The following is a 144,179-nucleotide window of genomic DNA, read 5'->3' as shown; positions in this document are numbered from 1 at the left end:
TCTTGGAGTTCTTGAATAGCTAGGATGTTGCTTGCTGGGGCTGGGTCTAGTTCTGTGTGGGGTAGGGGCAACCTGCTGAGGCCGTCAGCGTGAAACATTTGGTGTCCTGGCTTGTATATTAGCTTGTATGAATATGCTGCAAGGAATGTTGTCCAGCGCAACATCCTGGGCGACAAGATTTGGGGGGTTTGACGGTCCCAGGTGAATAGTCCTAACAGAGGCTTGTGATCTGTGTAGATCACAAAGGGGCGGCCATAAAGGTAATCCTGAAATTTTTTATTCCTGCTACAATTGCCAGGGCTTCCTTATCTATCTGGGCATAATTTCTTTCCGTTTTGGAAAGAGTTCTGGAATAATATGCCACCGGGGCTTGGGTGCCGTTGCTGTCTAAATGGCTTAAAACTGCTCCAATCCCATATGGGGATGCGTCGCAGGCTAGGCAGAGGGGTTTGTCTTCTTTGTAGTGGGAAATAGTGGCGTTGCTGGAAAGCATTTGTTTGAGTGTTCTAAAACTGTTTTCATGGGCTGTTGTCCACTGCCAGGCTGCCCCTTTGTCGAGCAGCCTGTGGAGGGGTTCTGCGATCGTTGCTTTCCCTGGCAGGAAGGCATGGTAAAAATTTAAAAGTCCGAGGAAAGCTTGGAGCTCGGTTTTATTCTTTGGGGTAGGGGCGGCTTTGATAGCAAGGACTTTTGAGTTCGTGGGGTGGATTCCCTGCGAGTCAATTTTGTAGCCTAAGAAATCTGCAGATGGGACGCCTATAGAACATTTTTCCCGTTTAAGTTTTAGCCCCGCTTTCCTAAATCTTAATAATACTTCTTGTAGCCTGTCTGCTAAGTTGTTTTCTGATTCCCCTGCGATGAGTATGTCATCGAAATAGGGGCATACACCTGGGATTCCTTTTAATGTTTTCTCCATGACTTCCTGGAAGATGCCAGGAGCCACTGAGATGCCGAATTGGAGGCGGTTCACCTTGAAAGCGCCTCGGTGTGTGACAATGGTTTGTGCCTCAGCTGTCTCCCGGGTGACAGGTAGTTGGAGGAAGGCATGCGCTAGGTCGAGTTTGGCGAATATTGAGCCGGACCCAATTTCTGACAGCACGTCCCTGACGGCTGGCACTGGGTATGCATGGGGATTTAATGCGCGGTTTAGAGTCGCCTTATAGTCTGCGCATATTCTCACGTCACCATTTGGTTTAACTGGTGTGACTATGGGAGTTTCCCAGGTTCCCCCGTCTGTTGGTTCCAGGACCCCAAGGCTGACTAAACGGTCTAATTCGGCCTCAATTTTTTGTTTCAGCGCAAAGGGGACCCTTCTTGCCTTGATGCGGATGGGACCTACCTCAGGTTTTAATTTGAGGTCTATAGGGGTGCCTGTGTATTTGCCAAGCGTTCCGTCGAAAACATCCGCGAACGCCTGGCAAACCTGTTCTAATGTTTGGGATTGTATACGGTTGGTGCCCTCTAGGTGGATGCCCAGAGCCTCAAACCAGTCTAACCCAAGGAGGGTAGACCTGGGTGCCTCAGTGATCTGGATCGTTAAGTGTCCCAGGAATTTTTTGTATTCTACTTTTACTTGTGCCTGCCCCTTTAATTGAGTAGCGGCTCCCTGGAAATCTGCGAGGAGTATTTTGGAGGGCTGCAGGGGAATACGGCATCTATTTTTAACCCCAATTTTTCTGAGAGTGTCCCAAGACATTATTGAAACTGAGGAACCGGAGTCGACCTCCATTTCGCAGGGCACCCCTTGAATTTTAACCCAAATTTTAATTTTGGGTTGTAACTGATGGATGGGCGAGATTTTTGTTTTGGCTCGTATGGACAAGACTGAGGGCTGGGGAATTCCTTTGGCTGGGGAAGGGACCTGGGTCCTACCTGCCGGAATTTCCTCAAGCTCGTGGAGGGTTTCCCGGTTCAAACTGCGGCATGCTGAGCGAATGTGCCCGGTCTTCCCGCATCCGTGGCATTTGGCGTTTCTGAAACGGCATGTGGCTCTGGCGTGAGCCCCGCCGCAGCTGGCACACTTTGGTTTCGGCCCTGTGGCGGTGGGTCTTGAACCCAGACCGGCTGGTCTGGATGGCCTGCGGTTCTTCCCGTGGTCGGCGCTCATTTTGCTGAAGCGGGACATGATGTCGTCGACGCCGGTGTAGGTCTCTGGTTGCTCGTCGTCCGGCTCCCTGGCGTGGTGGACTGAACCGGCCGGGCTGCTTCTGTACACCGGAGAGCCCTCACGGTGGCTGTCTTCGTAGGCCATGATCTCTAACGTGAGTTGAGCGAGGTCCATCGTGGGCCTGGCTACCAGCTTCCGCTGGAGCCGCTCGTTAGAGAGACCGACGATAACCTGGTCTCTGATACGGTCTTCCAGGTCGGGAAATTGGCACCTGCGGGCGGCGTGACGTACCCCCGCGATGAAGGCTGTGGTGGTTTCGCCCGGTTGCTGGCGGCGGCGGGCGAAATGGAGGCGCCAGAATAACATGCTCAGGTTAGTGCAATAAGTGGTGATATTGCTGATTGTACATTACTGTATGGTTAGAAATAATGTGTAGATTCAGGATTCTATTTTTAGATAAACTCACTGAAGTTATCATGTAATTGTACATACTGAGCCCTTGGTCCTCTTTAATTATAAAAGAGAATGAAGGACTACAACATTAAACTCTGCAGATAGCAAGCAGTGTGAAAATCTGGATTAGTCAGGCATGCTATACTACATATTCTGGAGCCTAGCTCTTTTAGTCCTTGCTAGTCCTACAGGGCAATTTCCCCTTCTGCACTACAAGCTTTAGCAGCTATATTTTTAAAAGAAATTCTGAGTTAGGAAACTTACTTTTTACATCTAGATTCCACCTGATCAGTTTATTCCATTCCCTGCAAGCCTGACCTGGAAAAAAAATTCCTTTGATAAACTAAATTCCAACTTTATGTTAAATCATTATTTTCTTAAGCAGGGTTAAAGGATCCACATTCAATTTGACATACAATACACTAAGCTATAAATCATAATTTGCAAACCGCAATGCTTGAATTTATACAAGCTACAGCAAAGCAAAGAAACCACATTATGCTGTAGCACCATGTGTGACCAGGCCAATAATAGGAATTCTTAAATTTAACCAACATTAAATATTCCATAATTATTCCAAATCATAAATAGGTTGCCAACTAATAGGATTCACTATGAATAATATTAGAATTAAAGTTAGAATATTTTTGCCAAATTGATGGAGTATTGAATGATTTTATCTTCATTATAATTTGTGAGGTTTTAATGAAGTATTATATGACTATAATTTCACTGAATATATTAATTGCTTTAATTTAATAATGTAAAGTGCTAGCATTTATCATATATGCAGGGGAAGCTGTAAATTTAGCTACTGCTGTTCATAACATTTGTTAACAAGTTTGCAAAAAGCTTATGGGTGCATGAAACGTATTACAAACATACAAAATGTATACCTTTGTGAGGCCTGTGACAAATATACTCATGATTTATCATGATTATCACAGTTATATAAATATGTTTCTCATATTAATTAGGAAATTACTAAGACTTTTGTTAATAACTTCTGCTAATAATTATGGCAAAGTAAAATAGGTTGTTGCATATATTTTACCTGCATATTGTAGGAAATTAGATTACCAGTTTTATAGGTTGCAATGAGCTGATTTTTTTCCCCATGAGCTCATGCAAATTATCAATTTTCTAGTGCTGGGCAATCAGTATCATGGGGATTTTTGAAATGTATCATCATACATGGCCAAATGTTGTCCATACCAGCATCGGCAGGCATTTGGGGAGGATGGTGAAAAAAATCCATACACAATTCATGCATGCTTGATTGTAGGAGTGTCAGTTTCAAATGGAATTTTATTTCTTCATTTTGAGGATGAATAATTACAATGTCAGGCCTTTACAGGATTTACTGATTTATGCTATAATTGAAGTGAAGGTGTGAAAGTTAACTTTCACAAAGAGAAAAACAATCTGTTATCTGACTTTTTCCAAAACAAGAGATAGTTGGAAATTAGGTTTCCTGCCTCTACTCTCCCCATTATTGAATATTATGTAAGAATGACCTTGGGAGACAGGTTCCAGAGACACTGCCTGGGGAATGGTCAGATAAGAGACAGCATAGTCCGCAGTTGGATAGAGACTGGAGTAAGAGACTCAAAAGAGATCTTCCCTAATTTCTCAAGGTGTAGAGGGGGGGAAGGGCAGAAAAACTGCACTTTCAGACTTGAAATATTCTGTTAATGTAACCTTATAATAAGGTACAGCCTCCACGAACACATATAAATAATGGAAGAAACACTTCTTTTCTGAGCTTCCTATAAGATAAGGAAGAATGAAGGAATAAGTGATTCCCAGATTCCTCTAAGAATGAGGGAAGGGGTGATCTGTGAGACTTATTTTTTGTACAGAGGAAAATAATTTGATTCAAAATCTGCCCATTACCAATGTGAAACGAGAGAAAGTTGGCCTGTCTAGGTCATTGCATAGCTTGGCCAAGAGAAAGAGATGAAGAAAATATGAACTTTGATTTTACTATAAATAGGACAGGGTTTTGATGCACATTTTCCATACGTAGGGATTGTTTTTATAATGGCTTTGTTGCTTTTCTATAATCTTTACTTATCAGAAATTGTTGGACTGTAGCATGCCTGTTTAATTGGTTCGAGCCTGGTCTTGCCAAGGAGAAGCCTGAGAAGAGTTTGTTGTTATCCTTCATGATGTTGTACATACAAAGCAATAAGTTTTCACAAATGATGAGATGTGAAGAAGTAGATGTAACAGAGGTGAATTAAAAGATGTTGGAAAAGCCTGTTCTCAAAAAACATACTTTTCATGGGTTTTATTCTCTGGATTCATAAAGAAAGGGGTTGTGGCTCTGTAGTATTCAGATACATACAGAATTCCAACTAAACGTAAATAACCCTAACTTTGCTAATTCATTTTTAACTACTTAAAAGTTCAAAGTAGTTAACTTTTAGAGAATATGCAGAGAGACATAGCGAATTTTTGGTGATCAGTCTACTAACAATATACTAGCTAGCCAACAACATATAGAAGGGTCCATTTTCCTAATGGTTATAAATGTTTATCTCAAAAGAACTAGCCCTAGATATAACATTGCAAAAGAACTTAACATACAAATAATCATTGAGGAGTTAAGAACAAGATCTCACCCAGCTTTTGACCACTTTTTCAAATTATCATGTGATCTACACTGAATGGAATGGAATAGAATAGAATAGAATAGAATAGAATAGAATAGAATAGAACAGAACAGAACAGAACAGAACAGAACAGAACAGAACAGAATAGAACAGAACAGAACAGAACAGAACAGAACAGAATAGAATAGAATAGAACAGAACAGAACAGAACAGAACAGAACAGAACAGAACAGAACAGAACAGAATAGAATAGAATAGAATAGAATAGAATAGAGCTGGAAGGGACCTTGGAGGTCTTCAAGTTCTGTCCCAGCTCAAGCAGGAAAACCTATACCATCTCAGACAAGTGACTGTCCAGTCTCTTCTTAAAAACCTCCAGTGATGGAGCACCCACTATTTCTGAAGGCAAGCTGTTCCACTAGTTAAATGTCCTCACTGCTAGGAACTTTCTCCTTAATTCCAGGTTGCATCTCTCTTTGATCAGTTTTCAACCATTATTTCTTGTCCTGCCCTCTGGTGCTTTGGAGAATAATTTGACCACCTCTTCTTTGTGGCAGACTGTCAAATAGTGGAATACTGCTATCATGTCACTCCTATTTCTTCTTTTCTTTACACTAGCCAAACCCAAGTCCTGCAGCCGTTCTTCATATGTTTTAATCCCCTGGCCTTTGATCATCTTAGTTGCTCTTCTCTGAACTTTTTCCAAGGTCTCAACACATTTTTTGTAGTATGGTGACCAAAACTGGATGCAGTATTCCAAGTGTGGTCTCACTAGGGTTTTATAAAGCAGTACTAATACTTTGCGCAATCTTGATTCTATGCCTTTGTTTATACATTATTAAAATTAAAGTTAAACACTATTAAAGTTAAACACTATTAGATTATAGGGATCATCCCAGAATGGTTTTCACATTTCACCCAGCCACATCTGGCTTCCACTTGATGGGATTATGCCTTCTGGATTTGAATCATCCAGCAAAGCTACATAACACTATTAGGGGTGGTTAACTTTAAATCTCTGCATGGAAAAGGGCATTTGCCTTCATAGACTATATTGGACCTTCTCACCATATGATCTTATGATCTAAAAGTGGGGGCAATGGCTTCCCACCTAATCCTCCTCCTCCCTCCCTCCCTCCCTCCCTCAAATTGGGATCCAGAACAGAAAATATGACATTCAGCCTTTTTCATTTTCCATATGACTGGTGGAATCAGTCAACAGGGGAAGGTACCTGGAGCTAGTAGAAATGGTACCACCTGCCCCATCCATGGAATTACAATTGTGTACAATGGGTTGCCCAAACATTCTACTTTAGTCAATTTTGTTCTCTTTTCTATTTTTCTAGGAAATCTTTAATACCCAAGGACACTTGGCAAGATCCCTGACAGAAATCTGTTCTGGTGAAATCTGTTCTGACATTGCCTTCATCTGATCCCAGACAAGAGTTTTCTTTATATCATCCTCAGATATACTAGTGTTAATATGGTTTTTTTCCCTTATTCCAACACTGCAAGGCAACCTTAATTTATAAGCAATCTATAAAGTTTTTCACCTTATGTCTAACAGCAACTGGGAACAGAGACATTAGAGCAGGACATGAATTGACAATGAGAACAGCAAATTGTATGCCAGTATAGTTTCCCAATACCCAAAAGGCAGGTGAAAAACAGTGGGATAGTCCCTAATGCAGATTTGGCTAAGACTCTGTTTCTCTGTAAACCATGCATGTTCCCAAATCTTATTAATACTGAAAATATTGGGCTGGGAAGGAAGAGAGGTAACATTTAGGTGGAGAAAGTAGATCAATGGGCATCTAGTTTGGGCTTGATAGAAAATTATGCCCTCATCTCATTGATTAAATATAAGTTCATATAAAGTACTAGCTTCTAATAGCAAAGTCACCTTGTATGAATCAACTGTGAGCATGTGTAAGGGAAATCACTCAAAAACATAAATCAGTAATTCTATCTATCTTTCTCTGTAAGGAGAATGCAACTCAAAATCACTGAGGATGTCTTAACAGATCATGTAGGATTTGCTTTATTCCTTGTGGAGTTATAAAATGTGAATCACTACAGCATTTAGCCCTTTACGGCTTGTGTACTGATTCTTTTCTCTTGATACTTTCTTTGCTGTACACCTTAGCCCTCTTGATATCTATTATTCAGAAGTTTAAGATGTGCGTAACTCTCTGCTAAGAGAATTCACTGTCATTGTGTGTTAAATACTTTATCCAAGCATTCTGTATGCAGTAAGAGATATCTGTGCTATTGGTCCCAGGTAATAGCCCTTTAAAAGTAATTTCCTCTAGATGACTCCAAATGAGATGGCAGTCTAAGCTAATCTTTAAATCACATCAACACAGACTTAGTTCTTCACTACATCACACTTAATCAATGGGGAAATGCACAGGAGGGACACAGATAGACAAGTAAATGATCAAATGCTTGGATTTCATTAGGCAAAGAAATTGCATGAAGATGTATTTACAGGTTAACATTTTCAAGGACAATAAAAAACAATTTGCCAACTTACTTTTAAAAGCGGTGGATCTAGGAAGTATGCAGCTACCGTTGGGCTAGATATCATTGTTTTTATTAGTTAGCATGACATCTAAAAACAACTTGACAATTAAAGGGAGAAGATCTATACATCTATCATAATTTGCATGATCTGCTGAAATGTCTGAAAAAGAAAATATTAAAAAAGAGCAATTTCTTACCAAAAGCTTAAATTATTTACTTTTTAAAAGTGATTGATTTTTCTTGATTATGTGCCATCAAGACAGCATTATTTTAGCAACTATCCAGATATCTTTTCCAAGATGGTCTGTCCACTTGCTGATCTTTATTCTAACAGTATATCCAATTACCACTATTGTTATGTATTGTTGTAAAATACTTGGAAACCGTTATTGTTAGTTAACTACTGTGTCTGTTCAAACTCCAGACTGTTTGTCTCCAGAGTTGTTACTTGTGTTTTAAGCGGGAAGACTGCTTTAATTCTATTGGCCGCCCCCTAGCTAGGTTGGCAGAAGCTGGGACGAGTAACAGGCGCTTACTCTGTTATGCGGCACTCAGGATTCGACCTGCCAAACTGCCGACCTTCTGATCGACAAGCTCAGCGTCCTAACCCACTGAGCCACCGCGTCCCTCTCATCTAAAGACTAATTCTTGTTTATTTTACATTATGTCTGTGCTTCTTTGATTTTATATTGTAAGATTTTATATTGTAAGTTTCAAGGAGAGTGTAAGTCTAATGTGCAGTAAATAAATATTTCATTACAATTTTGCATCAAAGTATTTTCTTTCTGATAAATACAAAGAACAGCATGCTTGTTATGATTATTCACATAACTGATTTTGAAGCTCCTTTATTAAAAAAAGATGATGTGGAATTCATTGGAAGTCTCATATTTGTATTAATATAGGTTTTTTCCCATCAGTAAAAAATCTATTGAATCTTATTTGATCCCTGGTATTTTACATCATAATAGAGCCTTGGTGGAGCAGTGGGCTAATGCCTCCTTCAGTAACACCAGCTGCCTGCAATTAGTGCAGGTTCGCATCCCACCAGGCTCAAGGTTGACTCAGCCTTCCATCCTTCCGAGGTAGGTTAAAAATGAGGACCCAGATGGTTGGGGGCAATTAAGCTGACTTTGTAATAATGCCGCTTGGGGTGTGTGTGAAAGCCCTAATAAGCAGGCATATACATAGAATGAAGGCTACTGCTAAGCTTGTAAGCCGCCCTGAGTCTTCGGAGAAGGGCGGGATATAAATGGAATTAAAATAAATAAATAAATAAATAATCACATTTCAGAAATTAACCAATGTGACTTGACTTTTTAAATGAGGAATAATGACCAGATTTATATGTATTGGGGCAATTAATAATATTGGCTGCATTTCTAAACTTATATTCATGAGAAGCTCTTTTCAAGTCAGGGTCAGCAAAAGCAATCAGAAATAACATTGGAGATATATATATATATATATATATATATATATATATATATATATATATATATATATATATATATATATATATATATAGATAGATAGATAGATCTTTGGTCATTTGGGTTTTTTCGCCACGTAGAATTGAAGGTATAAGAGCAATGTTTCGACAGAATCCCATCCGTCATCCTCAGGCTGGTGGCTTCAGCTTCCTTCTTCTGGGAGAAGCATGTGGTAGTGGCTGTTTGTTCCTCTTTTTTAAACTGCCAGAGGGGGTGTGTTCTGTGGGTGGAGGTGTGCTCTGATTGGGTGGGGGATTAGGTGTGTTCTGATTGGGTGGGGGTGTGTTTTGAGTGGAAGGGCTGGTCTCAGCTGCCAGCCTTAGACCTGAGCTGGTGAGTTGTGCTGCTTTTGTTCAGCTTCGTGTTTGTGGTGGTGCCATGTTTTTATAGTGGGTGTCAGTTTGCTTATTGTGTGGTTTGGAGGGGTTTAAAGTGGCTGATGTTGCAGCTGTAGTTAGGTTTCTGTTTTGTGGTTGTGCGTCGTTATCATTGTGGGTTCGGATTTGCTTTTTGAATGGTTGTGTGGTGGTGATGTCATGTGATGTTATCATGAGTTTGGGTCTGGTATCATTCTTGGTGGTTGGGACTCGTCTGTCAATCAAGGCAGGTTTCCAAATGGCTGGTAGGCGAGAGGTATCATCTCGTTTGTTCATGCTGTGGGGGCGTTTTTCTATCTCAATGGCTTCTCTGATTATTCTGTTGTTAAAATGTTCAATTTTGGCGATAGTTTTGGTTTTTTTAAAATCAATTTCATATATACACACACATACACATACTTATATGAATATGAACATGAACATGTTTTATCATTCTGAAAAAGAAGTAATTATATAATATGAATCCAGGTATGCCCAATCAAAAATTTAAAAACACACTGAATGCAGTTGGACTTACTAATAGAATTTAGGATTGTAATCTTGGGATGTGGTAAAGAAAAATAAACATATATTCTGTATCTAGATACATTCTAGAATCACTGTTATGATTCCTATACATGTGATCATTGATCTTGCAATACAATAGCAGGATGCAGGGACTGTTATCTTCTTGTGTTCTTTTTTCCATTTTCCTTCTCACTCTTTCTTTTATTTTGCTTTGATTTTACAAAACTGGGCAATTGTTCAAAAGTCCTTGTGCTTCATAAAGAATCATAGTTGTGTTTCTTCATTAATTTTATCAGTTTGAAGGGCAAGATTCTTACTGCTTACAAATAGATATTAAGTTTGGTGGTCTCTGATATTTGGCTCAAGAAACTTTTTAAAAAGGCATTATACTGAAGCAGTCTATAGAGAGAATCTTGAAATATTTTAGAGCAACAGTAGAGTGTAATAATAACAAAACAGAATGTTTATTTGCCAAGGCCCATTTCCTTTAAACTCCATCAGTCAAACACATCAGAGAACATGGATTATATTCAAAAGAATTCACTAGAAAACCTAGGAAGAAAGGAAGAAAAGAAGTTATACAAACCAACTGAGATTGATTTTTTCCAAGTCACAAGGGATAGAAATGCCACTCTTCTTTGAAGATAATTGCAAGATCCACAGCTAACAAGATGGTTGGCTAGAAGCTAAGATTTCCTCTGAGAACTGGCAGGAGTTTTACAACAGGCTATACAATTCCTTCTCCATTAGTTCTTGCGGCTTCTCACCCTTTAAGTAGTGTTTTCTTCATCCCAGCTGCAGCATTTATCAATTAAAAATGAAAGAACAAAGCCCTCAGTAATCATTTAATACTTCCTACACTATTGCAAAATAATGCCATTGGTGGGCTTTCCCACTTGCTTCCCAGTTCTTTATGCATTCAATATATAACATATATTAACGACCCATTCCAAATGCCTTAAAGATTGGACTTTTCTATTATTGTCCACTATTTAAGAAAGGCCACAGCATTACCAACTGAGTTTCTTAAATGTTCCCAGCAAACTGTAGGCATGCTTTGTGTTCTATATTTCAGATTTTTTTTTCTACTTGCTGCCATTGTAGGGTGGAATAACTAAGCCTCAAGTGACTAGTTCAGAGAAGCGATGACCTTGGAGATGAGCAGGGGAAGCAAAGCACCCCAAATATCCTGGAAACACTGTGTAAATTATAGATACCTGACTGGAAGAATTGAGGCATGGAAAGAATGGAAAGGGGGGGGGAAAGAACCTACTGCTTCCTGCCTTCCCCCATACTAGTTCTCTCAGCATCCAGCATGGGAGAACCTATGCAAATTGGAGCAGCCAGTATATCCCTGACAACAGGAGAGAAACAGGAAGAGATCAAGGGCTGTGCTTTTAATGTAGGGCCCATGGACATATAGCTAGATCATGCCCAATAAAAGCATGAGTGATGGTCATAACAATAAGATGTAAAGTGATGGAGCAGAAAGCCAAAAAATGCCCAGCTTTTGTCCCAAACAGCATCTCAGGGAACCTTTACCAGCTTCCCTCCCCAGAGCTCTAAAAGGCATCCATTCTCCATTTGAGGATACCTCAGGCAGCTGACAAAAGGCAAGCGTACTTAATTGCTCCTGTTATTGTTACTTTACATACCAGGCAGAAGGTGGAGCTGTCTGCTCTCTGGGGCAACTACTATTCTTTCCCTTTGTTTTCCCTTCCCCCAGCAAAGTGGCAAGCAGTTCCTTGGGGCAACAGAGGAGCAGGAGCAGGAACAGCAGTGGACTTCACTGAGGCTCCGCTGAGGGTCATGAAGAGAGGCGAAACTTCCCTAATGTATATTACATGTGGAAAGAAGGATGACCCAACAGATTTGTCTAATATTTCCCTAAATATGAATGGCAAGAAAACTCTTCTACTACTTTCCACTAGATGCCTTCCAGATGTTCAACTGAATGCAATCCTATCTATTGTGACTGGTAGCATTTAGCTTGGCCCAGACTTTCTTATTACCTGCTACCTGACTCTTTCATTTGAGATATCAGAGACTCAAACAGAGGCATTTGGTAGGCAAAGCATGTACTTCCCCACCGAGCTATCAATGGAGATTCCACAGACTGCACTTTGGCTTCTATAAAGAGACAATTGTCCTCCCTGGTGTGTCTCTTGGCAGCATCAGGCTCTCATTTATTAATGAAGAGTCAGATGGATTTTTCATGGGGATGGGGAAGAAACCCAGCAGGTGTGTTCATATCTTACTGACCCAGTGATAAAAGTGATAAAAAGGATTTCTACCATGCATTCAGATATTTGGCACTCATGTCGTAGAACAGCTTCACTTATAGCAAAATCACAAACCTTGATAGGAAAAAGGAGCAACCAGCGAAATAACTTAATGCACAGAAATTGCCAATTAAACAGTATTTCAAGAATAATGAGAAATTCAACATGTGCTCTATCTACAGAGACTATAGTATTTATAACAGTATTAAATGTATAATATATAAATGTCTAACACAATTTAATATGTAATTGTTGCCTTTATCGTCATGTGCTATTATGTTTATCCCAGGATATCTCTAATATGCAGATTTTCCTAACCTGTTCTAGTCAAAGTAAAACTAGTAGTCCAATATATCTAGAAAGTAAAAGATTGACAAAGATTCCAATTTTTCCCCTTTTCTATCTTACTTTACCTATCTTACCTTTCCCTACCTTCAATTACCCTTTCCTCACCTTCTCCTTCCCCTTTTCTTTCTTCATTTCAAAGACCAACACATTAATAATAAAATTCAGAATTGCCTGAACGCTAAGACACCATGAAACAGTTTCCCATTTCACACCCTGCAACTGCTGAAATCTATTTTGAATTAGGAATTGTTTTGGAGTTTTAATTGATTCTGTTAAACCTTTTTGCCTCAAATAAGACTGTTTATGGAAGAGAACTAATGTAATATACACACCAGTATATAATAGTGGGAGATATGCTAGAAAAAAAGATGCCCTTATAATATATCTCTATAAAAATAACTATATAGAATAGTCCTGTTTTCATCTTTGTAATATTGGAAGACAACAAGCAATAGTGAATTTATATGATTTGCACTCTGCTGTGATTCTACTTGCAGCCTACAAGAAATGATGTATAAAGAGTGAGAAAAATTGAGCAAAAAGGTTATTTTATTTTATTTATTTAATTTAATTTGTATACCGCCCTTCTCTCAAAGGACTCAGGGCGGTGAACAGGGCAATAAATACCAAAATACAAAAATTAAAAACAGATTAAACCATAGTGCCCAAATACAATAAACAATTTACTTAAAAACAATAATTAAAACCCAAACCCATCAGACCAGGCCGGCTTGTTCAAACAAATAGGTTTTTAGATCCACATTATCAATGTGGAATGATAATCACAGTGCACCAATGTAATATAATGGTTAAAATGTTGGACAAGTAATGGGAAGATCTAGGTTCTATTCTATCTTCAGCCATGGATGCTCACTGGATGACTTTGGAGCCGTCATTCTCTCTCAGCCCAATCTACCTCTCAAGATTGTTGTAGGGAAATATAAGATTTTTTACAGCACTTAGCTTTAAATGCATATAAAAAATTAGTAATAGAACACTAATTTGATAATCTCTTGTTCAACTTTACTATTGTGAAAAAAAAGCTAAAGTAATATTTTAAATAAACAAATTTAGTACGAAAATAAATCTAAAGTTGTGTTTGTTCCTTTAAATTCCATATCTAATACAAAACTGATTAATAAATTAAATTTTTATTTTAAAACATCAAAGGTAATAAAACAGTTCAAAATGCTTAAATTAAAAAGGAATATGTATTGCTTTTTCCTTTGTAATTCAAGCATTTTGAACTGTTTTACTAGCTTTGATGATTTAAAATAAAATGACCGTTGTCAGGACACTGTGACAATCATAAATTCCTTTCAGCTGCAGAATACCTTAATCTCTATTACATGACAGCACAGATGCTGCAACAGTCATAAGTGTGAGGACTGGTAATAAAGTAAACTCCAATACACACTGATATACATGCTTGGCAATGGGCATTTAGGATTTCTACTAAGGATCTTTTTGAAATCAACTTGGGATACCAAAATTTAAACCAGATACCTTTTGAATGTTCTGCAACTGAGTAATAATCTTTCTTTGCTTATCTTACAGCCTATTATCATGTCCAATGCTATTATGATAAATAGATAAATTGAGAAAAGAAAAAAGGTAGTAAGCTGATTTAGAGGCAGATGTATTTGTTCTATATACAGGTGGTCAATTGCCTAAGAATAGCAGATGGTCATTCTAAATTAAACAATTTATATGTTAAATGACTTTTGAGTCTCTGCTGGGAGATACCATAAAATGTTTGCTCTTTCTGCTAAAGACTAAATCTTTTTTTAAATTTAAACTTGTATTTATTTTTAAAAATTTAATAGTTTCAATATGGAAACTGCAAAGAAAGTATTATAGGCAGAAATTAATCTGAAAATAAAATCAGTTCTCAGAACCATTTTGCTGGAATATACAGAGTTGGACTAGATAGGAGTGATGGGTTGACTGATTAAGAAGGATATAGTCACTCATAAATTCTGTTCTGAGATCATCTATTGCAGATTTTTTTAAAATACTTATTTTCTTTTAAAATTGCTATTCTTGATGTCTTTTTGCTTGGTCACAAATATTGGTGGCTTCTTCATTCTCCATAAAGCTTCAGTAAATGATCTAGCTGAAAATAAGGAATTAGTGCAATCAATCATGGTGAAATGTCCATTTTAGGGAGTATACCATAGTGTTAAGGATGCCAAAGTGTGACTACTTTTCCTCAGATATTGCATCTGTAGGTTCACTTACACTTGTCTTTTAAAGGTTACCTAAGCCTTATGGATAATGATAATAAAAATAATCTCTCTTCAGGCCACTGTGACATGCCTGCAAATTTCCTTGAGACAAAACTGCTCACATTCATTCTGCATTAAATGTCTTTTGCACAAAACCTTGCAAGGTAATTTGGACAATGTTGTGTGGTATTCTTCTGGGCTTGTAGACTGATGTATGAATATGGTTCTGTGGCATCAGTTCTACAGTTTGTGAGCTGGAGCTCACCATGTTCTCATTTGTTTAGGAAGCTAGACATGTTGTATGCAGAGATTCAGGAGATTTTCAGTCTGTGTAAGTGGGAAGTCAATATCATCTGCTCTGAAGAAGGCAGGAATATGCACTTCTTGAAGACACCATCTCTTGATCTAAACATTAGATGATTTCCACACAAACATTCCCCTTTGGCTAAGATTTTGGAGAACCTATTTGCATGATCTCAGAAAAAAATTGATTATCTGGATCTATTTTGTGCTCTATTCACTGGGCGTGAGAGGAAAATTTCTTGCTGCTGGATTTGCTGCAATGTGTTTTTTCTGATCCTATTACACATCTTGGCAATATTTGATATAATTGATTAGGTATTTATTTTGCAGGCTATCTGCAGAGATTGTTTTGGAAATGACATTTTATGGTAATTCACCTTCCTTAACAAGTGGTTTCCATTATTGAAAGGAGTGGTCAAGTCCTTGGGGACTCTAACACGTAGCTTTCCAGGACTTTGTCCTTTTCCATATGCTGTTGGATAACAACTGGGAATGTCATCAATGTCGTGATGATATTTTTGTTGTGCATTACCATTCCAGACTGGCCAGAGATGCTATGGAGATCCTGACCTGGTATTTGGAGTCAGTGAAGAACTTAGGGGGACAAAATAAACTCTCATTAAATCCTAGCAAGTCTACGTTCCTTCTGATATAGTGGATTACTTTGCAGCTTCTGATTTTCTGTAGCAATATTACTGGGTTTATTAGATTTAACAATGTCAAATAGGGTTTCTAATTACTAAGGTATTATTAGGATGTTGAATACAAAGTGGCTTAGTATTAACAGGAGTAGTATAAGATTCCTCCTAAGCTACAAGGGACTGTCCCTGTTTCTCAGATCCAGATCTACTTTGAGTATGTTTTTCAAATATGTAATATCATATATTACTATCTTCTCAATTTTTATTAACTGATGTCAAGGCCCCTATATCAATGGACAATTTAGAAAGCTGATCTATTATGTTAAAACTTTATAGTGCACGGTGCTAATGTTAGTGTTAAAACAAAAATGTTTCAAACCTGAAGGAAAAATAGTACAAACTTGGTTTCAGTATGGCCAGATACAAGCTAGATGGAAAGCTCAGAAAATTGGCATTTCGACAACAGATGAAAATTTGGTAAAACAAATCAGAGATCAAAGTCAAGCGCATATAAGAAGGATATATCATGCATTGATAGAAATAGATTCAGAAACGGAACTTGTTAAAGATTGTATGATAAAATGGGCCCAGAATATTCAGGAGCCAATAACGATGGATACCTGGGGAAAAATTGGGTCAGAAATGTAAAATTTACTCAGGCACAAAATTTAAGAGAGAATTTTTATAAAATGTTTTATAGATGGCATTTAGATCCTAAAAAATTAGCATGTATGTATCCAAATTGTCAGCCTAAATGTTGGAGGTGTGGTTGTGAGGACGCAACGTACTACATATATAGTGGACTTGTAAAAAAGTTAAAGCTTTTTGGATTAAAATTTGGTGGAATATGCAGAAGATATTTAAGAAAAAGATAAGGTTTTCTCCACAGTTATTTCTGTTGGGTATCATTACAGATTGTACTGTTATAGAAACTAAATTGATGTTGAATTTAATAACAGCAGCAAGACTTTTAGTTTAACAATACTGGAAGAAGGAGGAACTGCCTACTATAGAAGAGTGGACTCTAAAAGTTTCAAACTTGGCAGAAATGGCAAAAATTTCAGCATATTTGAAAGAACAATCTCAACAGAGATATATTTCGGAATGGAGAAGATGGATCGATTATATTCAGAATAAATATGGGACTAAAAAATTTCATTTAGCATATGAATGAGTATTAGAATTATAAGATGTATTATTATTTAGTTATGTTTAAGTGGAGTTAAAGTGTGATAGGATTTAAAGTGTATTTATAGATGGTTAGCATATTTTAACTCAAGTTTGTTAGAGGCAATATCCTGTATTCAGCTCTGGGAAGTGGGGGGGGGAGGGGGAGGGAGGGGAAGTTTGGGGGGGAGGGGGAGGGAGGGGAAGTTGGGGGGAGGGGGAGGGAAGGAGTTTATGCTTAAAATGTATTGTAAAACTTTTCAATTAAAAAAAAGTTTCAAACCTCTTTAATTTACACAGTACAATGTGCATTGAACTACAACAAGAAGGTTTAATAATTAATAAAAATAAATGTTATAGTGCTGTAAGATTTTGAGGATTAGTTCTCATGAAGTAGACTTAAGTCCTTCAGGGTTTATGCTGGCTTTCTCTAAACTAGTGTCCTTCCAATATGTCAATTATTTCAGTTATATTTCAATTCCCATTGAGACGCTTAAAGGCATTTACTGTAACTACATAATTTCATATTATCCTTTGTCATAGAAAATGGATCAGTTACTCAGCTCAACCTATCTTGCAGGGGTGTTGTTATGAACAAATATTGCAGAAAAGTATCCTATAAATGACACCTACAACAAAGGTACAATATAAATTATGAATGGATGCCTTTTCTTGCAGTCAACATGAACATTTATATGTTGTTATGGAACTGAAATCCATCACTTCTGGAAGGCACCAGGTAGAGCAGGGCTATCAAACTGCCAGCCTGTGGGCCAGTTTCATCATACTGGAGCCACCTACCCCATTGCCGAAAATGCAAACAGAGTTGTGATATGTCACGACACATCACATGACATGGTGAGTTTGACACCCGTGAGATAGAGGAAGGCTTGTTGATATAGATGTATGTGTGCCGATGGTGGCAAGGTGGATGCCTGGCATGGGTTGGGGCTCACCTGTTTTGAGAGTTACAGATATGGTATGTTGTAGAGAGAGTGTGGAGATCCTTTCTGGAGCAGTGAAAGGGCAGCAACAAATCTTTGAATCGCTTGGAGAGTTGGGAGAGATAGCTTGGAGTTCTGGTAGTGGCAACAATGGGACAATAACTGAAATGGAAGTGGACTGTGTGGCTGCCAGATAACAACATAGCTTTGCTGAGGCCTCCAGGGATGGTGAAGGAGGAACACCTGGCAAGAGTGTCTTTCCTGAACAGAATTGAAAGCAAAATATTGGTAGAGGAGGCAGTTCCACACAATCAAGTGGCTTTTGTTCAGGTGACAAACAATGGTAAGAGCAGTAACAGCTTTGTCTGCAGAACAGCTTTGTCCTCTGTTTTGAAACTGCTTGGGAGTGGTGATGGGAGAAATGAAGTCTTATTGGACTGCAGGTCTGCAAGCTTGTGGCTAAAGAGAGAGCACCTGAGAGCAGGACAAGAAGCAATGGGTGGCAACTAGTCAAGGAGAGAAGCATCCTAGAACTAAGGAGAAACTTCCTGGAACACTGGAAGTTTTTAAGAAGAGACTGGACAGCCATTTGTCTGAAATGGTATAGGGTTTCCTGCCTTAGCAGGGGGTTGGACTAGATGACCTCCAAGGTCCCTTCCAAATTATTATTATTATTATTATTATTATTATTATTATTATTATTATTATTATTATTATTACTATTATTATTATTATTATTATTATTATTATTATTATTATTATTATTATTATTATTATTATTATATGTCCTTTGCCTGCTGCTTGACTTGTCACATGAGAAGGTGGCCATTTTGGAATCTCTCTCTCTCTTTGAGGCCTTATACTGTGATTACCTGGAATCTGAAGTTGAGTGGGTTGAAGAGGAAAGGGGGACAGGAGAAGTATGGTTAGAGACTAGAAGCCAGCTGTTTCTAGAAAAGGTGATCTCAGTGTTTAAGACTGATACTGCACTCTGGCACCCTGTGCTCAGTAGCAGGACCTGTGTTTTGGAGTTTTGTTGGCTGGCTGCTGCTGCTGCTGCATGCCATGCTTTGTTCCAGCAATAACTCAGACTGAAAATGGTCCAGACAATCCACTTCATCCAGGATATGGACTCTCTTTGGCAAAATATCTATGGGGCTTATTTAATCATTCCCCAGCAAATGTAAATACCTAACAGTATCCTTGATTTCTACTATTACCATTAAAAAGTTTCCTCTTAAAAGAAATGATTGGAAAAATGTGGTTGATTTGTAGAGCTTGAAAAGATTGTATACTAATCATTGAACCCCCCCACACACACATTCTTAGTAATTGTTCAAACTAAGTAATAAACTATGCATGCCTCTAGTGAGAACACAAAATGAATGTCTAAGTATGAGCCAGCAGTGTGCTGCAGCTGCCAAAAAAGTCAATGTAATTCTAGGCTACATCAACAGAGGGATAGCATCAAGATCACAAGAAGCAACAGCGCTGCTCTACACTACACTTGTGAGGTCACAGTTGGAATTCTGCATCCAGAATTGCCATGTTAAAAAAAAGAGAGGCTGAGATCCTAGAAAGACTACAGAGAAGAGCAACAAAGATGGTAAGGGGTCTGGAGGCTAAACCATATGATGAATGGTTAAGGAACATAGGTATATCTACCCCAACATACAGAAGGATTAGGATGACATGATAGCTCTTTTCCACTACTTGAGGGTCTGTCAGAGAGAAGAGGGGGTTGACATATTCTCCAAAGTATCTGTGGGCAGAACAAGAAGCAACTTGTTAAAGAGAGATCCAGCCTGGAACTAAGGAGATATTTCCTGGCAGTGAAAACAATTAAGCCATTTAATAGCTAGAGTTGTGGATGCTCTATTGCTGCAGGTTTTCAAGAAAAGATTGCATAGCCATTTTCCCAGGATGAAATAAAGGCTCCTGCCTTGGGCAGGGGTTGGACTAGAAGACCTCCAGGGTCCCTTTCAGGCCTATGATTCTCTAAAGATGCTAAGTAATTGTGAACAGATAATAATAATTTCTGTAGATCATATACTCAGGTTATGCAAGAAGATTGCACAAGTTGATTATAATCAACAGCATAACACAGTTGCCAAAATGATTCACTACAACATCTGTAAAAATTATCATGTGCCAGTAATGAAAAATTGATGGAAACATAGAGTTTAAAAAGTAGTCAGAAATGAGGTTAAAATACTGTGGAATTTCCAAATACAAACTGATAAAGCCTTGGTTCATAGTTTACCAAATTTAATTATGGTTAAAAAGAAGAAAGTTTGGAAATTGATGTGGCAAGACCAGGAAGATACTGGAACAGAAGACAAAGAAAGTACCAACAACTGAAAATCAAAACTGAAAAATTATGGCATAAGCTGCCCACGGTGGTTCCAGTAGTTATTGGCTCACTGGGTGCCACACCAAACCTCTTGAAGGGCAACTAAGAAAATCTGCACATTAACAACATTTCCATCTCAATTACAAAAGACCACACTGCTTGAATCCACACACAAATACTGCACCAATACATTATGACATCCTAGGTTCTTGGGGAAAACTCAGTGCACGTGAAGGGAAACACCAGCTAAAGAACTGACAGCTGTGATTCAACATTGTTGTGTATATAATAATTTACTAAATTTAAAATGAACCTGAAAGAAAGTGACTCAATGTCAGAATCCATTTATATCACATTTCATAAATGTATAGGTAGAACAATGTGCTTATTCTGGGGATTCTGCCATCTCTCCGAAGGGGGGTGGAGAGGATAGACTTTAGGCTATCTTCAAACAACAGGGAACATTTGAACTGGGGGAGGGAGGGGGAGAGACAGATCTGGATTGCATCTTCATTTACAACTAAAAAGAAAAGCAATAACCATAAAACCAAGGAGAGTTCCCTTTCCCATGGAAGGACCTGACACCTAATCAAATGATGAGAGCCTGACCAAATGGATGAGGGGAGGGGCTGAAATGGGAATGCTTTATATAGGATTGAAATGTAACTTTGTTAGATTCTGTCTTGTATTGCCACAATCGATTCCATCCTAGTAAACATTTTCCTTTTGGACTAAACTTGCATCCAAGAGTTCTTATTTCCTAAGATGTGGATTGAGGTGGGTCCTGACACTCTGAGCAGATTACATGTTAAAACATTTTAAAACATAGAACAATACAAAGAATAGAACAGCACAAGAGAAAAGAACAACAATGGCACAAGAGAGAGAGAGAGAACAGAAAGGAAGAAAAGGGCATCAGTCAAACTCTCTTAAGGCCCTTTGAAATACCAGTAAGGTGGGAAGCAGTGAAATTTCAGGGGAAACCTCATTCCAGAGGATGAACATGAACATGAAAAAAAACAAGCAATTTGAACTTGCAAAGCAGTCATTTATTAAAGGGATTTTCTATTACACAGGTTTCCCACATGCAAAATGAAGGGGGGGGAGGCGTAGGGTTGGTGAATAGGAAATTGCCTTCTCATCTAGCTATGGCACCTTCTGCTCCAAGAGGCTCACCTGGCATCTTTACAGCTTTTCAGTAAACTTTGCTTTACATAAGCCTTGGACTGTAGCACTTTTATTTTAGTTCGTTTGTAAAAAACAATCTTAGCTGCTGATCATTTTGTTCTGCCTTCCCTAGAAGGCAAATATCACATTCTGTTTGGAAATCTTTTCTGGTAATTCTGGAAAATACAGTCCAACCACTTCAGCACTGGTGGAAGCTGGATTGGGGATGGCTACGTTCCAGCGACTGACTGCAAATTCACTTGTTCTTGCTCCTGCCGCCAGCAAAGTTAGGCAATTATTGACAAAACAGGAGTCAATGTAGGATAAAAGTAAAAATCTGCAATAAGAATATCTGCCTCTACACTAACACAGCACTGTGGATCAAGCTTTCTAATTTGAGAATCACAGAAATGTCAGATTCTTACTTTACCCTATGTGCTGTAACATTGGCCATGGTATGTGTAGATAAATAGAAATTGTACAGGATAACATGAGTCTTATTTAGGCATGGAAAGTTTAGAAGTTAGCAAATTGTTGTCCTTGATTCTCACTTCTATTTGGCACAATTGACAGCAGCCGGGGCCTTTCCCATTTATGGAAGTTTTGTGTAGCTTGAACTACAGAAAGTTAGTGTTTTAAACTATGCAGAGATCTATAAATTGTCTTCTGCAAGCAGAAAGCAAACAGCAAGCCGGCGCATCCCCATTTTCTCTTGTGAATGGAACAAGTATGGCAGCCCAACAAAAACACCTTTCAAATAGGCATCCCAGTCTTATGCCCATTCTTAAAACCTGATTTAAGACACCCCCAAAATGCCCTTTTTTCTGGGGTAGGAAAAGTAGTGGTTAGGTTCTAAAATGGCTTGAATTTTCACTTTCATTTCTTAACTTCTCTCAAAAACCAAAAGGAGGGGAAAGGCTTAAAAAATCCTTTTCCAAGCCTTGCTGGACAGACTTCTGGGCATGCCAGAAGAGATAGATCCCGAATTTTGATACTTCATTGTCCAAAGACTAAGGTGATAAGGTCCTTTGATCAAAGAAGCACACTAAGAATCCTAAGAGAATAAAGTGACCAGTCTCACAAAATAGTTCTGAGGGAAGTGTGATGGCCAGTCATACAACAGCCATTTAACAGCCATCTTGACTTATGACCACAGATAGGCCTAGAATTTGGATCGTAAGTCATTGTCGCATCAGCTGGGCATGTCTGTCAGGGAGAAAGCTCACCATCCACTTACCTTTCCCTTTTCCTGAAACTACTGATAGGTGCATCCAGCCAATGCAATGACTTGCAACCAAATCTAGGAAATTAGACAGTGAAACTTCTGGCCTTTGTTAACTTTCTAGCTGCACCTTGCATTGGCTGGGCATGCCTTTCAGGAGCTGCAGAGAAAGGTACATTGACCTGGCATAGAAGGGCTGGGAAAAGGCCCAGGCCTCTCTGGAATGGGGGAGGGGGGAAAGGAGGAGGCTCACGCGCCTTCTGGCTTGCAACCGATTTCTGCATGCCAGTGAGCCTAGCTAGCTGAGGCCTTCCGGATCATGGTGGTGGGTGGCCAGTTGCAACATTCACACAATCATAAGGATGGGCACACTGCCAATCACCTGACTATTTATGAAGTAAGTGCAGAGGCACTACAATAGTCAGAACTTTGAGCAGGAGTCATAAATCCTTTCATTCAGTACTACTGTAATTTCAAATAGCCACTGAACAAATATAAGTTGATGGCTACCTGTATCTAAAGGCATATAATCAGAATCAGAAATTATATGGGCCATAAACTAAAGCTTTATTTGCATACTCACATCTTGTAATTGAGATGTGATATTAATCTCTTCCTTCTTGTGCTTGTTTGCATAATTACAACTCCCAATTCTGAGAAGAAATTATTGTACTTTTCATGCTGTTAACTCATAAAGTTGCTTAGCAACTGAATGGACTCTTTTCAGTTCAGGCTAATATATTTCTATATACTATGGTCTTTGCTGTGTTGAAAGAAAAATCTTCATCAGGGTCCATTCCAAGCTGGGAATATACAAAATGGGACTGCTTTAGAAAGAAGGTTGTGGTTTATTGAAGAGGAGAGCCAGAACAGAAAGATAGCTCTGGGAAAGCTGATCACATGTAGCAGGGAGTGGTGGGTTTTTATACCTCCTTGAGCTTTTGTTTGGAGTTGTTCCTGTGGCATGAACTTTGACCTGAGTCTGAGTGTGCCTTTCTGGTATTCTGATGGTGGTGGGTTAATCCTATTGTGTCCCAAGGGTCATATCCTGCTTCCCTGGGGCTGGGGCTGATGACGTTTGGATTTTTTTGGTGTGATGGATTGTTGATTCTAGGGATCTTTTGTCTTTCTAATCCAAGCTTCCTAGCTCCAATCTTTCTGACAAGACTGTCACATTTGCATTTCTGCAGACCTGGTTTCTGTTTGGGGCAGAGAGACTTAGAGGGGGGTGTTGGTTTCTGCCTTTAAGATCCTTTGGGGAAATAAATATAATATTCTGTCTTTTAATATTCCCCAAAATATTTCTTTCTTGGGTGGGGTGTGTTTGTATGATGTCCCACAATCCCCCCTTTATGCCATAAGAGTGTGAGTGACACACTTTTACTGGCACAAGATTAAAAATTGATCTGGTTAGGGAGGCTTGATAAACAAGCTTTTAAATTTTTAATGCAAAAAGGGAAGGGACTAATAGAGGCAGCAGAAAAAGATCCCTGTAGAGCTTCCAACCTATGTTGATCTAAAAGTCAGGGCAAAAGTTCTATCAGGTGGAAATGTATAATGTCCAATATTCTGTTCCAATTATTTTAGATGTTTGATGCCACTTTGGGCTTCCAGTCAGGTCTGCACATTCCTCAAAACTACTCACAGCCATGTTTTGTTTCAGCACGTAACCACTGGCTGCCCATTTTCAAGGGTTGCTTCTTTCCAGAACCTGCCTTAGCTCTTAGTTTAGTGCACCCAGATTTTGTGATGTCCAATTGAGGTTAGCCAGTGTGCAAGCCAGGCTATTAAATTGCACACAGTGAGCCCTAGGATTCCCACTCTAAATCCACCAGTGCAACATATTCAGGACTTGGGTTTGGATATCTCTTTCCTGCTACCTCGTCAGTGAGAGCACATGAATTGCAAATCGCCTGAGGGGGCCTGGCTCCTTCCCCCTTGGAATTTGCAGGAAGCTATGCATGCAAAGCTTTAGTGCCACACAGCAAGAATCAGCCTGGGGAGCTTTACTGAAGGTAGGTGAAGGGGATAGTGTGATTCTGAATGGTGTGTATGTGTGTGTGCGTGTAGCTACTCATAAAAAAAAAAGCAATACAAGCATCCTGGACAAATTTTCCTCCCACCAGACAAGTTGTTCAATATTTGCTGTGCCAACTATTCCCAAATGCCATCTCTCCATAAATACATTCAAATGGCTTATTACAATACAAATGAGGCAAGAAAGAAAACCTTACAATGAGTTTATACCCTCCCCCCATAGTCTTTCCAGTTGTCTTCTGAGGCTTCATGTGGGGGCCAATGGCTCCAGGATGGCTTCCTTCCTCTGCAGCTTTCACAGGCATCTGGGGAGATGATATGGCTGGGAAGATCTGTTCCACTCTGGTTGCATGGTAACTTTCTAGTGGATGGCTGGATTCAAACCCACGTCTCAAATGAATGGAGGCAGCATCTGGGTCAGTGTGCTCTCCTTCCAAAGGTTGTGTGTGTGGGGTCACCTGCACTGGGCTAAAAGATATGAAAACAAGTTCCTCTCCCCCCTTTCTGGGTGGACTCTCCCAGAAGAGGCTTTGCTGATCAGACAAAGGCACGGAGAACAGAAGATAAAAAAATGGAGAAATAGATGTTGGGAGGGGGGTAGCTTGCAGGCAGAGTTTGAAAAGGCATTAAGGTTAACATTGCAGATGTTAAATAGACAAATAAAACCCACTTAAACACATACAGTAAATGGAAGAGTGAAACTTTTCCAGCAGATGAACTTAAAACATTCCCTCCTGTTAACTTTTGGCTGTTCTTAAAAGTACATAGAGAGAAAGAAAAAAAAAGACCACATTTCTTTTCATCCTGTTTGCTGGCCAAACAAACAAGGTGAGAGTATTTTCCTTTGGTGGCTTATTTTAAGCAGAATTTCTAGCAGAATTTTAAAATTCTTTTCTCTTTGGATTAGAGTAACCCAACAGTTTACATTTACTTCACACACAAAGATTTTGACACACATACACACACAAAGACAAGGAAAAGAGAACAGATAAGGAAATAGAAGTCTTAGTTTTATGCATCCTCGTCATTCCCACCATAAATCTCAGTTAACTCAAATCTCCCATGTTCCCCTTCAGATGGGATTCAAATGGCTTGGACAGGTCTTCCCTTGCAGCCAAAACCTCCTGCTTCTGCCTGTCAGTTTTCAGAATAATAATAATAATAATAATAATAATAATAATAATAATAATAATAATAAAAATAAAAATAATAATAAAAATAATAATAATAATAATAATAATAATAATAATAATAATAATAATAATAATAATAATGGTCTGGGAGCACTCTGGTTCTCTAGCAGAGTATGGGTACCTCCTTAAAGGGAACTCCACCAACGGTTTTCAAACCAAAAAGGGGTTTGGGAGGACCTACTGCCCCTTCACAGCGAGTATGGACACCTCTTTCCAACAGCCTGTTGTGATTCAGGGTCAGCCTGTGGGTTCGGCAGTTGGGTCGGACGACTCAGAGGAGGAGGAGGGGGGTGTTGAAGAGCTTGCTGAGGGGATTGGACAGCTTGATGAGAGCCCCCAGCAAGGCCCCTCTCATCTGGTCACGATGCAGACCCAGCTGTGTGAGCCTGACAGCGTGGATGAAGATGACCCACAGCTGGCCCTGTTCAAGGACGCCCGACGCAGGAGGCAGTCAGTCAGGAGTAAACAGAGGGAGGCAATGGGGCACCTCGGAAGGAGGCACAGAGAGGCCACGCCCTGAACTGTATTTAAGGGGAATGTGTGGGAGGGCTGGTTTGCTGAAGGCAACCGCTTGGATTGTTCCTGCTTCTTAGCTCGTGTTTTATGGTTGGTGTCTTGTCTTGCTCTGTTTTATGTGAATAAATTTGGCAGGCATAATTCCAGCCTCTTGCCGTTTGTAGAGGGGTTGTCCCTGCCTTTTCTGCAGGGCCGGTAGCAGGCTTGTACAGAACACAGCCTTTTCCACGGTTTTTGGATCAAAAACAGTCTGGGAGGACCTACTTCTCTACTCTAGCAGTGAGCATGTGTACCTCCTGTCCGGGTTTTGCTTACAGGGCCTTACCAGTTGGTTGCCCAAATCCGATTCTCTCATTCGCTTTTCCGTTCCATTTACACACAGCCTCTCCCTTTCCCTAACAAAAGGTCCTGTGCTCTGGCCAAACCCCCATGCTTTCCAGAGTCTTACTTGAACAGATCCTTTCTGAAGTTAGGAAAGGCCAAAGGGAGCAAAATCCAGCTGTGATTGGGAAAAGCCATTGTAAGAGGAAAGGGTTGGTCAGGGAAAATTCACTGAATGAGAAAACAGGAAAGAACCTATTTTTCTAAGAAGTCATAAAAAGGGGGCCCAGAACTCAAACTGAGCATGTGCAATTAGTTGATTAATATTAACTGATACACCTTGCATGAATTATCTCCTAATTTTAATGTACATGTGATGTATGATTTAGTCTGTAGCAGGAAATATACAGGAGGCAGTCGGAAAGAGTGTAACCTCATAATACCTCAGCCAATGGAGAAAGAGGAGGGATGTGGCAGCCAGGACAGGGTTGTACAAAGAAGGGAATATTTTGGGTTGAAACTTTGGAGAGAAGCAAGCTTTGAAAGCTTCTCTCCCTGCTTAGTGCAATAAACAAAACAAAAGGCCTTCACTGGTTATTGGTCAGGCGAGCTTGCCTCTGGTCATGAAGGAAAGTAGCCAGGAGCACAGAACATGTCCCAAAGGTCCTGCTTCCCTGGAGCTGTGGCTCATGACTCTTTGATTTTTTGGGTGTGAGGGATTGTTGATTCTAGGGATCTTTGTCTTTCTAATCCAAGCTTCCTGGCTCCAATCTTTCTGACAAGATTATCACATCTGCATTTTTGCAGACCTGGTTTCTGTTTGGGGCAGAGAGACCTCTCTCTCTCTCTCTCTCTCTCTGTGTGTGTGTGTGTGTGTGTGTGTGTGTTGGTTTCTGCCTTTAAGATCCTTTGGGGAAATATAATCTGACTTTTAATATTCTCAAAAATATTTCTTTCTGAAGGGGGGGGCTGAATTCCCACAGCTGAATCTTCAGTATTCAGACTATATTATATCACTTCTAATTGAAAGAAAGAATATTAGTGCATTAAAAAGGTAACATATATTTAGGCATAATTTGGAAATAGTTAGATAAAATACATGTGCAGGAATAAGATCTGACCTAAGAACTGTGAACAACAGATAAATGAAATTTTCTGCAGTTTCTGCAAAACAAATCAGTCAACAAATGAAAATAAGTAGCAGAGAACTGAGAAGCTATGAAGATATTTTCTATGTGGAACACAGAAAAAGAGAAAGTAAACATCAATATTGAATGCTTCCATCTACATTTCCACTATTTGACAGGAATTTTATTATGGAGAATTGGCATGTTATCTAAGAGATTCATGATAGAATCTCATATTTTTGCTATAATTCAAATCTTTTGAGAAATAGCTAATTTGAATTTAGGGAGTCGGGGGGAAAAACAGTGGGAAAGACAGAGACAGTATTTACTTTTCCCTCAGGACTTTTATTAAATAGAAATCCTGCCCCTTTAATGCCATTAGCTCTTATCACATTTAACCTTGATACTGGTTAAACAATAATGTAGCTGATTTGATCTATTTTTTAAATTTGAGATGTATTCTAGAGTTCTGTGCAAATGGTACACATGGCAGTTAACCAAAGTTTATGTCTTATTATATAAGGACAATCATGCTTTACTCAATGAAGCCTAATTAAAAATTAGCTTAATACCCTATTTGTACCCCTATTTCAGGGGTCTTCAAACTTGGCCCTTTTATGACTTGTGTACTAGCTGAAGAATTCTGGGAGTTGAAGTCCACAAGTCATAAAAGGGCCAAGTTTGAAGACCCCTGCCCTATTTGAATGCCAAAAGAAGGTATTAATTCTTTATACAGGTTGTATTCATTTAACAATGGTATTGGGTCTGCAACTCCATTGTGCTATGTGATGTGGTTGTAAAGCATGAATGTACTGACTTATGGCAGCAGTTGCAACAATTCCAGTTGCTCTCATTAGGCAAATTCTATGCAGTCACAGAGTCCAATGGTTGTGTGATTGCCATTTTCACCCTCCTGCTGCCTTTCCCATTGACTATGCTTGTCATAAGCTGGCAGTGAAGGCTGCAAAGAGAGACTACACAATCACAGGACACTGCAACCGTCATAATTGCAAGCTGGCTGCCAAGTGCCTGAATTGCATCATGTGGCCATCGGGATGCTGCGGTGACTGCAACTATGAGGACTATCATACGTTCCTCATGTTTAGCACCATTGTAACTTAAAACAGTTGCTGAATGAGAAGTTGTTCAATGAGAACTACTGGCATCATATTTATTTAAAATCTATTCAACAGTCCCAAAGTAGGATAGAAAAACAAAGAAAATGGGTACTAGGGGGGCCTTGCTTTATCCTTTCATCATATTATTTGACAATTAGCTATTTGTAATTAAAATATCAGGGGTACAGTGAAATATTAGTGGTATTCAAGGAATAAAAGATTTTCCTAAAAGTCTGTCTTACGCTGTACTATCTTCTATAGTTTTTATTTCCACTTCATTGCAAAAGCATCCTGACAGTAGTAAAATATATTTTAACATCACTTTGAATTTTAGTAAGGATTAAATAAAAACCAACACAAATTATGCAAAATGTATTGTTGTGCTGCCAAAATTATCCCAGTGTGGTATGTTATGGCTAATTATTTTGTATACCCTACATTAAAATATCTGACATAAAGTCAAGAACATTTAAAATTTAAAAGTGATTTTATTTTGCCTTTTTTATAAAAAAAAGTAAAAATTCAAACAAATCAAAACAAGAAGAATAAACTATTATGTGCGGATGATACTTGCAATCCTAATTCTCAGAGGGAAAAAGAAACTTCCCAAGTCATTCTAATTGGTAATTTAGTTTCAAGACATTTATGCTGCCAGCACAAGTATTTCTTTTAGCTTGATGTTAATGTTGCCTGTAGATATAGTTGCAAGCTGGCTTTACATGCAGTAACTAAGATATTGGCTTGCTAAATACACTATAAATACCTAATAATGATTTTGTGATTTATAGCATAAATCACAATGAATTATTGAAAAATTATAATCAAACTAATTGCTAACATCCCTGAAAGCTACTGGTTCAAGAACAGAGTATCTTTTCAGCAGCATTCAAATTGTGAGAGCTAGAAAAAACTGCCTATATTTTATTTATTTCCTGATTTTATTATTTATACAAATAACTTCAAACACTGAACATGTCCAACACACCTTCTTCTTCTTATTTTCCCCACAGCAACAAACCTATGAGGTGGGTTGAGCTGAGAGAGATTGACCGGCCCAAAGTTATCCAGCTGGCCTTCATGGCCAAGGTGGGACTTGAACTCATGGTCTCCTACTTTCTAGCCTGGAGCCTTAACCACTATTGCCTTGCAGCATTATGTGTACAAACCACAGTCATAATCATGGATTAGAACTTCATGTTTGTATTCAGACAACTGTGGTTAATTCAATGATCCATGGCTTAGTGCAAAGTGTTAGATTATCCCTTTATACTATATGATGTAAGTACAAACCTTTGTAGCCAAGAAAAAACTTTAAATTGTTGACTGCAATAATACCGTAAGCAAACCTTAATTAGCAAAAAAGTTGCTCAAATTTTAGAATGCAAGGCTGCATTTTTAGCAAGAGTAGTAGAAACAGAAGTGGCCTTATTAGAAGAAAAGCAGGTTTCCAAGTGAAGGATCGAGAAATAAACAAATTCTGGGAATGCCAAATTATCAAACCATGTATCTTGGGCTTTCATTCTAAAAAGTTAGAAAATCTACAGTTTTAAGAATCTAGCCTGTTAGTTCTTTGCTGTTGTGCTCCCTTTTCAGATCTTCCATCAATCTATTTACCTTGACAAGAAACATTATGCAATGTTGACATTTCAATGTTGAAATTTCACACTGCAGAAATGGCACATATGCAAGGCACATATGCAAGGAAGACAGCCTTGTATTTTCTGATGCAAAAAATTCAGGGGAAAGGATTGTACAATAGTAACATGTTTATTCCAGCAGTTTCAAGCCACTTGATATCTACCTGTAAACTATGTGGAGTTCTGTACAATATTGGTTAATTCAATTGCTATCCAGTTTCTGAAGCAACTAAGTCTATATTTGGAATGTGGTTGTACCTGACTAGTCTCCATGTGCAATTTCCTGGATTTAGTAAGCAATAAAGTCCTCAGCATGTTTATGCAATCTTAGCCTTTCTAACAGTAAGTGTGCTTAACATTCCACTGATTTGGAACTTAGCTAGTGACATTAATTGCTTTATCTATCTAAGTCAAAATGATCTGTAAGGAATTTCCTATCTCTGAGTGATGGAAAAGTAACAAAAAACTATAATAAAGCATTACATTAATGGAAGCATGATTTGTATAGAGTTGCTTGTTAAAAGGTGGTTGGGAAGCACGCAAATGAAAATCACATGGCTGTGGGAGGCTACAATGGTCATAAATGTGTGTCATTTGTGAAGCTGTTTTTTTATATCATTGTAATTTTGAACTGTCAGTAAATGAGGCAGTCTGTGAGGACTAGTTATAATCTCTAGGAAATCTCTAGGAAATCCTTGCTTGCCTCAAACCCAGAAATTATCTTAGACAAATTTTCCTATTTAAATTTTTAGAAAACAGAGGAGAAGGTACCTATTAATGATAGAATGGTAACTGGGGTGGTTGAGAAGTTCAAAGCAAGGGGTTGTACAACTACCGTATACAATGCTGAGTTTGAGTTTAGATGGTAGATACAACAATTCTACCCTGGAGTTCAGTCAAACTATCTACAAAAAGGCTTCAGTGTATCTATAATGGAGTTAATTTTACTGCAAACGTTACAAGTAAGAATGTACGTATATCACACTTCACCATTAGACTTTCAAGAGAGAATCTGAAAACATCAATAACAAGTAGTCCTCACTTACTGACCCACTTATTTATTTATTTATTTATTTGGATTTATATACCGCCCCTCTCCGAAGGGACTTGGGGCGGTGTACAGGGCAATTAAAACTCTATAAATAACACATAATGTATAAAAATTAAAATGAAATTAAATCAAATAGCCCTAAACCATAAACACATGCTAAAATTTAAAATTTTTAAAATTTAAGATCTAAAATCCCAGTCCCTCAGTCCAGGCTGGCAAGTTCAAATAGCCAAGTCTTCAGGTCGCAGCAAAACGAGCGAAGGTCGGGAGCCATCTGGAGCTCAACCGGAAGCTGATTCCAGAGGGCAGGTACGCCCACAGAGAATGCTCTCCCCCTGGGGGCTGCCAGTCGACATTCCCTGACTGACAGCACCCTGAGGAGGCCCTCTCTGTGGGAGTGCACAGAGCGATGGGAAGTTAACGCCGGCAAAAGGTGCTCCCGTAAATAACCCGGACCCATGCCATTTAACAACCATTCAAAGTTGTGATGGCACTGAATGAGTGGCTCTTATACCGGTCCTGAAAATTCTGGCCATCATGTCACCTCCATGGTCATATGATCATGATTCAAACACATGTCAATCAGCTTGCATTTACAATGGCTGCAGTGTCCCACAATCATTGCCATTTATGACCTTCCCTGCCAGCTTCCCACAAGCAAAGTCAATGAAAATCAACAGCCACCCCTTGCTTCCCCCAGCCTCCCTACATTCATGTGGAGCCATATTCTGTTTCCCATCTGACCTGCATTTTTATGAAATTGCAGCCTTTTTTCCCCTCAGTCTCCCTATGCTTCACTGTGCTTTGTTTCCCCTGGCGCCTCTGCACTCATCCACAACCTACATTGGCCCTTCTATTTTCTTGTGACAGTCACCCCATGGGACTCTCACTACTTCCTGCTTAATGACCTGGGCATCTTGGGGTTACAATGGCAACTAAGAGTGCCAAGCTTGCTATTGTTATATGCTTATATGAGGCCACACTTTATGACTACATTGCTTAGCAACAGCAATCCTGCCATCATAACCAAAGGTCTATCTGAACATGATAAAGCTGTAAGTAGATAAATTAGACAAAATTCATGTGTAACTTCAGAAAAGGTTGGGCAGGAGCAAAAATTATGTTTACATTAGCAAGCATTGAGTACAAATGCTTTGTCACTGCAATACGTATTTTGGAGCAACTCTTCTTGAAATAATTCCTGTATCCGCCTAAGGATTTGTTTTTGATTAAATATACCTAAGCTAATATCTTACATCCCTACTTTTGAATCTTATTGATGGTAGTGAGCCTTCTAAGAAAACAGTAAGAGTGCAAGCAAAATGAACAGAGATTCCGAATACTATGTTAGCGAGAGAGAGAAGAAGAAGAGAGAGAAAGAGTTTCTTGCAACAGAGATAGCCCAGGTGCCATGCCCACTTTGTTGCTCGGCCTTGGGAGACTAATACCAAGATATTAATACACTTGCTGCACACTTTTATAAACAACTAAATTATAATCACTTCTTAGGAAATTTTTAATCACCAATCAACCCCCCATGAATCCAATTTTTATGTAGACTACAAACATTGCAAAAAAAAAAAATTCCCTTCAATACTGAGGAAGTCTTGTGAAGTTAACTGTCTGCAGAAAGACTGAACAATTGCTTGGTATCGATTTGCCAAAGCACAAAAAACCCAACCACAAGTTATGGACTTACAGTGAGAAAAAAAGTTATCTGAGGGAGGCATGTTCAACCTGTATAAATCATTAACTGCAAAAGGTAGGTGGGCAGAAGGATTTTTACTCCTCTCAAAACACTAAGGCAGAGGTCTTCCAATTATGCTAGCTCGAATACCACCTTAGGTACAAAAGAATTTCTTTGCACAGTCCAATTAATCAGAATTCATTACCACAAAATGTGACGATGACCGTTATAGTGATTTGATACATTTATGGAAGAAGAGTCTATCAGGGCTACTACTGCTACTTTTCAAAGGAATGAAGGCTATTGCTAAAACACATTGATTTGTGCTTTAGATTGTAAGCCGCCCTGAGTCTTCGGAGAAGGGCGGGATATAAATGGGATTAAAATAATAACAATAATAAAAAAATATCCCAAGTAGGGGAATAAAGGCAGGAAGCAGCCCAGAGGTTTCTAGCTAGCCACTGTGGGAAACAAAATGACAGACCAAGATGGGATTTGGCTTGATTCAGCAGGCCTATCCTTACCTTTTTAAGACAATTTAGAGAGTGGGGCCGGAATGAACAAGTAAGGCCTTCTCTTCTAGCTATAAGCAGTCACTGATGACTATGTCAAGCAGGTCAAATATAGAACGATGGGTTTTGTTGTTGTTTTTTTTAAAAAAAAAGAAAACGCCCCAATTTGTGTCCGCTGCTTGATAAAAGGGCGAGTAGGCGGAAACATCAGGCGTTAAGGGGGACACTTTTTTTTTCTAGCCTGAAAATAGACGCCCACATCTGCCGTGCAAAGTGGAAAGTAGTAACAACTGGAAAAATCCATAGAAATTGCAGCCGCAGCAGCTGCTCCCTTTCCCAGCGTACAAAAGGGGCTTTCTCTCGCCCGACACGCTTGCCAAACTCCTTCCTTCCTTCCTTCCATTTCGCCCGCCCATGCCCAAGGGTCGCTCCGCCAGTCCTCTCGAGCGCGGCGGGACCCGCTTCCTCATCAAAGCTGCCTGAGCTCCGTAGGCGCGTGTTCTAGTCCAGCGTTTCCCAACCTTAGGAACTTGAAGATGCGTGGACTTCAACTCCCAGAATTCCCCAGCCAGCATAGCTGGCTGGGGAATTCTGGGAGTTGAAGTCCACGCATCTTCAAGTTCCTAAGATTGGGAAACGCTGTTCTAGTCGAAACACACACACACACACACACACACACACACACACAAAAAGGGAAGTCAAGCGAAGCAGCGGCGCCCGTATAGAAAAAGCGAAGGGAACATAGCCCTCAGCGCACCCTGCGCTGTAGATAAAAGAGCATTGGGGGGTGTGTGTGTGGGGGTTCGGGTTCGGGTTTAATCGCAGAGCCCTTCGGCTCCCTCCCTGGACCGCCTCGCCTCGCCGCCGGTCAGCCGGGACGGGCCGCGATTCTAGTCTTAAGGTGGCAGCCCCAGCCGCGGTTGCTGTTGCTACGCGACGGGAGGGCGGGCAGGACGGGCCTAGGCTCCGCCCCGCTTCCTTCCTCGCGCCGCCTTGTGGCTTTGTGGAGCCGCCGCTCGCTCCTGGCCGCCAGTCCTGCTCGGGGGGGGGGGGGGGAGGCGAGGCGAGGGAAGCTGGCGCGCGGCTGGGGTTGGCGGCCGGGCTTTCGGTGTGTCGCAAGCCCGGCCCGATATCCCTCGGCGGGCCCCTCTCCATCCGCTCCGGCGAAGCTCCAGTAGCGTCCGCACCCTTTCCGGGAAACTCCCGGGCGGGATCTATAAGCGGGCTTTTTTTTTTCCCCTTCCTTCCACCCTGTGGTCGAGGTTTAACCGTCTAGCTCGCCTCGAACGGGAGCGGAGTACGGCGGCGGCGGCGGCGGCGGCATTTAGAGACGGGTTCGGGCGAACCCATCCCCTCCCCTTCTTTGTCCCGGCCCCGCCTGCAACTGTCCGGGCCGGGGAGGAACTTTCGTCCTTCCAGCCACCCGCCGGGTAAGCAGCGGGGCCGGGACTTTTTCACCAGCGTGCCCCAGAACTTGATCGTTGGAAAGCAGCCGCTGACGTTGGGGCTGGTGCGCGTCGGAGGCTCGGGCTGATCTCTTCTTCGCGTGCTTTTCTTTTTTTTTCCCCCGCCTCGCGTAGGATGGCCATGAAGCTAAGCCGGCAGTTTACGATATTTGGCAGCGCGATCTTCTGCGTGGTGATCTTCTCCCTCTATCTGATGCTGGATCGGGGCCACCTGGAGAACCCCCAGAACCACCGCCGGGAAGGCTCCTTCCCTCAGGTGAGCGGGACGGGTCAAGGAAAGGGGGCGGCTTGGTGGGACGGTTCGGGGAAGGGAGCAAATGCAGAGCCCGCTCCGGCTGTAAGGCGGGGAAAGTGGTGCGGATGACTCGAGCAGAGGAGTAGTAGTAGGCATAGCTTCAGAAAGGAAGTCCGGGGGTGGCGGTGGGGGGGTGGGGGGGTGGGGTGGGGAGTCCCCTTGTCTCGGATCCGAGAGAAAGAAAACGGCCCCCTTCCATCAAAACAGGCTCGCTGGGATGTAAAGAAGCTAAGCTTTCTTCCTAGCTGAATCTTGGCTATTTCAGTTTAATTGGAGGAAGAGAGGAAGAGAGAGAGAGAGAGAGAGGAGAGAGGGAGGGAGGGAGAGAGAGAGAGAGAGAGAGAGAGAGAGAGAGAGAGAGAGAGAGAGAGAGAGAGAGAGAGAGAGAGAGAGAGAGAGAGAGAGAGAGAGAGAGCCAGCTCCCCTTTTAGCAGATTTTCAATGGAAGCACAATCGTAGTTGTTGTACTGGATAGATTTCACGTGAGCCGCCGGAGTCCAGTCTTGCGACCGGATTTTAAAGAACATACTTCCCTAGTCCGGGACCGATGCCTATGAATTTGCCTTTTGGTACGTCTCCAGTAGTGACCACGGATGAAGACTGAGGGTGGGATTTCCAGAGAGGGATCGCTCCGGTGCCCTGTAGGAAACCGTAGTCAAAGATAGGATGTTGGCTCTCAAAAATATAAGTCAGCTGCTTTGTCAGGTGCTCTTTTGTCCCCTGGAACTTCCTTTAAGTATGGGAAGTGTTAAGTTTGCTTGACTGTGTTTTTTTTAAAATGAATCTTTATTTACATTTCGTGTTAAAAACACACCATACACCAACAAAGAAAAAAAACATTTACAATACACAAAAAACGAAGAAATCAAAAAATTGAAAACCATTTCAAAAATTTCACATATCTACTTCTAAACTAACAATTATATTCCACTCATTCAGTCTCTTATAACTATTCAACTCCAAAGCTTATTCATTAACAAAGACTATTGGAAGTTCCCCTGGAACTTCCTTTAAGTATGGGAAGTGTTAAGTTTGCTTGACTGTTAAATGAGTTTCACCACTGTTCCCACACTATTCACTTTTGTTTTCCTTTCGTGTTCTTACTTTGACTTGTGGATAGTGGAGTAACTGCTTCCTAATTAAAAAAAAGGCTACATACTTTATGGCACGGTATAATATCCAAATATGGTTGGTAAACAGTATTTCTGGATTAATGGGTTTAATGAATAAACCCAGCCCATTGTGGCTTATTTATCTCCCTGAATTCTTTGAGCAGCCTGTGTGATAGACGTTGAGTGGAAGATTGGCCCACCCCTAAACCTGAACTCAGGGTTTCAGTGAAAGTTGAGTGTTGCAACCACTGCATCGCGCTGATAATTATTTATTTGCAGCTAAGAAGTTAATAAAGTATGAAAGTTTAGTGATTTTCTATAACTTTTGTTCTGTGAATGAAAATAGGGTTGTGTATGGCTAATTCTACCAATTAACATTGTTGTGGTTTAGAAATACTCCCTATGTTAGGAAAGGGAAAGTTGTAATTTATGGCATTGAGTTTCTACATTTTTTAAAAAGTATGTAATGCTAGGTCTGCTTGCTTTTGAACCAAGTCTGATACTCTGGTACACTTCCAACTAGGACAAATAAAGCATTGCACTATAAATATTATTTAAAACTGCCAGATTCTGGACTATTTAGCAAATTATAAATTACAAAATATATTATGCAGAGGAATATTCATGGTCTTGGCTAATTTTGTGGTTTTAAAATTCCAAATCCCTATTTAGATTTGCTTTAGATTTTTTAAATTCTTTTATAAATAACTCAAGGTGGTTAGCATATTTCTTCCTCCTATTTTTCTCACAACAACCCTGTGAAGTGAGTTGGACTGAGAGTGAGTGACTGGCCCAAAGCCACTCGGTGGGCTTTCATGCTGTGTTGTAAAGCAGCGCCTCCACTTCCACCCCCTCAAACATTTCTGGCACCAGGAACTGGTTTTGGAAGAAAAATTGTCTTGGGGGGGGTGATTTTGCATGCAACCTAGAACAGGTGCTTTGAAGTTTTGCTCACTCACCTGCCGCTTGTGCAGTTCTGTTTCTGACAGGCCACAGACCTGTGCTGGTCCATGGCTGAGGGGTTTTAAAGGAATCTTTCTTTTAGAAGACAAGAACATAGCAATTTATTTATTTATTATGTATTGCTTCCTATCTTGAAGCATATCAAAGTGGTTTATATAAAAACAAATAAAATATATTAAATTCAAACAATGTGTTGTAGAAGAACGTTTAATAAGGTGTGTTCATTAAAAGATAAGCTACACTGTCAGAGCTTATGTACTCATTTATGTAATACAGCTGTTTTAAAAATAAGTCAAACGTGAGCTATAAACTGGTAGGTTTCACAGTGTTTAGTGCTTTACAGTAACATTTTAGAAAGTTTTTTTGTATCTGTATTTTTGCAATATACATGTGAATTGAAGTTCTGTAAAAAAGAGTTTGGAGACAAAAAGATTCAGGTGATTTTTGGGTGGGAGGTATCTTTGTTTTCTGTTTTGAAAGATCTGTTACTACTTGATACTGGAAATGATGAGTATCTATTTACTGTTAACAGTTTTACAGCTGTGACTAATTCTACCCTAAAACATTGTAACACCAATAAGTGCTGCCATCTGTTGAGAGTGTAATAGGAACTCTTCCTGTCATAGATAGGATTTTCAGTTAAAAGATCCAGTTAGGTTACTGAAGTCTGCATGTTCTCCTTTCTTATCCATTTTTTTAAATCTCAGAGAGATACCGGTAATTGGGTGGCAGGCAAATAAAAGCATTTATATGCAGTGCCTAGCTAGAATTGGAACATTGTCAGGTTACTTAACCCAAAAGTTAGTATGATTGCTTAAAGCAAGAAAACATTAAGTACAGCCAGAGCAATAAAAGGAAGCTAAAATGTCTAGCTTAGTATTTGCCTGTGGATAATATGATAGGCAGATGCTTAAGCTTGCTGAGAAACGGATATAAACAAAACATCCAGGAATCTTTATTTGGCAGAACTGTGCAGCTGTAGATTTCAGTTATCTCCCTGACACAGCCCTCACAATGGCTTAGGTTGCATGCAGGCTGTAAACTTGCCTGGAGGCACATTCTGATTTAGAGTAGTAGATCAAGGCAGAATTCTAGCTTGCATTCACAGACGATAAACATGGTAGATGTCTTGATGTTGTCTGGGTTGTAAGGTAACAAATTATAAATGCAGTGTTTTTCATTAGGAACAGAAGCACATAGGCCATGTTGATATAGATTGTCTTACTTTGAAGGATGATGCAGAGTTTTTTAAAAAGGGAATCCATTTTTTGCAAGGGTAACATTTAACCTGAATGATTTATCATGCTGTTAAGTTTGCATTGTAATTAAGGGTACCAAAAAGTTACTGTACTCAGTATACTGTAAAATGTTTTTATGTTGATATTACGTGTACTTAGAATTTTTAGTGGGATTGGATATACGTTTATTAGAATGTGTTAAAGCCTTGATTAATTTAATAAAAGTGAACTAAACTTAAATAATCTTCACTATTTTGAATAACCTCTACTTTGTCATCTGAATGGAATATAACATGGTCACTTTATTTTTTGAGAACTGCAACTGCTATGTATAAAATTACCCAATTTACTAGTTTCTTCTCCATTCCAATATTTTTAAAAGATCCAGTTTGTCACTATGCTTTTTAATATGTGGTGCCTAGAACCAGAGACAATATTCCAAATAGGATCTGGTCAGGGCAGAATCAGTGGAACAGTTAACTTCCTGTGATCTGGACTCAGTGCTGTTGTTAATGAAATTCTTGTCCAAACAAGTCTTACTTCTAAGAGTTGCCATTATTAAACTTGTTTGATGTTAGGGGATTTTTTTTCCACTTGAAGACAGGTTTCTATCTGCAAAAGGTCTATGGATGCATAACTGACAACACTTAAAATTAAAACTGTACTTACTGTATATGGTGAGGGGTTGAATTAAAATGTATTTATCTGCAAAGATCACTGAATTTAAGACAGTTCTTTCTTTCTACTAAGGAAGAAATGGGGCTGTGGTACAGATTCTGACAGAGCTGAGGGAGAAATGAGAATATGAAAAGAGTGAACAAAGAACCAACCATAGGAGTAGGGTGTTGGTTGCTGCTAAGAATCCCCAAGACATGTGTAGCTCTTATGAGCAGTCCTGGCACAATCGCAGAATAATCCAAACTGCTGTCATTTTGATGAGGGCCCTGGAGCATCTTTTCAATGTGGATAGATTGGAAGCAGAAGATGCAAAGCCAGGAGGTGTGCACAGCAGAAGTTAGGGGAAATACTCTTCTAAGCATTGAGAAATATGGCAAGATGTACCTATTTAAAACATATGTTTTTCTTTGCCATGTTGATTCAAGATAGTTTTGTTTACTGAACATTTTAAACTATTAAGATTAGTGTTTGGCCTAGCTGGAGGAAAACCTATGCCGAACACAAGATTTGGCAATAGTTTTAAAGGTTCAATAGTACATAAAAACCTGTGAAATTGTTTGTAAAAAATCATAGCCACAAATATACAAAATATTAATCTTATAAGTGGAGGATTTCTTTTGTAATAACTTTCATAAATTATTGTAGTAGGTAGGAATAACATAGAACTAAAAAGATATCTTTTTGTCTAGTTTGGTTAACATACCATTAGGGGGCACAAAATGATACTTCAGATATATGTCTGTCTTAACTTTTTCCTCAGCATTGTAATAGTGTACACAATTTCCTTTGAAGAGATGCTAAATGTTGTTCATGCAGGAACACCAACAAGATGCCACCTCATTTCAGCCTTGAAAAGAACAGATATCTCTACTCTATTACATCTGTAAGCAAGGCCTGACTTATTTTTCAAAGCGTTTCTGAAAAGGGGGATAAAACAACAATAGTAAAGTAGTTAAAACCTGAAAGTTACTGTAGTTAAGCCATGTCAATCATGTGGTTGTAGTTCCAAAGGCTGAGACCATAAAAAACTGATAAATTGAACACACATCAGGCAACTATTGAATGATAGGATTGTGAAAACAGCTGGTTTTATTTGAGTTGAAACCATTGTAATTAATAGAATCTTGATAATATGTAACAACAATATAACATCCTCACTAGTAGAAATTAAAATTTTAAGAGAATAGTGATGCTGCAGGCATCATCTTGCATTTGCAGTCTTTGCACAGTTATTTTGATTAACCATCAAACAGATTCAACATACCATAATTAGCTAAGTTCACAAGCTTCACTGAACTATTTATTCAATTTGTATCCTATCTACTACTGAAATACTGAGTACACAAGTACTCAAATATAGTAAAACATAATTCACAAATCACAGTAATTGGAATCGGGTAACATATTCACCCAAGGGAATAAAATTATGGATTGTATCATTGTTAGTTGATTTCTGAGTATGGTCAAGTATTTCATAAAGGCTTTGGCAGCTCTTCTAATATTACAACAAAATATGTTAGCAGTTATGAAAGGTGAAGGAGAAATGTTGGGAAAGCACCAATTTGGAAAAATTTGGATGAGTGTGATTTGCGAATACAGTGGTAGTTGAAAGGAATACTCCTAGGAGGTAGCATGCTGGAATAAATCTAAAGTGAAAAGGCGGTTGGAATAGATTCTGGCTACCTAGAAGATACTTTTCCATTCCTTAAAAAATTACTGGTATCATGCTTTATATCTGTTTTTATTTATAAAAAATTCTTTTTATTCCAACTCATCTTTGCTGTTCCAAGATGAAAACTACAGAATTAGTGTTCAGAGATTTGTACTAATTTATTAGTATGTAAAATAGAATACTTGCATTTTTAAATACCAATACTAATGACCCAGTTTTTGGTTTTAAAGAAGTCTGCTAAAACAAAATGATGTTTTAATTGAAATATTTTTAAAATACTTGTGCCATTATTTGATATTCCTGGTTTCTTAATTCACTGCATCACTTGCAACAATTAGTTACACAATATTTGAAATAAACCCATATAATTCTTCTTTGCTTTATTAAATAATAAAAAGAAGCCTAATGAAATACCAAGTTTGGTACATTTCAAATATTATCAAAGCATGTGACTTAAATCCAGGACGGTAACTTCTGCAACTGTCTGGTTTGGCACAAGCAGCCAAACAGGACAGTTACAGACTTCAATAGATAGTTAAGAATGGAAAAAAAAACAATTGCAACCAGCCTGCTTTCCATAGAAGACCTGTATATTGCACAGATCAAAGAAGGACTGAGGAGATATATGCAGACCCCTCACATCCTGGACATAAACTGTTTCAACTCCTTACCTTGGGACAGCACTATAGGACATTATGGGCCAAAACAACTAGACCAGGACAGTTCTTTCCTTGTGCCATCACTCTGTTGAATACCTAATTATCACACTGCTGCCTAATAACTTCGACCATGGTATCCTACTGCGGCGTCTCAGGGGGTTGGGAGTGGGAGGCACTGTTTTACGGTGGTTCTCCTCCTACCTCCTGGGCCGCTCACAGTCGGTGTTGACGGGAGGGCAGAGGTCCGCCCCGAGGTCTCTCGTTTGTGGAGTCCCTCAGGGGTCCTCTCTCCCCTCCTGTTCAACATCTACATGAAATCGTGGTTTGCCTAATATTGGAACATAGAATCTGTTCCAACATTAGTAACTTTGATATGATTTGGGGGTTTTGTTTTTAAGTGGAAAATCATACTTATTGAAATTTGGCTTTCTGCATAACCCTTCCTTATTGCCTAAGAATTAGCTATTTTCTTTTGTTTATGAAGGGCTTATTTATGAATCAATGCTTTCCTCTGATGTGCATTATTCGTTTTTGCTTTCCTGTCATTCCAATTTCTTAACAGTTTATGTGCTATGTGCTCTCCATTCACAGTACCTTTGGATTTCTGCTTATATTTTTTTTACATCACATATACACTTACCATTATTTGTGTTACAAACTTACTTTGGTCCATAGAACCTGTATCAGAGAGGGCTCTGCAGATTCTCTGAAAGTGAGTCTTCATAGTATCAAGAAACATTTCCTTTTCAGTCAGTGCCACATCTTTTTTGGCAGGCTTTTGTGGCTACTTCCTAAATTGCTGGGGAGTTTTTATTGAAACTATTGGGCATGTACATGCTTGCTGGGACAGCTGGAAGCATCTTACAAATCAGTTATATGAGTCTACCAAAAGAAGTCGCTTCTTTGTTGAATTGAAAAGAGGTGCTTTGTATGTGTTTTCATACAGCTCAGTGTAGCTATGGGAGTGTTGATTAGTGTGGGACTGATTTCTGAATAAACATGTTTCAATTTGCATATACTTGCATAAAATATAGAGGGGTATTGGCCTTCTGGCATGCAGAAATTGCAAAAATTTTATTGATTGCACATATAATCTGACGACAAAACTTTAAAAAAAAATATTCTGCATAATTCAACATTGCTAGTACTGACCTGACCTTAAAACAACTTTCCCAAAGCTGAAACTCATCTTGAGATACTTTGAAAGTATGAATATCAAGATAGAGCTACCAAATGTAATATTTTTTTATTAAAGAGTTTTACAAAAAAAATTTTTACAATACATATCCCCAAAACCCACCCACCCCAACCCACCCCCCTTCCCCCCCTGCTTCCCAGAGCTAAATACAGGGTTATAGATATAATAATCATATTCTAACTAAAATTATCCATAATATTGGACTACTGTGATATTGAATGGTTTGCCTTGGATTCGAACTGATATCATTCTGTCATTTTGAGGATTGTATCCCAGTATTGCTTTTCCTATTTTTTTATTGACTATGAAGGCTACTCCATTTCTTCTTAGGGATTCTTGCCCACAGTAGTATACCTGATGGTTATCTGAATTAAATTCACCCATTCCTGTCCATTTTAGTTCGCTGATACCTAAGATGTCAGTGTTTAGTCTTGTCATCTCTTGTTTGACCACGTCAAGCTTTCCTTGATTCATGGATCTTACATTCCAGGTTCCTATGGAGAAAAAATCTTTACAGCATCGGACTTTCCTTTCACCACCAGACATATCCACAGCTGAGCGTCCTTTCGGCTTTGGCTCAGTCGCTTCATTCTTTCTGGTGCTACTAGTACTAGCCCTCTGCTCTTCCCCAGTAGCATATTGGACGCCTTCCGACCTGAGGGGCTCATCTTCCAGCATCATATCTTTTTGCCTTTTGGTACTGTCCATGGGGTTTTCATGGCAAAGATACTGGAGTGGTTTGCCATTTCCTTCTCCAGTGGATCACGTTTTGTCAGAACTCTCTGCTATGACCTTTCCGTCTTGGGTGGCCCTGCACGGCATAGCTCATAGCTTCATTGAATTACGCAAGCCCCTTCGCCACGACAAGGCAGTAATCCATGAAGGGGTAATGTGCTTTAACTCCCCTTTAACATAGATACATACAAAGTACTAACACTAAATATCCCTCTAAAATCTACTCATAAGCTAAATGGAACTTTTTAGTCCCATAATGTATGTAATATCTTTGATATGGCTGAATCATAGTTTTGCCAATAAATCTTGTTCCTTGATTTAATACTATTGATAATAAAAATAAGTGAATTTTGATAAAAGTAACAGTTGACTATATATTAAGAGTTTTATGGATACCAACCACATAAAATTATTTGGGAATTAAATAGGAAATCAACGAAGATTTTAGAGTACAGTGGTACTTTGGTACTTGTCATTAGTTGGTTCTGGCAGGTGCAATAAGTACTAAAAATGAGTGCCAAACAAACCACGTGGCTTACCATGTGACCTTTGTTTCAGCTGGGAAGTACTTCCTGCCTATCCCTTTTTCTATGTCAGCAACCTTTCCAGCATGGCCAACTTGCTGTTCACCTTCTAAAACCATTCCCTGCTTCCTTTTGCAGCGACTTTCCGGCATGGCTGACTTCCTGTCCTCACAGCCATCCCCCTCTTCCTATTACATAAAGAAATGACAAGTACCAGGACAACATTTTCATGTCAAAATCTGTCAAGTACCAAATTCGATGAGTTTTGAAGCAGTCGAATACTGAGGTAGCACTGTGGTGGTATAATGCATTCTGTAGCTAATCCTTCAAGTTGCTTAGGACTGCATAGCAAATACATCAAGGATACATTTGTTACTTGTACTTTTTTTCTTTTGTGCCTTAGTCAGTTTTTTTCCCCTTAATTTTAGCCCCTGTGGTTATCTTGGCAAGGTTTTTCCAAAGTGGTTTGCCATTCCCTGCTTCCTCAGACTAAAGGAAAGAGATTGGCCCAAGGTGACCCAACTGGCTTTGTGCCTAAGCAGGACTAGAACTTAGGGTCTTCTGGTTTCTAGCCTGATGCCTGAACCACTGCACCGTTACATGCACATACTGTTGTTGAAAGGACATTGCTGCTCTCTCAGAATTTATAGGGTGGGGACAGGAAATATAGTGTACATGCCTGTTTTAAAATCTAGTGTACATGCCTGTTTTAAAATATAAAAGGCTTATGTTGTTTTTGTTAATTATGTTAATAATAATCTAATTCTTGCTAAAACCTGTGGTTGCAAATAAATGTCCTAAATGAAAAGAATATTCTTTTATGGAGGTGGAGCTACCTGTATACAGCAGGTGTCACAGCAGTTGTTATAATAGGGGGTTACTCTTTCAAAAATATGCATGTAACAGTAGTAAGACTGTGAGGAGATACAATGCATCAGCAAGGAAATGTACATCTACCTCCTGGAAAAATAAGAATATGGATAAACCTTTGCTAGCTAAAATTGTTTAATCTTTTATTTTAAACTACAGTCAGTAATTCACTTACCCCATAAACTGTTTTGACTTCAGCATGTATCTAGACTGCAATTTTTAACTAAAAGTGTTCTCTGAAGGGCTAACTATTCATTTTGATTTTCTGCTCCAACAATATTTTAAAATATAACTAATTCTTACCTTAATAAATAATGCCATATTCTAGTCAACTAAGATATCCTAATAATAGAATTTAGAATAAAATTTTTAATGATGGGACAATTTTAGAACTTATTCTTGAATTCATAACTGTTAGTGGATTTGGGAAAATGAAAATTAGAGGTGGTTGTCTTTTTATGTTTGCAGCAAAATAGAGCACTACAATTGTTTTCTTTTCAGAAAAAAAATCCTATATGAATTCACTTTAATTAAAGAATGAAAGAATCTTTACTGTTTTTTTCTGAGAAAGTTTCTTACACTGATATATACTCTGATATATTTAGAACAGGGAGAAGAAATAAATGTATTTCTACTATAAGGATATTTGGATATCTAATTGTGTATTTTTTCAACAGGGTCAGCTTTCAATACTGCAAGAGAAAATAGACCACTTGGAACGGTTGTTGGCGGAAAATAATGAAATTATTTCAAACATAAGAGATTCTGTGATCAATTTGAGTGAATCTGTCAAAGATGTACAACATAGTCCAGAAGTGATAAACTTTAATCAAAGAAATTTTTCAGAAGTATTGCCTCTTGCCACTGCATATCTTTCAATTGAGCCTGAAGATTGTCAGTTTGCTTCAAAAATTGGAAGTCAAGCTTCAGATGTTCAAGTAAGAATCGGCTGAATATTAGCTAATATCCCCCATCTATTTTAACCTTTTGCCAAAGAAATATAAAGATTTTTGTGTAACCTTTCAGATAGTTATACTTGGATTTCTAAACTGTGAAATAATTGACTGGTAGGTTGGTCAAACATATATACAGATACTGAAATCACCGGGATTGCCATGAAAATGCAAAATATGGTTTAAATCATGTATATCTTTTGTTTAAACTAATATATTTATTTGTAATATGTGTAGTCTTTGCATATGATTTTAACTGGGTATATTTTCTAAAGACTTTTCCCCCTTACTGTTTTAGTGATTTTTTAAAATTATAATTTGGGACATTCTTTTCAGATTGAATGACTGTATTATTATTTGATAGATTTGACCTCTAGTGAAGCAGAAATTGTATTTAAGCACAGCACAATTGTTAATTTTTTCAGAGAAAATTCTTTACAATATTTTTGCCTGAGTGATTTTAACTCTTTTTTTAAAATTGTAGATTAGAATTTAAAATAATGCTTTCTCTATAGCTGCAATCTTATTATATTATATTGATGTTCACCATATCAAATGTTAAAGTAGTACAATACAGTTTCTGTTCCAAAGGTATGAGAAACCATGTCACATAATTTTGAAATTTGTGGTCAGAGAAACTCTTGATAGCTGCACATCAGCAAGGAGCCTCATGTTAGGCAACCATACTCTACATGATGGCTAGTATTTGTTACCATACAAAGCTTTTGAAGGAGCAGTTATTTAAATACTTTTGAGTCGAATTCATTGAAATGCCAGGCCTTGTATCAGGTTATCTGAATATTTACACTTAGCACCCATGATTAAACAAATTAAAATAATTAGGCATTTTCTAGAATGATTTCTTTGGATATGCATTTGTATGATTTGAAGTGCTTTACTATGATTGGAGTTCATTGCAGTGCTGTCAACTTCTGAAATATGTATAGATGACAGTGCTATGACTTCATTATTAAAGGGAATAGAATAGCTTCTTTCTTGTGGTATCCTCAAATTCCTGGCCAACTATGATTCCAGAGTATCAGGGGAACTCCAATTTCTTCCTATTGTGAGATGTAATAGCTGTTCACATGCCTTTGAGTATTTAATACAGGATAAAAAAACTGTGAGACTTTGCTTATGACTAAGGTTTGAGGAATGCTAAGAATCGCAGATCAGATTTCCTGTTCTGATCTGCTATAATGAACTATAGCAGCCACAAGAGATTATCCAGTATTCCACCAGTGTCAAGTCTACAACTGTAACAAGATTCTTCAAGATGATATCTTTTTTCCCAGAAGTAGAATTGGCAAGTAGTTAAATTGCCAGCCCGCTTACTGTAACAACCTTTTGTCTGTTAGGGAACTATAGGTGTGGTTTGTATAGTTGAGTTTGTTATATAGTACCTCGGTTAATGTGTTTTTAATTGTTATTTTTTAAAAAAATACAGAGGTTTTTTTGATTGTTGCTTCTATATTCTCTCATTGTTAGTTATCCCAAGTTAATGTACAATAGGCAGTTATATAACTTGTAAATAAAAAAAATAGCAAGTGCTTATAGGGACACTAATGAAGTTTAAGAACTCAAGCATTGCAGTTAGTGGTTCCTAGTAGGCCTCTGGATTGAGGCATACAATAGAGCCTCTCACATATTTACTACTCTGGTAGAAGCATGTCAAAACCAGTTCAAAAGGGTCTTGAAACATTTCAAATGGATGCAGCTACTACAAAGAATAAAGTTACACAGAATTCAAGGGGTTAAGGAAGAACCTTTTTGATAGTAAAGTAGCTTTTCAGAGCAAGAAACATGTTTCAAAATTGCAAACAGAACCAGTATACATTGTTGGTATTTTCTAATAGAATTCCACTGCAAATTGTCTGAATGTGCCTAACATTTCCTTTATATCAGTGAAATTGCAACCTTGGTAATAATGTTTTGTAGGCAAATACATATATAATGCATATAAAAAGCATTGGCTTTTAAGCTTCTTTTAATTATTTTGCTTGTTTAGTATTTTTTCTCCAATTGCAAAAGTTTGGGTATGTGTTATATGTGCATGCGAAAGAGGAGAATTCAGTTTGGGCAGCACTATACATTAAAAAAAAAGATTTTGAGACTCTAGAACAGCGTTTTCCAACCTTAGGAACTTGAAGATGCGTGGACTTCAACTCCCAGAATTCCCCAGCCAGCATAGAATTCTGGGAGTTGAAGTCCACGTATCTTCAAGTTCCTAAGGTTGGGAAACGCTGCTCTAGAAATAGTACAGAGAAGAGCAACAAAGATGATTAGGGGACTGGAGGCTAAAACATACACGAAACAGTTACTGGAACTGGGTATGTCTAGTTTAATGAAGAGAAGGATGAGGGGTGACATGATAGCAGTGTTCCAATATCTCAGGGGTTGCCACAAAGAAGAGGGAGTCAAGCTATTCTCCAAAGCACCGGAAGGCAAGACAAGAAGCAATGGATGGAAACTAACCAAAGAGAGAAGCAACCTAGAACTAAGGAGAAACTTCCTGACAGTTAGAACAACTAACCAGTGGAACAACCTGCCTCCAGAAGTGGTGAATGCTTCAACACTGGAAGTTTTTAAGAAGAAACTGGACAGCCATTTGTCTGAAATGGTATAGGGTTTCCTGCCTGAGCAAGGGGTTGGACTAGATGACCTCCAAGGTCCCTTCCAACTATTATTATTTATTATTAGTATTAGTATTATTAGAATTAGTATTATTTTTCCTAGGAATAATTTATCAGAATTTCTAAGAATTACGGTAGCTAAATTCTTCTGATAAGAAATTTATTAAATCCTTAAAAAAGTAGAAAGAGAAAATCCCATTTGCTCAGATTAAGTGCCAGAAAACTTAACTGAACTTTGTTTCTCAGTAGACTTATGAATTGGTCTGTCAGTTTAGGTGGAAACTTTGTATTGTCTGTTTTTACTTTATTTGTAATTCATTTTTATTAATTTATTTTTATTTATTAAATTTTCATGCCACCCATGTCCCCTACAAGGTGACTCTGGGTGATTTGCAAATTATAAAACAAATAAAAAATAGCTAATTTTTTTTAAAAAATGACAGATTAAAATAATATTAAAAACTACTACAATTGTTTTGACTTTCAATGAAAATTTGAATTTGTTTAATACCTGATTGTTTTGCATGTTATTGGCAGATTTAATTTAATAGATATGGCTTAACTGAAGCTGTATTAAAGGCTGAATATTATTTATTCATGATCATTAGTGTTATGTTAAGTGATACTTGAATATTTTTATGTGCACAATGTATATATGTTTGTGGTGTGTGTTTTAATGGTAGTAGGAAGAATTAGTTGAGCAATAGGAATGTTGGATATAAAATATGTGTATGTTTATAAAAGGTGATGGGTGGCATATTTCAGACTGTCATGGCTGATCACATATGTACAATATTTAATTTATGATATCTAGACAAATAATATATAAAATCTATGGAAAGTATTCTTTGGAGTATTCAAACAACTTTGGAATGAGTGTCTGTATCTATCTATCTATCTATCTATCTATCTATCTATCTATCTATCTATCTATCTATCTATCTATCTATCTATCTATCCATCCATCCATCCATCCATCCATCCATCCATCCATCCATCCATCCATCCATCCATCCATCCATCCATCTATCTATCTATCTATCTATCTATCTATCTATCTATCTATCTATCTATCTATCTATCTATCTATCTAATTTATCCATGCCTTAGGATCTTTGCTGAATCAACTGCCTGGATAAATCTGTGGTTGTCCTTGCTTGCTTCCTAGGACTGAGAGAGGGTGACTGACTCAAAGTTACCCAGTCATCTTTTTGCCTAAGGCAAGGCTAGAACTCATGGCTGCCTCATTTCTAATAGAGTCATTAATTACCAGATCAAAGTGGCTCTCAATGATTTGTTTGAACTTTGTTTAATAGTAAATTAGTGGTCATAACCATACTTGCAGGGCATCAGCCTCTTAAGTTTATATGTCATCTATTCTTTTTATGCATTTTAGATGCTGAAAGTCTATGACATTCTTCCTTTTGATAATCCAGATGGTGGAGTTTGGAAGCAAGGGTTTGACATCACTTATGACGAACATGAGTGGGATGATAAACCACTTCAAGTTTTTGTTGTACCTCATTCACATAATGATCCAGGTAACATTTCAGAAAGCTTCAAAATATGTTTGGGGCAATCATATTTGTGTCCTCAGCTCCATGAAACATAATGTTTTATCATCATATAGTTCTTTTTTATTAATATATTTTCCTTGATTCCACCACTACTAAAAATACTTTATGGGTTACAGAGTCAGCAAGTAATCACTCTAGCTGGCTAGATTTCAGTACAAACTGTACAGAAATAACCAAATGAGCAAAAATGAGAGACCAATGACATACCAAGCTGTTATTACAAATTCACAACAATTTCTGTTTGCAAGAATAATCTGCTTTAATCTTTCAGCCTACCACCAACAAACAAAGCAGTGGACTGGATTTTACAGTTCAGAATAAAGAGAGATTGCACAATATGGTTTTGCAGGCATTGGCTGCCAGGCAGTAGTCAGTAAATTTGGCATTTGGCAGACAATAGGCTCAAATGAGGGTGAATGCCAAAAAGACTTTTTTTATTTTGAGTAAATATCTTTATTTTATTTTGAGTAATATTTTAAAGTAAAAATATTGCATTTACTTTCTGCTAGCTAGACCGTAAAAGATTTTATGTTATTTCTTTTGGATGTTCATTCTTGCCACTTTCTATAGTAAAGAGTGGCAAACTACATTCTTAACATCTTGATGTGAAAACCTTGAACTGTTCACTTGATATTTCATTGCCTTTTTGTATTCAGGAATAATAGTATTCTAAAACCAAAAAAATACTCTGCAATATCTTAAGCCTGAAACCTGATTTATAGAAGATTCAGGCTTTTGCTTCAATCAATTCAATCTTATTTAAATGGTCTTACATAATACAATAGCCTCTTTGCACATTACATTAAGAGTTATGCCGTATTAGCTAAAACCCAATTGCATATTCAAGTAGTTTGTTCAAAGATTTAAATTATTTGAAAGAATAATTAAAATGTTAAGTACAGATGCCATCATTCATCAACTTAGTAACAGTTATTGCTCTCTCATTACTCTACAGCTAAGTCCTTGCATTTAATAAACGTATTTGACATTGTGGGATATCTGTGGAAGTTTAAATCTGTGGCCTGAATCTTGCATAATTACAATGACCATATTATCATGGAGAAAATAAAGGACAAAACCTGAAAGGGAGCAAATTTGAGAGAGGTTCATAAGGATAAAAAAATTGTTTTTATTATTTTGTTTTACAAAGGAAATTTCAAGAGTAAAACCAAGAAAAATCCTAATCCTAATCCTATTATGTTTGCCTTTAGTAGTTAATTTAACCAAAAGAGGGCATATTAGACAAAGCCAAGTAGCAGTGTATTGGCAAGACATACCATCTATTTCATTTTGGTTCTGCTCTGCTTTACTGTTCCAGAAATTCTGATAAATACTTGACATTTATTTTTTAGTTATTTCTTCAACACAATGGTTACCTGACTTTTTGTTGTCCCTATATCAAAAAGAGAAATGTTAGTATGTTCTTCTGTTTTAGAACAATCAAGCCACTATTTTTTTTTCCTGATGAAAGATTATTGTACAATTCAGATAGATACAGTAGTCACAAATATTGTAGACTCTGAAAATAAACCATCTTTTTAGCACTTTTTTAGCAATTTTAGCAATTTTAACTCAGTTCTTAAGTTTGCTCATACATTTCATTCCGTTTAGATTAGTATTTTATATTCCTCTTTGTGTTCAAATTGTGGCCTTTTGAAATTCTTGATATTTGGGATCTCATATGTGTCTAAGCATATATTAATTTTATGTCCCATTCTTTTCTTTTAGAAAACTTAGTGACTTTCAGAAATTCTGTTCTGAAGAGATTCATAACTACTTAGTTTCTAGTGTAAGAAAATAATTTTCATTTGATACAGAAGTAAATGGAATCTCAAAGACTTAAATTAGCTTCATTTTTCATTTAATAAAATTACATTTAATTTTTATTGATTTTTTTATACAACACTTGTTTCCATTTGCATTGATTTTGTGGAGGTTTTTTTTTGTCTTAATTGTTGTTTGTGGTTGCAGCAGTAACAGGATGATTTTATCTCTTGTTGGCCACCATTTTGTTCCCAGAATTCTATGAAAGGGTTAAGAATGACTGTTTTCAGGAGCTTCTAGGAAAATAAAAAAATTATCTGCATACGTTTGCCTTCCCCTTACTGATATGGCTGGAGTAATAAAACAAATCCAAAACACACCTACTTATTGCTTAAGTTGTTTGTAACAAAAGGCAGTTGACCTGAAGTGAACCCCCTTGGTACTTTTTATTAATATTAAATAAAAATTAATACATTCTTCCACTTTAAAATTTAGGGCAATTGACTTCCTCAGTAAGATATTAGCATTTTCACCATACTTTGTTTCCAAGTTATTTTAAATATAGATATACTTCAAAAAAAAAACCTGTTTTCTTATTTTTTCAATTCAAGTTTGCTAAACAGTCAAAGGCTACTTTTTGTTACTGTCTAGGTTTTTTAGTCAGTTATTTTTTTTGTTATGAAAAAAATATTGTGTTTTTTTTTTTGGGAAACCCTGATATTATCTCAATGTATTCAGTTTAATTTTTTCAGCATGTGATACTATGTTTAATAGGTTGGCTGAAGACATTTGATGACTACTTCAGAGATCAGACACAGCACATTCTCAATAACATGGTTCTTAAACTTCAAGAAGATAAAGGAAGGAAATTTATGTGGTCTGAAATCTCTTATTTTTCAAAGTGGTGGGATGGAATAGATAGTCAGAAGAAGGATGCTGTGAAAAGGTTGGTATGTTTTAATATTGCATGTATATATTTTCTTTCAACCTACCATACGCCCTAGTGTGAAACCGCATCAGTATTCATTGTCACTGTAACCCATTTTTGTATAGGTTTATAAATTACAGTATTCTAATGCATAACTAGTCTTGGCCTTTATTTCTAAAGTATAATTTAGCTTAATTTCTTTTTAATGTTACGATTAAATTACCAAGCTTCATAAGTGAACAATTTGTAGTAGAAATGTTAGTTATAGCTAAGGTCATAATAGTGATGCTGGTTCAGTTCAGATTGTTGGGGGCAATTAAGCTGACTTTGTAATAATGCCGCTTGGGGGGTGTATGAAAGCCCTAATAAGCAGGCATATACATAGAATGAAGGCTACTGCTAAGCTTGTAAGCCGCCCTGAGTCTTCGGAGAAGGGCGGGATATAAATGGGATTAAAATAAAAAAAAATAAAAAAAAATAAAACAGAAATTTACAATGAAATAATAATTTGGCTGTCTACTGAAACTCCATTATTAATATTCACTTACTCTAGACATTTAATAAAACAGACAAGTTTCTTCCAACAGACATAGTATCATAATTAAATCCATATTTCCCAAGTCAGTGGAATAAAAGGAAAGAGATGGAACAAAAAATGGAACAAGGTAAAGGAACTGTAATAGCCTTACCACAAGATCTAATTGCTTCAGTTGTAGTCTCTGCATCTCATATCAATAAATGTCACTCTACACCTGCATGTACAGGTGCATCTATCCTTATCTCCTGATCCATGCAATCATGTTTCCTAGTTTCTTAAAAAGAAACTAAGTTATCTGTTGAAGAGTTAAAGCAGAAGCCAACAACCAGAGACTATATTCATTCCCCAATCCCAATTTTAAGGGTGCAGAGTTATTCTTAGAGTCTGTTCTATTTTTCCTCCCAAATTCAAATAGTCTTCATACTAGCTTGTAAATGAAGTTATCATGCATTTTTCTAATAAATGATATGTGGTTTTCTTTTTTGAGAAATAAAGTACTTTACTTACTCTTGGTATTTAAAGATTATTATTTATAAACAAGAAATATTACAAATGGTTTAAAATGTAAACATCTTTCAGGTTAATAGAAGATGGCCAGTTTGAAATTGTAACAGGAGGTTGGGTCATGCCTGATGAAGCTTCTCCTCATTATTTTGCTTTAATTGACCAATTGATAGAAGGACATCAGTGGCTAGACAAAGCTGTAGGTAGGTCCACATAATTTTTGTCTTGTGAGCTTTGCCAACTCTTCCTTTTGAGTATAAAGGTTTAAATGATGAATGAATCAATTATTTTCCTTTGTAAATTGCCAAACCACAATTGACAAAATAAATGTACTTAACTAGGTTTATAGTAAAAAAGCAGATGTCAATAAAAATGTTTGGAGAACCCATCTCTTAAATTTTGTTGCAACAAACTGAATATGGCTTCTGGATTAGTATAATAATAATAATACGAGGGGGGGGAGGGGTAGGGAGGGAGGGATAGGGGAGGGCTAGGGGGGATTGTTAAAGATAAAATGTATGATAAAACTTTTCAATAAAAAAAATAATACGAGTTTTCAGTGCTAGTTTTTTTGTCTATTGTCGATTATTCAAGTTGAGAAGAGAGTGGTTTTGAAATTTTCTGAGATGAGACATTAAATGTTGGAACCCACCATGTTCACAGGCTGTTCCATAAGGTGCCTCATCCTCCTAATGCTTTATTATTTCATTTTTTTTAATGAAAGTGTAAAAGACTTACTTCAAAGACTTATTTTTATTCTTTAAAAATATAAATGGTAGGAAGTCAAGACTTAGCATTCATTTTGTATGCCTGCCTTTTTTTTAGTGTCTCTAATTTCTTGGGAAATGTGATAATTTGTGTGTGTTTGTAGAAAAAAAATATGTAATTTTACATTTGGGGGTTAGATAGCACTTTTGCTTCAAACTTGGGTTCTCTAGCCAGTTTCTTCCTCACCCTTGTGATTAAGCTTCCTGTTCCACTGGAAAAAAACAACACAAAGCTTTCTTTTGAATATATGAGGCAACAGTTTACCTTTTGGGAGTTTTCGTTTGCTTTAGAATTGACTATATGCCAACCATTCCAATTTGTGCACCAGTCCCCAAATATTGGGGATCCCGTGTTAATGTGTAAGTATAAATGTTTTGTGTTTATATAGCCTGGCGTTATGTTGTTTTCAACACGCATTCTTTTTACTAGGAGTAAAGCCAAAATCTGGCTGGGCAATTGATCCATTTGGACATTCACCAACTATGGCTTATCTTCTAAAACGTGCTGGATTTTCCAATATGCTGATACAGAGAGTTCATTATTCAGTTAAAAAACATCTTGCAACCCAGAAGGCACTAGAATTTTTTTGGAGACAGAATTGGGGTAAGTATTACTTTTATATGAGCTCATTGCAACTTTGGAGTCCTTGGTGCTCTCTGAGCTTGGTTGTTTGCTTGCAGACATTTCATTACCCAACTAAGCTATATCCTCAACATAAGGTAAAGTTTGCTGCTTGTTTATACATAGTAGTTTGGCCTGCCAGGTTTGGTGAGGTGTGTGGCTTTCTCCTTGATCATTCCTTGATTAAGTATTGTTTTCTCCTTGATTGTTTGGTGATAATCCTTGCTTAATCAGTGGTGGCTGCTGAAAAGGATGTGTTCTGCTGTTTTTGTTTCCTTCTTAGCTTCTTTATTGTCTCTGTTGAATGGTGTGTAAATATGGTTTATTTCTATGTATCTATTAATGGCTGATTTGTTTGCATGTCAAGCTTCCAGTAACTTCCTAGCATTTTTGGATTTAGCATGGTATAAAATGCTGAGAGCTTTCCAGTTGAGGCTATGCTTAAATTTTTTTACTTGTGAGTTTTCTAACTGCTAGTTGCTTTTTATTTGCTAAAAGCCATTAGTTTGTTTTGCCAGAATTTCATAGTGTTAAACTCTTAGAAAAATACTACCCTTCATTTTCTAAGTAAAGGAGTGTAAATTTCAAAACTGAATACTGCAAATGAGAGTATAGTTTTAATTCCTTTAAATATGTACTTCGATACTATGAAGATCTTGGTGATAAATGAACTACAAAATACATAATTATGTTTAAATTCTTGCAAGGAATTAACTTTTTGTACTACAGTGTCTGTTGCCCTGAGTAATGTGGTGTCAGCTCTGAATAATCTTGTATTTTATACTTTGTCATATAGTGTGCCTTATTTTAATTGTGATGTTTCTGGCACAAATAAACAAGCTCCGAATAGACTTCTTTATTATCATTTTGTACTATAGTGTAAGTTATGCTGTCAAATTTGTGTTAGCAAAATAGGAAGATAGTTGACTTCATTATTTTCTGTTTTTATTTATTTCTAAATAAATGGGATGGGAGCAAACTTTCTAATCAGTTTTTGGAAGTACTAATAAAAGAAGCACAATTCTACTTATAGTCAAGTACCTAAATTGAGTAATGTTTCCAAGTTTTTTAAGATAGATTTCTCCAAGGTTTACATCTTTGCTTCTTAAACCTGTTTTAGCTGATTTTCTGTTTGACTTTTCTAAGACATTCTGGTACTCTGCAGTATGCTTTATGCAGCATTACTACATTTCTTTTAAAATTCATAGTACATAAGACTATTAGACTTCTCTGCACATAGTAGTCCTGAAGTACTTGACTATCATTTTGGATATCTCATATTATCGAGAATCATTCAACTAGTAGGGTGAAATGATATGAACAATTTGAAATTCAGTGCATGTGAATTCTTGGCATACAGCATTCATTGTTAAATCTGTGAAAGCAACCAGCTAGTATGCTTTCAGGGTACACTAGTATGAAATAGCACAGATTATAAGCTTGTGTTACCTCTCAGTATACCTATTAAATAAAAAATAGTTTCCATTTATATATGATTGTCAATTGTAATCTTGATTGTAAACTGGAAAATGAGTATATAGTATGTGAATGCAATTTAATATTTAATTCTGTCATCTGATAAGATAGAATATTGTTTTCTTGTGACATGATCCATGGATCTTGAGAATGACAAAGAGGAAAGACATGTATATTTTATTAGATGACAGATGGCTTATAATAAAAAGGAAAAAGAAAAGTATTTTTGGAATTAATTGGTGATGGAAGAAAAACTCTCTAAGGCCCTAAACTTGGGTTATGGATTCTGAGAGGTCTGGTTTATGATGTACATAAAAGTATTTATTTTTATATTTATCTTGGTATTTTAATTTTAGATTTGGGATCTGATACAGATATTCTCTGCCACATGATGCCTTTCTATAGCTATGACGTTCCTCACACTTGTGGACCAGATCCTAAAATCTGCTGCCAGTTTGATTTTAAGCGACTTCCTGGAGGAAGAGTTAGTTGCCCCTGGAGAGTTCCTCCTGAAGCCATTCATTCCGGAAACATTCAACACAGGTAAATGTATAAAAATATTAATGATTGACAATAATGCACTATAAAATGTGAACATTTTAGAATTAGACAAAGGTTTTTTGCACTAATGCAACTTTGGATTTTCAAACATTATTTCAAGTATTTTACCTGGCTAATGAGCCAAAACCAGATGCCAGATTAGCTTTCAAGTTAAGTAAAAGAAGGCGGCTCACCCCATTTCATGCTTATGATCTAAAGAACGACACACACACAAAAAGGTGTTAGCAGGATGGAAGATGGAAGAATTCACAGAAGATGAAAAGGCTATTTTTTAAAAAAACAGTAGTGGTCTCAGCAATATAATTCTTAAAACGGTCAGTTGAAAGAGGAGGAGTCTTAAGTGTGGTGGAGTAAAGAATGGTTGAGCTGTTAGTAGGACCGAAATAATAGCCTTGCTACTCTTCTCTCTGTCCTGGATGTAGCTGGATGGAATTGTAAACATCCAAATCTAGACAGATCATTACAACAACATGATCCAGTCTCTGTCTCTCTCAGTATCTATATTGTGGCATTACAACATAACATTTGTAGAATTCCACAGTTCCACAATTGTAATTTATGACATTTTTTGCTGGAAACTGGTCTTTCCGTCCAATTTCTGGCAAAAACTGCCTATTGGGTATAATGGATTCGCTTAGCGACCATAGCATTCACTTGATCAGGGCTTTTCAACCAGTGGTACAGGTACCACCTGTGCTACATTGGCACCTGGCAGGTGGTACACGACCATCCTAGAAAAGTGGTAATTGGGGAGAGGAATGAGCTGAACCGGTGGCAGCACCGCACAAGCCTGAGTGAGAGACAGCTGGAGTTGCAGGGCTGTCAGGGCTCAGTGGAAGCACCAGGATCAGCGCCAGGCTCCAGCTGGAGCTCGGCGCTGATCCTGGCACTTCTGCTGAGCCCAGACGACGCGCCGATCAGCTGGAATGTTGCAGAATCTCCAGGGTCTTGTGATTTACATTCAGATGCTTGGCAACTGATTCATATTTATGATGGTCACAGTGTCCCAGGGTCATGTGAAGTGACCAAAACCTGCTGCAACCACCCAGCAGACGGGGGGGGGGGGATTAAAAACCAAACACCCACCCCACCCCACCCCCGTTGCCAATCCTCAACAGAAATGCTCACAACAATGAAAACCTCAGACAGGAGGAAGAATGCCGCCAGGCGGGCAGGCAGGTGTCTTGCTTGGCTGTGGCTTGGGGGGCACTTTTTTCAGTGTCATTGTAACTCCGAACAGTCACTTAGTGAACTGTTGTAAGTCAAGGACTACCTGTACTTCATCACTTTTTTCCTTTTTTTTTTTGGTCATCAAGTTTTTGACACCTTGCTAGGGGACTGGTGGTACTCAGATGTTGCCATATCCTAAAAGTGGTACAATGGGTGAAAAGATTGAAAAGCCCTGCACTTGATGACTCCTACAAAAGTCTTAAAAATCAGTTATGATCATTTGGTGACTCACTTAATGACCAGCATCATTTATTACTATAATTCAGGGCTCAATTATGATCATGAGCAGAGAAATATTTGTAATAAGCTTAACTATATGTACTCTGTGTACTGTATGGACAAAACCAAGAGTTGACAATGTTTTGTTAGACATTGAATCACTGTTGTCTTCTACGTAGACATTTGCATCCACAACAGAAGTTGCTTTGTCAACTTCTGAAAGAATATTACCCAAACTGAAAGCATTTGGGCTACATCTTTGGAATTTTGAGTCAGTTTGAATGTTGCAGATTTAACATATCTGGGAAAAGCCAGAAAGATGGCAAGTAAGGAAACAGATGACTGGAGAATAGGTCACACCAAATAAAATGCTTTCTTGAGAAAGACCCTAGATTATATATTATCTCACTGTTCCCTAATATGTTAATTAAACTAATGGTTTATATTAGTGGCATGATATAAAGAAATGGGGTACTTTACTTTTTACCATTTGAACTTTTTGTTTGTTTGTTTGGATTCTGTTTATTGCTGTGAATGACTTTGGCAGTTTCTGAAACTGAAGGGGTTCATAATTCTTTGAAGTGCTCCTAGAGCAGTTGTTTTTCTACTCTGTGACAAAAGCTCTTGGTTTATTGCAACAGGGTTGCTAAAACAGAAGAATGTAGTAACGCCTTTTTTGCATGGGCATTGAAGTTTGGATACCAGAGTAGTAATGATAAGTGAACCCTCCTTGTTTTTGTTTTCTCACTATTTTGTTTTGAATATTCTTTGAGTGCCTGGGTTATTGTACTTGTACTTTTAATTATTTTTCACTGTTTTGATCTTGACCTACCTGAAGAAGATTGTGTAAACTTATTCTTTTGGGAGTGAAGTAGCACATAAGAGTTAGTAAATAAAATAAATCAATATTCAACAAGTTTTTGTTGATTGTATTTGGGAAAATTTGTGGATGTTTTAGAATAATGAGCTATGAATAAATTTAGCCATAGATGAACAATGGGACTATAATCTGTAATGTTTTATTAGACAGACGGAGTTAAAAATTGGTGAAATTGATAAATTCCCTGGATTTTGAACGTTCCCGTTTCATTGATACAGATTTTCTAAATCTGTTTGCTCAGTCATACTGATTACATATAAATAAACTAAAGATCTTATCATTTTATATTGAAATGAATGTTGATAAACCTTCATAGGATTGCATATTTAATTAGAAGGAGTAGTCACACTATGAACTCAGGAATCAAATTTGGTTGCATAAATGTTTTTTAAAACGTTAGTAATTTAATTCAATCAGTAAAATTTTGCAAATCTATTCTTTTATTTCTAAGGGCATGGATGATTTTAGATCAATACAGAAAGAAGTCAAAGCTTTTTCGTACCAAAATTTTATTGGCTCCACTAGGAGATGATTTTCGCTATACTGAAAGTTCAGAATGGGATCAGCAATATCAGAATTATCAGAAGTTATTTGATTATATGAATTCTCATCCTGAGTTCCATGTCAAGGTAAGAAGCAATGGTCTTAAGACACCCATTTTTTTCCCCACTACAAATTTTGTTAAAGCTTTACATTTGCTTCTGGACTGTCATAGCAAATAAATATATAAGTGTTTTAAAACATGATTCCTCAGCTTCTGGTGAGATATTCTTCCGGTGTACAGGTAGTCCTTGACATATGAGCATAATTGAGCCCAAAATTTCTGTTGCTAAGCTAAACAATTATTGAGTTTTGCCCCATTTTACAACCTTTCCTATTAAGTGAATCACTGTTTAAGTTAGTAACAAGGTTGTAAAGTCTGGCTTTCCCATTGACTTTGCTTATCAGGAGGTTGCAAAAAGTGATCACGTGACCCCAGGACACAGCAACCATCACAAATGTGAACCAGTTGCCAAGCATCTGAATTTTGATCATGTGACTATGGGGATGCTGCAACTGTCAAAGGTGTGAAAAATGGTTATAAATCACTTTTTTCACTGCTGTTGTAACTTCAGATGGTCATCACATGAATGGTTGTAAGCTGATTGCAATCCTGTATAGCAAGGGTGTCAAACTGCCAGCCCGCGGGCGTGATGTGTCATGCTGAAACTACACCCATCCCAGATCCGGCAATGGGAAAAAACTCACAATACATCACGACACATTACGTGACGTGGTGAGTTTGACACCCCTGCTGTATGGGGTTGTATAATATATGGAATTGCAATCTTTGGCTAACAGTTTTTAATCTTTATTTGTACCTATTTAGAAATAGTTTTATTCCTTGGTACATTACATAATTGTACAGTATATGGTTTATGTATAAGTCAGGTAGTTTATTTCTTCCTCCAAGAAAATTAAACTCTCAAGTAACTAAATAAAATTTTACACTGATCACTTCAGCTAACAGAACAGATTACCACTTTATCTTCTCTCTATCCCCCCCCCCAAATCTTCACTAAGCTCAAAGAAAAAAATGACAGTCATATGACTCTCTCTTAAAATAGTTTTACAGAGTATTAACACCACAGTTTAAATTTTTTAAAGATAAATATGTTGTGCTGGCTTTCCACACAATTAGTAGGAATATGAATGTGTCCCGATGTCAGAATTCATACTTATTTAACTGGACTAGAAATACTTTAAACACAGAGACTGCATATATTTTAAGTTTCAGATCCCTCAAAGTAAAGGGTTATGAAAGTAATAGCAAATTTTAAAACAATTATCTCTTACTACTTCATAGCTAAAACATAATGAAACTATATAAGTAGACTTACACTGAATTTATATAACCTTGAAATGATTTAGATTTGAATGAAAAGTCATTAGATTAACTGCTTCATGATTTGCTATTTCTTAAATTCAAATGCAGGAAACTTTGTATTTGTAAGCACTTCTCTTCTATGTAAAACAACTGAAATTCTTTGAAAATTTGTGGATAATGGACTTCAGGGATTTAATTGAAATGATTATATTTATTATTTCAATTGCTTTAAAATTATAACAATTTGTTGCCTGGAGCATAACAATTTTAGTCATATCTGTGTGACATCTCCAAGAATATAGTCACATAGGTAGCATATTATTTATCCTTAGGTATAATGTGGTGTTAGTTACAGTTTTTGTACTGGACTGTTTTAGTTTAGGTTTCTGCAACTCTCATTTCTTTCTTTTCCTTCTATGCAAAAGAGAGGGATTCTGTACATAGTTTTCTTCAAGGTTTTGATGTCATTTTAAGTAATATCATGGATATGATGCTTTAAGACAAACTCATGTCATATTCAAAGTAAGTGAATTTTAAACATGGGAATGTAAGATGGGATAGTAAACTAATTGCAGCTTGTTTAACACACAAAGATATATACAGCTTTTGTTGCATGCAAAATTGTGATGTTCCAAATTTTTGATATATAATCTAGCAGTACATTGAAATCTTTAAGGCTTTCTTAACTTTTAATGTTTTCTCCCTGCAAGTTTCACACAAGTACTGTAAAGAATTTGCGAGTGTGAAGAAGGCAAGGAGCGTAGGCATATCAGCGATGATACCACTGCCTTCCATATTCCCTATTGACTTTTGGGAAGCTGTCAGGCAATATTGAAAATGGGGATGATCGTGATGTGATCATGGCTCATGTAGCAGCTGCACTGAACAGCAGCAGTGCCAAAAAAAATCCCCAGATTTCATTTCCTCATGAGTAATAGGTCCCAGCCTTTTGTGAGTTAGCCCTTTTGAGGTAACTTTTTTTGGCAAACTTTTAGTTCTATGATGCAACATTTTGTCTAATTAAAGGTTACAAAATATGAGATAGATGCAAGAGTTTTAGTAGTATATAGATTTATTAGGATAAATGGTGCTGCTTTATTATGCTAAGCATTGTTCTGGTATCTTCAGAAAAAGAATGGTAGATTAATAAGATAACTTGCTATACACCATAATGCAGACCTGATCCATGAAGTCTTCTAAAATTACATCAGCAATGAAAACTACTCATGCAGCAGCTATGTATGCTTAAGTGTGGGAAGCCAGAAGATTGGTAATAGGAAAATTGTTTAGGTTTTATCAGAAAAAAATATATTATTTTTCCTAGATAAGATTGTGAGTTTTTAAAATTTAAAAGATATAAGCTAGCTACCCATGCCAAGTAGGAACCTCAAGTCAAAAGAAAGTTCCTACATCATCTGTCTCATCTTCCCCATTAAGTGCTCCACATTTTGATAATTCACGGTTTGCGTGCAAAATATATACATCAGGCTTCCCCATCTCATCTGTTAAATTGTAAAATTAACAAGCTATAGTAGCAAAGGTAAAAAGTGAAACAGAAATGGAAAAGGTTTTGGCAGTGATATGCCATAAGACATTTATAAGCTAAGGAAAATAGAACAAGAAAATCCTTATGACGTTACCTAGTCTGGTAATGAAACGTTCAGAAACTAAATTGAAACAAGCTTGGAGAGCAAACCATTGCCAAAATCTAAAAACCTACAAATATTTTCTATTGTTTCAATGGAAAAAGTTATTTTTGTATAGAGAAAAGAAAAATGAGAAACAAAAACTAAAGTAGGCCCACCTAGAACAACGAGGAAATCACAGCTACAGAAGTGAAACAATAGATTTCTCAAAGTTTGCTTGAAGAATAAAATCTGTTATAATTGAATGCACAGTAAAGAATTCATACCACATTTTAATTTGCTTTAGGCTCAGTTTGGAACATTATCAGATTATTTTGAGGCGCTGCATAAAGCTGGCAAATTGGATGGAAAGAGCGGTAATTCAGTATTCCCTGTTTTGAGCGGAGATTTCTTCACCTATGCAGACAGAGATCATCATTATTGGAGTGGATATTTTACATCACGACCTTTCTACAAACGCTTAGATAGAGTTCTAGAATCGTATTTAAGGTAAATAGTGTAATTTTGAGTATTTATGCTCTCATGCTATTAAGTAACATAGGCTTCTGTAATTATGTTGTTCTATTTCTATGTAAATCCAGCAGCATTTATTACATATATATTCTACAATGGAATCATGCAACAAATCTTGGCCTAAATCTTAACTATTGTAGAATATTATAAAAGCTGTTAGATAATTAATGCCTTCTACTGCAATGATGAACTACCTTACTTTATTTACCTTTTGGTGAAAACAAGGGGATATATGTTGCTTGAACGGTTTGGTTTAGTTTTCCAGACCCTCTATTCTACATTCTCTCAATCAACTATCAACTATTTCTTCCACAGTCTCTTTTCTCCAAAATTTAATTTCATTTTGGTAACATCTCATACTTTTCTTAATAGATGACCTTTGGTTGGTATTAAAATCCTAGAATTTTTTGTTTGTTTTGACTTTTTGTTTCTTGGAGTAGTTCAGTAGCTTCTCTGTTAAATCAAGAAATAATCTATCCAGAAATGAAATACTTCTCTTTGTCAAGCAACAAAGGCTATAAAGTCACATGGATTTTTCAGATCACAGCTTAAAAATTGTAGGAGAAAGTACATATTCACCTGTCGGTTAATGCAGTTAAATCTACTAAACATTCTCTGAAGTGTTCAACAACCTGACTGAACTGTTTTTGTTAATTTAATTACACCATTAATTGTAAGTTTTTAAAATAGTCATTCAACTTAAAAGTACATTTATACCACTTCTCATTGTAGTTAATCCTGAAGCCCAATAGAGCAGAACAAAAACACTCCATTAATAAGTTTAGGGGGATATAATGATTACAGCTAGTCAGCCTACAAATGTGGGTTTACAAAAGACATCCAAAACATAATTCCAAAGATATATAAACTATATCCATTTCTTTTATTATTTCTGATTATGACAGACAGGTTCTAAGTTAGCAACATTCAATAGAAATTCTCAGACCTTAGGGAAGAGGAACTGTTGTGGCTCAATAGTGTGAGAATCAAAAAGTGCATGCAAAGCATTCCCATGAGCAAAACACTACTTCATCAAGTTGTGAATATACAGAAGTAATATATTTGCTGTGCCCCTCCCAGGAAGTAGAAATCTAGAGACAACCAAAGAAAATGATTGTCTCATCATTTTGGGATTTTCAAATGCTTTTCGTGTATCATCTACTCCAAAAGATTATGGTAATCGTGACGATGACAAATGCTTAAATTTATATTTTGCCAAAAAGCACAATGAAGTAAGTCAGATCCAATTTTATGTTTAAAGGAATTGTTTGTTGATAAAATATTTACATTGCCTGAATCCCAGTAACTTCACCTATCCATTGAAGAACATTATAGAAGGCCTAAGCTATCAGAAGATAGACATATTCATGCTTAAATGCATGCATCCCAGACTTTGTTTTTCAAGCTATGATTTTTCTATGGGAGTGAGCTTTCCATGCATGAAAGGATCAAAATAATGCCTCTAATCAAATATTTTCCTAACACATCTTACAGCACTGAGTGATTGTATGAAATGGAAGTCAAACTTGCAAATGTTCTCCAACTAAACACATATTTGTTTAGCTAATAATTCTGTAATATGCATTCTCTTTTATTTCAGGGCTGCAGAAATTCTGTATTCTTTGGCTGTGGTACAATCCAAAAAGTTTGAGAAAACAAAAAATTTTCCTTCAGTAGATTACTACAGATTGTTGACAGAGGCAAGAAGAAATCTGGGACTTTTTCAGCATCATGATGCTATCACAGGAACTTCAAAAGATTGGGTGGTTGTAGATTATGGTACAAGGTAAGGATTAAAAGCTTTAAAGTGTCTTGGCAGGTTTTATTCTTTAAGATGAATCTAATTATCTGGAGTCTTGTTTTAGATCACTTAAGTTTGTTTGCTTGATTTAAGTTTTAAGTAGTGTAATGCTGGCATGTCCATTTTAATACAAAAAATATTTCATGGCAAATTTAATACAAAAATATTTGAATTTAGTCTTCATTATTGGTGTATTTATTTTATTCTCAGGCTTTTCCATTCATTAATGAACTTGAAGGAGATCATCACTGAATCTACTCACATTCTTATGCTAAAGGACCCAGAAATGTATAGCTACAACACAGCAACACCATTCTTTACAATGGTGGGTTTCCCAAAGCAGCTAATATGATCTTGGTTACTGTTACAGAAGCCATAAATGTGCTGATGAAAAAATAACTTTTTAAAAATATAGATTTTAAACAGTGATTTATAAACTTGAACTCATCTTTCTATCAGGAAATAGAACAGCAGAATTGAATACAGAATACATGCATGTATGCAAAACTCCCAGGATCTCTTTTCATAACTTCCTATATATATTGGGATTGGGCGGGGGCTAGCTGGAGTACTTTAAAGCAAACTGGCTTCCAACTGCCCATTTTATTTTTTAAAGAAAACTTCTACATCTTTGTGAGTTTAATACTTGTTCATAGGAAAGAAAGGGGTTAATGAAAGGAATTCTTTATTTTGCTTCAGAAAAAAAAACGGAGATAAAACATAGAGGAGATATTCTGGAAACTTTGCTGCTACATCGTAATTTTATTGTGAACTACTAGAGGTGGTATTTCCACTGAATATACAATCTGAAAATAAAATCTGAAATAAGCTCTTCAGTGTATATGTATATGTATACGTGTGTGTGTGTGTATATATATATGTGTATATATATATATATGTGTGTGTGTGTGTGTGTGTGTGTGTGTATGTGTATGTGTATGTGTATATATTAATATTAGAACAGAATGCTCTTACACCGGGATAAAGTAAAAACCAAACAGTTTAATGTAACAAGCTTTTGTTGGCGAACTGCCAACGTCGTCAGAGTAAAATTGCTGGAGAAGTGAGACCGCATTTATATTACTGGCATTTTTGCGCTCTGCTCATAGTGTGTGTCACAGGTCTATTTGCCTCCACCGACCATATTGTCCTAAGCTGCCTCGCACTCGTTCTCGTGGAGTGTAGTTGTATCCACCATATAGATGTGCTCCCTGCCTATCAAGCTCTTAGGAGCTGGGAAGAAGAACAGCACGGGCAATGCAAGCACTGACGGAGCTTGCCTTCAAGGCAGGATCAGGACTTCATGGTCGCACGGTGGCATCGTATTGCAACAGGCAAAAGGGAGGGGAGGAATCCCCAAAAACTTCTGGCGTGGGGGCATGTGTAACGAGGGCACCGACCGCAGCTAAAAGAACGGCTCACGATTCCCCCTGACAGCAGGCATCCAGACACAGCCGCACTCCACGAGAGCGAGTGCAAGGCAGCTCAGGACAATACGCCCAGTGGAGACAAATAGACTTGTGACGCGCTCTATGAGCAGAGTGCAAAAATGCCAGTAATATAAATGCAGTCTTGCTTCTCCAGCAATTTTACTCTGACGACGTTGGCGGTTGGCCAACGAAAGCTTGGTACATTAAACTGTTTGGTTTTTACTTTATCCCAGTGTTCGCAGGCTCTCTTGGACTATTCCTAGCACTGATTTTTGTTTCATATGTTGCATCAGTAATTAACCAAAAATACTTTTCCCTGCTGGTAGGATATTACTCAGTCTTCACAAGATTCTTTGCCACATAAGACTGTCATACAGCTGGGAAAACAGCCAAGGTAAATATTTGGTTCTTTAATATTTAAAAATATCTAAAAAATGTTAAATATTTCTGCATTGTGTATGTGTGAATGGGAAAATTCAGCACAATCACTGTTTGCTCTAGTTTATCCATTACTAGCATTTGCCCCTCCCAGCATGTGCCCCAACCCAGATTACTTGCACAGATGTTATAATAATAATAATAAGTTGGAAGGGACCTTGGAGGTCATCTAGTCCAACCCTTTGCTCAGGCAGGAAACCCTATACCATTTCAGGCAAATGGCTGTCCAGTCTCCTCTTAAAAACCTCCAGTGTTGGAGCATTCACCACTTCTGGAGGCAGGTTGTTCCACTGGTTAATTGTTCTAACTGTCAGGAAGTTTCTCCTTAGTTCTAGGTTGCTTCTCTCCTTGACTAGTTTCCATCCATTGCTTCTTGTCCTGCTTTCAGGAGCTTTGGAGAATAACTTGACTCCCTCTTCTTTGTGGCAGCCCCTGAGATATTGGAACACTGTTATCATGTCATCCCTCACCCTTCTCTTTGTTAAACTACACATACCCAATTCCAGCAACCGTTCCCTATATCTTTTAGCCTCCAGTCCCCCAATCATCTTTGTTGCTCTTCTTTGTACCCTTTCTAGAGTCTCAACATCTTTTTTACATCGTGGTGACCAAAACTGGATGCAGTATTCCAGGTGTGGCCTTACCAAGGCATTGTAAAGTGGTATTAGTACTTCACATGATCTTGATTCTATCCCTCTGTTAATGCAGCCTAGCACTGTGTTGCCTTTTTTGGCAGCTGCAGCACACTGCTGGCTCATATTTAAGTGATTGTCTACTAGGACTCCGAGTCCCTCTCACAGTTACTACTATTGAGCACCTATACTATACCTGTACATTTGATTTTTCCTGCCTAAATGTAGAACCTTACTTGTTTCACAGTTGAATTTCATTTTGGTAGATAGCTCCCAGTGTTCGAGTCTGTCCAGATCCTCCTGTATTTTAAGCCTATCTTCTGGAGTATTGGCTATTCCTGCCAGCTTGGTGTTGTCTGCAAATTTAATGAGTTCCCCATCTATCCCCTCATCCAAATCATTGATGAAGATGTTGAAGAGCACTGGGCCCAGAACAGAGCCCTGGGGCACCCCACTACACAGTTCCTTCCATGTAGATGCAGTTCCATTGAGGACCACACGCTGAGTACGGCCTGTCAGCCAGCTATGAGTCCATCTGGTGGTGATGCTATCTAACCCACATTTTTCTATCTTATCAAGTAGTAGGTTGTGATCTACTTTATCAAATGCCTTACTGAAGTCTAAGTAAATTATATCTACAGCATTCCTCTGGTCCACTAATTTTGTCACTTTGGTCAAAGAATGCAATAAGATTTGTCTGGCATGATCTGTTTTTGACAAACCCATGTTGGCTTTTAGTGATGACTTTGTTTGCATCAAGGTGTTCGTTTGATTATCTTTTCCAGAATCTTCCCAGGTATTGAGGTCAGGCTGATAGGTCTGTAGTTTCCTGGATCTATTTCTTTCCCTTTTTTGAAGATGGAAACTATATCAGCTCTCTTCCAGTCCTCTGGTATTTCCCTAGTGCTCCAGGATCTTTGAAAACTATAGTTCAGTGGTTCTTAGATCACGTCTGCCAGTTCCTTGAGAACCTTGGGGTGTAATCCATCTGGTCCTAGTGATTTGAACTCGTCTAGGCTGGACAGGTGTTCACTTACCATTTTCTTGCATATCTTAACTTGCGTTTCTATTCTGTTTTTTATGGCACTGGTTTTGGTAGATTGGACTGTTTTTTTTTTCCCTTTGTGTAAAGACAAATGGAAAAAACAAGTTAAAGAGTCCTGCTTTCTCCCTGTTGCTTGTCACCTTCTTGCCACTTTCCCCCACTAATGGACCAATCATTTCCTTAACTTTTTTCTTGTTTTTTATATGTTGAAAGAAGCTCTTTTTGTTATTTTTGACTTTGGTCACAAGCCTTAGTTCATTTTGAGCCTTAGCTTCCCTCACTTCATCTTTGCAGGCACGGGCTATTTGCTGATATTTTGCCTTAGTTATGTACCCCTCTTTCCACTTCTTATACTTGTCCTTTTTAGCTTTCAATTTATCAAAGAGTTCTTTATGCAGCCATGCTGGTTTCTTTTGAGAGCTGTTATTTTTCTTCTTTGTTGGTATTGTGCTTGACTGGGCCTTTATTATCTCACTTTTCAAAATTTTCCAAGCTTCTTGAGTTGTTTTCCCCTTTAGGATTCTCATCCATGGAATTCTTCCCAAGGTGTCTCTTAAGTTTATTGAAATTAGCTCTTTTAAAGTCCAAGACTCTAGTTTGGCTGTGTTCTATTGCTTGTGCTTCTAGAATGTTGAATTCCAATATTGCATGATCACTTCCCCCCAAGGTTCCTGTGGCTTCGACACTTTCTATCATTTCATCTCTGTTAGCGAGAATTAAATCCTATATGGCTAATCCCCTAGTTCCCTTCTCTACCTTTTGGGAGAGAAAGTTGTCTGCTAGGTTTGTCAGGAATCTGTTAGATCTTCCACTTGGTGCAGAGTTTGTCTCCCAGTTGATATCAGGGTAATTAAAGTCCCCCATTACTATTGTGATGTGCTTCCTACATACCTTAGTTAGTTGACTAGCAAAAAGTTCATCTTTTTCCTCTGCTTGGTTGTGCGGTCTATAGTATACACTTATGGCAATGTCATTTTCCCCCCTTTTATATTGACCCAAATGCATTCAAGTTTACAGTTTTCATCATTGCTATGCTCTAAAGTTATTTCTTATATATAGAGCAACTCCACCTCCTCTTTTGTTTAGTCTATTTCTTTTAAATAGTTTAAATCCCTCTAGCTGTGTGTTCCATTTGTGGGTTTTGTCCCACCATGTTTCCGTAATGGCAACAATATCATATCCGCCCTCATTACCTAGTTCATTCTAGTTCACCCTGCTTACTGTTCATACTCTGAGCATTGGTGTATAGACATTTGAGTCCTTTATGACTGACCCTGTGTTTACTTGCTACATAACTTGTGTAGTGCCTGACTTCCCCTATTTTCTTAGATTGCCGGGGACAGTGATGTTCTGTATTAATTAACTCACTGTCCCTGTTGTTTAGTTTAAATGTTCCTCCAGAAAAGCTGTGAATTTATTGCCAAGTAACTCAGTCCCTTTCTTGGATGGATGCAGACCATCTCTTTTATACATTTTTTTCATTGGACCAGCTACAGACATCGTGACTAATATAACCAAAGCCTTCTCCTTTACACCACTCCTTTAGCCACATATTAAATTCTTCTATATGCTGGCCTTTTCCATTTTGCTCCTTATACACTGGTAAAACCTCTGAAAAAGTAAGCCTACAGCTTATTTTGCTAAGTTCCTGCCCCAAGCTCTGGAAATCATTCTGCACAGAGAGTACATATTTTTGGGACAGATCGTTAATGCCAAGATGTACAATAGCATCCACATCACAGTCCTTGCTGGCATTCTTGATTATTTTAGAAATACGCTTCTTGTCTCTACTGACAGTAGCACCTGGAAGACACCTGACCTCTTTCAAAACCTCTGTGTCCTTTCCTAAATTTACATCCCTTATAATTGAATCACCAACCAGAAGGTGGCTTCTCTTTTTGGATGCCTTTCTGTTCTTGCATGACTGCTGTGTAATACCAGATTTGCACTTCTCCCTGTCGAAAACAAGTTTTTCATCTTGGACTACGATCCACTGCTTATTTGAGTTATTACCACAGATACCTTTACCTGTCTCCTTAATGTGCCTATTAAGGTCAGAAAGGGCACTGTATGTGTTGTGCAGGGACACAGCGAAAGCTTTGTATTTATGGTTCACAGATCTCACCCTGCCAGATCCCACGGTTGTCCACACTGCCCTTCTTCTGCAGGATCTTTGTGGTAGAGGGGGCAGATAGCACGGAGGCTCAATAGGGTAGAAGGGCTGAACTAGACACCTAATTTCTGCCTGAAGAGCACAGATTACAGACCCTAGATAAATAATCTGTCCTTGTAGACTAGTGATTTGGTTACAGATAGGACAGTTTCCAAGTTTGAAAAGGGTACTGCGAAAGACAGCTGCAAAACAAGGGTTGCACTGAACTAAGGCAGACATTCTTAGATACAAGGAATCTCAGACACACTTGCCCTGAATGTACCACCGCTGTTTTCAATTTTTAGTTATATAATTATATAGAATGTAGCACTTCCCAGCAACTCTGAGTAGTTGAAATACTGCTGAAAAGCGGTGCAGATCCAATCAGGGCCCCAAATGCAGTTCAAATACAATGCAATCCAATCAGGGCCCTAGCTACTTTTTTTGGTGCAGCCTTTCCAAAGCTTACAGAATGTTACTTCCGATTAGCAGTAGACCAATTTCTATTATAAATGGTTAACTATGTTATTACTAAAGAAACTCGACTACGAAATAATGCTTCTTGAATAAATAAATGTTTAGATTCATAAAAAAATAATTTCAGTTGCATCTACAAATAAATAAATAAATAAAACAGAATTCTGCAAAAACAAGGTGTCATCATAGCTAGTAAGATGTGGAATTTTTGCTTCTGGAGAATTGGACACTTTCCAATAGAATATGCAGTTTCATTGGAGACTGTAAATGGAGAAGACAGGTGGATTTCCATTCGCTTTTCCAATAAAAAGAATTGTTTTCATTTGCACACTGTCACCATTGAACATCTTTATTTTAATTGTAAAAGTGTTTGATTTAATGTATCTTGCTTTGGCAGCCCATCAGTTGATTATAATAATACAATGTAACACAATTCAAATGTTTGTTGCATTTGAATTACTTCTTGTGTAAAACAGACATAAGCCAGAAACAAAGGAAATGCTAAGGAAAATAATTACAACGCAAACATCTTGTATCGGTTGGGAGAGAATAATAAAGGCATATTTAGAGGTCATTAGGGCAAAAAAATGTTTAAAACATTCAAACAATATCTATCTAAAATGTCTGACTTTTTAAAACAATCTTTAAATCTTAACTTTTCTATTGATTTTATTTTTTAACCTTTAAATTTAAAGATTGATTATTATAGTGTTTCAGAAAATCTGCTTAATAGTATTGGTTTTATATTAAGCTTTAATTGATTTAATGAAGAAAACTACAAGTGTCTTTCTTTGCCAATTGATACAACATGATAAACCAAAATGTTGTTGCATTCTGTTGCGCATTTCATTTTCTCTTTCTGCAAGTAGTCTTGGGTAACAAAACCACATATTGCTTTCTTCACAAACAAACTGTCTACAATTTGTTAGCTTTTTTCTGCTCATGTAAAAAGTTGGTAATGCAGTCAGAGCATTGGACATCAACTTGTAGCCTATTCACAAAGTTTTATATCAGTCATATATAAGCTTAGGTGCATGCGCATCACATGGACCACAGCGGAATAAGGTAAATTTGTTTAGATTAAGCCTGACTATTGAAAATTAATCATTGCTGACAATGAAACTTAAAATCAAATATTTGAACTCCTAAGGGCCACAAGTAATGAGAACAGAATTGTAAGAGTTAATTCCTTGAAACCTTGTTCACAATTTGTTGTTGTTGTTATTGTTGTTACTATTATTGTTATCTAAATGTATATGTCATCTGACTCCTCACAATGGATGGAAGTAGAGATTTAAAAATACTTGCTTCTGCTAATATTGCTCATAGGTTACGACTCAGTGCAATGGAAAATATGTATGTAACTTGTGCATATTTATATAATCTTTCTATTATAGCATTGCCAACTTTTATGGTCAGTGGACACATTTTGACAACATTGTTCTGGGCACGGTAGTTGCTTTGCATGGGGGGGAGGGTTTGTCCATTCATGGGACAACATGGCCAAACACAGACAAGAGGGCATGAAACTGAAAAGGCACCAAAGTGGAGGGCTGCAGGCGCAATAGTGAGAACCATAGACCTAGTTGGGTCCCAAAGGTAAACATCCTTGGATGTATTCTTTCTTACAGTGTATAAATAGCAGAAGTGACAGCAAATAGTTTTAGGTACAGTCATAATGAAAAAGGTATCAGTTGCACTGTAACCAAAGAAAAATAGCTCTGAAATGTTTGCACACTTGTTGAACAAACTATATGTCATTATTTAGGGTGAATATTACCGTTAGATTTTTTTTTATTACAAACGCTGACCCTATTGGTAAAAGTAATGTTATACTGAGAATTTTTTAAAAATAGAAAATACATTGTATCCAGTTACAAAACTTTAAGGTTCGGAGGTCATTCACAAGTTTTAGGTAGAAATTTGCTATGTGCTTTTGATTGAATCGCAAGATTCAAAATGATGCTGAATTTTGAAGCCCACATTTTTTTGAGCTTTTCTTCCAACATTCTCTGGCTTTGTTGCCACTTTCAAATATGTCTTCAATCATTTGGGGTTTAGAAATTATTATTTTTACAGAAAGCAATAAGTGTGTGTGTTATTTTGACTTTTTTTTTTAGGATTCTAGGCTGTATCTTCATTTTTTTTTTGCGGCGGGGGGTATCATTTACAGTACCATTTATGGCTGGTGCTATAATTTGTGAAATATCCATATACTTTTATGATGATCTGTGGATTTTGCCAATTGTTTCTTCTGTTTATCAGGAGAAAGGAAGCAAATTACCTCTCTTTGGAGTTCTTGCTCATATATTTATGCTTTTTGAAGAGATTATGTTTTAGCATTGAGGGTTTTGCATTCAGTTATGATGTAATGTGCATTTGATGCAGTTCAGTTTTCCTAGTTAAGAGTTGCATGACATAATGTTTAGGCATATTGGTATGAATTTTTCATTGATACTAGAGGTAAGTAATTTATTTTCTTTGTAAAGGTTAATGCTTGCAGTTGTCTGTTTCTGGGAAATTACGTAGGGTATTTTTAAAAAGCATCTCTGTTGTTTTTGTTAATATGTGATCGATGCAACAGTTCCACCAGATTTTTATAGCCTTCCTGAAAGTTCATAAAGGGAGGTGGTATTTTTACGAATGAAAATTCTCATAGATGCACCATTGATTTAAACGCACCATCCCATTGCTTAGAATCATACCAAGATAGATTTTTTTTTCTATGCCAAAGCGGCAGTAAGAATAAAACACAATTTAATTGAAATTTTGAAGAGCACTTTAATGCTGGAATAGGCCAAGCCAGACTTCTAATTCTAGGGGGAAAAAATGTTCTGACTGGAAATTTTTTTCTTCAGGGTCTTTCTGGCTGATCGAAAAAGGAGAACAATTTTAAATTTTTGAAGGAAGAATCAATTCCAGCATAATCCCAGAGGCCAGTGCCACAAAGAAGTGCTCTGAATGGTGAGAGCAGCATGGCTGCCTGTTGCCTCTGAAACAGAGGTAGTTGTTCAGTTTTTTGAAGTTCTCCAGGAATTTAAATGGGGGAAAAAAACTTCCTTCAATAAACCTGCCGCTATGCTTCAGGATTTTTTAAAAAAATAATTTTGTGATGAGTTACATCTGGTTGCTGTCTTCCACATGAGTGGTATTCTGTGCTACACAGAATGAGTAGAGTCTGTTGTGAGCGTGATGCTTCGTTATTGTAACTGTGATGCTTTGATTTTTGTAACTATGATGTTATAGGTGGCATTATTTATTTATTTATTTATTTATTTATTTATTTATTTATTTATTTATTTATTTTATTACATTTATATACCGCCCTTTCCCGAAGGACTCAGGGCGGTTTACAGGGTGATTAAAAAACAAAGATACAAAAGTTAAAAACAGATTAAAAAAAATTATATTAGTCCCTGCATAAGTAAAACCCCAGTTAATATAATATCGTATAACTGCTCTAAAACAGTATAGTAGATTTGTGTTAGTCATAGCTACAGTGTGTATACTGTTGTGTATCTGAAATGCAAACTTATTAACTGGAAACCCTGTATATACAAATCTTGTGTTTTTATTTTTCCTTTCTAAAGTTGCAAACATACATTGGAAGACTACTAAAAAGATGTATTCCTTCTGCTTACAGGGCTTGTTCTTAGCGTTTAATTTTCGTCTCTTCCCCAAAATGTTTGTCTCCATGATAAATTAGACTATTCCAATTAATTTACGTACATCATAAATTAATTTAGCGACATTTTTCTTGGTAGTTGTGTTCAAAATAGAATAATTACACAGTTAGTCCTCAACCTATGACCTGTCTTAATTACTGTTCAGTTATGACAGCCTCAGAAAATGTGCTTTCTGTCATAAAATGCTGCATTTCCCCCCCCCCCCCCAAGCATGGTCAAATGATTGCATTTCAGGTACTTGGCATCGAGCTTACATTTAAGATTGGCTATAGTTACGTGCAGTCACATGACCAAAATCTGCAACATTTTTGGCCAGTTTCCAATGGTTTTTGCCAATTTCTACCAGTAAATGTCCATCTGAGAGAATGATTTGCTTAATGACCACTGTAAAAACAGTCATAAAATCAGATCTGGTCACATGGGTGCCTTGACTTCTGACTATCATGACTTATGATCAAAATTTCAGTTCTAATTGTGGTTGTAAGTCAAGGATTACTTATATTGCCCTTATTTCTCTGTATTATTTTTAGTCAGATTTAACATTTTCCCATCTCCTCAATTTGTGTGTTATGCAGATTATCTATATATTAGTAGCTTGCATGTCTCCTAGGTACAGAGATATATACATTCTAGTCTGCATCAGTGACAAGGTACTGGAGAATATATCTGGGTTCATATAATCAGTGGGGATATGAATTACAGTTTTAAATCAGTAAATAAAATCAATCTTTATTTGAGAATGTAAACTTTTTAGGTATGTAACTATATAATACAAGTCTTTATGGATTCCAGCATTCTATTCTCATAATTGCCAGTCACATTCCTATTATAAGCTGTAGAACAGAATATTAACTTAGTAGTACTCTTCTGATTTAATTTTAAAGATGTTTCGTTCTTCCTATATTTCCCAGCATTCAACTATATTTGATCCTGGATTTAATATTATATAAAATATGTCCTTATCTACTTTTAAGATAAACAATCTTAAAAGTTGGAATTGTAGTGCCTGATTATACTAGCATCCATGGACCTCATGTTACCTACTCTGGTGTAAAACATTTACATAGGCAAAGCATAGAACCGAACATCTGCTTGAATGATTTCTATGTAGATCTTTGTATTATTTAGTTCTCTTGGTTCATAACAAAATTGTGCAGTTCTAGACATTGATAGATTTGGTGATACAGGTTCAGTTGCAAGTAAATGCTACTTAGAGCTATTCCCTTTGCTAGTGAATACTATCTATCTATCTATCTATCTATCTATCTATCTATCTATCTATCTATCTATCTATCTATCTCTACCTACCTATATCTATCTACCTAACTATCTACCTATGTACTGTTTATTATATAACTTCACACTTTTTATTTTTCTGGAGGTATTTCAGAAGAATACACATCAAAGCAGAAATTTTCTCTATGATATGGCCAGTTTGATTTTATAGATATATCAGTTTTGTGGAACTTTCCTTACTTATATTTTCTTTCTAACTTGAAACTTAGTTGCTTTTATTCTTTTTTTTCCTGTAGGTATAGAATACAATAACACAATTTCAATATATTCGTTTTCACTTTTGCAGCTGGTACTTGTACAGATTTACAGAGGAAGTATTTCAGTAATGTAACCAATTGTGGAACATGATGATAACATGAGATTGGGGCCAGAAATGCCATGTCTAGTTATACTATTTTAATATTAAAATCATTTTTGTAATCTGTATAAATATAGCATTAAGTTTAGATTTCAGTGTCCATTGATATATTAATTGTGATTTTAACAGTGCAATAGCATTTCTGTAGCTATCTTTAGATTCACCAGATTTCTTAGTTCAATTTCGAATTTAAGTTTTAGCTCCAATATATCTGGATGCTACTAAGTCAGCAAGGTGTTAAACAGTGGGTTGAATCTGGCAAGTTTCCTTCATTGGAAGATGTTTACTTTGGAAGAAGCTTAATTTCATCCAATCCAGTGCTATGAAATACTTACATTTTGAAAAATAATGGTACATTTATGCATAGTAATTTTTAAGAGGGTGTTGTATAAGTCCATTGAATATATCCTACAACAGGATTACAGGTAGTTCTCAATTTATGACTGGTCGCTTATTCAAAGTTACAATGTGCCACCCTCCAAAAACTATTTAATACCTGATTCTGAAGTTCCAATGGCAGCCTTTCACCCCCATGGTCACATGACCACATTTTGGATGATCAGGAACTAGCCTGCATTTACAGCCATTTGCAGAATCCCACTGTTATATGACTGCATGATGTTTTTGTTGCTTACTTCTGGTTCGCTTAATAATCACAGTTTGCCTAATAACTTCCCCCCAAAAAAGTTGTAAAGTTGAGTGGTTCGTGTAATGATCTGCTTTATTGGTCATTATGACTTAACAACAATAATTGCCAGGCTTAATTACAATTGTCAGTCAAAGACTACCTTACTAATTCATCTTGAACAAGAATTTATTTATATATCCTCAAAATATATAAAACTATAGTTATTTTAAGATGAAAAAACAGGCTAGGTTCATACATCATGATAAGCCATAATATAGTTGGTTTTATTTCATATATGCAAATGGAACCATAAGTAAACTCTAGATTATTTTTTGGAAAATAAATAATTTAAAACTGTTAATGCACTTGATTTCTTTGTTGTTTTGTTCCATCATGTCCAATTCTTGGAGACTGCTTGGACAGGTCCTGCTGTTTTCTTGGCAAGGTTTTTCAGAAGAAGTCGCCTTATGCCATTACCTCTTTACTAAGATTGAGAGAAAGGACTGGCCCAAGGTTAATGAGCTGACTTTCTGTCTAAGGCAAAACTAGAACTTACAGTCTCCTGATTTCTAGCCAGATGCTTTAACCACTACACCAAACTGGCTCTCGGTTGCTGTTTAGCAATGTATAATAAGAAGGATTCTTTTTTTATATATTTTAGGTGCTTTCCTTGACCCCTTAAGTATAGAAGAGATAAAAGTGGTGAATTGTCCAAACAATTGATGACTGTTTTACTTCTCTACAAGATTGAATCTGATTAATGTGTGGTTTGTTCAAACTATACATAAAATAAATTATAGCTTAAGTCTAGTTATGAACCCAGTCATGAATATATCTGATTCAATTTCTAATGATTTCTCATATCTGTGGAATTTATTTTAAGTGAAGCAGAATTACTTTACCAGATTAAAAGGTTCATCAATTTTCTTACAGGCACCTTTTGATTTATAATCCTGTGGAACAAGAACGTTCATCGGTGGTTTCACTCTACATCAACACGCCTAGAGTTAAAGTACTCTCTCCATCTGGAAAAGCAGTTGTGGTCCAACTTAGTGCAGTATGGGATGGAATATCTAAAATATCACATGATGCATACCAGGCAAGCTATTTTAATAGATATGTCTACATGTTCTAAAACAAACTTAATTTTGAAAAATAAGTTAAAAAATACTAATTGAAAAATTAAAAAATACTAAATTTCAGTCAATAATTTATTAATGTTAATAAAGAATGTCTTCTGGATTGCTTTTTTTAAAATTCCAGTTACTTTTTTAAAAAAAAACACCTCTCTTTAGTGCCTCCATTCTGAGTCTCGGAAAATTCTGGAACTTTTACAGTTAAACCCCAAGAACCTTTACTTAGAAATAAAATTTGCTCGGATTAATAGATCTATTCCCAAATTAAAAATTCAATATGGGACTGCAATTAAAAAAACTATTGATAAACTGATCAATTATAATTTTTTCACTTTAGAAGTTTAAATTTGAAATTGGTGAGGAGACCTGAATACAGATTCATTTGTGCATATATATTTTTAAACTAGATGTTTATATAGAAGTATGGAAGTAACATTCCTTTCTTCTGCTTTGTAGTAGGAGAAAATAACCTTACTTTGATTAAATTATTAGCCAAATGAATGTACTTTAAGACAATCAGATGTTCATACCTACCGGTGCTATATGCATTGTACCTACTATCTCTAATGGAATACATAGTTCATGTAAAGAAGTAAGATATATTTTGTCTACTTGAAACATACAAGTAAGGGTCTGAAACATAACACAGTATCAACTATTAAATATAATATTTTGAATTTGATTCCTTTTGACCAGGTTAATTTAACATTTTTATCATTTATCAAAATTTATCATTTTATTGTATCAACTCATTTTATTTTAAAACAGGAAATAAACAGATATTTTAGTGATATCTGTGACAAAAGACTTCTTAGGTAGGGGCAGCTGTAGGCTTATAAACTAAGCAGAGTCAGGCATAGTAAAGATCTGAGAAATGTCCACAAAATTCCTGGGTGGCGAATGAGTAAGCTACTTTAAAAAAAAAAAGCCTCAAATAAGGCAATGCCACTTCCATAGCTTCATCATGAAAACTAGGTGTATCCGTGGAGTCATGAGAAACTGAGCTTACCTGATGGTGTGTTTACCATATTGAACGGATTTTATTATGCTTAAGGTTGATGTTAGTAATATTGATATTAATAGTGATACTTGGTAATTATGTATGTGTGTTTGTGTGTGTGTGTGCAAGCAGCTTTGTAGGTGCTTTATATTGGGAAATTAGTTATATAAGTAACACCAGCTGCCTGCAATTAGTGCAGGTTCGCGTCCCACCAGGCTCAAGGTTGACTCAGCCTTCCATCCTTCCGAGGTAGGTAAAATGAGGACCCAGATTGTTGGGGGCAATTAAGCTGACTGAAAGTGTAGTTAATGTAAGAAACCATTCTTCTGGATAAATTTGTACTTCTTTTGACTTGATTTTAAGATCTTAACTATTTGTTGTTTTGAGAACCAGAAATATTTTTGATGTTTGGATATCTGTTCTTGACATCAGAAATGTAACATTTTCTTTTCTTTTCTTTTAACAGATCTCTTTCCTGGCTCAATTACCTCCTTTGGGTTTTGGAGTTTATGAGCTTCTAGAGGGACTGAATTCAGAAACTGCAGTTGCTGATTATAATCTATATCATAATGATAAAGCTAAATTAGTCAAGCCATACAGAATTTTTACTGTTAAAGAGGTACAGAATGCTTTGGATGAGATCATGTTAGAGAACCGTTACATGAAAATCTGGTTCTCTGGGAATTCTGGACTTGTTGAGGTATGAATGTAAAGAATTTTTTAAATACTGTTGTTACTGAAATTATGACGAAGATTAACCTCATTAATTGCTTTCCCTTTAGAAAGTAAATACAAAAGAAGATAATAAGAATTATCGGGTAAAGTTGGACTTTGCTTGGTATGGAACTACCAGTAACAGAGATAAAAGTGGAGCTTATCTTTTCTTGCCAGATGGAGAGAGCAAGGTAATATTACTACATTTGCAATAAATAGGTTTACTTTTGGACTTTGGGTTAGGAGGGAAGTGAAGTGACTGTTGATGCATTCACTTGGAATCAAAGTTGACTCCTTCCTAGTAAAAAAATAAAATAAAATTCAACTTAGTAAAACAGAATGTTAAGAAAACTGCCTTCAGACTAATTAAAGGAGAGTGAGGGAGGAATGGTTGCTGAAATTACAGGTATATTTGATGTAGTTTACCTGCTCTTTGTTTTGATAAATAATTAGGCAAATTAAATGAAATAATGTGTTATATACTATATGCTATCATCTCAATCATTATATGATTAGTTTAGACCTGGATTTAGAATTTCAGAAGATTTAATTTTTTTGGATGATTTCTCATGTTCCCATTTAGAAACTGTGAGATCTACTAGCAGGGAGCTAAATGGTGAAAAGGGGAAACTGATAATTGTTCATTCAGTTAGTGTCCATTCTTAGTGAACAGTGACATGGAGAAACAAAATCGGTCTTAATACAGGTAGTCCTCAACTTACAACAGTTCATTGAGTGACCGTTCAAAGTTACAACGGCACTGAGAAGATGTCTTATGACCATTTTTCAGACTTATGGTCACATGATTTACATTCAGAAGCTTGGCAACTGGTTCATATTTATGATGGCTGCAGTCTCCCAGGGTCACGTGACTATCTTTTGCTATCTTCTGAAAAGCAAAGTCAGTGGGAAAGTCAGATTCACTTAACAACTGTGTTACTAATTTAACAACTGCAGCAATTTACTTAACAAATTTGGCAAATGGGACAAAACCCACTTAACAAATTTCTCACACAGCAACATAAAGTCCAAGCTCAAATGTGGTCATAAGTTGAAGACTACCTGTATTTACTTCGTGGTTAAATACTTAAATGGTTTAAAACAGGGGTCTTCAAATAAAACTTGTGGACCTGTTGTCTGGGGAATTCTGGGATTTGAAGTCTACAGGTCTTAAAGTTGCCAAGTTTGGACACCCCTGGTTTAAACATTTGGAGGAACTAACTGGAATAGAAGTGATAATGTGTCCCCCTTCCACTTCTCTCTTTCAAGAAGGACCATGAAACCTGATCTAGAAGGTACAAATTTGTTTACTTTTGTCTTCTTTCAGCCTTACATTTTTTCTGATCCACCTATCATACGGGTGACACATGGAATAATTTTTTCTGAAGTTACTACTTTTTTCAGTCATGTGACACACACTGTACGACTTTATAAAGTTCATGGTAAGGTAAATTAACAAATGAAGTTAGCTCTTCTCTTCTGTTTAAAGATAAGGATATTTTTATCTAGCAAACAGATGATTATAACTGGCTTATTTCTTTGACTTGCTGTGCTATTGACTGTTGAAATCTGTCAGTAGTTTACAATAAAAGCAAATTTCAAATCAAGGAATTAAAATCAATTGCTAAAATTAACCATCTGCAGTTAAAAAGCCTCACCAAAAATATGTCTTTTAAAGTTGTTTCAAAAAGCTAATAAATATACTAAATCATAGAGGAAGTACATTCCAGAGAACTGAGGCACCACTAGAAAAGACACAACCCCAATTCATTGCCTCTGTAGCAAACTTTGTCCCTGAGAATGGAAGTTCCTGTGAAATGAGATGTTCCTTTAATCATCATGGACCTTGGTCATGTTTAATCGCAACAATCAGCATTTTGGTTTTTTTGCATTGGAATAAATTGACCAACACTGTCCAAAGACATTTTCGTGGTCTTGTAGGCAATATGACATCACAGAGCTCTATTACCTTCCCACTGTAGTGGTACCTATTTATCTACTCATACAAGCATGCTTTCAAACTGCTAGGTTGACAGGAGCTGAGGTGAGGATAGAAGCTCACCCCATCACTTGGTGCTTAGGTCTTGAATCTGGGGTGCCGGTTTTCCAGCTGACAAGCTTAGTGTCTTAACCGCTGAGTCACCACACCACTCTGGCTCCTAACAATAAACACTTTAATTTTCTCAGGACTCAGTTTCAATTTATTATTCTTCAGCCAGCCCATTGCTAACTGTTCAGGGAAGTTCTAGTCTAGTTTTAACTGCAATAGAGGTTAACGTGCTCAATTTATGCAGCCTACCTGAGGCTAGGCTATTGTAATAAATTGTATGTGAAACTGCCTTTGAAAAGTGTTCAAGCTCTGGTGACTTTGACCTTTGAAAGTCTCCGAACTACCAGGCAAGGTTATCTCAAAGATATTGTGTTTTAGCAAGTTCAAATGTTAAGCATGTATTAATATTTGCAAAAGAATATTTCTTTCAAGATGTAAAATTTCAGTTATTTCTACAAGAAAACATAGAAAATAAAACATGTATAATATTTATTTGGAAAGTATTTAGCTTTCTGAAATACCTGAATCATATTGAATACTTAGCTTCTGCTTCTGTGAGTACAATGGAGAAATAGAAAAAATCAATGGGCTATAAAGTATGTGTGGGTGGGTGTGTTCACATACATGTGTTCTCCTAAAAATGTATGCACTCCAGATATATGAAATTTGATTCCCAGAATTCTCTGCAGTACCGTGCTGGTGGATAATTCTAGGAATTTAAGTTCACAGTGCTGTTGGGCATTCAGATTTTGGAAGGCTTGGATGTGTGTATGGTTGGTTACTTACTAAGATATATGCTTCTTTATTAATTTCTGTCCTTTGCCCTACTGTTTCAGAATAGCGAACATAGAATATAATATAATAGAGTTGGAAAGAACTTTGGAGGTCTTCTAGTCCAACTCCCTGCTCATACAGGAGACCCTGTACCTGTTGTGGGATCCAAATATGTGAACAACCGGTTCTCTGTGTGGATGCCGCTTCCGGAAGTCCAATCTGGGCCTGGGCAACAAAAAATTAGCTACCGATTCTGCCAACCTGGTGCGAACTGGCTGAATCCCACCACTGCCCTATACCATTTTATACAAATGATTGTCCAGTCTCTCTTTGTCCAGTCTCTCTTTGAAAGCGTCCAGTAATGAAACACTCAACACTGGTAAATGGTAATGGTAGGAATCAACAGTTCTGCAGGAAAAAAACTATAGACATCTAAAGAAGTAATATTTTTTATTCCAATTTTTACTGAAGTAGGAAATTATGACACACTTGTATCAGCTAGGTTTATGAGTTTAACTAATCACTATTGTGAAATGTCATGTCAGTGTATTTATTATAAGATACCTTTTATATTTAGGATTAGAAGGTCAGTCTCTTGAGATATCCAATATTGTGGACATAAGAGGAGAATACAATCGTGAGATTGCAATGAGAATTTCATCAGATGTAGAAAGCCATAACAAATTTTATACTGACCTCAATGGATATCAGGTAATTCTCATGAATTAATGGATATTGTACACATATATTAAGTTCGTAAGTTGTTTTTACATATTTTGTTGAAATTAATTCTACAATAAATTGCCTAAAATCCAATCTGAATTTTGGGTGACAAAATTTTATATAAAATTAACTTCTTTTAAACACTGAAAAGATACATTTCTTAGTGAATATGAAGAAAAAAAATATTTGCTTTGTTCTAGGGAAATAATATTTGGGAAACCTTGATGGATAATTTTAAGTGTGTGTGTATATATGTGTATGTGAGATGCCAGCATAGCAAGAATTGAGTAAAAAAATCCTTTTTTTACAAATTCTTAATTTTTATAGGCTTATGGGCATTTGTTATACAAGACAGTGTTTACTATTCAGACTTTCCAAAAATATATCATTAAAATAAAGCCTTGGTGGAGCAGTGGGCTAATGCCTCCTTAAGTAACACCAGCTGCCTGCAATTAGTGCAGGTTCGAGTCCCACCAGGCTCAAGGTTGACTCAGCCTTCCATCCTTCCGAGGTAGGTAAAATGAGGACCCAGACTGTTGGGGGCAATAAGCTGACTTTGTAATAATGCTGCTTGGGGGTGTGTGTGAAAGCCCTAATAAGCAGGCATATACATAGAATGAAGGCTATTGCTAAGCACATTGGTTTGTGCTTAAATTGTAAGCCGCCCTGAGTCTTCGGAGAAGGGCGGGATATAAATGGGATTAAAATAAATAAAAATAAAATAAAAATGTAGTTTCTTCAGCAAATGTAAACAGCATCTTTGCCTGGTCTTTTTATGGTTGAATTTTGCAGAAATATTTATAGCAGTCATTTTGATAACATCTAAGAAGTAGTGTATTCTTCTTCTTAGTGTCAATTGACATGCCTCACGTTAATAAAAATGTGATTGAAATATCCACATAATATATACTTTTATAAATTATATAAAGTAGTATTCACAATTATTATTTTTATAAAGCAAATGCATTTTTCTACTTGTATTCTTTAAAGTCTCAACATTCATTGATGTTACATTTTCTAATTTAGATTCAGCCTAGACAGACAATGAGTAAATTGCCTCTTCAAGCAAATTTTTATCCAATGAGTACAATGGCTTATATACAAGATAGCAAGATTCGCTTGACCCTTCATTCTGCTCAGTCTCTTGGAGTTGCAAGTTTAAAAAGTGGTAAGAAATGGTAGTAACTTTTACATTATGACTGTGATGAAAATCACACATTTATTTTAATAATGCCATCATACGCTATCATCTAACAGTCTTTTCTGTGTCTCAAGTATTTGGGACTGCTATTTTGAGTTTGACAATTTCTAACAATATTAATTTAGGGATGTTCTAAATCTGCTATTTGGTACATATCCCGTATTATTGCTTCAGACATTTAAAACAGTTTCTGGGAAGTATATTGCAGTAAATGTTTAATAGCTAATATGTGCAGAAATAAAATCAGTGTTTGTTTGTTTTTAGGCCAGTTAGAGGTTATCATGGATCGTCGACTTATGCAAGATGACAATCGAGGTTTAGGTCAAGGCGTGCAGGACAACAAAATAACAGCCAATCTGTTTCAACTTCTGCTAGAGAAAAGAAATGAAGTAAATACAGTAAGCAATTTCATCATTTTATAGTCTGAGTAAATATATTCACTTATGTATCATCGATATATTCCCCGATAATTTTTTATAATATTATATTAAGCAGTCACCTTCAGTGTTCAACTTTGTACCGTCCTTCTGTTCTGTTTTCAAAGCAAAACTAGGAAATGATTTGGACCTTATGTTTGATTTTGTTTCTTACCCCTGATTTAAGTTACAGTACATATTGTAAATATCATTTTTGCTGTCTTTCGGAAATACATATCCTATATCATTTTGGACACTTGAAAAGTGCAGTACTGTGGGTTTTTCCCTCCGGAAAGGCCCAGTGCTCTTTACCAATGCTCAGAATATGGGGAACAAATAGGAAAAACTGGAAGTCTTAATGCAATCAAGAGATTGCACTACAACTACAGGTAGTCTTTGCTGAACAGCCATTCATTCAATGACTCTTTGAAATTACAACAATACTTCAAATGGTAGATATGACCCATCCTCAAAGCTGCACTCTGCTATTATCTATCCACTGCCACCCCCTGCTGATCTTTGCAGACTTCCTCCTTCTTGGCATGGGGGCTCTGTTGGTGCTGGGGTTGCCACTGCTACCCCAGCTGCCAGGCTTCTTAGCCCGCCACACAGTCCATTCTGGCTGTTGGGACTCCTAGCAGCAAAGTGCCACCTCCTGGCTGCCCTGGTGTTGCAAGGGTCTAGTTTAAAGGGGTTGACATGTCCCAGGACACAAAAAAAGCAAAGGAAAATAGGCAAGCAGTTGCAGATTGTGAACTGCCAGAACTTCCATCACTAAGCAGTGCATCAGTGACATTTTGCCTAATGCCTAGCTTACGGTTGAAAATTCCATTTTCAATTAGGTTGTTAACTGAGGACTACCTGTATAATAGAGCGAAAACAATTGAGATATTACAGAGGTGGTATAGACTACCAAATTAGGTAGAATAACATTCTGAATAACATTCTGAATAACATTCTCTTGAACCAGAACTTTCAGGGAAGTGAGGCATAGTAATAATGGAAGACTAAATATAAATAGAAGTAAATATGCCCACTGTACCACATGGGTAAATAGCTAATTATTTTCTTTCTACTTTTCAATAGAGAGAAGAACAGTCACCTGTCAGCTACCCTTCTATACTTAGTCACGTAACATCATCTTTTATAAATCATCCAATGATTCCAATGATTACTTCTGCAGGCAATTTTGCCCCATCACTTTTGAATACTTTTTCTCCTTTAATTTCATCTATGCCATGTGATATGCATATAGTTAATCTGAGGACAATACAGTCAAAGGTGAGTTCCTTACATAATTCCAGTATTCCTGTAAATATAAAATGTTTGTGAAATATTACTGATATACCAAGTATTCAGATGGTGTTCCCCAGAATAGTGGAGAACTGGCATGATATGCTTGCAGACGAGAATCACAGTTTCTTACTTTGTGTAACAAGCGTAATATGGTATAGCTGTCTCCTCTTAATGTGTAACATAAGCTGTATTTCAGAATGAAATTAATTTGCTGTATAACTAGGCTGCTGTTATGTGAAACTACTGAAGGAGAGAGAGATAAAAATGTCTTGTAAATAACAAACCACGATTTTTGTAACAAGCAATGCTATTTGTAACAATAATATTATGAGGTTATCTGGCTAATAATGTATGTCACTGATAATGAATTAGTACTATTAACATATAAAGCTTGACAACATTTGTCATATATTTCAATAACATGGGAGGAGTGGTGCATATTTCCAACAGTATATGTCATGACATATACATTCTATTCACACGTCTTTAAATTAAGAGTAGAATATTGTGGCATATGCATATTCCTTTTGACAGCTTTGAATAAATTGGAAAGATTGGCTGAAGACATTCTTCAAAATGGTAATACTTAAAAAGAAAAATACTATTCCTTTGTGAGTACCAGGTAGCAAAAGTGGGATTTTACTTTGTTGTAAGGATTGCTGTCAGGCCTGTTAAGGACACAATTTGGTCTTAGAATGGGCATTAACTTAATTTGGAGTAGTGGTGATGTCTCTGTGAAATTTCTAGTTTTGTGCCTTGTGGACTTTCTATTGAACATAAGAGAGCAAATTTGGATTTAATGAATTTTGGTCTGCTTTACCATAGCTCTTATGGACAACAGAGAATATAATCTTCAAGGAGATTTTGCTTGAGAATTTCTGCTATACTTTCACCATTCTTTTGTTACAAAAGAATATGTTTTATATTATATGTACAATATATGCAAACATTAACACAAACTTTTAGGGAACTGACTTTTTAATCATTTTGAGAGATAAATGAACATTTATAAAATTTAATAGTGTCATTGTTTATTAACAGTATGGAAGGTTACTATATCATTAATACATTTGGATCTCTTTGAACTGGATTTACTCTTTTGTTACTTGATGAAGATATTTTAGTTAAATATGCCATATCAACAAGTTTTACTTAAAGACGATTTTATTCTTTCTTTTTTTTGCACTATTTGAAATATTAATTCACAACCTATTTTGTATAATATCTAAATTACTTTGTACATGTATTTTAGGATCTTATCTGCTATATTAACTATTGTTCTTTAACCTTAGTAAGTATTGCTCACATATAATAAAGTTCAGGACTTCAAGTGTGTATATGTATTTCAGTCTGACACTACAACGATTAGATGGAACAGTGTTAGGCTATAGAATACCTTGTAAGCTGCCTAAACCTTACTAATTACATAAGATAGGTTTCCTAGTAGGTAAGTTGCCTAAACTTTCTATTTGTTTTCCAAACTTGATTTCAGACAAATTCGGGGCCATCTGAAGAAGCTGCTTTGATTCTTCACAGAAAGGGATTTGATTGTAGATTTGAAAACACCGACTTAGGGCTCCTTTGTTCTACCACTCAGGGAAAGGTAAGACACAATATTTTAATAAGATCTGTATTAATTGGGTTTTAATGTTTTAACTTTTTAAAGTTTGGGCTCTAAATTTAATTAACTGTTTTAATTAACTGTTTTAAATTTTTTAACTTTTGTATGGTATGATTTTAATTGCCCTGTAAACCGCCCTGAGTCCTACGGGAATAGGGCGGTATATAAGTTAAAATAATAAATAAATAATAAATACTGGTTGAACTGGTTACTTGGTTTCCAGTTGGGTATGCTCAATGGAGTTAATATTTTTAAGCAGTAAAGCTGCATGCTATTGTCACAAAACAGAGCTTGAATTTCTTTTGGAAGACCAGGTTTATAGTGGAATTTATAGTTTTTACATATTACATTATATTGGGGTGCATATTTTGGTTACCTTAATATAAGTTATAGAAAGAAAAAAAATGTTTACCTTGTGAGTTGATTCTGAACATATACTGTCCATTAAGAATGGGTTTGTTTTTCTATCAGTAGTACCTGATAATAGTTAAGTAGCTTTTTATTAATTTTTGCTGTCAATAAGTCGTCATAAAGTTTGAAATTCTGTAAGGAAAAATATAGTTTACTGAATGTGTTTAAGATTCCATTGAATTCTCTAGATTTATGCTTTGCAGAGTAGCATTCAATTTTCTTTTACAGTTTCAATTGGTCTATAAGCAATTTTATACACACACACACCAATTATCAGATTTATATAGCTGCCCATCTTGCAAGAAATGAGTCAATACAGTAGTCAATAAAAATAAACATACCGTAGTATGTAAAAGTAGATATTTAAAACTAGATAATTAAAACTAAAATATGTACTTATCACTTTTATTGTATCTGTTCCCTGTCACTAGTAAAGTATGGCTACTAGGCCAGTGTGAAGCTTTGGTTCTCATCCCGGCTTGACATTAGAAGAGCATTATGGAACTTGATTAGTTTTCTTTAGGCATTCTAGGCAAATTATGGCTTTTAAAAGTAAGCATAAGTGCATTAGCCCTGTTTCAGGAACTTCAGTGGAGAATTTCTTCTATCCAGAGAAGTTCAGCATGCAGTTTAGAGACTTTGGAAGAATAATCTTTAAAACAATGAAATAAAATTTGCATTGAATTGGATGTTTGGCAGTAATTAAATTTTTGTCTTTCTGTTTTCAGCTAAGGGTACACAAACTCTTTAACAAATTCCATGTGGAAAGTCTAATACCTACATCTCTGACTTTGATGCATTCATCTCCAGATGCCAGAAATATCAGTGAGATTAGTATGAGTCCTATGGAAATTAACACATACAGAATTCAATTGAGATGAAACCTGACTTTTGGACTTGGATACTAAAGAAGAATATACAACTCTGTGTCTTCTCAAGGACTGATGTGCAATAAAAAGCACATTTTAATTCCAGCTTCTAAATACTGTGACAGTGCATTCATTTTACAATCTATTTGATCTTAAATGACATAAAAGCCATGATGCAAACAGTTTTTCTTATTCTCTAATAAAATGCCAACACCCAGTATACGTAAATACAAGAACTGAGGGAGAAACAGGATATATTATCTCTCATCAACAAAATGAATCTCAGGTTTAATATTAGTTTATGACTTCTAAGTTCATAATTTGTACCTGAAAGGGAGCTAACACTGAATTTAAATTGTTTTCTGATCCCTAGCTGACTCTTAAATACATACATTGTTGAAATCACAATTTGAGATTGAACCTGAAAATTCTCTGGTGAAGCTATTGTCCAAATACTTGTAAAGACTTCTATAAATTGTTATTTCAGCCTTTCCACAAGGAGTCTGCATTTATCCCACTCTATCTAACTCTAGAGTGAAGTCCAAGAACCTTTGAGAAATGTGGAAGATTTTAATATTATCCAACCATCTTGAACTGTGGAACTTAATTCTGGAATTATACATCTTTTTTGAAAAATATGTTAAATCTGTTTTGTTACTTGACACATTGGGATACGTGCAATTACTCCAGAATACAGAAAAAGGAAGATGGAAGTCTAAGTACAATTTTTTTTTACTGAGTACTTGGATACTAATGCTCTCTGAAATGTGTTTTCTATTTCAATTTAACCTTATCAAAATAAATGTGCCTTATTTTTTGTATAAGTGTTGTTACTTTTTATGTGTTCATACAAGAAACAGGGCAAAGTGGGGTTAACAGTTAAAAAAAGCTGTACCTTTTATTTGACAGTAATGGCCACAATCTGATCTACTGCAGCCTATGTGACCTAATGGTGCTCTGAACACTATGAATGTAGAAAAATAAGCTTATAAAAGAAACACATGAATAAAAGATTAAAAATAATCATTTGCTGGCAAATAAACATTTGAAGGCTGGCAGAAATTTATCATGTGCATTACAACATCATGTGCCTCTCTTTAAAATACTGTTGTACAAACTCAGTATTGTGGTTATATAGCCAATTTAGTTTCTTTGCATCAAGCATTTTACGTTAAGTTCTTGAAGCCATGTGGGTTAAAATTTTCATCTCTATATGAAGCTTTTTTTTTTTAGAATTCCAGTTATTTGAAGCTGCAGTCCTATAAAACCACTGAAAACATTTGCAATGTAGTACCTTCTGGGTATTTTAAACTTCAGGTGCTGTCAGTCCCATTGAAAAAAGCAAACGAGAGGTTGTGTTGTAGTCCAGAGTATCTAAAGGGCATCAGGTGATATCTTCTTATGCTGTATGATTCTTAAGTCCCATTTGAAAGTAATGGACTCGAGTCAAGAAGTGTACTACATAAGCTTGGGCAATAAATTGCAGTTCAGTACAATTCCAGTTTATTTCATTCTTTTAAGTTCCTTTAAAACAACTGGAGAATTGCTTTTGGGCTCATTTTGTACTCTATTCAACCTATGTGTGTATTTTTAATTTAGCTGCCATTCCAATCTTTTACATTTATTATATTCAGTGTTGAAGGTCCCCATTATAGTTTCTCTACTTCAGTTAAAGGAGGGCGTCATCTGTGCTATTAAAAAGTCAGAGAGCATAAGGAATTGAAAATAAATTTATGCAATAAATGTACACTTTTCAATACTTTTAGTTAAATGGAATTTTAAGTGCAGAACCTTTCTGTAATGGTTACTTACAGTTTTCATAGAACTATATGTTTTATAGGTTGCTCCTCCCAAAATTATTCAGCATATTATAACAATAACCATTTCTTCATTATTTGTTGATCTTTTTACTGTACAACGTTTTTAATTTTTTTTAAATTATAGGCCACCCAAATGTGTTTAGGAGTTGGATCACCTATACATTAAGTAAAATAAGTAAATGTTAAATAATAAAATAAGCGCCAACAACAAACTTACAGTATTACTAGAATAAACCTCTTCCCCAACCTAGTTCCTTCCAGATATTTAACAGTTGGATTCTTACAGTCCTTGATATAGGGGGGTTGTAATCTAGCACATCTGGAAGACATTGCACTAGGCATGATTGTAGCTGAATAGGAATGGAACCCATATGTAGTATATACTTCCTGAATCTTTCTCTATGCCATACAGAAAACAACTAAATGACAACAGATTTGCTCAATACACTGAGAAATAACTAGTATTCTTTTAATGTGTTATGAATACAACTCTACAAATTTTCCTCCCATGTTTTATTATGCTAAAACATTTCCCACATGCAAATCTTGGCTGTCAAACTTAATTTTAAAAGATTTTATTGAAAATTTCTCTTTTGGAGAACTTGGTTACAAAGGGGATCTCCAGTCCTGCCCTAAACGTACCTAATAATTATTGAATCTAATGTATCTTTCTAGTAAAGGTTTGTGATCTTTGTTTGTGACTTTAAAAGTCTTAAACTCTACAACCATGCCTAAATTATTAATAATCTTTTGCTTTATTTCATAATATGGCCTTTTGCAATAATAGTAATTGATTGTATACATTCTGAAATTTGTCAAAAACAATCCAATTTGTAGTATTTGTTTGTCTAGGAAATTGATAACTTCTCAGTTTTTAGCAGCATAATTTCTAATACCCATACAGATAGGATCCAGAGTTTGCCTCCCAAGAGCAAAATTCTTTCATAATAGGCATCTGATCCAAAAAAAGGAATTTGCTAATGAATTGAGAGATCATTTTTGTGATTTCCGCTTGCAAACTCTTTAAATCTGTTCCAGAAAGATTGGGAGTTTTCGGAGTAGTTTGGGTGGAATGATTGGGGATTAATAGGGGAGGAAATTGATGAAAATTGCTTTGCTTCATGTCTCTGCAAATGAAAGCATTATGAGCAAAAGTCTGTTCTGCTGGTAAATTCTGGGTCCCATCTTGGGCATTTTAAGATCAGTTTGCATATACCACATATAAGCAATTAAAAGATCGTATCTGCTGCCCTTAGTAAAGCTGAAACCAAATTTCTTCTGCAAGAATGTTGTAGATTTTGAACATTCCTTTATATTTTGATTTATTTGAAACCAACTGATTTAATTTGAAGATTTTCATATCTTTATTTCCATAGATTTTCTTTTTTTCTTGCAGGGAGAGTGTAATGTGTTTGCCAATAAAAATTCTGTTATGATAACCATGTGTGATGCTGTCTTGGTAGTCATTTTATATAAACCAATGTCTCAAAATAAGGCTGCTGTTCTTCAGGACAAATGCTTTACTATAAACAAGACCCATCCATTGTATACAGGTTAGGTTTATACATATATATATATATCAATAGATCTGAAAATTAGGGCAGGGCAGCTTTCCCACACTATATGCTGTTTTGCATCTTGAGGAAGATGTTTATAGAACTGCCTCATGACAATTTTTGGAATATCAAAGAGTTTCTGGACTTCTGTATTTATTTTCTATGGATAAAATTTTCCTCAACTTACAACAGTTTATTTAGTGACCATTCAAAGTTACAGCAGCATGGGAAAAAGTGATTTATGACTGTTTTTCACTTATGACTGTTGCAGCAGCCCCATGGTCATGTGATCAAAACTAATTGCTTGGCAACTAGTTCATATTTAAGACGATTGCAGTGTCCCAGGGTCATGTGATTACCTTTTTCAAGCTTCTTACAAGCAAAGTCAGTGGGGAAGCCAGATTCACTTTACAACCATGTTACTAACTTAACAACTTCAATGATTTACTTAACAACTGTGGCAAGAAAGGTCGTAAAAATGGAGCAAAATTCACTTAACAAATGTTTCACTTAGCAACAGAAATGTTGGGTTCAATTATGGTCGTAACATGAGGACTACTTGTATATGGGGCACTATAACTTTTAAAGCTCCTTATGTAGAATAAAATATTTCATCTTCCAGATCTTTTATCCTGACCTCTGCCACTCATTCCAGCCTCTATACCCAGATCGCTATATGCCAACAAGTTGGCCTCCAGTGGTGAAGTTGCACTGCAGGAAGAGCTGCTAGTGAAATTTTTCATACAGGATAGGAGATAAATGTAATTATTAAAAATTATAAATATTGTGAATCGCAATATGTTTAAAAAGTAAACGCATGAGCTAATAAAAGCAAATTATGGGTGTCATTTTCTGATTCCTTAAATATGTTCTGCAAGTGATATGATCATTTTAGGTATTTTATTATACAAAATAAGATACATTAAATTCCCTCAGAATCCTATTGCCTGTCCTATTAAACCTGTGTTGCTTCTGCCGCTTTCAGCCTCAAGATCAAATTAAAATGCAGGCTGTAATCAAATGAAGTACATCCCCTGATTTAATGTGGTCACTATCCAGCAGTCTGGCTATTAACAATTCTAATACTATTACATCAAGGAGGAAAAGTAAATGTCTTCATAACTAACACTTGATAGAAATAAAATGATTATATGAGTTTTGATACTGTCCCAATCTATGGAGTTTCACTTATCTACTGATCACCACCATTCCTATCTTTCTGCAGTTGCTATGGCAATGCTATTCTCTCCTCAATATTTTGTTCTCCTGGCTCTGCCTGTATGTAGGCTGACTTGATTTTGCATCCAAATTGTCATTACAAAAGCGAAGATCCAGCTAATAGAAGATTAACAACATGTAATAAACAAAACCTATTGTGTATGGCAAACCTCTATCTGAGGATAATGGAAACTGGATAGTCAAAATACAAAATAGCTTGATATTGGAGTTATGTTGATATCCAAGTAGAAATAACTAGTTCCCCATAAGTGGAATACTTTCTAAAGTAGAAGAATAGTTGGGTTTTGGTATTTGGATCCATTCAATTCTTCTGCAGTTTACAAGGAAAATATATAATTATTGGGAAATTATGATTTCCAGAAAGTCAAAAAAAACCCAGTAATGATATTACCTAGTTTGGATAATGAAACATCTGCAAGAAAACAAGCTCAGAGAGCACCAAGGATTCCTCATTTCAGCCCTGAGCTACAAATGTTCTCCTTTATTGCTACAAAAGACTCAGTTAACCTTCCAATCACCAACATGATTTTAGCCACGTTACAGTTAATAATAATAATAATAATAATAATAATAATAATAATAATAATAATAATAATAATAATAATAATAATATAATAATAATAATAATAATAATAATAATAATAATAATAATAATAATAATAATAATAATAATAATAATAATAATAAAAGAGTTGGAAGGGACCTTGGAGGTCTTCTAGTTCAACCCTCTGCTCAGGAAACCTTATAAACCCTTGTCCTGCAGTCAGGAGCTTTGGAGAATAGCTTAACTCTCTCTTCTTTGTGGCAGCCCTTGAGATATTGGAACACTGCTACTATCTGGTATGTGTGTATTGAAAGCAATTTATAGGGTTCTTACCACAGTTATTGTGTGTTTTGCTTTCCATAATAATAAAATAGATTCCCCTGGTTCAAATAGATTCAGACTTTGCACACAAAGCCCACCCAAGAATGGCAAGTGTGCCCCTGACCCCTCCATCTCAAGTGGACTGAATGAAGACAATCTAGTCGACATATCCACCTCTCCCTTCTGTGATTAGAACCATGATGGGGACTTAGGTATGTACATGAGAGAGGAATATCTCTACAGTTCCATCTAAAACCATTTACTAACTTTAATTTTCCTAAATCATACTACATCCTACAGCAAGAAGCATAGAACAGTTTGGAAAAACGTAAGACATCTTTGGAATAAAGTCTGTTCATATCTTGTAAGTACAGTGACCACATGCCCTTTATTATAAAGAAGGGTATTTCAAAAGCCTGTCCTTTTTATTTATTTTAGTCATTTAACTTTTGCATTACAAATAGTACCCATCTAATCTTTTACATTCTATAGAAACTGAATTGTCATTTCAAAATAATTTATATACCTATGTTTGATTTTTTAGATATTTTATTAGAATATGTGTTTTTCTAATATTTTTCTTGTGCTCTAGAGTTTAACTTTGTAAAGCAAAGTTATAAGCATAAACAATTAAATATGTTTATCCTTATGAATCATGGTTATCCTTTATTTTTTCTAAGAAAAACTGTATGGTCACCATACTTCAAAGCCAGCAGAAACAAAAATGTTTGTACAATTGTGTACATACAATTATAGTAAGCAGAGCTGTGGTTAACTGAATAAGGTACAACCCAATCCTCCTCAGGTTTCATTTACTGAGACATGCATTTGACCTTCCATGCCTTGGAAGAGGAGTTGAGTTCAGGATCTCACAGTTATCATGACGATTAGGGGTTTATCCAAAAATCATCACAACTCTATCATATGTGATACAAATAAACATTAGTACTGGTTTTCACCTTTCTACTGACAAGACTGTGATGACAGGAGAGGAGATTAACTTTAAACCATTATCATTGCAGATTACTATTTAATAGCCTTGAGATTTGCAGCCACTAATAACCATCTTAGAAGAACAGTCTTATTAAATCAGTCCACCTCAAGCAGCTTATATACCTACTTTGGCACTTGGGAAATTCCCAGCAACCTAGAAAAAACTGTTACTTTTAAGCTATGGTGCTACTGTTCCCAGCTAGCCTCCAAGTGCTCCTTATTTATTGATAAAGAACCAGATGAGATGCCAGAAGTAAGTAATGCTGATGAAAGACAAGGGATAAAGAGAATGGAAATAGCTATAAGTCTACGTTTGGGCCTATACCATGATGGTAGAGTGCATATTTATTCTATCTATAAAGTGTCAATGAGTAATGTTATTTGGGTGACTCATTCCATTCTCGGTCTTGAGAACCTAAAAGATCTTCCTGCTAGCCTTTTGGGGCAGTTTGATTAGACAAAATCACTCATGTTTGCTGTGAGGTGGATACTGAATGGATGTGAGATGATTTTCAAAATCTTGCATGACCATTTGGGGCACTTTTGAGTCTGTAATGGCTGACAGAGTTGACACAGTCATCTGCAGGATGAGTCCAATCATTAGCAAACTAGCCCCATAATATGCAGACAAGAGGAAACAAAATGGCATGGGTACAAAAAGTGAATTTGTCTTTGCAAAAGAGGCAGTGCCTACTATCTGAAGGAAGCAGTGGTGTTCTCCCGTTTCCTTGCCCTAGCTTTTGTTGATAATTATCATCTAGTCTCCTACCTACCATTTCTTGGTAAGGTTGAAAAATGATTAGCTTCTATATAGAAGGTCCTGATTATTTAGATCCCTTCCATCTAGGAATCAGGCCTAGACATAGAATAGAGACTGCATTGATCGTTCTCATGGATAAGCTGCAATAGGACTTGAAGGGGAATGACCTGCTTCACACTGTGATGTGGCAATGATCCTTTTTAGCTAGCTACAAAAATCAGAGATATCATAGCTCTAATCCAGACATGTCAAACTCGCGACGTCACGTGATGTCGCGTGACGTATCGGAGCTTTTTCTCCATTGCCGGCAATGGGGTGGGCGCGGCTTTCACCTGACACATCCGGCCCAAGGGCCGGCAGTTTGACACCCCTGCTCTAATCCTTTCTAATCATTACAGCTAGTCCTCATTTAACAATCAACACTTGACTGTCAAGCAAATAATTTGATCATAAAAAAACACTTGCTAAATGAAGCCATAATTGTCCTTATGGTTTTCAGCTTTCTTTTGCTTTATAGACCTATGAAGGTGGTAAATGTGAAGATTAGTCAGAAAGTTACCTTTTCATCATCATTGTAACTGTAAGCAGTCACTAAATGAGGCAGTTATTAATTGAGGCTTCCTGTATAGGAGAGTTTAAGCTTTGGTCATACCACTGTGAGTGCTCCTAAGATTCCTTCCTAGTGTACATGCACGACACTATTAAGGAAGATGATCCATCAGTATGGGATTAGGTATCATCAATATGCTGATTATTATCCAGTTGTATTTTTTTATCCCAATTTAAGTAAAAGATGTGTTAGATGTCCTGTCCTAATATCCAGAAATTGTAAGGAAGAGTCAGTTTCTTGAAACTGAATCCTAGCATGAGGGGGCTACTGCTAGTACAAAAACCACAATTCATGGATATTCCATCCATGAATATCCTAGAGAGGGTTTTTAGGACCAGTATATAACATTCCCTATCGGACAGCCTACCATCTGAAATCAGATTTGCTCCACTTATTTTATCTTTCAGAAAAATGGTGAAGACAGTGCCCTTTCATAGAAAGCTATGGAAGATTTTACTTACAACAGCAACATATATTATTCTAATAATGGAATGTTTTTAGGGATATTTTTACTGTATATCTGTATATTGTAGGCTCTCTAGAATTGTATGAGTGACTAGTCTATAAACTGAAATGAATAAAATAAATTCCTGAACACGTAAATATTCACAGAATTATTTTCCCTATTCTTCCCACTTTCATTTCTTTAATGGTAGAAATTTATGGCTCAATTATTTGGCAGATTGCTGATGCATTTCACCATGTGAATTTGAGACTTTAGGGACCACAAATTAAAGTGGCTCAAGGTTTACATGAATCCAGGCTGTGGTCTGATCACCCCAGTTTGTGAAGTAAGGCTAAATCGTGGTTGAAGATTTCTTTACATTTTATAGGCATTTGTTTAAAAATATACTATGTAGATGATCACTATAAGGTATCAGTTCCATTCAGGAAAGAAATGTTTATTTATAGCTCCCTGTGTTGTAATGGAAATAGCTTTTCTGTAGTTTCTGTTCTTATTGTCATTTTAAGATTTTTGCCTAGTTTCTAGCAAGATCAGAAAAGATTAAATTAATTTTCTTCCCTTCTGTGATCCCAATAATTATCAACATTGCTTTTGTAGTTACCATGTGTACCGCAAATAAAGAATACAGGATCCTAAAAAGGATGTTCATGTGTATTTTTAAAAACATACAAAGCTGTAGTTAACACCTCTAACTTTTACAAGAATTTGCCCAAGGTAATATGAAGAAGCCTTTAAAAAAATAAAAAAATTGTAGAAATGACACCTAAAAATGTAGAGACAATTGCATTTTTAAATATTGTGAGCCCACCTTCTGAAGAATTATTAGAATTTACAAGACTGTGTTCTACTGAAGCTCTTGTAGTACAATAGTGCCACTGAGGGTTGTTTTTGGGTGTGTATGTGCTAATTTTACAATTAGTCTTATTTGTGCTGTTTTATCTAATCTCAGGAAACTTGTTCCAACAAACTGATTAAAATATGTGCTTGTTTTGCTCTGTTTCTACTAATGTTTTAGCTAGACATATTATTCTTGCAAGTCTCTATACATGAGTAAAGAAGTAACTGCTGGAGCAGAACACCTTCAAATGATGCTTGGAAAATGGCCTTTCTTGTGAATCTGTTGTCTTTTATTTTCACTGCTGCTATGCTATTTGGAACAGCACTAAATAGAAGCCAAGAGGTGCAATAATTAAGATTTATCTAATCAAATTTCTAAATGACAAATTCTTAATGAACATGTCCAGCAGTGATACTATTCAGCTATTTTTTTTATTAAAAGACATTGTATATAGAAATCCTTGATCTAGATCAGGTGTCGGCAACCTGAAACAGTGAAAGAGCCACTCGGAACTGGTTCCCTCACAAAAGGAAAAACTGGGAGCCGCAAAAAATGTGTGCGCATGCGCGTACATGCGTGCATGTGCAGAACAGGGTTTGACTGAAGAGTGGAGCCAAGGCGAGCTATGCACTTACCCTGCATATTTGAATTGATTGGTTGAACTTTTTTAGTCCCACTTTTTTTTGGGGGGGACTGCACATGGCAGAGGACTGGGAGCCGCAGGAGACAGCTGAAAGAGCTGCATGCGGCTCCGGAGCCGCGGGTTGCAGACCTGTGATCTAGATTAACTAAGCAGACCTTAATTTAGTCAAAAAACATTCAAAGGTCTTGATAGTTAAAGCCATAAAGCAACAGTGCAATGCTTTCAGGTTAGTAGGATTAACTTTGCTTTTTAATGGAATCTTGAGACCTACTCAAGTAGAGCTTGGCTTAAAAGGAATGCACTTAGAAAAAAAAGACTTCCAAGCCTAGGGTTATTTTGGATAGCAAAGCCTAATTGCGAGCACAAATTCCTCAGGAAAAGCAACTTCAGATTGCCCATTCCTGCCTGCTTGCTTCATTTCTGCTTAGGATGGGGAACAACATGCTACCAAAGAGCAACTCATAAATCCTTTTTGATCTGTTAGTGCATGCTGATTTACCCTCTGCTCTCAATGGCTGTTTTCCTGAAAGCTTGTGAAATTTTCTTGTTATTGACAGCATCTGAGCTAATAACAGGTATAAAAATCATATGACAATGAATTGCAAATGATCCTCAAGTGTCACTAAGGTCCTTATAACTGAAGATCAGTCAGACAAAATAATAATAATAATAATAATAATAATAATAATAATAATAATAATAATAATAATAATAATAATAATAATATGTTGGAAGGGACCTTGGAGGTCATCTAGTCTAACACCCTGCTCAGGCAGGAAACTCTATACTATTTCAGACAAGTGGCTGGCCAGTCTCTTCTTAAAAACTTCCAGTGTTGGAGCATTTACCACTTCTGGAGGCAGGTTGTTCCACTGGTTAATTGTTCTGTCAGGAAGTTTCTCCTTACTTCTAGGTTGCTTCTCTCCTTGACTAGTTTCCATCCATTGCTTCTTGTCCTGCTTTCAGGTGCTTTGGAGAATAGCTTGATTCCCTCTTCTTTGTGGCAGCCCATGAGATATTGGAACACTGCTATCATGTCACCCCTCACCCTTCTCTTCATTAAACTACACATACCCAATTCCAGCAACCGAGATCCTGCTAGGACATTGTGAGACACTGACATCACTGAAGGAGGTAGACGATGGTTAGAAGGAAGGTTTGACAATGCTATTAACCCTTAACATTACTGATTCTTAACATCCTTACCCATTAGATACTTAATTAGCTGTACCAAAGTTTAAATCATGTGCCAGAAGCTTAATTTAATTTACCCAGTCTAAGCTACTACCATAGCAGTTAAGTTTGCATTTGAAAGAAATTACTATAGGTTATTCAAGCAAAAAAGTATTAAACACAAGAAAGCTATCAACATGCTAAAATATCACTGCTTGATTGCCTTAAAAGGAAAAAAAAGCACTTTGGTTGAGAATATTTCTGAAAACTTTGGCATAATCCACTAGACATTTTTGCTCCAAAAATGTGAATGCTTATTATTTCACATTTGCATTTATGCTTTTCTATTGTAATCGCCAGATATGTAGGTTCCTCATTCCATATGCACATTTTAAGTTACAGTCATGCATGCTGGAAATTATGAGTTCGGCAAAGATTTAGATGCATTCTAGAGCAACTGTCCTTGGAGTGGATATACCAAGTCATTAAGCAGATCAATTAAATCTATAGTTTAAGACAATTTTTTTGACTATGCAATTAAAGAACATACCTGGGACATAAAAACATCTTTCAAATTGCTTCTTTTCAGTTTGACACTGAAGGTCAGGGAAAGGACATATTCTTAAAAGCAAGTTAAGAATATTTTTTTCTTATCACTCTTTTCGTAGTGTTTTAAAACTTCATAAAAGATTTTAAAGGGTAAGAACAACAACTAAGCACAACATATAAATTGCTCCTTTTCCCTTGAGAGATTTGAAAAACACAGCATGAAAATTTGTCCCTACTGTAATCACTTTTGTAGCTTACTTTTTATTTTTATTTTCCCTCCCTATCCTTTTAAATACCAACTTTCATCCCTGGGACAAGCAGCTTTTCTTTTCTTTTCTTCCTATTAGATCATAATTTCTGATGATGATGATCTTGATGGATGTCAGGGAACAGCAGAATAATAATCAGCTGAGTGACATGCCATGCTTCTGTATGTATGCTTACTCATTATACTCAGTGAAATTTACTTGCAGTTAAATATATGTAGAATTGAACTCCAAAGCCTAAAAATAAAGTCTCTGTTAGCATGAACTGTGAATCAGAAGTTGAGAACATGTCACATAAAGCAGAAAGTGACAAACGGGTGGGCACATTTGGAATATCAAGAGCAAGTGAAAATGGATGGTCTTATAAAATAGGCTTGACTATTCAGAAAATGCAGGTTATAGTGACCTAGTTCCCCCTTTCCCATAATGCTTTTTTTATTCTAAATGATTTTGCTTATTTTGGGAGCACACCATTCCAATGTGTAAACAAACAAAACCAAATTATAATAATGCAGAGGGAAATATTTAAAATCATGCTTTTGCAAATTCACTCCATCATCCCAGCATACTTTCCTCCTGCATTTGATGGAATAGGCAGGATTTAACCTGTCTTGAAATCCAGAAGGAAAGAAGAAGACCAGCTCTCTCTAGGGATGATGGAGGTGATGATCGAAACAACAACTTCTGAAGTGCCATCAGGTAGCATTCTCACATACACAGAATCTGGAGAGAGTTCACCCTATTTTTCTTATCTTCAAACTAAACTGACTGGTTGTTAGGCAAAATTCTGTTAGGCACTTATGTTTTTACAAGTAGCAAAGATGCATTTTTTCATGCATTATAAAATGAACAAACAGGGACCTGACAATATGGACAAAGGACATTGAATCTATCCTATGGAGATATAATGTCCTCCATGAAAAAGAGTTTTCACTGTTCTCTCCTTGGAAACCGAAATGCTTAAATCCACTTGAAAAATCAACCTGAACCGTTGGTCCCCTTTGCTATTCCCCATACTTCCTACCTATCATTAAATACAGTCATGGCCGAAATTGTTGGCACCCCAGAAATTTTTCCAGAAAATCAAGTATTTCTCACAGAAAAGTATTGCAGGAACACATGTTTTGCTATACACAGGTTTATTCCCTTTGTGTGTATTGGAACACAACAAAAAAAGGGAGGAAAAAAAGCAAATTGGACATAATGTCAAACAAAACTCCAAAAATGGGCTGGACAAAATTATTGGCACCCTTAACTTTATATTTGGTTGCACACCCTTTGGAAAAACTAACTGATATCAGTCGCTTCCTATAACCATCAATAAGCTTCTTACACCTCTCACCCAGAATTTTGGACCACTATTCCTTTGCAAACTGCTCCAGGTCTCTCTTATTGGAAGGGCGCCTTTTCCCAACAGCAATGTTAAGATCTCTCCACAGGTGTTCAATGGGATTCAGATCTGGACTCATTGCTGGCCACTTCAGAACTCTCCAGCGCTTTCTTGCCATACATTTCTGGGTGCTTTTTGACATATGTTTGGTGTCATTGTCCTGCTGGAAGACCCAAGATCTTGGACGCAAACCCAGCTTTCTGACACTGGGCTCTACAGTGTGACCCAAAATCCTTTGGTAATCCTCAGATTTCATGATGCCTTGCACACATTCAAGGCACCCAGTGCCAGAGGCAGCAAAACAACCCCAAAACATCATTGAACCTCCACCATATTTCACTGTAGGTACTGTGTTCTTTTCTTTGTAGGCCTCATTTCATTTTCGGTAAACAGTAGAATAATGTGCTTTACCAAAAAGCTCTATCTTGGTCTCATCTGTCCACAAGACATTTTCCCAGAAGGATTTTGGCTTACTCAAGTACATTTTGGCAAACTGTAATCTTGCTTTTTTATGTCTCTGTGTCAGCAGTGGGTTCCTCCTGAGTCTCCTGCCATAGCGTTTCATTTCATTTAAATGTCGACGGATAGTTCGCGCTGACACTGATGCTCCCTGAGCCTGCAGGACAGCTTGCATTCCTTTGGAACTTGTTTGGGGCTGCTTATCCACCATCCGGACTATCCTGCGTTGCAACCTTTCATCAATTTTTCTCTTCTGTCCACGATCAGGGAGATTTGCTACAGTGCCATGGGTTGCAAACTTCTTGATAATGTTGCACACTGTGGACAAAGGCAAATCTAGATCTCTGGAGATGGACTTGTAACCTTGAGATTGTTGATATTTGTCCACAATTTTGGTTCTCAAGTCCTCAGACAGTTCTCTTCTCCTCTTTCTGCTGTCCATGCTTAGCGTGGCACACACAGACACACAACGCAAAGACTAAGTGAACTTCTCTCCTTTTTATCTGCTTTCAGGTGTGATTTTTATATTGCCCACACCTATTACTTGCCCCAGGTGAGTTTAAAAGAGCATCACATGCTTGAAACAATCTTGTTTACCCACAATTTTGAAAGGGTGCCAATAATTTTGTCCGGCCCATTTTTGGAGTTTTGTTTGACATTATGTCCAATTTGCTTTTTTCCTCCCTTTTCTTGTTGTGTTCCAATACACACAAAGGGAATAAACCTGTGTATAGCAAAACATGTGTTCCTGCAATACTTTTCTGTGAGAAATACTTGATTTTCTGGAAAAAATTCTGGGGTGCCAACAATTTCGGCCATGACTGTACATCTATCCAACAAACATGCTTACTCACTCCTGTAGCACTGGACAATTTGCCAGCTTTTATAATAACCAATTTTGCAATCTGCTTTTGTATTGCAAGGGCCAGAAGAAATAATAAATCAGAATCTCCAGGATATCACAGGAGAAAGCTTCATTTTTTTTTCTGGTGTGAGATGCTACTAAAGAGTTTATCAAACAGACTAATTTTCAAATTGTTTCAAATTTTCCCATTTTAACAGACTTGGTCTATCACATATTTTAGGTGCTGGAAGACTTTTAAATACAGAAATAGTCCTTGAAATACAAGTAAATTAATTGAATAGAAATACCTTGCCTAACCAAATATGTTCCATATCCTGTGCAACTGTGGTTATTGTAATGTAAATTTTTATGCCATCTATTTCACTTGAACAAATATCTTTGATTTTGAAGCTAGAAAGAGCTACAGCAGATGCACAATATGCTGGACAGGTTGAAAGGTGACAGGGACATTTCCCCACCTACCCACCCTCTTTTCCTTCCTTTTTACAGTCATCTATTGCCTTGTCCTTGTGTGTGTTTGTTTTTGCTTTCATCAAAAATAAGAAAAGAAAATAACATGCTTGTCAGTCAGTCTGAGGTATGTTCAGGGAATGAACATACCTCAAAGTTGTTAGATCCTCAAGTTACCTTTATACAGTTCCTATCAGCACTTAGGGACGCGGTGGCTCAGTGGGTTAGGACGCTGAGCTTGTCGATCAGAAGGTCGGCAGTTTGGCGGGTCGAATCCCAAGTGCCGCGTAGCAGAGTGAGCGCCTGTTACTCGTCCCAGCTTCTGCCAACCTAGCAGTTTGAAAGCACGTAAAAATGCAAGTAGAAAAATAGGGACCACTGCGGTGGGAAGGTAACAGCGTTCCGTGCGCCTTTGGCGTCTAGTCATGCCGGCCACATGACCACGGAGACGTCCTCGGACAAGCGCTGGCTCTTCGGCTTTGAAACGGAGATGAGCACCGGCCCCTAGAGTCGGAAACGACTAGCACGCATGTGCGGGGGAACCTTTACCTTTACCTTTATCAGCACTTATCTAGTGGGTGAAGGAGACTTTTAGCATTTAATAGCCTCTTAAAGACCTCAATCCATGACTGATAACTCAAATCGCCATTGCTGACTACCAATATTTCCTCATACCAGAGGTTGAACAGCATTTTTTGGTAATAGAACACAGAAAGTACTTATTCAGATTTTTTGTTTTTATTCATATAATTAACCAATTAATCAAAATTTAACTTCCAGACATGAATGGCAGCCCTAAAGAAAATAAATAGAAAATAAATAAAATTCCTCAGCTCAAATCATAGTGCTATGATGAATTGATGTGATCAGCATAATTAGTCTAGATTAAATAAAGGTCGTCTTCAAGTTACAATAGCAGTTGGGACTAGGATTACCATTGCTAAGGGATGTGATTGTAAAGTATGATGTCCCATGACTACATCACATCCCCTTTGATTTTGCTTGTGTGAAGCCTGCAGGGAAGGTAGCAATTGATGATTACGTAACCGCAAGATGCTGCAATCTTCATAATTGCAAGCTGGTTGCCAAGGTCCAGAAGCATAACTGATGTGATGGCTGGAACTTTGAGGTCCAGTTCAAAGTACCACTCATTCATGCTGTTGCAACTTTGAACAATCACTTTGAATCAGTGGTTGGTAAGCAAGGACTACTGTACCTGTAATTATCAATACATTATTTTCAATTGTTGACTATATTACTGTCTTGAAGAAGAGAAAGCCAAAGCATTTTATAAGTTCTGATATTAATTTTTTTAACGTGCTGTCAACAAAGTTGCTAGCAAAGTGGCTTACTGCTAATACCATATTTCTCCCCACATTGAGAGCTGAACAAGATTTAGTGCTAGCAATTTTAAAGGGACATGCTTTTAGGTATGGAAGTGTGTACGCATATAAATAAAACTGTTATTTCTGCTTCATTGCTAATGAAAGAAAAATGATCCACATACTCTGTTAGAATAACAGAATCTTGAAATCCATTTAAGTCATGATTTAGATACTCCTGAAATTGTCAACAAATTATTCAATTCCCATTAATGAGCTTTCACAGATGCCTTATTAACTTATTAACTGCCAGTTACCTAAGCTTCTATGTTGCACATGAAAAATAGGTTCTAGCAGTTTGGAAACACACACATGCATGCACATGCACAACAATCAGCCCTATAACAGAATAACAGAGTTGGAAGGGACCTTGGAGGTCTTCTAGTCCAACCCACTGCTCCAGCAGGAGACCCTATACCTTTCCAGAGAAGTGGGTGTCCAGACTCTTTTTAAAAACCTCCAGTGTTGAAGCACTTCTCAAGGTAAGCCAATTCCATTGGTTAATTGTTCTCACTGTTAGGGAATTTCTCCTTAGTTCTAGGTTGCTTCTCTCCTTGATTAGTTTCCATCCATTGTTTCTTGTCTTGCCTTTTGGTCCTTTGGAAAATAGGTTGGCTCGTTCTTCTTTGTGGCAGCCCCTCAGATATTGGAACACTGTTATCATGTCAGCCCTAGTCCTTCTTTTCACTAGACTAGACACACCCAATTCCTGCAACCATTCTTCATATGTTTGAGCCTCCAGCCCTCTAATAATCTTTTCCACATCTATCTGTATCTGTACCTGTACCTGTACCTGTATCATCTATCTCTATCTTCTATCTATCTGTTCTATAAGGAAGAACAGACCAAGAAACCAATGCTATGTAAGTCAGGACTTTTATTGTAACAACCATAGTAATAGAGTCTTGAAAGTCTGAATGTACTTCCCCCTTCCTCACTATCTTTACAGGGGATGTGTGCAGTCTGAGTAATTTTCTCAAATTAGTTTCTTGGAATGGACTTAAACACCATTTATCTGACCATTACTTGGTAGCAAGTTTTCTTCCTGTCTTTCAAGTCCTTCTCTTAGACCCCTATGTACATATGGAGGTAAATTGGAATACCCAATGGTGTGGGATGTAATTTCTTTCCAATACCCATTTGAAACTATATTATACAACTGGATTTCCACATCTGTCAACATAGTAATGTATTCAGTGATATGTTTCTATATAGGAACAAAAATGAATGTTTGTAAGCACTGAGCCGTGGTGGCGCAGTGGTTAGAATGCAGTACTGCAGGCTACTTCTGCTGACTCCTGGTTGCCAGCAGTTCCGCAGTTCTACTCTCAGCAGCTCAAGGTTGACTCTGCCTTCTGTCCTTCCAAGGTCAGCAAAATCAGGAACCATATTGTTGGGGGCAATATGCTGACTCTGAAAACCACTTAGAGAGGGCTCAGTCTAAATGCTATTGCTATATTTGTTGTATCTCTTCAACAATTTGCTCATTGATCAGTTTGGTGGAAGAGGACCTAATTGTCAGCACAACTAGGTAATCAGAAGAGGAAATAAATTCTATAGGGAGGCAAAAACTATTTTTATTGAGATTGGTTATAATAGCAGAATCTTGCAAATCTGATTGTGCAGCATCTCTTTGCACTCTGGTGACTTAGAGAGTTGTCTGCCTGAGCCTCTTTAAAATATTATCTTGTGGTTTGGGACGTATATAGAGATTCTCAGTCATCCAGGTCATGGTTGTCCCAAAGGTGCTTTTTCAAAAGGCAACTGGACTTTCTTTCATTTTGCTTGAAGGCATTTCTTGTGAATTTAAAAAATGTTTCAGCCCCCCCTTTGCCTAGGTAACAGTTCCTGCATATTTCTGCCATGGTCATTTTTATTCTCTACAGCTAATCAACATGTAAAAGTTGAGTTTGCATACAAAAAGTGCTGTTCTTGAAAAAATATTCAACATACCGGTAAAATTGCACACAAAAGCTATGTATTTTACACTCCATCTTGATGTATCTTACCAGTTTGTCTGATAGACTCATATCAATTTGACAAATAAATAAATAATCAATTCACTTTAATATCTTGTACACTTTAGATTGAGATGTAGCTCAATCCATAAGAGAATATTGTATGTGCAGGTGATATGCTTAAATGGTTGCAATAGAACAAGAATTGCAACCATTTATGTATGATATGTTCAGGTCTTGCAAGCTGGCCTCAAAATCCAGCAAACATAAACCAACAACCTGAGAAAAATATTCGTTGACAAATTAGTTTGATCTTGAATCAAGTAATAAGAACTTCACTGAATCTGTAATAACTCAAATTTTCCAAAATCATTAATTACATTACTGTTTCAAGCTACTGTATGTGTCAAAGTTATGACAATACACACATTTTAGCTGGCAATAACTTTGACTCCTTGCTTGTAAATATTGTATAACAAAGGTTGCTGCAAATAAAGTTTAGTTTACTTCTGTTATCAATCACTATCTCTAATTGTTTCCTATTAATACTCCCTATGTCTTTTTCTTTAGAACCCACAAACTACTCTTTCTCCTTCTCTTTACTTTCAGCTATCCAAACAAAACTAAAACATGCTCCTTACAAGAAGTGACTTGGTTTTCTTTTAAACTAAAGGACTTCCTCTCTCCCTCCCTCCCTCCCTCCCTCCCTCCCTCCCTCCCTTCCTTCCTTCCTTCCTTCCTTCCTTCCTTCCTTCCTTCCTTTATTTCTTGAATATCAACAGTATTTAGTGCACTACATTGTTCTCTGAAGTGGTGTGCTAGTCTATAAAGATAATAAAGAATTTCTGCATGTTAAAAACTTTAATGCCAGAACACTGTGTCCCAGATACCTTTTGACTGCATTTTGCTAATGAAAATTATTAAATGAAGTGTCTATAGAAATGCTATTCATTGCTGTCATTAAGTAATTTTCTTATTGAACATTTTATTATAATCTGGCCAATGTCAGATCTTCTTGCTGCAGATATTTCTCATGCAATGTTATCTGAGTGCATTTTCCCACCACTTGTTCTTAAATTTTATTTACATAAGTCTCCACATGCACATAATTTGACAATTCTATAATTGCATTAACTTTTGCATCAGTAGCTTCATTAAGTACTTATATTCTATTTTCACATTTAAACTCTTCCATCAGAACATTTCTGCACAAAGTGAAATATTTATTCAATGCAGCTTTAGTTTATGAAAAGTTAATGTTGGTAAGTTTGGAAAAAAATATACTGGAACTTCAAAATGCATCATCCTTTGAACAGCATCTTCGTCTTTGTCCAATATGATCCATAGGTTCCATCCATATATTATAGTTTGTATAGAAGTCATCTGTATTCATATTCAAAAATTGGAAAGCAACAAGACTAGCATATTCCAGGATTCTACCTTCATTTCCAATTCCAATAGGCTTTTGGGTGCAATCCAAGGTGCTGGTTGTTACCTTAAAAATCCTGCATGGCATGGAGGCAGATGGGTCTGCTTCTCCACCATGGTTTCTGCCCCTCATGTTAAATTTGTAGTGGAGCATAATTCCGGTCCCCCTCAGTGAATCAATGTCACCTGGTGAGTTCAGGAAGTGATCATTCTCTGCCATGGCACCTGCCCTATAGAACTCTAATGAACTGTGACAATAACCTTGAAGAACAGGAAGAAGAGCTGCAAACAAGCATCAAACAGGGAAGAGAAATTTGAGTTCAAAACAGGAATGCAATTTGAGAAACCATCTCAGGTTTGACTCTACTAGCTTTTTTTAAAATGTAAAAGCAGCATCTGAGATGCTTTCTCAAATAATATTTGTGCTTCAGATTTGGATTTCTCTTACCTGAGCAATGTCTTGATTGCAGCTCTTCTTCTGTTCCTCAAGGTTATTGTCACAGTCCATTACAGGAACAGCTCTTTCCAGAGATGCAGATGGCCTTGACCTTATCAGCCTTTTGGAAGGCTGATAAGAAATGGCTCTTCCCTCAGGTACTGGGAGAGGATGTTAGATTTCTTTCTCTCAATATTCTTTCTTTCTTATACTGAGCTCCTTTGAGCTCTTCTCCCTCTTTTTCACTACTTAAGGTGGCTCATGTAGCTATATTCTACTGGAATGGCTTTCTTTTAGTGCTGGCTAGGACATATTATATTCAGAACTGGAAATGAAAGAAGAGAGTACAGAAAAACTGAATGGAGCATTCAGAAACCTAATCGAAATAGTCATGACTATCTGCTTAGATAGCAGTGTTCCAATATCTCAGGGGTTGCCACAAAGAAAAGGGAATGTCCAAAGCACCTGAAGGCAGGACAAGAAGCAACGGATGGAAACTAACCAAGGAGAGAAGCAACCTAGAACTAAGGTGAAATTTCCTGACAGTTAGAACAATTAATCAGTGGAACAGCCTGCCTCCAGAAGTTGTGAATGCTCGAACACTGGAAGTTTTTAAGAAGAGACTGGACAGCCATTTGTCTGAAATGGTATAGGGTTTACTGCCTGAGCAGGGCGTTGGACTAGATGACCTCCAAGGTCCTTCCAACTTCTTCTTCTTCTTCTTCTTCTTCTTCTTCTTCTTCTTCTTCTTCTTCTTCTTCTTATTATTATTATTATTATTATTATTATTATTATTATTATTATTATTATTATTCTACAATATGCCTTGCCTTCTGCTAAACTCCCAACAGGAAGTTGGATCAACCAATCAGAGAAGAAGAAGAAGAAGAAGAAGAAGAAGAAGAAGAAGAAGAAGAAGAAGAAGAAGAAGAAGAAGAAGAAGAAGAAGAAGAAGATAAACCTCAGGTTAGGGATATGTAGAGAGTCAAACGTATCTAAAAACAAAACTGACTTGATTGTTTATGATGAAATGTTGAAAAATTAGTGAGATATAAAATAAATTAAAAATTCTGAATATGGAAAAGATGGTATTTTGGTAGTTGATCAAAACTATTTTAGAAGGAATATTGGGAAAATTAAAACAATAGTGAAAATGGAGTACAGGGACAAAAAAATACAAGTATACGGAAAAAGCAATAGAAGATGGATTACTCTCTCAGCAGATTGAAGGGAGAGCGGAGATGAAGAATGAGGGTCTGAAAGTTGCTTGGAGCAAAGTGAAAAGAATTATGTTAGAGAAGACCAGTGAAGTGTGTGGAATTATGCTAATGGAAATATGAAAAAGGATGCTTGAAGTGAAAGGATGCGAAGTGAAAGAAGCTATGGATGAGAAAAATACCATAAAAGAATGGTTGTTGCAAAAAAATGAGAATGAGAAAAGGATACTATAAAATGCATACAGTACAGAGATAAAAAGATTAGTTCCAGAGAATGTAATCAAAGCACAAGGAATGGTTAAAGTGAAACGAGGCACAGAAAATGAAGAGTAGTTTTGATGGAAATAAAAAAGTTGTTTTGTAAGTGGGCAAAGAAATAAAACAAAGACCTCCAGCAGAGTGAATGGAATTAAAAATAAGTGCAAATAAATGCTTTGGATGGAACTGAAGCCATGGAAACCTGGAACAAATATTTTCAGAGATTTTGTTTGGGACTGATAATATTATATGAAAGACTGGAATTGAATGAATATCAGTATGTTAGTTTCGTGGAGAAAAATAGGAAAAGCACTAATAAATGCTATGAGAATGTTGGAAAATGGTACGCCTATTGGTGTAGAAACTTGTAAAATATGAATGTGGTTTGTTTATGGAGTGGTTAGGTAACTAGCTTAATGTTTATCTGTGCCTGATGACTGGAGGAATGTCATTTTTGTTCTACTACACAAAGGGAAAGAAGCAGGAATATACTGTAAGCAAGAACTACAAGGGGGTTAGTTTGTTAAGGGTGCCTGGGAAGGTGTTTGTCAAAATTCTGATTGAAAAGATACAAGAGCTAACAAGCAAAATGTAGTACAGCAGGTAAGACAGGGGTGTCAAACTCAATTTCATTGAGGGCCGCATCAGCATTGCGGTTGCCCTCAGGGGGCCAGGTGGGTATGGCCAGGGTAGGCGTGGCCTACTGGGTGGGCGTGGCTAGAGTGCTTATGGCCTACTGGGTGGGCATGGCCAGCTCTACATCATTCGCATCAAGGGTGCCTATGGGGGCCTGGGCAGGAGTGGGACAGATCTGAGGGTCTCTGGCAGAAGGGGGGTCTCTGGGCCAGGGCCAAGGCAGTGGGGGCCGTTCCCTCACTGTTTCCAAGATGGCTTCGCGGGCCACATGAAACCACTTCGCGGGCCGGATCTGGCCTCCGGGCCTTGTGTTTGACATGTCTGAGGTAAGATAAATGAGATGACACAGCTGAACCTAGCAATGAAAAGTATTTACATATTAGATGTATAGCAAGCCTTTCCCTGCAGAATGTCACTCATGGGTTAACAGTTTCTTAATCTGTCTTCTGACTGAACAGTACTGCCCCTGTCTGATCTGCATTAAAATCAGTTATTTGTTCATGTGGTTCATGGACAATTTAGGCTTTTAGCCACAGGGGAAGGATATTTTTGATCTCAGGTTTACTCTTTGAAATAGAAACAGTAGTCCTAGTGTACCAGTTTTTCAAGGTGAGCCAATCTCTCTTTATAAACTTACTCCTGCAGTTGCTTATTCAATATATCTATTAGTAACAGTGTATCTGGGATGCTTTTAAAGAATTATAGTATACTGTATAATTCACAGGGGGGGGGAAGAGGAAAATATGATCATAGTAACCTGAAAAGATAAGAAAACTATGCATATTTATGCAAGAAACTATACTCTGGAGGCTTTTAATGCTTTCAGGTCTGCAAAGCTAAAACTTAATCAATTGTATGTTTCAGAAATGGACTATTTATCAAACCGTGTTAACGAGACTTATTTGAAACAGAGGGAAAAAATAAAATTGGTAATTTCTTGATTGAAATAACTGAAACAATATAATATAATGTCTGCAATTAGCTATTGCATTGATATACCATTTAATGGTTCAGGGTCAATTAATTTTCAAGTTTTGGATTTCAATACTCATTTAAATAGTTTTGAGATGAGAAAACTGAGCATTTTAAAAATAGATAAATCTTATAGAGATTCCATAAGCTCATCTGCAAAATTTAGTTGCACTTTTATACAAGAGAAAATATTAGATACAATTCATTTTATGAAATCCAGGAAGATTCTTGGACCAGATGGAATTGCTATATAGCACTACAAAGAAAACAAAAGAAAAAACCTTTTGCCTTATATTGTTAGTGATGTACAATAAATCTTTTGGAAATGAAATATTTTCCTTATCAAAGTATTAGCCCTACATCACATTATTCCAAAATTGAATAACTGATTGTAACTTTAGCACCTAGACTACAGAACATACTACCATCAATAGAATAATATATTCTCTACAATCTGAAATGACCTCACTTTTTAAAAAAAAAAAAATTACTTGTGGATTTTTTTTATTTATTTAACCAATTTATATAGTGTCCCATTTCATAAAATGTGACTCTGGATACATAAAAAACAATAAACAGAAAATAATAAAAACTCAAGGGAGTAGGAGAGACAACCATCACATAACATCATACAACCATCTTGCAAACTCACTATGGTACTCCAAGATTGATGGAAAAACTGACATCTTGTCTTAAAGTACATCCAGTACTTTAAAAAAGTACCTTTTTACCTTCCCTTTAACTGTCATTTTACCAAAGATGAATTTATATTATCTCTCTGCCTAGTTCTAGATTTTTTTTTATTATCCATCTGTGATAAAACTAAGTCTCTGTGAGAATCTGCTGCATTGCGTGGCACAGAAAAGAGGTTCCAAAGAGAGAAAGCCTTCCTCTCTCTTCCTCTTCCTCTACCTATCTTTGTGTATGTCTCTCAACCTTGGCAATTTTAAAATGTGTAAACTTCAACTCTCAGAATTTTCCAACTAGCGTCTGAAAAATTGAAGTCCACACATCTTCTGGGAGTTGAAGTCCACACATCTTAAATTGCCAAGGATGAGAGACATTGCTCTTTGACATTTGCTAGTGCCAAAGAAGTCACAACAATAGTTCCTGGGGGACAAAGTCTGCAGTTCTATGTATTTAAACTAGTAAGAATATGGAATTCTTGAAAAACCTCTCAGAAAAATAGAACAAACTAGCACAGCAAAGGGAGAGCCAGCCAGCCATCCTAAACCAGGTGTCTTCAAACTTGGCCCTTTTTATAACTTGTGGACTTCAACTCCCAGAATTCCTCAGCCAGCCAGGGCTGGCTGAAGAATTCTGGGAGTTGAAGTCCACAAGTCATAAAAGGGCCAAGTTTGAAGACTCCTGTTCTAAACCAAAAATTTGGTAGAGCAACAATTTACTCTTGCCAGTCCATTTTGTATGCTGCTAGAATGGGGACAACCAAACCTAAAGCTATTGTTTGAATGGTACACTCCTTTCAAAACAAGCACAGCCTTAAGACTTTTGTATGTGTGCAAATCAGTTTATACCACAGGGAGGTTGAACTGCAAATGAATGAAATTAAAAACAAAAACCAACTGAAAGTACATAAAAATAAACTGTTGTACTAATTGTAGCTATGTTTCTTTTTGATGTTCTATTGTTGTTGTTGTAATGTGAAGCATAATAAATCAGTTGAATACTCAATAAACATATGAATAGCAAGTTAATGGCATCGTTTCACTGTCTACTGCAATAATTAGTGCAGGACTCTCAGTAGGCTGACTCTCCTATGAGATTTAAATTTTATACCTCCAACTTCAAGCTTCTAAAAGCAAACATTTGACCTTAACTTGCATCAAAAGACTTGCCCGCCTCACTCCTGCGTCACAGCTAAAAATATAGTTTTGTGAGCAGCAGATTAATCCTTAATGATCTGACAAAATAATCTTACTGCAGAAAAAGAGAGATCATGCAGCTTCCATAAATTAGAAAAAGGTTACTGTATCAAAAAGTGAGAACAATTTACAGTTCTATGATCTTCAGAGACATGAATAGTTCCATCCTTTATGATTTCAGGGTCAAGGAGCCTCTGAATTAGTGGTGGGATTCAGCCAGTTCATACCAGTTCGGCAGAACTAATAGCTAATTTTTTGTTGACCAGGCTCAGAATGGATTTCTGGAAGTGGCATGCACACAGAGAACCGTTGTTCACATATTTGAATCCTACCATTGCTCTGAACACATTCACTATTTTTTCTGTGCTGTCATTTGTACTGGAAGAACTATTAAGGTAAAGGTAAAGGTTCCCCCGCACATGGGTGCTAGTCGTTTCCAACTCTAGGGGCCGGTGCTCATCTCCGTTTCAAAGCCGAAGAGTCAGCGCTTGTCCAAGGACATCTCCGTGGTCATGTGGCCGGCATGACTAGATGCCAAAGGCGCACGGAACGCTGTTACCTTCCCACCAGAGTGGTTCCTATTTTTCTACTTGCATTTTTACGTGCTTTCGAACTGCTAGGTTGGCAGAAGCTGGGACGAGTAACAGGCGCTCACTCTGTTACGCGGCACTCAGGATTCGACCTGCCAAACTGCCGACCTTCTGATCGACAAGCTCAGCGTCCTAACCCACTGAGCCACTGCGTCCCTCTGGAAGAACTATTACTACAATATTTTTAACTCCTTTTCCAAAATACAGATAGCAAGCACAGCAAATCTGGAGTTGTATAGGGACCAGTGTACAACATAGCTAATTTCCTAGACATGTATAAAATGGGTTATAAAAATAATATTGCCATAAGCAAACTCTGCAAGGGTTTTATAATATATCGAAAGGAACCATGGGCATCCAATAAGAATGTCTTTTCTTTTCCCTATTGTATGTTTCACTTTTTTGGCAAGAGTCAACAGAGGCATGCAGTCTGTTACATCTTAACACTTGCTTGTCAGATATAGAATTATTTTCACTTCACAAGGTGTCAGGACCCTAAGAGTGCTTTGGGAAAGGCCAAATCTGGCATTATTTACAGTAGAGAAGAATCCAAGTCATAAATCACAACAATGTGTAGTTCTGCTGTTTGAGAATCCAATCCTTGCTCTGGCATGCCCACATTTTTTCCATAGTACCTTAGGACTTGATATAAATTGCATTGTAATACGTATTTATTAATATCCTGATCAAGGGCAGCTGTCAGTATTCCTGCAGCTGTTTTTTGTTGCCATAACAGGTGTCACAGTCCCGTTTGACATCAGCAATAAGCCTTTGTAAACTGCAGAGTAAGATGAAGGAAGAAGGAACAATGTTTCCTGTCTCCATTTAATTTCTTCAGTTCCTTAAAGGGAGAGATGAAACATGCAAGCTATACTAGAAATTACAAGCAGGTGAAAAGGAGTTGTTACTATGCTATGACAGCTTGCTTGCTAGTATCTATATATATATTTGCATTCTGTTCTCAATCTATAATTTAGAGTTTTTAATCAATTGCTTAATTGAATTATGCAACTTCCTTAAGAACCAAAAAGTTGATAATATGCTGATGGCTTTAATTCATTGTGCATAGATTAAGTTATTTACCCAAACTTAAATATTGATTACACAGAGGCACCTCAACATCCAATTCCTTAAAGCAGAGATTTTCAAAGTTTGCTATTCCATGATGCTCTAAAATGGTAGATGAAGCTTTCTGATGCAGCTCTGAATCAAACTAGCTATTTAATAAGGTCAGGGTTGAATAAGAAATAAACGTACTAAAAGGGATATGTAGATATAATAAAACAATTTCAGAATCTTTGTAAACTGATCAAATTAAAACAATAGAAACAATAATGAACTTTATTAATGTGTATTATTCTACACTATGAAGAAAATGGGTATATTTCCAGACATCATGCCCACAGAGAAGCCAGGGTCACAAGAAATATTTCTAAGAGATGTCTAACCCAGCTATCTGTGGTAAGTGTCAATTGTTCACCAATATCATTAAATAATTGGCCACACAATCAATATGTTTCAGTAGTTCTACCTTACAGAAATTAGAGTTTGAGCCATTTCAATTTCAATCCAGGAAATCTATCAAACACTGTGACCTCCCTCCAACTTCCTCATTTAGTTTAGTTTTAGTTTAGTTTTATTTGATTTCTATACCGCCCTTCTCCCTAGGGACTCAGGGCGGTTCACAGGGCATATATAAATAACAATACAAAAGTTAAAAGGAAATTAAACCAGTGCCCGATTAAAAACAACAATAATAAATACTAAAAATCAATTAAAAACCCATATTCCCCCATCAGGCCAGACCAGCTAATTCAAATAAGTGGGTCTTCAACCCGTGACGGAAGGATCGGAGGTCTGATGCCATCCGGAGCTCAACCGGCAGTTGGTTCCATAATGCCGGAGCGCCCACAGAGAAGGCCCTCCCCCTGGGGGCCACCAGTCGACATTCCCTGACTGGAGGCACCCTGACGAGGCCCTCTCTGTGGGCACGTACTGGGCGGAGGGAAGTTGAAGTTTAAAATGGGATCATGACAATAGCATGAGGGAATCAAGTTCAGATTCAGAGGAAGAAACATTGACCGTGTCTGCAGTTTGTTACTATTCAGGAGAGGGATGCAGGTGAAAAGGTTATATTTTGTACTAATTTCCCCAAAATCAACCTTTTGAAGATGACATCTAAAAGGGAAGGTCATCTTTCCATTTCCTTCAGATGAATTTTCAGCAGAGAAAAATCCAAAAAGTTTTGCATTTACTTTATGTAGCTCAGGGAAACACATCCAGGTTGGCAGTTTGTTTCTCTATCACTTTTCCACTGGGAAACAAAGCAAAGTGGGATGTGAAAACTAGGATAAATGTAATGACCTTCAGACTTAAAACAATAATTTTGAAAAGCTCTTCAACTCCAGTGTCAGCTCTTTACAAGATTACTTTCCAGGTGGGTCTATGATGACTCACAGCAGCCAGGTGGGCATGACTGGGTGGGCATGTCCATCTGAGCTCCACTAGGTGGACATAACCAGATCAACATGGAGGATTAGGTGCAGCTGGCTTGGTGTGGATGATTCAGGGTGGATGACTGGGGCAATTGGGTGGTTGTGGCCAGGTGACTACAACCACATGGGTGTGTCAGGGTGGATACCACCAGGTGGGGGCAGAACAAGTCACCCTGGGCAACTGGATGTGTAGCTGACTTTTTTAATATGGAAAAATATGCCATATGCAACAGCAGTACATATTAGAATGGAACAAATTTTTTAGTTTTCAATACCACCAATTATTTAGTATTCTTTTCGGCTGGCTCTGGAGGCTAGGAATGGGGGACAATGATGGCATTTGGTTTCGACTTTCCTCTGTGGCTGGTTCCAATCAATGTTGGTAGCATTGGAGAGGTTCAATCCTAGAACTTTTTTATGTAGAATATCTCTGGTCTCTCCTTTCACATATTTAACATCTACATGAGGTTGCTGGGTGAGATGATTTGTCAGCATGGGATGCACTACCATCAGTAAAGCAAATTATATCCAATTATAAGTCCTTATCCCAACCTAGGTAGGTGATGCTATCTAGGTGTTCACCCAGTGCCTGGATGCTGTGAGGGTCTAGATAGGAAGGAATCAACTTCTGTAGCAAGACAAAGTGGCTTTGTGTTTTTGGTCCCTGAGGGTCAAATGAGTTTTCATCCTTGAATCTTGAAAGAGTAGCAATCCCTGGATACAAGTAGTAGTTTGGAATTCCTCTTGGACTTGTGGCTCCTGCTCAAGGAGCTGGTGACATCTGGGGCTTGGGGAGTCTTGGATTCTAATTTCACCCTTTCCTGGACTTTGAGGGCTTGTTCACTGTCATGCATGCTCTAGTGACAGTCACATCTTGGCTGAATTACTATAACATGTTTTAGATGGGCTGCCCTTGTACACCACCTGGAAATTACAATTGCTACAATCAACAGCACACACATACCAGATTTTTGCATTTTGCTTGTGTTATGTCCTCTGATGTGCAAGCTGCATTGGCTTCTAGTTGTTTTCAGGTACAATTCAAGGTGCTTGTTATCACCTTTAAAGCTTTCAAATGGATAGGGTCAAGTTTTCGATAAGATGGCTTCTACCTGAGGGTAGGTCACATAGTGTGGTTGGGCTCTAGGCTCCTTCCCTTTAGTGTTGCCATCTGGTAGGATCTCAGAGATGTGCTTTCTCTGAGATGTGCTTTACCCCTTCCCCTCTGATATTTTGGATGACCACCACACCAGCCTTCCAGAGAATTGGGAAGACCTGGCCATTAGGCTAGATGGAAGAGAGTTGACTAAATGTAGATGGAGAGTCAGAGGGATGTTGTGGCATTGTGATGAGATATGGTGTAGTTGTGGGATTTTGTGCATTGTATTTATCGTGGTTTTATACTGTAGAATGTTGTCTTGGGTCACTTAGGATTAACATGCCTAAGATAGACAGCCATAAATGTTTTCTAAATAAATAAAATAAGTGAAAAAGAGCCTACATTAAATTCTTAAGAAGCTCTGATGAATCATCAGAGTACTTCTGGGTATAAGCACTGTGACTCAAAGTAAGGAGTGGGTTAAGTTTTATTACCCTATGTTATGATTTTGTTCTTTCAGTTTGCAGAAAATGTAAATGTGGCATATGAACATTTTGGCAGCTTTTCACATGAGAAATAAAGTAGCAGAAACAATAAGTGTTAATTTATACAGGACCAGAAATATCTTTCTACACTGGAGATTGTATTAATTTAAATGCTTTTTTTTTATGGAATGGCCTTCACAAATGTGAAAGCTATAAGCCTTTTTCACAATCCCTATTAAAAAGAAGTTAATGAAGTGATGTTTACTAGGCATCATATCTGCCATCGATGTTAGTAGATTTGTATTGTAATGTAAATGGAGATAGCGTGAATTCAAAAGTATTCATGGATATTTCCTTCACAGAAGTGACAACTGAGTTTCCCACTCACCTGTATGAGATATGTAACAATACTTGAGTAGAACCATCTTCCAACTGCAATTGCTGCAGTTGCAGGGAAATTAGTGGAGAAGATGGCTGTAGACACCCAGCCAATCAGTTGCCTAGAACTGAGGGAGGTTCTTTCCAATTTCTGTCCAAATCCTTTTCATCTCCAAGAATATATCCAGCATAAATTCTTAGAATCTATCACAAGCATACTCAAAAGGAGAGGAAAGCAAAAGTGTTTTTTAATTGATATTGGACAACTAAATGGGATGCGGTGGCTCAGTGGGTTAGGACGCTGAGCTTGTCGATCAGAAGGTCGGCAGTTTGGCGGGTCGAATCCTGAGTGCCACGTAACAGAGTGAGCGCCTGTTACTTGTCCCAGCTTCTGCCAACCTAGCAGTTCAAAAGCACGTAAAAATGCAAGTAGAAAAATAGGAACCACTACGGTGGGAAGATAACAGCATTCCGTGCGCCTTTTGGCATCTAGTCATGCTGGCCACATGACCATGGAGACGTCCTCAGACAAATGCTGGCTCTTCAGCTTTGAAACGGAGATGAGCACCGGCCCCTAGAGTTGGAAACAACTAGCACGCATGTGCGGGGGAACCTTTACCTTTACCTTTAAATATTTTAAGATAGACAAAATAAGAGAGGGTACTGTAAGTCATCCTGACTTTCTTTGGGATAGAGAACAGAAGAAACCCATTTCCTGTTTACTTCATTTTTGGGTGACTCAATATGATACTTGGATGTACTTTGAGGTATCTTTTTAGTTATTAAAGATGGACCTGAGAGTTCCCCCTGTAAAGGCATCATTAGGCTATTACAGGTACCCACCAAACTTTGTTAATTTTGAATTCTGAGCCATCATTTTTGTCAGTTTGCTTACTGATCCTTTTGTATTGTGTGTGTGTGTGTGTAAATCATTTTGAAAAGTACAGCATTTTTAGGCTACCTTTCCACTGAAGCCAATTCATGCAAGTGAGGAGGGGATAACTTCCATCAGATAATGAAAAAGTTAATCATTGCCTAGCCAATATTAACTCTGTCTTATCAGGTCCATCTGCAGTGAGAAAAGAACATTTCACAGTAAGTCCAAGTGGCATTTCTGTCTTGTGACTGGTTCAACAATTATCATATAGTAAAACAAAATCTTTTTAAAAAAATGCTTTTAGGTTTGTCTAAATAGTTTGACTGAAAATTGGCAGCACCCTAAGTCACCCTTCCCTGTAACAAACAACTGCTTTGGCAAGATGTTGAGACTCTAGACCAGCGGCTTCGAACCTTTTCTATACCCTGCACGCTTCTGATATATTCTCAAACCCCTTACAAAAGTTCAAAATAATACCAACGAATTATGCATATACACAATAATTTTGAAAACCCAAGTTTTTGCACCCCTTGGAATATCATCTCGCACCCTCAGGGGATATAAGCACCCCTGGTTGTGTATCCCTGCTCTAGAATTTAGAACGAGTACAGAGAAGAGCAACAAAGATGATTAGGGGACTGGAGGTTAAAACATATAAGGAACGGCTACTGGAATTGGGTCTGTCTAGTTTAATGAAGAGAAGGGCGAGGGGTGACATGATAGCAGTGTTCCAATACCTCAGGGAGCTATTGGAGGGAGTCAAGCTATTCTCCAAAGCACCTGGAGGCAGGAGAAAAAGCAATGGATGGCAACTAATCAAGGAGAGAAGCAACCTAGAACTAAGGAGAAATTTCCTGACAATTAGAACAATTGATCAGTGGAACAACCTGCCTCCAGAAGTTGTGAATGCTCCAATACTGGAAGTTTTTAACAAGAGACTGGACAAACATTTGTCTGAGATGATATAGGGTTTCCTGCCTGAGCAGCGGGTTGGCTAGAAGACCTCCAAGGTCCCTTCCAACTTTATTATTGATGATGACGATGATGACGATGATGATGATGGCAGCTTAGGGTGAGGAGCTGAAATCTAATATCTCTGGTAGAAATCACTTAGTTGAGATCACTGTAGTTCAGGGGTCTTCAAACCTGGCCCTTTTATGACTTGTGGACTTCAACTCCCAGAATTCCTCAACCAGCGTGCCTGGCTGAGGAATTCTGGGAGTTGAAGTCCATAAGTCATAAAAGGACCAAGTTTGAAGACCCCTGTTGTAGTTTGTTCAAATATAGAGGTGTATCTAGGTTTTCTAGACTCTAAGGGAAGTGGAGAGACAAGAATAATATCTTACCTCCCATCAGGAAAAAAAATGGGAAATGAGAATAGCTTTTTTGCATTCCAGTCTGAAAAGACTGGTGACAGCTGATGATAAAAATCTGCCAGTAGAACAAGGCCTGAAATTAGTCCAGATTTAATATGCATTTCTCTGGCCTGTCATCTCCCACAGGTTACTATGTTTCCCTGCACCAATGTGGAAATTTTCCAAATGTCAGGCAAGCTTCTCTGGTTTAAATCTAACACCGACTTGTGCCATTTAAAATGATTGGAAGGTTTTTTTTAAAAAAAATCTTACTTTAAAGTTGTGGGTACTTAATCATGACTCGCATATGAATGAGCTGAATGAATTCATTACAGGAAAGCTAAATTAAGTTGTGCAGCTGTTCTGCTCCAAGACTTCATTCAGAGTATGGCCAGAGCAGCTGAAAAAGACTTCCTTTCCCTATTGAAGCTGCATTTAGGGCTGGAGGGAGGCTAAGGTACAGAGCAGCATTAAAGTGCTTGATGGAAAGGGAATTGAACACGACATACCTGCTTACAGTGCCCAAATTCCGCAGAACAGCAGGTAATCAGTAACAGAAATATGAGGCATTGCATCCCAGCTGCCTGACCTTGAGTGTGCTAATTTTGGTCTTTAGTGCAGTTTTGGCAGGCACAGCAAGTTTTCACATTTGCACGTCAATGGATCTTTATAGATTGTAACCCCAATGCAGGATGCTAGTAGCAGTAACAAAAACCAAAGAAAACAAACAAAAAAACAAGGGGAGCAGGTGTGCCTGCAGTTCTGCACATGAGCAAACCCTACTGTATTTTTTGACCAGTTTTGCATGTATATGTGTGTTCTTTTCCACACAAGTTGTGTTTCCTCACCCCTATCTTCTTCCTGATCTGGAGATTACTGCCTAAAAGGAAGCAAACAGGGACCATTTTCCTAACACAAAGTAAATGATACAATCGTATGAAGGAGTTCTCTTCATAATTGCTTTATGTCAGGTATATGATTTCTTGGAGCAGGTATAGATGCAGCCTAGATGAAAAGGGATCAGGAAACAGAAGTGCCTGAGGCTTCCTGACATCTTTCTCTCACCTTAAATAGAACTGTCACATTTCTTCTGAAGGGAGCAAAGGTTTAAATTAGATAATACATGATTTATGCAATCCATCAGTTGCTCCAATGAATTCTTTTCATCAAAGCAACGAGTTTTGAAGTAACAAAGAACGCAGTACATATTAAGATTGCAGTGGGAGGCAAATAGTTAAATTATTCAAGGCCCCAAATATGGGTCCAGTGCCTGCTGTTATATCATTTATTTATTTATTTGTACCCCATCTTTATTATTTTTACAAATAACTCAAGATAGTGAACATATCCAGTACATCTCCTATTTTCCCCACAAAAACCACCCTGTGAGGTGAGCTGGGCCGAGAGAATGACTGGTCCAAGGTCATTCAGCTGGCTTCCGTGACTAAGGCTGAACTAGAAATTCTGGTCTCCCACTTTCTAGCCTGGTACTTTAACCACCTCGTTGTCACATCAAGTTTCTTCCAGAGGCTCCATTTAGATACTGTACCCTCAGTTTACAAAATCATAGTTTAGATTATGATTGGGTTTCTGGATTCTAAACTAATAATTATCTCCCATTTTCTTACCTTAGAATAAAAGTAAGTGTACTTTAAACCATGATCATGATCATCATGCAAAAATGAAAAAAAAAATCCTTCCTGAAGGGATGGAGGGGAGTTTTGGAAGCAATGCACATTCCAATCTTGTTAAATAAGAAATCTGGCTTGCAGGCTAGTCTCTTCTTTTCATTCCAAGAGACTGTTATTCCAAAGAACAGGGAACATGAGACAGTTGTGTTTCCTGTTCCTTCCACATTACTAGCAAATTCAAAATGTACATTTGGATTTAAATTTTTGGAGCTCATTGAATCTCATTATTCAGTCTGGTATCATAGAGCAGAGCTATCATATTACATAGTGTCTATGTAGATAGTCTAAACCAATGCCTTTGTGTAGATTAGTAAGTAAGTATTGCATAGACCTTGGTCGATACGAGCAGTGCCTTCTGTAGTTAAAATAACATAACCAAGAAGAGAAATGACACAGTGACAATGCTGGTAATGTAAGTACTTGAGAGCTTCACAGGATTAGCTTCTTTCCTCAACTATCTGTGATGCAGACATTTCTACATGATTAATACAGAAAATGAAGATTCAGGTAAAGCTTTTTTTCCCCCAAGATGAAAACTAACCTTAACATGAAAACAAAAAGAGTTGAGGAAAATCCAAGTCCGAAAGGAAATATAAGGCTGTTGGGAACAGGGAACTCCTGTTTGTAGACAGTGAATGTCAGCATTTTGCTATTTCAGTTTGATGGGTTAGTGTTTGTATGTATTGGAAAGGATTTCCACTTTCCAATGTCCCAGTACTAGTGTCAATATCAAATACAGGTCCCAGTTAGTGTCCCATCACAAAAAACCCCAGAATCCTTTTATGAACTGTTTTTCCAAAAAAGGTTTTTCAATCTTTTTTATATGAAAATAAATGTAAGATAATAAGTACTCATTGCTGGCTAGCAGATAAACATTGATGGGGCTGAACCAACTCTGTGATCTGTTGACCAGGAAAGTATCTAATTTGTATGTGTTGATTTTCTGCAAGAAATTTAGATTCTCAAAGGAGTAAAGTTTAAAATTCATATCATCTGTTTTATTACATATGCAAACTCAAAACAAAGAACAACAAAATTCTGTGGATAATGATGTGCTTATTCTTTTTACAATTGAAGTTGGCACAATAATAGGCACTAACACCTGCTCTTCTTTTATGTCAAATACCAACTTTGATACAAGGGGACATTTTGCAGTAGGATTATGGATAAGGAGAAATGTTTTAAATATACCTCTCTTTGATTCTCAGTTCCAGCCCTGATTGCTCTCCCATGCAGTAGATAATTAAAACTGGAAAAACAAGCATGTATAGTCTGACAACACATTTAATGTAACATGTAGTTTGGACCTCAGGAGGCTGCTTTTCCCTGTTGTCTTAATAACATAGTAGTCTAACTAATGTACTGATTGTGATGCAGGATGCCTCTCCTATATATTTTGTTCATGAATATGCTTTGTTAATCCATTTCATAGACTGCAATAAAGAAAAGCAATTTCCTCTGTGATAAATTTGATATAAGGCAAGAGGAGAGATAATTGATGATTCCAGACCATGTGTGTGTCTGAGGGTAATGACATGTTTCCCCAACGTGCTGCTCAGTCATGTGAAGCTGTCTTGAGTGAAGCATTCTTGTACTTTTAGAAATGCACAGCAAACCTCTTTACAAGCACCTGCCATCTACACATCACACCTGCCACTGTGACCAAGGAATGCAGAGAGGGTGTCCAACTACATTCTTATAAAATTAAATGAAGCAGATCTACCCCTGGCACTGCAGGTATCAGGATGCAACATATAATTTAATCTGAAATTAAACTAAAAATATCCAATTATTTCAGCTAAGGTGAATCCTCAGCTGAACATATACAATACTGTCTAGAATGTATGATGTTGAAAGCAAAGGAACAAAAATGACACTCAAGAAACAGACAAAACCTCACAGATGCAATTTTTTTGCATGTACTATTTTTAGCTATCCATGTTCAAAGCTGTTCATTTGACGTGACTTTCTTGTCTCTATGGATGATTTTAAAGAAGCTGTACTAATTAAACAATAGCATATTGAGGGTACTTCTTTGGACTGCTGCAACTGTAAATATCTATTATCTATACTATTATTGGTGGTTGGCCATTTTGATGACAGGCTAGCTCCTTCTTGGGTCTTCTAAAACCCTTAAGAAAACTTGAGGCAATTTTTTATAATTTGAGATCTCTACCTCATCATTACATCTTATAATTCTGTTATTTTTTCTCTATATATTGTTTGTTTGTTTATCACATTTACAGTATTTGCCATCCATCTCGCAGTTCAGGCCACTCTGAGATGCTCAGTTTTTTTATCTATTAAAGTCATTTCTTGGTAAACTAAAAAAAATATATACAGTTGCTTCATATTTTAATTTTTTTAGTTTTGCTATTTTGACTTAAACAATTCATCCAGCTGATCATTTTAAATACTAATTGAATTGTCAGTATCCTTTTATTAACTGTTGATCAGGTTCATCAAAGCATCATCCAAAATTGCAAGAAATATTCTGGTTTCATTCAAATGAATGTGCATAGATCTCTCCACATTCAACCAGGTATGATGGGGAATCTAAAAAATGGGACTAAACTCACAGAGACAAAATCCAGATAGCTATCTCCACCCCACCCATTCTGATTTTAGGCTATGCTTTTTCAATCAAGGGCCCAAATAGGACTACTTTTCAAAATAATATTTAACTAATATCAAAAATAATATCTTTTAGCACAATTTTGTCTAGTAGTTAAGGCTACATGCTACAAAGTGGAAGACCATGGATTCAAGTCACTCCTCCCCCATGGAAATCAGCTGAGTGAATATGGACTAATCACTCCCTCAACCCAGCACACTTTGCAGGATTGTTGTGGGGAAGGCAAGAGAAGAAAGGGATGAAAGAGAATGAGGTGGCTGGATGGAGTCACTGAAGCAGTAGGCATGAGCTTAAATGGACTCCAGAAGATGGTAGAGGACAGGAAGGCCTGGAGGAACGTTGTCCATGGGGTCGCAATGGGTCGGACATGACTTCTCAACTAACAACAACAATAACAAAAGACTCTAAACAAGCAAGGGGTATATAAGGAACTAGCAAATCCTCCTGGATTTCATTTAAAATGTAAACAGCCCACTTTTCCTCAAATAATGTTCAATAAGAGCACTTTATCAAAATGGAATAAGCATTGCTTGAATCAAGTTAAACCTTCAAATGTTTCTTTCATCTTTTTCACTTTGAGAAGGAGCTGCTGACAGTCCTTTCAGAACTTGGTGTTACATATGCACCTCAGAGACTTTTAATTGTCTTTATTCAGTCATTCATTGGCAAGACAAGGAAGAATTCAGTGGAGTTCCTACACTTGGCAGGGTGGTGAGGACTCATTTAAAGAGATAGGACATTTATTCTTGATTTTAAAGAGTGTGATAATAATGTACAATCAAACACCTGAGGTCACCTTCCTTGTTATTGTTTATTTGTAATGCAACATTGCCTGGAGGCTACTGGAATGTAGGAGCACAGAGTGTTATTATTTGGTTCAGCAATGTAACATATGGAGTCTTAGAAGCGGTTTTGCATTTAAATGACATATCATTGATAGACTCCCAAAGATCTATAAGCATATAAAACAGATTCTATAATTTGGCTTAGCTAAATTAATTATGGGTTAAACTAATTTTCTCCTAATTCGTGTACAATATGTAAATACAATAAGTAAATTTTGTAAATTTTGATCTTCCTATCCTTCCCTACATTCTTAAGTGACATCCCTCTTTAGTTTTTTAACAAAGCTCTATGCAAGATCAGGTTTAACTTTTTAGGTCTTTTTTACTTAAAGTTTAATAAATTGTTATACAACTGAGCATCTAAAGTCTTGTAAATGATTATAATGCTCCACATTTTAATTTAAGGGAAGGGAAAAACAATGTGAGGGGAAAAGAGAAAAGAATATAGTTTGAATAAATATTTTTGAAGATGTGGTATCTTCCATTTTGCGATCCGTTGTTCTTTTCACCACCAGCTGTACTTCTGATCTCTCAAATGTAGGCTTACGGTAAATAGAGGAGGATGCTGGGGAATATGGGAACCAATGAGGCTGACTTGTCCTGGGAAGACAAATGTCATCTTCTTTTCCCCTTATGAGGGATATTCTTTCTGTATGTATGCATGGATGTGTAGGTAGGTAGACATGGGTTTGTGTACACATTTGATATGATATGATGCAATGTAATGTGATAATATCATTACATTACATTACATTACATTACATTACATTACATTACATTACATTACAAGATAAGACCCTGCATGAGATGTACAGTCAACAGATAGTTGAGATAGCAGGTACTGGGAAATCCTATCAGTGGCCGGAAAAGGCTGGACTAAAAGACAGCACTGAGGCACTGATCATAGCACCACCAGATCCAAATGGACAGACAGGAACTGGCCAATCAATCAGACATGTGGTAGTAGACAAGGACCAGAAGACAGTGGTGGTAAAATATTTAGGAGTGCCAAGTGACTCCAACATCAGGAGGAAGAAGTATGAGAAAATGGGGTAGTATTAGGACCTGAAGGATGATCTAGAGAGGATGTGGAAAATAAAGGCCAAAGTGATCCTAATGGTAGTAGAAGCACTCAGTGTTGTGACTCTTGACCTGGAAGAGCAGTTTCACTAGATCCCAGGAAAAACATCAGAATGCTGTGTCTAGAGCAGACATGTCAAACACAAGTCCCGGGGGCCTGATGCGGCCCGCGAAGTGGTTTCATGTGGCCCGCGAAGCCATCCTGGAGACAGTGAGGGAACGGTCCCCACTGCCTTGGCCCTGGCCCAGAGACCCTCCTTCTGCCAGAGACCCCCAGATCTGTCCCACTCCTGCCCAGGCCCCCATAGGCACACTTGATGCTAAGTTTGTAAAGCTGCCCTGAGTCTTCGGAGAAGGGCGGGATATAAATGGAATAAAAATAAAAATAAAATAAATGTAGAGCTGGCCATGCCCACCCAGTAGGCCATACGCAGTCTAGCCACGCCCACCCACTAGGCCATGCCCACCCAGGCCACACCCACCCGGCCCCCTGAGGGCAACCGCAATGCTGATGCGGCCCTCAATGAAATTGAGTTTGACACCCCTGGTCTAGAGGAATACAGAGCTACCAAGAAAAGAATGATAATTATAAAAAAAACACCAGGGGAAGTGGATAGCCATGAACATAGTCAATGTTCAGACCGAGGCATGAAACAGAAACCAGATTTGTTGTGCCCAATGGTGGTTTGCATAGAGGAAGTATTCCTTTCATTTGAGCTTAGTATGGAAAACTTGTGGATTGTGCTATTTTTTAAACATAAAATCTGTTTCACATTATTTGCTAGAAATGGGTTAATTCAGTTTGCTTTAGATGCTATTTATAAAGCAGGTTTCTAAAACCTGCACTTCAGATGTGGTGACAGAATCTGTGGGAAGTTCAGCTTTGATGGAACTTGAGGTACAAGGTTGGAAAGGCTGCCTTAAAGAAACAAATCTGTGAGCCCCAGGAACAGATAGCTAACTTCTGTTTTTCTTTTCATGTCTTCACAACTGGTAGTGTGGTGCTTATTAAAATAAATATTGTAAATGAGTGATAATAAAGGCCTGATTGAACAGGTATTTGATTATACAGTATATTTCTTTATTCTTTTCACCTCTCTCTTTGCCTAAATTTGATTTTGAAAGTTGTTGCTGTTGTTGCTTTAAGTAACAATTCTCCTTATATTCACAATAAATAATTTATCATCTATATCTTACAGGAACATTGGAGCCCATTTTTCTAAATGAAATAGTTCAGAAAACATAAAGAAACCTAACAACATTAATTCTGTATTTTTTTATGACAGGGTGCACACAGATTCCGAACCTTGTGAGTTCCTAATATATATGAGCATAAAAAATTCATGAGAAAGTAATTTGGCCCTGCATGCCAGGCTCTGTGATTGATCTCAAACCTACTTGCATGCTCTCTCACTATATCGCCCTTTATTACTGTTTGCTCCAAAATTGCTTAGTGTTGCAGCTTAAAATCCAATCACTGGGAACCCCTTCTTGCAACCTTTTGTTAAAAAGTTCTGCCTCATTTCTTGGCTCAATATGTTTCATCTTAAAGTGGTCATGATGCTGGTTTGCCAAAGGTTTTATCAACATTAGTATCTCAGAATTCTGTTCATAGAAAGTGCAAATGATTCTTCAATTTATAAAGCTTCTCTAGACCCTAATCACTTCTGTATCTGTGTCTCAAATGAGAGAATAGTCTCCAGAGTATTGTCCATTTTTTATTTGGAACAAATTATATTTCTCCCTTCCTTTTCCATATATAGATACATATAGATGAAATACAGTGACATCCATATGATAAGACTGTCATGTGATATATACTTAACTGTGAGTAAATCCCTTCAATAGAGTGAATGGCTATTTGTGCAAAATTTGTATGTGAAGATAAGAAATTACATGGAGCTATGAATGTATAGCACCTGTGTATACATGGTTCCATGTTAAACCAAAGGGAAAATTATTTCATCCAGTTATATTTGCTTTGATTTATAATTTCATTGCTTATCAAGATTTATATTACTCTTATATTCAGAAGTGGAGTTTCAGAGGTAAAAATAACATAAATTATACTACATAAAGAAACTTCATTTTCTAGTGCAATTAGATTTTTATTACTTCCCAAAGCACAACATTGATTGTGTTATATTCACTTCTGATCACATGATTTAAAGAAGAAAAGAGTTACCAATATATATCCATATTTTACATTTCCAAACTTTTTACAATAAAGCTATAAAATATGGAAAATTCTGGGAGGTGAGAAGAGGTTTGCTACTTTCAATCTTAACATAAATGTAGTTTATGTTTTCTCATGCTTATTAAGCTTTTATTTTTCAGTTTACAAATACACTTCCAGAATAATAAAAGCTGTACTAAGATACAAACTTCCCCAGGAGGAATTGAACTTCTGTCTACATAAGATTGTTTTCTAAGCACGATTGTACTATTTTATACACTAATCTCAGAGTTCATTTAGAAATGTAGTAAGTCCAGCCAAGAAGAACATATTCTTCTGATCTCCATATCTCTTTTGGCTTGTGAAATAGAATAATACAGATACTTACATGTGGATTCAGCTTGGCTTATTAATTCCTTTTTATATTTGATTTTGGAAATATAATAGTGTTTGGACTAAAAATCTGAATTCTTTAAAGCTACCCTTTTTATTTAGTTTATGTAGAATTTAATCATATTACCAAACAGACAATAAATTGCAAGATGAAGTATCGAGATCATCTCACAGATGGTTCAATGACTTTTATCCATTTTTGTTACAGGCCTAGAATATATTATGTGTGCACTTATGTTTGTATAGGAATGCATTGTTTAATCAGACCTGCAAGACTCTTTTGATATGGTTTTGTTGAGTGTTTCTGAATACAAAATTAGCACTTGGTAAAATCCTGCGTATAGTCAAGGCCATGGTTTTCCCAGTTGCAATGTATGGCTGTGAAAGTTGGACCATAAGAAAGGCTGAGTGCCAAAGAATTGAGGCCTTTGAACTATGGTGCTGGAGAAGACTCCTGCAAGTCAGTCCTAGAGGAGATCAACCCTGACTGCTCTTTAGAAGGCCAGATCATGAAGTTGAAACTCAAATACTTTGGCCACCTAATGAGAAGAAAGGACTCACTGGAAAAGAGCCTAATGCTGGGAAAGATTGAGGGCAATAGAAGAAGGGGACAACAGAGAATGAGGTGGCTGGATGGAGTCACTGAAGCAGTAGGCATGAGCTTAAATGAACTCCAGAAGATGGTAGAAGACAGGAAGGCCTGGAGGAATGTTGTCCATGGGGTCGCGATGGGTCGGACATGACTTTGCAACTAACAATAACAAAATAAAATAGAGTAAATATATTTGAATGCTGCAAACACACACACACACACACACACACACTTACTTATAAGTTAATATCTGATAGAACAGGTTTTGGTCAACGTGAATGAATACGATCACATACACATTATCAATTGTGTAGATATTTTCTTGGCTCTTGACTCATAGTTCATCATTATTCAGCAATCATATGTAAAATATTTTTATTTACTGTTGCTAATAGAAAATGTTTGATTAATAAAGTCTTCAAATGTATTAACAAGTGTCTGTATTCTTGACATGCTTGAAAGTCGGTGTTCAAAGAAGATAAGGTTATGTGCTATATGTTATAAGCTTGTTTTTATCTCCTGACTCGGACCCAAAGAGTCAAAAGTTATACCACAGTAGCAGAAAATACAGCTTTATTCCATTGCACAATTTTCACATAATTAAAAGTATGTGAAAATTGTACAATGGAATAAAGCAGTATTTTCTGCCATTGTTGTATAGCTTTTGACTCTCTGGGACTGGGTCAGGAGATAAAAACAAGCTTGAGAAACCATGCAAACATGCTTTCTAACCCCTTACCCATAGCTTTTTTCTAGGCTATATGAAAGGCAAGGAACTAGGCAAGTTTTGAAATAGAACAGTTGGCAACTTTCCAAGTTGTTCCTCTACTACTCTACCCATAGGAGTGCATAGGAGGATTCAGCTTATTTCTTTTACTGGATCCTCTACCCACAACAAATGGGTTCCAGCTTGGTACTTGGAGAGACTGACTTCTAAGAGACTGACTTCTCGGTCCCTTTATATACCATCCCAATTCCACCAAAGGTGATGAAGGCTGTCTTTGAACCATAGGCTGAAACAACTTGACTTAAATGGGTCAAGATAATCTGTTTCTTCCAAGAGCTTTTGCAACTCTGAGAGTGAGATGAGCAGTATCTAAATTTAATAAATAAATAAACTTGCTCAAACATGTTGTCAGCAACCTTCCCAAGAAAGTCAAGACTGAAGACTAGATGATAACTGCTCAGAAGAATTGGATTCAGCAAAGCCTTCTTGAGGTCAAAGCACACCCTCAGACTCTCCAAATATATTAACACTGTCACATAGATTCAGTTACTGATTACCTCCCAGAGTGTCTCAAAACCCAAGGTGGACAATGATTTAATAAACTGATGGCCAAAATCACACTTTGGATGACTTTGCCCACTTTCTCAAGAATGGCAGAGTTACACATGATCTAGATAACCCTTTGAGATGATGCTTCTGGCATTTCAGTTGGAACTGTCCAGTGTGAAGCCAACTGTGAGCAAATTTGAGGAACTTTACCTACCAAATAGCAGGACTACTCCTTACAATGACCCTGTCAAAGGTCCAGCTGCCTATCTCTTTTCAGCAGAGAAGAGATCATTCTAAACAATACTCCTGAATTACTATTGGCAGATGGAATAAGGAGAGAGAAATGATGGTATTTCACCACCTTTATTGCTTCAATGTAATCCTCAGTTTCGACTCTTACTTGTGTTCAGTCAGATTAGCTCTACTTTTCCCTCCAACTATACTCTTAACATTTCTTTTGGCACTTCACTATTCAGAGCTCCTCAGATAACCAAGGTGTGCCCCAGACTCAATGCCCAGGGAGAATTGCATAGGCGTAATACAGTCCATTGTCACATGTCTGTTCTAGACTGCAGCCAAAACCTCAACTGAATTGCTTACCAGATCCTCAGAAAAATTCCCAAGCTCTTTCTGGAACCCAGCTGAGTCCATTAGTGTCCTGTGATGGGCAGATCTAACATGCCCTATCCCTGCCCACAGTGGTGCTTGATAACAACAGATTGGCCAGTAATTGCATGATTTGCCCATGGCAATGGACTGATGGTAATATGCCCTGATTCCTGATCATGTTGGCGCTGCTCCAAGGTACTGATGATCCCTATCTAGAATTGCCCTGTTTAAAGAACTGGTATCTCTAAAACAAGGTCGGCAGGACATTGTTTCTTCAGAATTCAAGTGGGATGAATATTCAATCCTTGTGGCCCTATTTAGATTTCATTTTTAACCTTTATTTTAAAAGATTTTATATTGGCACATATAAAAATAATTTTGAAAATGATGTCATTGTTATTTTGAATTTTCTTTTTTACATTTTCAAAATTATAGCATTGTATCTGCTTGCAGAAATGAGCCTATATATATCTATATAGTGTACAAATATTCTCGAATGAATAACTGTTTTTGTTGTTTAGTGAGTGAAGTATTTTCTATAGATATTATAGGTACGGAAATGATTATAGCTTTTGTGTCTTGCATGCGTGTCTATATTGACTTAATCTTACATTACTAGTATATATTCAGATAAATGCAATTTGATACAGTATTCAAGGTTACAATGCACAATGTAAAATCTGAACACTTTTCTATCTAAACTGGAAGCTTTCATATTGTAAATAGATCTTAAAATATCCCTGTCTGCCTCTAGTAACATTAAAGAATATAAAATATCTGCATCTTCTGTCTATGAATCTGACCAAAACTACTGTCATTAGAATTAAATAAATTAATAAAATACAAGGGAATGCTATTGGCTCTTTCCTTGGAGATATTCAGGCAGAAACTTAGCAAAATTTATCAGTAATAATTAAGGGCCATGTTCATATCAACACAGAGCAGGATTCTCAGGGCTATATATTGGTTGGTTCTTTTCCAATTCTACAAAACTACTCTCATAATTTTTAATTGTTCTACATACACACACTATTACTTCCTTTAACTCTTATATCTGAAAAATCTACAGACCATATAGTGATGAAAACGTTCTATTGGTTTGATACATCTATTTTAGTACTTTAAAAAAGACAAAAAGTAATATAATTTAGAGTTTTTAGAGGGTGCAAAGAAGTGGGGAACGCATCTTGCACTTCTGATTTTAAGACAGCCCATCCTTTTGGAAAGCTAATTCTTCTCTGCTATACAGCATAAAGATTGAGGCAATTCAAAGATAACCACTATCATGGACAACTGATCAGTTAATGCCCTGCAGCATTAATCTCTCAGCTGATAATTGGTCAAATGCTAGTATAATTTCTTTTGTTTTAGAAATGTAATGTTTTGTCATCTACATGAATGAAGTACTGACACTGATTATACATACAGAAGTAGTAATCTTTAAAATGAATAACTGCAATTAATGTCAATGTTTGCTGAATTATTTCCTAAATAATTGATCTTCTGTTAATTCCTGTGCAAACCTGGTTGCAGAGGTTGTTAAAAAATGGGAAATGCAGCATGTCTTCCTCCTATGAAGCTGGGCAAGCTATTTTACTTATTCAAACTTACATTTCTCATTTCCAAATGTTGTTCTATTTTCTGTTCTTTCTGTGTATGCTCAGTTCTGACTGGGTTCCTATTTTGAAATTTTCTTTTTAATAATTCTGCCATTCTTGGGACACTTCCAGGTATATTGATATTTCCCATTTGTTTCTCAGCAGTCCAATTTTGGCTTTAATTCCAGCAGTACTTGCCACCTGACTTTCTGCTGAAAGTAATTTTGCAGTTTCCCAGTCCAAATACTCCCACTTCAAAATGCCAGCCATTTTTAAACGCAGCTGAAGTAGACTAACATAATACTTAATTAGTTTTTTACACAAGTGAGAGACATGTAGGATTATTGTCCAGAACATACAACAAAGATGGTAAGTTTTAATGAAAATTGTAACCTTAGATTAGCTGACAGGAGAGATGAATTGTTAAGAAATAATAATATATTTTTATTACAACATTAGTCTGGAAATATTGTTTAATCTGTAATAGTTAACAGATGGTAATTAAAATCATAGAGCAAGGAAAAGGACACTTCATATTATCTCCTTCTGACTTCCAGTGGTATTCAATGTTAATCATTAGAAGGAAACTTCTCATGAGGGATTCTGACATCAGAATTTATGAATTGTTTCTTTTTCTGCTGAATCAACTGCTCTAGATTAAGACATATACATATTATGACCTTTATGTACATTATACATGCCTTTAGAAACACATGTATAATGTACAGAAACCCACTGTCTGTCTGTCTGTCTGTCTGTCTGTCTGTCTGCCTGCCTGCCTGCCTGCCTGCCTGCCTGCCTATCTATCTATCTATCTATCTATCTATCTATCTATCTATCTATCTATCTATCTATCTATCTATCTATCTATCTATCTATCTATCTATCTATCTATCCGAAGCATCAAATAGCACTCCTGCAAGGAAAGCTGTGCCCCATCCTGACAAGCAAATGCTTAGGTTTAATGTTACCTCTGTCTGGAGGACATTGCGCAAAGTTAATTTTCAGAAACCAACAGGCCCAGAAAATATCCCTGGGAGAGTTCCTAGGGAATGTGCAGACAAGTTGGCTTGTGTTCTTATGGATATTTTCAATCTTTCACTGTAGCAGACAATATCCCATCATGTTTAAGATGGTCATTATTTTGCCAGTGCCAAAAAAAGTCTACTATTATGGGTCTCAATTATTACCATCCAGTTGCACTTACATCCATCATTATGAAATGTTTTGAGATGCTGATAAAGGACATTGTTGCATCCAGCCTCCCTCCAGCATTTGGCTCACTTCAGTTGGCTTACCGTCCAAATCGCTCTATAGAGGATGCTATTACTTCTGTTCTTCATCTGAGCTTGGCTCAATTAGAGGAAAGAATGCTGCTTGTTGACTTCAGTTTGGCATTTAATACAATCATTTCTCAGCATCTAGTAGACAAACTGCACCTTTTAGGCTTTAATACTCCTTTGTGCAACTGGATTCTTGATTTTCTTATTGATAGGCCCCAGTATGTGCTAGTTGGGACTAATATTTCTAACACCATTTTCTTGAGCACAGATTCTCCTCAGGGCTGTGTCCTAAGTTTGCTATTGTTCACCCTGGTGACCCATGGCTATTGTGCTAGGTTTGCCACCAACCATATTGTGAAGTTTGTGGATGATACAACAATTGTGGGCCTTATTCAAGATGACAGTGAGGCTGCTTACCGCTAAAAAGTACATTTGGTGAACTGCTGTAACAAAAACAGTCTTGTTTTAAATGCAGAAAAAACTAAAGAGACCATTGACAATTTCAGAAAAGGCAGCACAACCACATACCTCTGTGTATTAATGATTCACCTGTGGAGGTGTGGAGGTGGTTAGCAGCATCAAGTTTCTGGGTGTGCAGCTAACGAGTAGGCTAGCTTGGTGCTCAACAGTGAGACACTGGTGAAGTGGGCACAGCAGCACCTGCATTTTCTGCTTCGCATGCAAAAAGTACATCTTCCTTCCCCTGTCCTTACCATTTCCTATAGAGAGATGATCGAGAGCATCCTTTCATACTGCATTACTGTCTAGTTTGGAAGCATTACTTTGGACAGGAAGGCAATGCGGAGAGTGGTGAAGATGGCAGAAAAGATTATTGGTGGTTCACTTCCTTCCAGTGCTTTTTTTGTAAAAGAAAAAGGTGCTGGAACTCACACATGTCATGTAACCCACCTTGCCTACCTTTCAAGGTTCCATCCAAAAAAGGTGCCGGAACTCCATTCTGAGCGTTCTATGAGAAAAAAAGCCCTGCTTCCTTCTGTCCAGGACACAGCATGTAAATAAAGCTTGAGGAGGGTCTGTAGTATTGTCTGGAATGCTACACATTGTCTTCACGACCTGTTTTCCTTGTTACCTTCTGCTTCCTTCTGTCCAGGAAACAGCATATAAATAAAGCTTGAGGAGAGTCTGTAGTATTGTCTGGAATGCTACACATTGTCTTCACGACCTGTTTTCCTTGTTACCTTCTGGGAGGAGGCTTCATGGTATCCGAAGTGGAACAGCAAGATTCAGTCACAGTTTTGTTCCACACAGCATCAATGTTGTGAACTCTCAAGTTTCCTCTTTCCACTATGTATTCAAAATGGACAGTATATATATGTATGTATATAGCATGTATATGTGTGTTATGTATGTGTGTGGGTAGATATATACTTTCTTTTGAGAGCAAGCAACATAATTTCATTTTTAATGTGGGCCAGTGTGCTCACAGTAAAAAAATGACAATAAAGTTTATCTTGTCTGTCTGTCTGTCTGTCTGTCTGTCTGTCTGTCTGTCTGTCTGTCTGTCTGTCTATCTATCTATCTATCTATCTATATTTATCTATCTATCTATCTATCTATCTATCTATCTATCTATCTATCTATCTATCTATCTATCTATCTATCTATCTGGAAAAATACAATCCCATAAAATCCACTACATTAGAGGCATATGCTTCTATCTTGTATGCGACCAGCATATTCTTCATATTTTGAGATATTTTAAATATAGTTTGTAAATAAATCACAGCTGAGTAAACAGACCATGCTAAGATACAGAAGCATGCATGAAAATAAACCCCATACAGGTGAGTTCACAGAACATGATGAATCATAGTCAAATCACGTTATGGCATGGAATAATATGTAAGCCCAGTCAATTTGTAAAAATGCCAACTTCATCCATTTTAATTACTAATTGTTTCACTGTTCTCAGAAAATTTCAATAAAAGTACCTAATGCATGCCTTATGTCTCCTAGTTTACAAATTTCAGATATCTGAATGTTCGTAAGATCTCTTTTGAAATCAATAGATCACAAATACCTCAAATAATCCTTGTCCTGAATGTAATTGCTTTTATAAATATTAGTAGCTGTACTGTATCAGTCTTTTAATTTACCTGGTTATATGTCTGTTCAACCTCACACTGTGTCTGACAGTGACTTGGAACTGATAGGATTTAAATGGTGATAACTTTGATTCAATGACTAGGGATTACAAAGTAATTCAGAAAAGGGTGAGTAACCTGACATATGGTGCCTACACATTAAAAGTTCATCCAGTTTTGAAATATTCCACATATTTGAAACAAGTATGTACATTCAAAAAGGGTAGAGAAAAGGATAGAGCAGATGGAAAACACCATTCTAATTGGAAGTACCAATCAAAGTAGAAATGAATTTTTTGGAGGTGGGTGTGAGGTATGATATGCCCAGTGTAATGAATATTCAGTTCCTAATATTATAAGTAGTGGAGAGCTTAACATTTAAATCAGCATCATATTTTATATGAAATAGAGTAGTGTTTCTAATATGAATGTTAAAATGGTGGCCAAGAAATGGGTAGTTGAATTGCATACATAATTCATATATTGAGGCAGCATTTGAAGCTGAAAAATGGCTGTAAAACTGCTGTCAAGGGGCTTCCTTTTTATGTTGCATTAATGTCATTCATATCTATACAAACATACATACACTATTAAAAATTCATTTTCATTAAACAAGAGTAGATTCAGTGCCTCTTTCCATGCCAGCTTTAGCAACAGGATACATACATTTACATATATTTTTGCAAGGCAAATTGTATTTGTTGCTGTTCATTTTCCACAACAAATAAGCCTAGTGTCTTTCATGCAAACATAATCACAGCAACTTATGTTGGCTTGCTTGGCTATGGAACTTTAAAAAGAGGAGGCACATGTGATGGAATCAGAGCTGTTGCTACTACTTCCATGGAGTTGGAAGTTCTCTGAGAATAACCTAAGATACTGTCACAAAAGAGCCATGGTGGTGGAGTGGTTAGAATGCAGTATTGCAGGCTAACTCTGCCCACTGCTAGGTGTTTGATCCTGATCGACTCAAGATTGACTCAGCCTCTGTTTTTTCCAAGGTCAGTAGAAAGAAGACCCAGATTGTTGGGTACAATATGTTGACTTTGTAAACCACTCAGAGAGCACTGGGGAGCATTATACAAGTCCAAGTTGTATTGCTAGTGCTATTGGTAAGATATTGTCATTTACATCAGTTAAAATAAAGTGATTCTTGACTGAATGAGTAGAAACTCCTATGATTGCTTCCTCACTCCTTGAAATTTACTTTACTTCCATTAGAAAATTTGGTTGCAATCAGTATTTATCTTGAAAATTACAAATTGCTAAAACTCTAGATTGTTGGGAGTTGATGTCCAGAGGTTTTCACCCAACACTTATAATCCTACTGATTGTGCTTGCTAGTGAATCCAAATCAAACACACTTGGAAGCTATGATTATCCTTTAAAAATCCTATTTTTAAGGCTATGATCACACAGTTCCAAACATTTAACCATTTAATACACCCCTTCCCTTGTTAGGTAAATGAAGCAGTGAATCCATTCCAGCAAAAAAAAGTATTGTTTTTTAAAATCTTTATTCACATCCTTTGGATTTCTGTAACAATTTCCCATTGTGGAGTGTATTCATTATTTTGTCTCTTCATTTCCTACAATCTGCTATAGTCTTAATACTAACCAGATATACTGAAAAACATATTTTCATTTTTTTAATGAGCAAAAAGCAAGATCATCCATTAACATGTGCCTTTGCATTTATTCTTATTTGAATTACCTTGATTTCCATAGTCTTGCAGGGATGTGTTCAGTGATTACATTCTCTCAGCCTTTTTGGGGAAAAAAATCAATGTACCTTTTGATAAAAGCTTATATCTACTAAAGACCAAAGTTTCATTCTCTCTCCATTGAACAAATACTGCACAAATAGCAGCAATTTAAAGCATTGTAACACCTCACTACAGTGTTTCATTATGGACTGGAGTGACAATCTCTAGACATCAAACAGTATTTTGGTAAACTTGTGGCCTTGTCTACAAGTTCCCAAATATGACAATGAAGGAGAGGAATGCTTTGTCCTGCTGTGCATGTGCTAACATTTCAGAGGGATTACTTTTGAGCCTTTATCTATAAATATCTAACATAATAGTACTTAGCTGTAAACGTTTTACACCTGGAAAAAAAGGCCTTTACTACTCTAAAATGGGATTAGCTTTTTAATGACAGAAATGGATAGTAAAGTTGGAAAACAAAATTAGCCATGGAATTTGTTACTATTAAAGGTAATGGTAAAGGTTCCCCCGCACATGTGTGCTAGTCGTTTCCGACTCTAGGGGCTGGTGCTCATCTCCGTTTCAAAGCCAAAGAGCCAGCGCTTGTCCGAGGATGTCTCCGTGGTCATGTGGCCGGCATGACTAGACGCCAAAGGCACACGGAACGCTGTTACCTTCCCACCGTAGTGGTCCCTATTTTTCTACTTGCATTTTTACGTGCTTTCGAACTGCTAGGTTAGCAGTAACACTATTTCCAACTAGCCATTTAAGCAAAGATAGTTATTGTTATCAAATGCTGGATTGTAGTTGGCATCCCAGGAATATCACTTAGCAGTATACCTGTTCTCCAAGGCCTTACACGTCTAAGAATGAACTCAATAGAACTTTTGAAAGACTACAATATCATACCCATTTTTTTAAAAAAAAGAGTCCTGAAGCAGGAACATAGAACTGTATCCTCAGCTAACATCAAGTTTTTTTCAATTCTGTACAGATCAAAGGTAAGTCTTGGTGAAGACACAACATGAAGTGAGAAAAAAAGAAAAGAAAAAAACTTGTAGAGTTCTTTGAGACTATCAAGTAGGTACTGTATATGGATAAATGAAACTGTCAAATATATTCTGAAAGTCCAAATAAATAAAATCCTTCATAATGAATCCTGAGAGGGAAACTTAGTATTTATGGACTAAAGCCCCTTCTCTTATAAAGCCCCTTATGATTAAAATAAAGTAAGGAGCATTCTTACAATGGAGAAATGAAGCAGTAGAGTGGGGTAAGGGAGGCAGCATGAAATGAATTTTGTTGACTGAAGGCCTAATCAGAGATATACCATTAAAAAAGATTAAGTCGTAAGACTCAATTTTTAAGTATGTGAGGCTTTTGTAAAATTGAAATAACCATATGCCTGACAGAAGTGGAAGTCTTTGGACATCCTCTTAGAAACCAACATGTTTGTGTATTTTCTTCATCTATATTCATAGAAGACATTTAATAGTATAAATATGGAGATATAGCTGCACGTGAGAAGATCAGCAAGTACAAATCAAAACAGGTTCATAAAAAGGCAACAGATCTAGAAACTAAGTCTTGTGTAGGAACTGAGAATGTTTAGCCTTGAGAAGAGAAAACTAGAATAGTATGGTTTGTATAATGCTCTTCAAATATTTAAAATAATGGTGCATGCAACATCTCATTGCAGAGAGCAAGAAATGATACAATAAATTTAAGTAACAGGAATAGTTATTAGAACTGAATGTTCAAAAGTCTTTCTAATAATAAGAGCAGTCTTATGGTGGAACCAATTTCCCAGAGAAATGGTGGGTTCCTTTTGCTGGATGTGTGCAATCAAGAAGGCTAGATTGCTATGGATGCTTTAATTTGGGTTCTTTCACTGAACCAGGCTAGGATTTGAGAAACTAAATAACTTGTTTCAATTCTATGATTCTACAAGAGATTTCTGGCAGATATAGACCTTATTTAGAGATGCCTATGAGTTCCTTTCCTACTTTCTGTTTTATGCTAGTGCAGTTTTTATTATTCTAGTGCTGTATATGTTTCCCTTGGTACTCTAAGTCTTAGGTTAAAAGAAAAAAAGGGTGCAGAAATATCTTATCTGCTAAGTTGTAACTGGTCATTTGGGTTGCTCTACAGTTGAAATTGACAATTAGAGCCCCCACAGCAACTGAATTCCCCTCCCCCTTTTGCAGGCCCAAAGGAAGACTCTCATTATGAAGCATGAAATATTAAAAATGTTGGTATACATTGAGTTTACAGTTAAAATAGACTTAACAATGTGATTTTCCCCAAGTTCTCAATTAAATGGAAAAATATTGTCCCACATGAATATGATATGGTCTTAGACAGAATGTACCATCACCCTAACTACTGAGGACCTTACTGTCCCACAAAATGTTAGGCATGGCTCTTGGTCACCAAACCATTGCTCTCCCCTATCCTATAGAGTATGTAACTAAAAAAGAAAGAAATTGGCCAAGGGGAGAAATATATAACTCCTGCTATATATCTTATAATTACTTTGAACAGCAGGAGAGGCATTTTGAAGATGCTCCCAATGCTAGAGCCTCAACTATCACATCATCAGAAAAGGGCCTTCAGCCTGTGGAATTCACTTGAGAAGGAAATGTTTTGGGCTCCCACTCTTTCAGTATTTAGGAAGATCTTAAAAACACCTCTTTCACTGAGTTTTAGATGTATTATTTTAATGGCATTAATTTTGTTATACTGTAGCCTTTTATTATCGTAAGACTTGCATGTTGGAATGGACAAATAAGTGGGATACAAACAAACAAATACTAGTCATTGTTTCCACCTCAGATGGACGTACTGAATGAAAGTCTTCTATAGATAACCAAAAGGGATATGTGAGTTCAAAAGGGAGTAAAAAAACCTTGACATGTTCAATCCATGTTATACTAGAAACTGGTACTTTTACAGTATGAAAAATAAGATGGTCAGCACATTCATAGAACAATGAACTCTCTTGGTCAATTGCATATAATTCTGATTAAAAAAATACAAGATACAAACACTAGTGGACAATCACTTAAATATGAGCCAGCAGTGTGCTGCAGCTGCCAAAAAAGCCAACACAGTACTAGGCTGCATTAACAGAGGGATAGAATCAAGATCACGTGAAGTATTAATACCACTTTACAATGCCTTGTTAAGACCACACTTGGAATACTGCATCCAGTTTTGGTCACCAAGATGTAAAAAAGATGTTGAGACTCTAGAAAGAGTACAGAGAAGAGTAAAAAAGATGATTAGGGGACTGGAGGCTAAAACATATAAGGAACGGTTGCTGGAATTGGGTATGTCTAGTTTAATGAAAAGACTAGGGGTGACATACTAGCAGTATTCCAATATCTCAGGGGTTTCCACAGAGAAGAGGGAGACAAGCTATTCTCCAAAGCGCCTGAAGTTAGGACAAGATGCAACAGATGGAAACTAATCAAGGAGAGAAGCAACCTAGAACTAAGGAGAAACTTCTTGACAGTTAGAACAATCAACCAGTGGAACAGCCTGCCTCCAGAAGTGGTGAATGTTCCAACACTGGAAGTTTTTAAGATGACCTCCAAGGTCCCTTCCAACTTTATTA

At 37.0% G+C, this 144,179-nt stretch overlaps 1 protein-coding gene across 2 annotated transcripts; it reads left to right on the top strand.

Annotated features, from left to right (window-relative positions):
- Nucleotides 1–34,749: 34,749 nt before the first annotated feature.
- MAN2A1 (mannosidase alpha class 2A member 1) lies at nucleotides 34,750–93,441 on the top strand. Of its 2 annotated transcripts, XM_083354727.1 has the most exons (23): nucleotides 34,750–35,365; nucleotides 35,516–35,657; nucleotides 46,023–46,283; nucleotides 50,328–50,472; nucleotides 53,047–53,218; nucleotides 54,318–54,445; nucleotides 55,440–55,613; nucleotides 57,464–57,650; nucleotides 60,449–60,626; nucleotides 63,797–63,999; nucleotides 65,624–65,809; nucleotides 66,035–66,149; nucleotides 67,581–67,648; nucleotides 78,900–79,065; nucleotides 80,569–80,802; nucleotides 80,885–81,007; nucleotides 82,144–82,258; nucleotides 84,218–84,351; nucleotides 85,390–85,531; nucleotides 85,829–85,962; nucleotides 87,067–87,261; nucleotides 88,769–88,879; nucleotides 90,037–93,441. In XM_083354727.1, the coding sequence occupies exons 2-23, from the start codon at nucleotides 35,517–35,519 to the stop codon at nucleotides 90,187–90,189; spliced, it is 3,465 nt and encodes a 1,154-aa protein (XP_083210853.1). In that variant the 5' UTR covers nucleotides 34,750–35,365; nucleotide 35,516; the 3' UTR covers nucleotides 90,190–93,441. The 2 variants fall into 2 exon arrangements, with proteins under 2 accessions (XP_083210853.1, XP_083210854.1); XM_083354728.1 differs by having other exon boundaries at nucleotides 34,750–35,657; nucleotides 85,829–85,953.
- Nucleotides 93,442–144,179: the final 50,738 nt, after the last annotated feature.

The sequence above is a fragment of the Vipera ursinii genome (genome assembly GCF_947247035.1).
Source record: "Vipera ursinii genome assembly, chromosome: 2".
Classification (NCBI taxonomy): Eukaryota; Metazoa; Chordata; class Lepidosauria; order Squamata; family Viperidae; genus Vipera; species Vipera ursinii.
The sequence above is the reverse complement of the archived record's forward strand: the minus strand, read 5'-3'. Positions and strand labels throughout refer to the sequence as shown.

Excerpts from the sequence above, each read along its gene's own strand:
- MAN2A1 (XM_083354727.1), top strand. The coding sequence starts at position 35,517 with ATGGCCATGAAGCTAAGCCGGCAGTTTACGATATTTGGCAGCGCGATC. Across the intron at positions 46,284-50,327 it reads GTCAAGCTTCAGATGTTCAA|ATGCTGAAAGTCTATGACAT; the intron begins GTAAGAATCGGC and ends TATGCATTTTAG. Across the intron at positions 85,963-87,066 it reads AAAGAAATGAAGTAAATACA|AGAGAAGAACAGTCACCTGT; the intron begins GTAAGCAATTTC and ends ACTTTTCAATAG.